Below are 141774 nucleotides of genomic sequence, written 5' to 3' on the forward strand. Positions count from 1 at the left end.
TCCTTGCTATTATTGTAATTCTTTGGTTGTATGACATACTCCAAAGAATAAAATTACAAAAAATGCAAAGTAATTAGTTATAACACCTTGCAGTTGTAGCTGTTGTTACTGTAAACCTATCTGTGACGGGTGAACGCACACACTTATTTCTCTCTCCAGCAGGGTCAGAGGTCAACTTTGAAGCTACAGCCACCTGGAGTGGGCAGGGTCACCATCTTACTGGAGGACTGTCAGTCGTGGTTTCCTGCTTGGTTTGGGATAGTCCTAAAACTAGAGGTTACATCTGTTAATTTCACACTTAGACACTGTTTAATAATCTGCTTTTACAGGCTGGACAACGTTGACTTTCATCACCCTTCAAATGCCCTGTGCTGATTAGATAAACTTCTCCACCACTGGGGTCCAGAGCTGCCGAGAAACTCAGAGCAGGACCTCACTCAGGTGTTTACAAGCCGTAAGCAGGTCGGGCCTTGTACTGAACTGGCAAGAGTCACATCCAACGAGTACGCACTGAAAGTTGATTCTCATCGGTCCCTCTGGATGCAGAGACGTTATTGGTGCCTCTCTGCGGCCAGGTGGCTGTTTGACCTTTGAGTGAATGTGCTGATAGTGCCAGTGAGTCCACTGTGAACTCGATCCAAGTGGCATAGATGCAATAGTGAGGTATAACAGGACAGAGTCTGGGCAGAAAGAGAAAAGAGAATTTACATAATGTTGCAGCAGACTGTTGTGTGCAATTACTTTCTCGAGGCGTGCATGTCGTGAGGCAGGACAGGAGCCCACGTGAGGGTGTGTGTGTCTGTGTTTTGAATCCTCTCCAGTGGTTACCAACGAACACGGTCCAGAATGATTGCAGGCGTACAGCAGAGAGCGCCATACATATGAATGAACTTTTCACATCTAATTATAATATGGTAGTGGTCATAAGGTGTGCTGCTATACGCAGCTACATGGAGAATAGACTCGGCACAGAGAAGCGTATCTCCCAAAATGTCGATCTATTCCTCCAGCTCATCTTGAACTTTGTGAAATCATGGTTGGTAATCCGTAGATTGCCTTTTCAAAACAGTACACGGTATTGATGAGATAGTTTTTCTCCCGACAAATGACAGAGACGCAATTTGATATGAGTGTTATTGCCGGTCACACACAGACACTGACCATGTCGTGCAACACCTGCCATCCATCACGCTACTTTATTGTAACATGATCATGAACCAGCTGATCCCACCGACCACACACACGCACACACATAGGTCCAGACAAGAAGGAACAGTATTTATATGGGCTGTGCTTTTGTAAATAATAGAAGGCAGGTATGTCTGTGTGTGCATGTGTGTGTGGTAGGTGTGCCTTTTTGTTCAGATAACAGTAAAGCACACATTGGCAGCCTTTCCATTTTAGGGACAACACAGTTGACATTTTGCATTGTGAAATAGTGCTGAACACTGCATGGTGTCGGGTTTCACACTTATTTATACATTTTTAGTCAGTACTCTTAGTTCCATCATTGTTCTTGGCTCTCTCTGTATGAATTCATGTGATACTTTTTGGCCTGATGGCACAAATGAACTCTTAAAGTATGTTGGTGAGGATCTACGGCACTATTCTGATGGTGTAAAGTTACTCTACATTTAGTCCGAGTCACACACAGACACATGACTGTTGGGGGCTCTGGATGAGGGGTGTCCGGTTCTCTTTCTCAATGTTCGTATGAGGGCAGGAAAAGGCAAAGGCGGCAAGCTCCAAGGAGAGAGTGGCGTGATGTGGAGGTGTGTCTGCAAGGGGTGGGCCTGAATCTTTTGATTGAAAGATCTAGAGCAGATATTTTACCACTGAGATCTGCTCTCTTCCCGCCCAGTGCAACCCTCCCACAACACAACCCCGAATCCCTGCATCGGACACACCGCTAACCGATGCACAAACAGCCCCTAACCACAACTAAACTGTTAATGTTAAAGTGGCGCAGCCCAAATTTAGGGTCCACCTGTTGCCTGCGGGAGGAGGAGTGAGCTTTGTTGTGTGCAACAGAGGGGGGAGGGTTTGTGGAACAGGGGGCTGTGGTGTGTGACCCCTTTGGCATGTGATCTGAAATAGAAAAGGGATTTATGGCTTTTGGGAAGACAGACAATGGCAGCCAGTGCAGCAAAGACGAGCCCCTCTCTGCTGCCCATGTGAAATGTTGAGTCATAGCTGGTTGCATGGTGGACTCTGACTTGGGTTCCTCTAAGGTCCAACACATGTGCAGTGCAGTATTTTACCGACTGTAGATGACGCTTCACAGATTTGTTGGTCAAAAAAAATCTGATCATTCAACATAATATTACGAATCTTGGACCTCCACGAACAAAGAAAATAGTCAGATGCACCACATTGTTGGATGTGAGCCTTTTAATTATTTGTTTTACATGAGAGAGTTTATAATTCTTGTATATAAGGCCAGACAAGATTATGTAAGAGGGAATTTAAACAGGGGGCCCTGATACCTAATTTGGCCCTCAGCAAACCTCTGGCTCATGAGCTCCAGAGATGTTTGACTGTTGATTTAAAGAGGAATCTTAAAATGTAATCACATCTATCTCTCTCTTTTCTTCCCCTCTTGCCATAATATAAACCAGAACTCCGCATCTGTAAGATAAGTTCTGTCAATCCCTTCAGCCAATAGTCTTTAAGGTCAGAAGAGCTTTATGCTCGCGTCTCGACCTCTGTCAGAGGACCTCTAGATCAGCCCACTGGGCCTCTCTGGCCTGGAGTATAGCCTCACCCCCAACCCTCTCGATACGAGGAGAGGCGTGCACGTGGGTGTGCTGCTGTCACTCTATTCCAGCTGGACGGACACAACACAAAGTTTAAAGAAGAGAGGACACGCCGCGGCACAGGACGCACCAGGCTGATCACTTTGGGCTTCTCCTTCGGATTTTTACGTTTCTGTTCCGTTTTGTCGTTGTCAAAGTGCTCACGGTTTAAATCGGGGGGGCTTGTTGTCCTTTTGGGGGAGTTTCACGTGTCTCCATTTGGCACCAGACGCATCTGTCATCAAGCGTTACTGCCTGGAGCTGCCAAAGTCATGCCGGACGGGTTTCAGCAACTTGGAGGGGAGGTATGTATGCTGCTTGAGAGCGGTACGCATTTCACTGTTCGGTGCCGTATTTCTATTTGGAGAGATTTTAAGCTCAGGTTTGTCTACATCATGCAAAAAAAGAAGTAAGAGCAAATCAACGCTTTTCTATGCCATATTGCAGGTTGCCTCGTATTAATAAAAGAGAGAATAGATTACATTGAGTCTAAAATAATGTACAATTGACAATAATAACAACAATTGACAATAATAACAACAATTGACAATAATAATAACAATTGACAATAATAACAATTGACAATAATAATAATAACAATTGACAATAATAACAACAATTGACAATAATAATAATAACAATTGACAATTATAATAACAATTAACCTTGTCCCTTGCAACAACAAGTAACTATACATGCTGAATGTAAAAATCAACATCAGCCCTGATCTCAATGATGTGGCCCTTATTTAGTCATGAGCAGTGACCTTGACCAGCCAAATATCTGAGTTTACAGGTCAGAACTTAGTACTGTGAGTTTGTTATAGGCCACCTTGTTTGACTGGTTCCTTTTCCCCACCCTTGTAAACAATGGCTGCAAACACCGTCTGTGACAGGTGGATCTTCCAGGGATGTGGGGACCTCTGATAGCTCACAACATATAGCGTGGAAACTCAAACACAGAGCAAAGGCGCGATGTGAGTTCTCAGGAATCAGATTCATTCGTGATTAGTGAAAAGTAAATGAATTACTGAGCATTCAACTCTGCGTGAGGCTATTTTAAATAAAATGCATGAAGTGTAATAGAGCATAACTGGCTGCTTCTGATGTTTCACCTTTTCTGTTGAAAGGACACGTGTACACACACACACGCACACACACACACACACACACACACACACACACACACACACACACAACCTTTTGTTTTGGTTTGTGAATACTAAACAGCACTTATCTAGAGACTCAACACAGCAAGGTCAAGTTAGATGCACGCTAACAAACATACAAACTCAAACTTTGCTAAATTATCCATAAAACTAAATACAATACAAGACAATAAGAATACAATACAATAAAGTCACATCATATTGTTGTTGTCAGGAGGCCCCGCATCACCAAAATGTAAACTTTATCCCAAGCCATGATGGGTGTTTTCTGTTTTACCAGCAGGTCTTAAAAGACGTCATATGAGCATATATTTCTGTTGGGTAGTTATGTCTCTACCATGAAGCTGCTAGTTAACTAATACGACAGCACACTTACTTTGCTCGAAGGGAAGACCTCATCTCCCCAAGGGGTTGTCTTGCCTGTCACCGTGGAGACAGGTGCCTGTAGCCTGATGGGGATCTGCAGGGAAGTTAAAAGGAAGCGATTTGCTTACATCAGGATCACTGCTATATATAGTTTGAGGGAGAACTGCTGCAGCTCTTACGCTCTCTTATATTTGCCATTATTATCTTTACACTCACTGTTCTGAAAATATGTTGTTTTTTTTACCTCTCTCTATGTGTTTCTTTGTGTGTGTTTGTACTCCAGACATTGACTGGAACCTTTGTTCTCTCAGTCTTTACCGCTGTCCTGGGATCTCTAGAGTTTGGATACAATATCGGAGTCATCAATGCACCTCAGAAGGTAAAGAAAAAAAAAAGCAACGATCACCGGGATTATGATCAAAACTAGCCAATTAAATTCCGTGAAATTGGCAAACTGGTGTCAATCTGCTGTTAAGAATGGAGGCGGGTTAAAAGAAGTGCAACGCGGGAGGCGAGCACAGTAACATTAAACCAGACGTCAACTAAGTTGTTTCTCATATTTTCCAGATTTTACAATGTGATGTGTTTGATGCCACAACATCTGCCTCAAAACGGTGCCGATGGTGTTTAGAAAATAAACACGGAGGAGGGAAACAATTCCTGGAACACAATGCAAATAACATTTAATATTTCAGAGGGCAGACAGGAGACCAAAGGGAAGTTTGTTAAGCATCTTATTTATACGGAGACACTGCAAGTGTGCCTCTTTCTGTCTGGTTTATGAGGAAAGGAGGGGGCTATTTGATTAGTGCATTATTACTGCCACATCCAGGAGGCAACATGGTGCTGCACACATGATGCCTTTGCTTAAAACACACTATGTGTATATAGATAGAGCTCATGTTGCAGCCACATCTGGTTTTCCAGTATGAAGGCATGTGAGAAATGTACGATTTATGACTGCCAATATAATGTACTGTAGTATATGTTGCTCTATTACAATGACTGGTATTTACAAGTCAGAACATATTTCCATTCAAATCCATATATTGTTATGTCACACTGTAGTTTGGCATTAGTAACACATGCACAGTGAGTCAGAGCTCAAAGCGAGTCCGGTGAGCTGTCTCTGCCGCCGGCATTCAGGCACCTGCTGATGAGCCTCGACCCTCAACTACAAACCCCACTCAGCTGACGTGGTTTCCTGAAGACACTAAAACCAGAATAGACGCTGATCTGCTGTGTCTTTATGTGTGCGTGTGACATGATGAGACAGTTTTGTTGGTCATTAAAATGGAGCCGTTTAAAAAAAAAAGAGGCTAATATAGGCAGATTTATAGACAGCTGTAGATTATCCTTTAATCTTTGCACTGTGCATCCTCCTCCGTGTGGATTCATGTTGCCGGTTTCTACTTTACTGTATTGATTCTCGACCCTGGTGTTAGTGAGACATTTACAACGGCTGACTTTAAATTCCAGTTGGGCTTTCAAAAAGATAATAAATCTCTGTATTCTTTATTATGTGTCTTCCTCTGTTCCTGTTTCACTCTCGGGTTGTTGAAGGTGCTTTCATCTGTGCCCTGTGTAGATCATTGAGGAGGACTATAATGCTACATGGGTGCACCGGTATGGAGAGTCCATCCCCGCAGGGACCCTCACCTCCCTCTGGTCCCTGTCTGTGGCCATCTTCTCAATTGGTGGCATGCTGTCCTCCTTCTGTGTGGGCTTTGTCTCCGAGTGGCTGGGCAGGTAGGGAATCACGCAGGATGCAACACACTCTAATCTACGCATTTTTACTGGAGTTGGGAGTTATTTATTCTGTGTACTGTTGCATGAACCCAAGCTCTACAAACCCACACTGTAAAAAAAAAAAAAAAAACATAAAATGAAGGTCAAATGACTGGCAGCAGCGGCTGCCAAACAAAAAACGTAAAATGAAGGTAAAATATCTTAATTCAAATAAAGGGCGAAAAACATAATTTTACGGAAATTTTCATTAAAGGTTTTGTAGTGAAATACTGTTATTTTACAGATTGTTCCTGTATTATTACAATCAAACACCTTCAATAAAGGGATATCACAAACAATTCTGAAGAGAAAACTTGTTATTTTACAGATTCTTCCTGTATTATTATGATGAAACACCTTCAATAAAAGGGATATCACTCAAACTTCTGCAGAGAAAACCCTGTTATTTTACAGATTTTTCCTGTATTATTACAATCAAAAACCTTCAATAAAGGGATATCACTAACCATAAAATGAAGGTAAAATGACTGGCAGCAGCGGCTACCAAACAAAAAACATAAAATTAAGGTAAAATATCTTAATTCAAATAAAGGGTGAAAACCATAAATTTACGGACATTTTCATTAAAGGTTTTGCAGTGAAATACTGTTATTTTACAGATTTTTCCTGAATTATTACGATCAAACACCTTCAATAAAGTGATATCCCTAAAGGTTCTGCAGTAAAAGACTGTTATATTATCATGAAATATAAGCTTTTCAGATTACTGTGAAAAATACGAAATAAATTGATACATCTACAAGACTTTCAACATTTCAATTAAACGAGGGGTTGGAAACTTAATTACAAATAAAATACACACCATTATCATTTACAAAATCAACCAATTATTCACAAACAGTTCTTCAGAGCCCCCCAAGAGGAATTGAAGAACTAATCAGTCTATCTTGACTGTTAGTTACAATTATGATGAGGTCTTTTCAGAACCCCAACTATGCAGTGTATTAATAAGTCAAATCAAAACATACCGCAAAAGGTCAATGAATCTTTACCATAAGTGAGATAAAGAACAATCTTCTAAATCAGCCCGATCCTTGGTGCATCTGGGGGGAAAAAAGAGAAAAGGACACACTAAGATTCACTTCCTTAGAAAGTAGGCTTGGAATTGTTTAACATTCCTTTAAACAAGCTTAAACAAACTATATTCAAATTGTCTGTACCGACATTTGCCATTATGAAACATTTTGTCATTCTGAACACCGAGTCAGCTTTGAGAATGCTAGTTATTAAATGTTTATTAATTAAAACATGCACCTAATGCATGTTTTAGCACTCCCGTCAGAAAAAATGTGAATCACGAAAAGAAGAAAGACTTGATTCACAACAATGGACACTTTTCATTGATGTATCATACAAGGTAAAAAAATGTTAAAGCCAATTGATACACCAAAATCAAACCAACCACCTATAATTGTATTAACTGCAGCTGCGTTTACCCTGTTATGACAAGAAATAAATAAAGGATTGATGATGATGACAACTCTACTACGGTGGCCCTGAGAGCTCAACACACTGCCACTTAAGAAAACACATGCAACTAGACAAAACACAAGCAAATTAAGAAATAAAACTTCATCAATTTGACAACACATGTCCAGTATTTAGAAAACATGCTGCAAATACAGAAAACGGAAGTGTTTCCAAAGGACACTATTGCTGAACACGGATTGAACACGTTTGTTGCTGCTACAGTTTGAGACTCATGAAGTTATTGAAGTTTGGTCCGTGTATCACCCGTTGATGTTTACGTTGTGGACTGACTTTTGCTGCTGCTTTACTCTCCACGGAAAGTGACCGCTGCACACAACTCACAGGACCTTGCAGAGCGAAAAAGCGGAATTCTATCTCACATAACATCAGCCTCGAAATTAAAAAAAGGTTACGTTAACTGTAGCTTGCATAATAACCATATAAGCAATACCTTTATCAGTGGTGGTGCTATGCACATTTCACAAGGTAGAAGTTGTCTGCATGGGGATTATTTAAGGAAGGAAGTCTCCTGGGAATGCTTGGCGTACTGTAGCATATACCTCTGTATATTCGTTTGTCTAATAATGCCTATCTGATTATTATGCAGGCTACAGGCCGTCTGTCCACTGTTGAACCGGATAGTAAAGTTTAAAATCTGTCAAATCTCCTCAGAAATAATAATGACTGATATAATTCTGCTTTTCCGCTCTGCAAGGATATGTTCAGAGGATTAAAGGATTGTTCAGAGCAGGCTTCTTAAATGAACACACAGTATTTTTACAGTATGTATGTGTGTTTTTATGTGTATGTATGCATGGATGTTTCTGATTAGAAGCACATTTTTGCTGTTTTAAGTTGTTTTTATGTAAGAACAAATCCAATCTCTGTATGTCTTGCCTCTGTTTGCCTACCTGTCCCTGGGTTTATTTCTGTGTCCCACCATCCGGTGGTATCTTGTCACTCCTGGTTCTTCAGCCTTCTCACTGCTTAGGATCTCACAGGTGATGCACTGCTTAGGGTGATGCACTGCTTAGGGTCACTCCTGGTTCCTCAGCCTTCTCATGATCTCACAGGTGATGCACTGCTGATGCACTGCTTAGGGTCACTCCTGGTTCTTCAGTCTTTTAATGATCTCACAGGTGATGCACTGCTTAGGGTCACTCCTGGTTCTTCAGCCTTCTCGTGATCTCACAGGTGATGCACTGCTTAGGGTCACTCCTGGTTCTTCAGCCTTCTCATGATCTCACAGGTGATGCACTGCTTATGGTCCTTTGCTGTGTGAAGTACAGTGAAACAGTGAAGAATACTGTAAGTTATATCTCAAAGCTGTTCCCTTGGAATATAAGAAATGCTTCTCATTAATTAATAACTTATATACTGTTGAGAAAGCGGTAACGGCACACCATACATTTAATATATTTTGGATTACACTAAACTCTCAAAAACCCGGGGGACATGATACAGGGGACATGTTGGTGGGGGGCATGTTGTGGAGCACAGAGCGCGCACCTCTCCCCCCCCCAGTGACATGTCGTGGGGACATGTTATGGAGCGCGCACCTCTCCCCCTCCCCTCCCCCATAAACCACATTCAAGAATGTTTTTCTGGCCTGGAGACAGAATCATGCTAACAAGCTAACGTTACCTGTAGCTAGTTTACTTAACTAGCTAACCTAACTCTTTGTTACAGTCTTTTTATCCGCCAATAGCACCACTATGAACTGTATTAAACACTCAAATTAACAGATTTAAATGTAATAACGTTACTTTTTAAACATTTAAAATGAATTATCTCAATTTCTTTATATATTTGTCTAAAATGAAATAGTTTTAGACTGGGCTAGTTACATAAATTAAGGACATGAACACAAAACATAACATTACGTTAGAAAATAACAGGGAAAATGTTTTCTTACCTGATCTTCAATATTTTTGCAAGATATAAATTCACTTAACTTTATTGAAGTGACCAGATCCCGTTTGATCCTTCCTCTGTGTTCATATGCCAGTCTTTTGTTCTCCGTTGACATCCAACAAGTCAAATTCACAGGTGTATTTGAAATACTCAGGTAATAATGCAGGTAGCTAATACTCCAGGTAATACTCCAGGTAATAATGCAGGTAATAATGCATGTCATGCAGAGCTGACAACTTTTCAAAAAACCTTGGAATGAGATTTTGTCGGGGGTGACCAAAATGTTGCTGTGCACGCAGCCACACACGTTGGTGGCTCAAATATCAGGAAATTGGAATTCATTTGGCGTTGTGCCCATGTTGTGCCCTGCATTCTGGTGGTTTGTGGGGCCCATAGTCGTTGATAGGGGCGGCCTACTGGAGATGGAAAACATTGGTTACATTCTGTGAAGCAAAGACATCGTGGTTCGCCTCCAGGAAATGTTGGTTTAAGTAGATGTTATTTCATGCATTCTAGTGGATCTTTGGGTGGTATGCTAAATATGTGCAATACCTGAACTTATTCTGATTCATGTCCATCTGCTCATGACTTGCAGGGCCTTCTAGACTTGAGCTGAACATTCAACCAGAAAACTATTGTTGTGCCTCAATGACTGTCTATGTACCACAATATAGCCTAATTAATAGACCTGTGTTTAAGATTTGACCAAGGTAGGTTGATTGACATTTTGATTACAATGGTATTCAACTAATTCTTAACTGAAACCTAACCTATATTGTTAATAATTGTATTCTTAAGAGCAAAGATTAGTTAGGGAGAAATATTTTTCATTATGAAACAAAAAAGTGCAACAAATAAAGTGCTTAAACAGTAGCCTTTTTAACCAAAACAATGGTTCAACACATAAATAAAATAACAAAAAATGAGGCATCGGAGATCAGAATTGTTCACGATTTGTGGGCACGGTTGTACTGGCCTGTGGCCTTCTTGGAGGCCTTGATGACCGCTGAGGGGCTCCCATCTGAAGCAGGGCTCCAGGTCGGCCATCTTTATGGCCATGATGGAGGACACAGGCTATTTCTGGTCTTTGTTTTATTTAGTCCCACAACTGAAAACACCCTCTCAGCATCTGCATTTGAATGGGGCAACACCAGGACCAGCTTGGCGACGGCAGCAAGCCTCTGAAATTCTTTGGCTCCTGTCACCTATTGAAAATGAACCAAGAACAAAATGGAAAAACATACCATATTTTGTTTTCATTAATACTGTAAGTATACTGTAACAAACTTCAGATATGCATAGCATCATATATGACACACTATATGCATGCATCAATAAAAGCAACAGATGTAGTCAAGCAACACCTGCCAAAAAAAATGTATACCTTATGTTTCCTTGTTGCCATTCCAGCCCAGAAGCTGTCCATATCTGTCCATATCTGTCCATATCTGTCCATATCTGTCCATATCTCTCTCTGTCCTGTCTGTTGCTCCTCTGTCTGTTGCCCTGTTGTTTCTATAAATTGTTCTGGCTGTTCTGACAGTGGCTGGTTCTTTAAATAATATAATAAATGTTGCTCCAACACATTGATCCATATGCAGTGTTTCCTATACATTTAGCCTACTCAGCAGTGGTAGATTATTATTATTATTACTACTTAGCCTCAACGCAAGCACACACAAGTAGAGGCCCAGTGTTTAAAAGTGGTTCTTTAAACAAAATGAAGCACCCAAATATTCCAAAACAGTTTTAGTGCCATTACCTGCAATAACCAAAATGAGGACTGACAGCAAATGGAGATGGAACAATCAACAAAAATCACTGCATATATTGCATTCTGTATGTAGGCCTATATGAAAAGCTAATGGCTGGATTGACATCATGGTGATGTTACAGTTACATTCATATGGCCCATAGTATGACCCTCTTGCATTTTAACAAATCCCTAACCTTTCCTTTTGAACCACCACAATGCCAACTGTGCACACATAACAATGTAATTTTCCCTAATTTTCACTGTTTTGCAGTGTTATGCAGCATGTTAGTTTGGGCCTCTACCCACAGCAACACTCATTTGCCAACATTGCCATTATTCCATACAAGTTGCAACATTTGTTTTCAGACTTTTAACTGCATGTAGTGAGTCATCATTGCAAAGCCATTTCCCCCTCTTCTTGTCTTTATTGTTCTGCATAGCTCAAAGCCAGCCAGGTCCAAGGTGTTGGCTGCAGTGGTTAGGCCATTAGCCATCTTTGATATGGGACAATGTACATTTAAATTGTTGAACATCTCACTGTAGACAGTGACTGTCTTTAATGTATTTTAATTGTTGATGGAAGCAAGGTCAATTCAACAGCAATTGTGCAGTTTGATAGGGCACTAAGTCAGCGTCATCTCCGGGCTAAATTGGCTGAATATATCCTAGGTATCTCTGCCAATTTGCTTCGAAACGGCGTCCGCGAACCGAGGTCCATCAGTGGGCTAAACAGGCTGACTTCAGCCCGCAAACGGACGTACATTCAACCGCTTTTCTGAATTAGCACAGTCTATGGCCGGATTATGCATGCCCAAGACGGCATGCACTTTTGCAGCACTGGGCCTCCATCACAAGGGCAAAGGTCACCCTCTTTAGCCGGCCTAAGGACGTCCAAGGTGGGCTGCCACTACGGCAGAATTTATTTTGGTACTTTCGAAAGTGGAGAATAAGGTAAGAAATAATGGTAGGTCTAACTACAGTGCTTATAAGACTAGAAATGTTTATTGAAGGTGGCTTCATAAAGCTTGTTAGCTAAGTACTGCTGGTGTTGTCTTAGATTATGGTTTATCAATGACTTTTTTAACGTAATAATTAGGCATTTCTTGTTGTGTAGAATTGTTTGCTGTATTTCAAGTTCAAACAGATGACAACAACAGCATGTGCTCTATTTTTTCCCACTGGCTACAGTTAACCCGTTAGCTAAATACCACTTATGTGTCCCTTAAGTGACCATGTGCACCAAGTGTTAGTAGTTTAAAGCAACGTTAAACGTCTTAGATTATGGTTTATCAATGATTTTTTCAATGTAATAATTAGGCATTTCTCGTTGTCCCAAGTTGTTTGCAGCAATTCAAGTTTATACAGATGTCTACAATGGCATGTGCTCTATTTTTCTCCACTGGCTACAGTTAGCCTGTTAGCTAAATACCACTTATGTGTCCCTTATTTTACCATGTGCACCAAGTGTTAGTAGTTTAAAGTAACGTTAAACATCTTAGATTATGGTTTATCAATGATTTTTTAAATGTAATAATTATGCATTTCTCATTGTGCCAAGGTTTTTGCTGCATTTCAAGTTTATACAGATGTCTACAACTGCATGGGCTCTATTTTTTCCCCACTGGCTACAGGTGACGATATTAAACCACGGGCTACTCTTCATAACAGGCTTGCCTTTGACGACCAAGACAGTTGGTCCACCACAGCCATTGATATTTCACATCTTACATGCAACCTTATCTTGAGGCTTTAATGCATTATAATCTGCTTAAAGCACTGTCAAATTATAGTTATAAGCACTCAACAATATTAATGATGCTTTAGAATAATCATAATACATTAGAAAGTATTTTATAATGACTTATAAGGTCAAGTATCATAATACTTTATATATTTATTTATATATATATATATATATAATATATTGCTGGTCACTCACTGCCATTCTTTTGCAACGATCATAGTGTATTATAATTCTCCTAGTTTTACTATATTATCATTTTATAATACATTATAATCACTATTATAATGCAATGTCACTAAAAGTAGTTATTGGGTGCTTTAAGTAAAGTAATGAAATTCCTGAGGTTTAGGCAGATATAATACATTACATGCTGGCTATAAGTCACTATAAGTTGCTTTAATTTAAGTGGAAGAAATCACATTAAATCTGTGCAAGAACAACACACAAAATGTTGTAAAATTAATTTTCTAACAGAAATCGAGTTCTCCAGTCTTACCTCTAAAGTTATACAAATAAGCTATCACTACTGTCCCTGTCATCTGCTGACAAAATCGAATCCACTGGTTAAAAACAAAGTCTGATTGTATAGAAGTCTATGAGAAAATGACCCTACTTCTCACTTGATTTATTAATCATTTAAGTAATCATTTTCCTAATTAATTTATGGTCTCAGTTGCTATAGTTTCAAGTCTTCAATGCGACCCAACATTAATTTGTAAATGATGTTCCCATTTAGAATAAAATAGAAGATAAAGCAGGTTATGCTTTAGGGAAGGGCTACCTTACAATGTGGCATTTGGCAGATGCTTTTATCTAAAGCGAGGTACATATGAGATCTTAATACAACACAAGCAAGGTTCTAGTCAGGTGAGAATCAACAAGATTAAGTGCCATGAAGCACATAGTTTTATTTTAAATTTTTGGGGATTACAGTCCATCAGGTGACTCAAGAGCTATGTCTTTAATCAAACTCATTTACTTATTCTTTTTCTTACAGATATCTGATGTTTGAACATGTTTTGGGAAGAGGGTCTCCCTGGACCCCTCCAGCCAAGAGTGTTAACAGTATTCAGATTTTATATGAAGGCTATTTTGTAATGTGCCTTTTCATACTTCAACTAAAAATAAAGGGTGTTTGACGCTTCACTGTCTTTTGTGTTATTCTTCGTTGTGCCTTGCCACTAAATCCCATATAGCAAAAGTTTCTGCTGCACTGCTCTCTTGAGGTTCAAACTTTCAAGCATGTTACACCATTTAGCTGACGAATTACAGAGTTTGAATGTAAAAGTACACATTAATATAAAACTACACTTATTTACCTTAAAATAACAAAGAAAATCATTAAATTGTTAGTATGGACATAAACCGTTAAATAATGAGCTAGATATTTAATTACATGTAATTATTGTTATTTTACATGAATTTGTATGTAATTTAGGTGCAGGTGCCTATTTGCAGCTGTGTCTGTGGTTGATAACTTTTCTGTGCTGCCCAATATGACAGTCCAACTCTAGAGTTTGAATGCACATCATCAGATCCCACCGTCCAGTTTCTAGTCACGCACTCTTTCAAGGATGTTCCTAGTTGACCCAGTTTCCCTCTGTAACCTGAGCTGGGATGCAAAATGGACTGCAGCCCCCAGCTTCCACTGATTCAAATGGGATCTTAAAAGAGCTGGCAACACGGGGTAGCATTCAGTTTGGGTGCCCTCAGGACAGGGTCTTCCTAAAAAAAGAAGTACTAGTGTGGCTGGTAAAGACGGCGGGAGCTGCTGTGACCTCTGAAGTCAAAAGGGATTCAGATGCAAATTAAGTCTCTCGTCCACAAATAGAAGTTTACTTTTAACAGTAGCTCTTATTGTTTGGTGGGTGAGACATAATGGGGAAGGAGTCTGACAGACATGAGTGGAGAACTTTGAAACACTCACTGTGCAGAATGATGTGAAGGCTAATTCACATCAAGAAAGGACTTTGCAGTCAATTAGTGAATATTATTATTAGTTATATTTTTTATATACATAGACTTTGAATTGTAAGAATTTTTTATTAAGTCATTTAACCTTTTTGTGAAAAATAAACGTATATCTTATAGATCTATATACCTCTCTCTCTCTATATATATATACAGTATATATATTATATTATGTATATTATATATAATGCATGACATCTCTTTAGGGGGTCTTTAAATATCTTGATTGTTTTGTATTTTTAGTGTTAATTGTCATTCTTGCTGGGCAGAACTGGGAAATATGTGGAACATATAAACATTTGGCATTACTTGTAATGATCATGGTCTAATATAACTTTTTGTAAGGTGTACTAATACCAGACTTGCAAGGGTGAGGATGTGTTGTATTGGAATTTGTTTTAAGGTTGTTTAAGAATAACTACTAATTTCAGGCTAACTCAGCTAGAGTTAGCACTGAGTTAGCAGCTAACGGCCTCAACGTTTTTGTATGGCACTGCCCTCTGGAGGCTTTGAGGCAACTATCATACTGAATCTGTATATCAAACAGCACACAGACTAGATACATTTTCTGTACAATGTTCATTATTTAAATACGTTAGTGTGTGTTTCAGTAATTGCGTGGCCCTTTCAGTACCAACAGTATTTTTTTATGTTTATGATTTCAACAGCCTTTTAGCAAAAATATTTAAAGAAAAAAATCTTAAACGTATTTGAGTTTATGCTGTTCTTATGTCTGATGTCAGATTAGGATTTTAAAGTCTGTTGAATTAATACAAAGATACTGAAAGATAAAGTCTGTGTTTTCTTCCAGGAGGAAAGCCATGCTCATAAACAACATGTTTGCCTTCATTGGTGGAAGTCTGATGGGGTTGTCAAAGCTCTGCCGCTCCTTTGAAATGATGATCCTCGGACGCTTTGTCATTGGCGCCTACTGCGGTGAGCAGTCCACTGTTTTATTCTCTCCTTTTCATTGTTTTATTTACATATCTATTTTAGAGCAGATAATTCACATTCACACGACTACAAACACATCCAGAAAGTGACTGAATATGTCTACAAAGAGATGCAAAATGTCTAGAAATATACACAGACCGACTACAGGGGGATTTAAAATGACCAAAAAGAGACATAAAATAAGCAAAACGTCTACAAAGAAATGCTAAACGACCAAAAAGGGTGTCTCTTTGAATCGGTGGCTCTAGCTGGGAGCCCTTCACGTGACTGTGCCTCGGGGGCCATCGTCTCATAATCTGTCCATGCACTTGATGAAAGTTCCTGACAGCTTTTCATCGCTGCAGGGTTGGCGTCAGGCTTGACACCGATGTATGTGGGCGAGATAGCTCCTACAAGTCTGCGAGGGGCACTGGGCACGCTGCACCAACTGGCTATCGTCACCGGTATCCTCATAGCACAGGTATGACAGCATACCATGATGTTGCTGAGATGATAAAACATATCTGTATGAACCCCTGATGCATCGTCCCATTATATGAACAAGTGTTCCCTGAGTTCAAGGTTTCTAAGAATATTTTGTCATAGCCTTTCCTTGAAGTTGTTATCGCATCTTGCCCTCACACTTGATCCCTCTTCCTACGCAGGTCCTCGGTCTGGAGTCGTTACTGGGCGTTGCGGACTTGTGGCCAATTCTGTTGGGTTTATCGGTTGTGCCGGCTGTATTTCAGATGGCACTTCTGCCTTTCTGCCCTGAGAGCCCTCGCTTCCTTTACATCGTCCGCTGCCAGGAGCACCAAGCCAAGAGAGGTGAGTAGCGCTGCAGGGCTCCACACTGGTTTAAGGACATCTTGAAGGCTGTATTCTGTAATAAAAAGGACACTTTCATCATCATTGGTTTGTTTTTGGGAGATCTAAAACCCAAAATTATGTGCTGGTTTTCGTCGTCACCAGCACAGAGAAAGTTATCTACCTTGCGCAACCTTTTTCAAAGCTATAATGGTATAATGGATTTCATTATGCAGATCAACATATTTATTTATTTTTAACTTTAGAATTGCTATAATAGTTGGATCGTACTGGACTACCTCCATATATCTGTTGCTAATCAACATTTTGTGAGAGAAGTGAATTCAGACCAACCTGTGTGTGTTAGTTGGTTTCTAAAAAACCTCAGAGGGCATTTATGTGACCTGAAGACAAGGTGGCAAGACACCATTCTTATAATTTGGGCTGAACTTCTCCTTTAGTCTTAAACTGAAGCTGAGGCAAGACCTGTCTCCATGTTTACCTATCACTGACAGTACAGCATCTTGCTATTTGTACTCTGGGGTCACTTTATGGAACATTGTTGGAGCTGAATGGAGAACAAGTATTTATAGGCCTTTAACTCATCGGGTGTTCATAAGAATATTCTAATGGTACATACACACCTCTCACTTCTCACTCCTGTGTGCAGGCCTGAGAAGGTTGACCGGCAGGCAGGACGTGAGCAGCATGCTGGCGGAGATGAAGGAGGAGAAGAGGAAGATGGACATGGAGAGGAAGGTGTCTATCCTGGAGCTCTTTCGCTCTCCGCTCTATCGCCAGCCCATCATCATCTCCATCCTGCTGCAGCTCTCCCAGCAGCTGTCTGGGATCAACGCAGTGAGTCAGCGGGGTCCTTCATTAAAAAATAAATAAATTCATAAATCACATTATTCTCTACATTTTAGTTGTATACGTGCACCTGGCATGAAGTCCCAAAAAGAAAAGTGAATCAGTGCAGTATGTTGACATAATCCCAATCTGTCTACCCGCCTGTTCAGATTTTCTACTACTCCACCAGTATCTTCATGAAGGCAGGAGTCCAGAGTCCAGTCTACGCCACCATCGGAGCAGGCGTGGTAAACTGTGCCTTCACCGTGGTCTCGGTCAGTAACACTTATCTAGGCTTTTTGATGCCACTCCTCCTTCCTTATCTCATTTTGAATCTTCAAACTTTTTAGTGCAATTACTATGATAAAGATTAGAGTCCTGTTGTTTTCCAAAGAGTGTCTCTATTAATGTTTAAAATGGTTATCAAAGAGCAAATAAGAGAACACGGCTGGTTTTCTTGGGCCCGCCTCTTGAACATTGCGTCATCCAAACAGGCCAAGATGTTTCAATGTCATTGAAGGGGTCATGCGGGGTCATGAGGCGAGATTGGGCAGCACGGTTCTTTGGATTGCAACGTCGATCAGCCACTTTGGTCCAAACAAAAATATCTCAAGAGCTTTTTTTGATGGAATCATGTAAACCTTTGCTCAGACACATCATTATTTAAGTGAAACGTGTCCACAACTATTGGATGGATGGTCATGAAATTAATTTTGTACAAACATCCACGTCCTTCTCAAGATTAAGTGCAACAACTTTGGTGATTGCCCCGACTTTTTCCATCTCGCACCATCATCAGGTCAAAGTTTTAATTAGTCCAATACTTCTGTTGAAGAGCAAAGGAAAGACATTCTTATCAGCCCTCGCTTTATTGGCTCTAATTTGTAAATGTCAGCATGTTGGCACCGTCATTATTAGTATGCTGATGTCAGCATTCAGAAGCGCCACTACATAACGCTTCAAGCTTGCCTGTAACTCTTGTTGTGACAATGAATCATATTTGTGGCTACATTTATCAACTAAAGTAGAATATGTGAGTGTTTCCTCCAATTGCAGACTGAGGATTAAAAACTTCTGTTTTCTCATTCCTACCAGCTCTTCCTGATAGAGAGGATGGGTCGACGGACGCTCCACATGCTGGGTCTTGGAGGAATGTGCATCTGTGCCGTCATCATGACCATGGCTCTTGCGTTGTTGGTCAGTCTCCCAAACATGCGAGCATCCCACACCGGTATGTCCCCTTTCTCTACAAACCTCTGAACCGTTTCCCCTCCCACCTGATAGGACAGTGTCCCATGGATGAGCTACATTAGCATGCTGTCCATCTTCGGCTTTGTGGCCTTCTTTGAGATCGGTCCGGGTCCCATCCCCTGGTTCTTTGTAGCCGAGCTATTCTCTCAGGGTCCAAGGCCGGCTGCCATGGCTGTGGCCGGCTTCTCCAACTGGACCGCCAACTTCATCATCGGCATGAGCTTCCAATATGTTGCTGTGAGTATTTTTTACCTTAAATTGATGTTGTGGATGTCCTGCGCAAAAGGTCCACGGACTTCTGCGTCTTGTATCTTTTAATCTGGACTTATCGCCATCCTTCCCCAGGACCTATGTGGGCCATACGTCTTCCTGATCTTCGCAGTACTCCTCCTCTTCTTCCTCATCTTTACATTCTTCCGGGTGCCAGAGACACGGGGCAAAACCTTCGACCAGATCGCCGCAAACTTCCATCAGGACTCTGTAGGAGGAATGATGGACATGGACATGGATCTGGACAAGCCCAGCACCGAGCTGGACTACTTGGGGGATGAAAGCATCAACTGAAAAGTTCCTGCTGAAGAGAGATGGGACTGAGTACATCTTGGAATGGGCCTGACTCCTAACTTTTACTTTCTGACATATTGAGGTCAATTGTTGAATTCATCTAGATTGTGGTGCCAAAGCAGTGTTACTAGTGTGACAATTTGGGTGTTTTGGAATTGTCCTTTGTTGGTACCACAGCAATATGAGGTTATGAATTGAGCCTCGACAGGCTAGAAACCTATGGATTAAGAGTTGACTACTGTAGTTTCAAGGTGAACATCAGAGAAAAGCGTCTGGACTGTTGAGGCATTGACTTCCCTCGTGGTTGGTAGGATTTTATTCCACGGCGATGCACTTGATGGCAATATTGACAGACTGAGGTGGAGAGACTTTAGAATTCCTGCACTTTATCTACAAAGACATCCAACATTTTCAGAGTTTGGACATAACCCCCCCCTCTCAGAAATAGCATACACAGCCATAGAGCCAAGTATACTTGCATATTTTGTACTAAAGCTGTGAACACTAGATGTGTAAATCCAACCGACTGAAGAACTTTTAACTGACAGCATTCAGATTTTTACCATTTTGCTGAAATTACAAGATCATGGTTCACAGAGTTGTCCAATTGGTTTGAATTAAGATTTAAATCCCAACACCTTTTGGTACCTATGGAACCCTTTCAATAACGGTCAATTGTCAAGTACCAAAAGCTGGTCTGAGATCTTTGATCATACAATTTAATTAAAAGGATAGATTTATATTTAGGCAAATTCCGGGTCTGGCTTCTTGGGTAGATTTAAAATTCTGAATTTTAAATTTACAGCAATTACATGTTTATTCAAATTTAAGATTAAAAAGAAAAAGAAAAGTATAATTGTGGCATCAAAACTCAAGTAATTGGATCAGTGTAGAAACATCTCAGATGATTCCCAACAACGTGCCAGCTGATCCTACTTTACTAGGCCTATTTTTCAGAGTGTAAGAGTTCAAAGCCTTCATTGCCAAACCGGGCTTTCATTCATGTAGTGTGTTCCCAGCTTCAGAAAAAGTGCCACCATAAGATTTGTGATCATGGAAAACTTACTGCACAAAAGCTACTTTTAAAGAAAAAAAAAAAAGAGCAAACTATTTTAGTAGTTAACGTGTACATATATATAGTGTGTTAATTGGTTCTTAATATTAAGGTATGAGGGTCTAAAAGTTTCAATTTTGTTATGCACTCCAGTAGCTGTGAACAGAAGCCAGATACACAAGATGTAAGATGTGCAATTAAAAATAATATATAAGGGCTGAATGTAAAGACTAGAACTTTTTTAATTTTATTACACAAGCATCATATGTTTTGTGTTTTTCTTGTTGTGTGTGCAGTTTGCTGTCTATTCTTTAATGGTGTGCATCACTACCTTCTGATTGTATTCAAGTTGTTCAGAGAGGATCTGTAATTATGATGCGGTGGTCATTTAGTGACTAAAAGGATGAAAGTACTGTATAATAATAATAATAACAACAATGAAAACACCAGAGAAGGCCTCCAGTAATGTATGCCTTGTACTTGAAATTGTGCTCAATATTAAAGTAATTCAAAAATATATAATAGTCAAAAGCAGTATCTTCTAACCTACACCTCAGTCATCAAGAAAAAAGGACTGCATCCTGAGATTTGCAAACATGATTTATTAATAAGCATTTTTACTACCGACATTGCACATAATCCCCTCCAAAGAAAAGCACACACACAAATAAGTAAAACACAAAAATAAAGTTTTTCATCAAACTTTCCTCAACTGAGGAGATGAAGGGAGTAGTACGTTTCAAGAATCGATTGAGGTGGTACCAGAACTAAACTGACTCCCATAATGCACCACCAACCTCACACCTGCTTGGTTTTCCCCTCTTCAACCAAATTTTAAAAAGTTAAATAAAAATCAAGGCTGGTTCCTCTATAAACTTCTTGATTTGTCCCATCTAGGCAATTAAAGAAAAATTGTTTTTAAAGGGGGGTTGGAATAACTGGGCTACCAAGCAAATTGTCCATTCTATCCCGTTTGTCTTTTTAAAGATGTACTTTCAATTTCTAAATATGCACCCACCACCCACCTGTATCCCCTTCTTCCCTACCTCCTCACTCTCTGTCCCCGTTTAGACAAGAGGGGATGAGGCCTGAGGGATGGCAGCGAGACAGGGTGGGTTGGAGAATGGGGACGTGCAGGGAGGGGAGCGCAGTGCATGTGTTCTGAAATAGGTCCAGTCCTCCAACCCTAAGACCTATAAAAAACAGAGACAAAAATTAATTTAAACTAATTAAAGAATACGAAAAGGAGGTAAGAGACTAATGAAATGGATGCATAAAAAAAAAAGTATCTGAAATCCAGGTTCAAGCTTTCACTGGAATATGTTTTTAATTATTTATTTAAAAAAGGACTTAAAGTACAAAGAGAAGTCCTTAAAGGACTAATCATAAAAAATCTTGCCATCATTCCACCTTAAATCCATACAGTCAGTTAACATAAGTTTGTCCTCTGAAAGATCCCATGTGTCCCAAGAGGTGCAACCCAACACCCTGACGTCTCCCACCGCTTACCAAGGGTCATGAGACTGTCCTCTCACGAGGGTCACTCTGTTGCTGCTGGGACTGTTGTGTCAGCTGCCTGCTGTTGGGAAGAACACCGTTTCAATAATTGGGTCCACACTATGAACATAGGTGATCTTTTAAAGACCAGTTTTGCCTACTTACCTCGGGTGATTTTGGCGTTTTGGGAGAGGTTTTGGGGGAGCGCTTTGGTGATTTTGACGTGGATTTAAGGTCAGCTGGTTTGGTGGTCTGAGGGGGGGTACCAGGCTCTGATGCAGACTTTTCTGTATCGTTCTGCAACGTGTGCAAGTAATACAATTGTGTTAAGCATGCAGTAAGCACGCACAGCTGTCAGAAAAATCCCCAAACAGTTTTAATCCAAAATAGAATTGAACCAGCAAAATGATGGCATGCACCGTAGGCCGCCTGGTCACAGGGACAGTACCAATGCCATTTGTGCAGGAAGAAAAAAGGCATCATTGATTAAGCACTCACTTTCGAGGTAGAGGACTCTGAGTTCCTTTGCCTGCGCCGTCTAGACTGGCGCCGTTGTTGTTTCTGGCCCTCAGCTGCTTCTCCGTTGGTCTGGGGGCCCTCAGAGGCCTCAGTCTGAGTCACCTCTCCTTGCTCCTGGATCTCTTCTGGAGCAGCCTGCTGGCCGTTCGCAGCCTCGTCAGGAGATGGCCGAGGGCGGAACGGTCTGTGAGGGCCAGGACGGAGGAAATATTGGATCAGCTTTGAAAGTCTGTAATACAGAAGCAGAAAATAACACGAAATATAGGCAACGTTGCCACGTCACCTGCGGTATGGGCGCCAGAACCTGCGCTGTGGCTGTCGCTGCGTTTGGTCGCCCTCTGCCACGCCGTTCTTTTGCTCTCCAGCCTCAGCCTGACAGATCAAGCAAACAAAAACAACTAGTCCGATGCAGAACAGCTCTCATTTGCCAATTTTGAAATATCCCAAAATACCAGAGCTGTTCCTAAACGTGTTGAAACGTTACTTTATTTAATACCAAACCTGCTTTACACCACTTTAACTCTACTTGAAGTTAAAAGAAAAAAAGAAGCCCTACAGGCTGTCGTTTGCCCTTCAGCTTACATCTTGAGTTTCCTGCCGCGGTCGTCGGGGTCTCCGACGGCGTTGCTGAGGTTTCACGCAATCGTTCTCTCCTGATCCCTCTCCCTCAGCAGCGGAGGATTGGCCATCAGCTGGTTTGCCCTCCTCACCGGGCCCTGGGCTGCGTGGGAAAAATCGCCGACGGAAGCGGCGTTTGTTGGGAGCGTAGCGACTGCCTTTGACTGGAACGCCACCCGGACCGGTCACATTGGCTGCTTCTGAGCCCTGTGGGACACCAGAGAGGGGCAGGAGTGTGACGTGTACAATTATTTAATGAAGTAGATACTGATTCTTACCTTGGAGGCTTCGATCACATCAAACTCAACAACCTCCCCGTCGCCAACACTGCGGAGGAATTTTCTAGGATTGTTCTTCTTGATAGCGGTCTGAAGAGACAGATTTAACATCCCGTCAACACATACCTTTTTATATCTTATTTTATCGCACCAATTCAAGAAAATGCCCATCGCCTTACCTGATGAACAAACACATCTTCTTTGGTATCATTTCTGAGAGAAATAAAAAGATAACTTAGATTTTATTTAAGTAAACTTATTTTTTTTTAAACTGAAGATGCAAATAAATCACAGTGGTACGAGTAATATAGGTGCCCCAAAGTTATAGAGGAAAGTACCTGTTTATGAAGCCATATCCATTACGCACATTGAACCACTTCACTGTGCCTTGGACCAAGGTGGCTACGACAATAAAACAAGAGCACATGATTAAACTTGTATCGCAGGGACATTTCACGAGACAGTTACACGCACACTAGAAACTAATGGTACCGCGCTTGTATCAACGGCAGCCCTGCGTACTGGCATGTACCAGGCCACGAGGGGGAGGGGCTACATGATTGTCGTGAGCGGCTCACGTTGGAACTCACCTGAGCCTAATTCTTTGGAATGATTTGCACCTGTGTGAATGCGCGTGCACGACTGGGTCGGAACGGGCAAATAAAGAGGACATTGAGATCACGCGGTTAACAGACACTTTAAATACAAATAGTGCGGCTTCATTTTCCCTTTCCTTCAGAGTGCAGAAAAACTTAAAAAGGACGCCGCTAAACTAAACAATGATTGACCCGTTATTTGTCGATTTAAAAAAAAATAGTTTTACACATGAAAACAAGTTTTAATTCTACATTACTGGCACCACAAAAATGCAAATAAACAAGTATAAATCAGTTTCTCACTAACGTCCATTTGAAAACGCACACGAATTCAAATTATTAAAAGTTGGTAACGTTAGTTTCAAAGATTTCCTAAAACAACTTGGCGCGCGCGCACACAGGGTTGTGCTACCATCGCTCTCTCCACCCACCTATGACTTTCCTCTCCGGCTGTGGCTTCTCTTCCTCAGTAACCGATGGTGGAGCGCTCTGCGCCTCGGCGTCGGTCATGCTCGCTGTGGGATTACGACACTTTCACCCCGGAGTCCCTTCCCGCCCCCTTTTCTCGAAACTTTTCTTCTGCTTCCTCTTCTTCTGTGTCAGGTCGCGCGGCCGGTGGCGTTCTTGACGTCACATTACTGCCTCCTTCTGGATGTGATGTGAACCTCATCTTCCTCCAAGTCGTGATTGATCAAGGAGCTCACATTCAAATATATATATATATTACACTGGCCTCGTTTGTCCTGTATTAAAATGAGTACTTAACGTATATAAAGTATATAATTTAATATATATAATTATTTCTATATATAATTCTCTCTCTCTCTCTCTCTCTCTCTCTCTCTCTCTCTCTCTCTCTCTCTCTCTCTCTCTCTCTCTCTATATATATATATATATATATATATATATATATATATATATATATATATATATATATATATATTACACTGGCCTCGTTTGTCCTGTATTAAAATGAGTACTTAACGTATATAAAGTATATAAGTTAATATAATTATTTCTATATATAATTCTCTCTCTCTCTCTCTCTCTCTCTCTCTCTCTCTCTCTCTCTCTCTCTCTCTCTCTCTCTCTATATATATATATATATATATATATATATATATATATATATTACACTGGCCTCATTTGTCCTGTATTAAAATGAGTACTTAACATATATAAAGTATATAAGTTAATATAATTATTTCTATATATAATTCTCTCTCTCTCTCTCTCTATATATATATATATATATATATATATATAGAGAGAGAGATCATATATTATATTATTATATATTATAATATACAATGTTTCCCTCCTGAATGGGTTGGAGTTTGGCCAGTAGGGAGAAGAACAGACTGGCTCCAATAGTTTTCATTTTAGTATTATGTATAATGGGATAACCTATTATTCGTGAGCTGTACCTTCTCTTTATAAAGTGTATATTACATCACTGAGTAGTTAGAGATGATAGTCATCAGGAAGTGACTCTGTTATCTCAGCTCTGGTTTTCGGCTGCTCTGCACTAAAGAAATAGTTCATCCTAAAATTAAACTTACGTAATGGACTTGATTGCTGGATGAGCTGTCTGAAAAGGTCAGAGTTGACTTAGATAATGTTTCTGTTATTAGGCTATGAGGTATATCTTGCTGTGGGCCTGGTGCTCCAAAATAAAGTTAGGAATAAGATAGCAATTATTTGGGTTTGGGGTGCCGATAACTTTTGTCTTTAATTCCAGCCTTCACCACATAGGTCATACGACTCCAGTTTCACAGCACTAAATTTAACCCAGCAGCTCTAATAACTGGCAAGTTCAATGAAACCAAGCAACGGGTCTCTGGACATGAAACATACTCAAATTAGAAGTCTAATTATTATTGGCAGAGAAAGGACCCCTTTCTCAAATATATTAAGGGAAAAAACAACATGACCAAAAAGGGGAGAACAATAAAGTGGTCCGTAACTATGTGCTATGCCAATGTCAGCTGTAATGGAGAAAATTAAATATATCCTCACTGCCATTATGAATCCAAATGTAATGTATTCACGGTTATATTTTCTCACAAGCTTTGGAGCTTTTACGGGCGCAGTGTTGTCTCACACATCAGTTTTTTTTTTTTGTAAATACAAAGTGTGTCTCTACTTGCTGATTTGTTATGATCGTTTATGATCGTTTGTTCGTTTTTTAACAGTCCCTCCATGGCCCACTAGGTGGCGCTCCGAGGTCCACCAGTGGGTCCCGACCCAGTGGTTGAGCATAAACTGTTCCAGAATACATTGTAGACATTCTATTGCAGTTACATTGTATCATATTAATATAGCATCTGTATTCCAGACTACAATGTAACAAACTTACATCACGTGACATCACCGGCTGCCATAAAATAGAAGTTGATAGATAGTGACTTTATTAATCCCGCAAGAGGAATGTTTTTCGCTACAGCATTATTTATACATACAGCTAAGCAATAAAATATGAAAAATGCACAACATATACATAAAGAATAATATTAAATGAACTAACAAAATAAAACAAACAAAACAGTAGTGCAAAGATGTAGCCAAAGAAACAAACTAACAACCGTGTAACGGTGTTGTAGTTGAATGATTGATTTGACCAGAGGTGATTTATTATATAGTCTTATAGCAGTTGGCAGGAATGATCTCCTGCATCCGTCCTTGTAACAGCGGACCTGAAGCAGTCTGTTGGAAAAAGTGCTGCGCTATCGCAATAGGTGGTCCGGGTTATCCAATATGAACAATAATTTCTTCAGTGTCCTCCTCTCCACCACCTGACTACCTCCATAGTCCAGTTTGCAGCCAATGATGGAGCGGGCCTTCCTCACCAGTTTAGTGAGTCTGTTGGTTTCTCCAGCTCCAACACTGCTCCCCCAACAGGAGAAGTACAGAGCACTGGTCCAACAGACTGGTAGAACGTCTTGCTGCACACATCGAAGGATCTATGTTTCCTCAAGAAAAAGAGTTGACTCATCCCCTTCTTGTACACAGTGTTGATGTTGGCCTTCCAGTTCAGTCTGCTGTCGATGGAGACACCCAGGAACCTGTACTCCTCCACCATGTCCAGGACTCTCAGCGGTCGTTGACCCCCACCACCCGCAGCTTCTCACTCAGCAGCAGTGGTTGGATGGTGTTGAATGCACTGGAGAAGTCAAAGAAGATGAAGGCTGGGAACTAAACCTGTTGAAGCTCGTTGGCCCGTTCCTTCATTCCGGTCCACACCTCCCTCACGTTGTTCTGCTGAAGTTTGGCCTCCAGCTTCCTCCTGTTAAAGTCCTTACACTTCCTGAGCTCGTGCTTCAGGTCGTGTTACTCTCCTGATCTCATCCCTGAAACGCTTTTTTTCTTATTAAGAAGACCTTTCAGGCCACTGTTTAAATATAAAAAAATTCTAATACTAATAACGGGGAAGGCTGACTACACAATTACATTGAAATAAAGTAAGAAGAACAAGAGCAAAAGAGCCAGAGGGGAGCATGTGAAGCCCATAACGCTACATTCCCCTTAAACGTCCCGATGAAGTAACAATAACAATGTTTTTGCTGGAGGACCCAAAAAATGGGTGACTTAGGTTTGAGATCGGTGCAGACCTGCTTTATATCTGCTGGCTGAACTTGAGGGAAAGCCTGTACTTTGTGCAGCTCGTAGACAGCACATGCTGGATTATGATGTTATTAAAGCTGCTCCAGTTCCGTCTCACAGCTCTCATCAGCGTCGTCTCCACATGTAGGCAGCCGTTTTCAGCGTACAAGAAAAGGTTTAACAACCTTCAGAGTGTGTCCCCCTGTACAGTCACAGCATCATAACCTCTCTGAGGTACAATAGTGTCACAGTAAACGGTCTCCGTCTGACGATGCTTCGTCCACTTCGTCTGTTGTTTCCAAACTGTGCGTAATGACAAAATAAAGTCGACACAAACTGTTGCGCTTGGCATTTGCTTATTTTATTTAGCAACATAAAAGCTCTAAAAACAGCAAAAAACACTGGAAATCCTCCATCATTTTGGAAGAAAAATGGTCATCTTGATTTAATTTGTGGTAACAAGCCGTATTGGGTCCATTGTGATCAAAGTCAACAACACAGTGAAATGGACTCCTTCGGTCAACGCCCTTCAGTAACAGTGTTCAGTGGGAACGTCACGTTAGGGGAAAACATGTAGACTTAATCTACAAACTGTAAATTCAACTACCAAGTATTGCTGAATATTTTCCTCTATTCTGTTTTTTTTCTCCTACTTTTTAGTGAGTCATGGAACTGATGTTGTAATTATGAATGTTAGTAAACAAAGAAACATTTCTGGCTTTTATACAAGATATTGACATTTTAGTGAACATCCTCCTCCAGAACATCTGTACAATGTAGGTCAAATAATCTGTAGACAAAAAGAAACCTCTGGCTTTACTTCAGGAAAACCTGCAGTCCATTATGAAGGTTAAATGCCGTTTTAGGTTTAGGACACATCAAAGTTCAAAAGTACAACTGGGGTCTTCCTCAGGGCACAGCTTGAAAGAGGCTTCCCTTTGTCTACACTTGACTTTTTTATTTCAAGAGCACCTTGTATTCACATCTGAGAGCACCTGTTAGTTTCTCCTTTTTGCTTCTGTGAAAATAATCTATTTTATAAATTAACTTAATTTTAGGTTATGTAAAAAAAAAAAGAAAAAAAAAAAGCATGAAAACTGAGAATCACTTATTTAAAAAAAAGCAGAAGAAAAAAAAAAACAGAAGATACTGTACATGAAATAAAACAACTCATAATAAAAAGGCATAATCCAGCCAAATTACTTTATCTGGAAAAGTCGATTACTCGTCCAAAAGGTTCTCCAGAATTGAGAGGGAAGCTCTGTGACGATGAAGGCCAGTTACTTGCCATGGTGGTAGAACCTCTGCCCGCTTTGGCTGTGGGGGAGGAAGCCGTGTCGAGGAGCACCCTGGGGAGAGGTCTGAAACGGGACCTGGTGGTGGAAAGTGTACGGCATGAACAGACACACACAAGGCCAGTGATGAAAGGTTGGTATCAAGAGGCAGTACGTGGGTTGGAAGAGTAATTTTGCCAAAACAGGAAGGTGGGAAATGGTTTCTAGGCAACAATTTAGGTAACCTGCACATTCAAAGCACAGCGCAAATGAGGGATGGAAGCAGCTCTGAGATAATATATTTAAATAATTAATAACGCGTGTGTGTTGGCCTTCACCTTTGCAGTGGAAATCTGGACTGCCAGCGATGGTGTGGGCAGCAGTCCCGGAGCAGAAGGATGCATGGATGGTGGATGCATCGGCCTCAAAACACCCTGTGAGAACATCAATGAGGCGGAACCAAACTAATTGTAATCAGATAAGAAAGTAATGACCTGAAGAAAAGGGTGTATGAATGAAGCTTACATCATTTAGACAATTCGGAAAGGTTTTAAAAAGCCATGTTTAAAAACACAAAATACTATCCAATACTTTTTTATTAAGTGCCTCAACATTATCCATTTGCTTATGGCTGAAGCTCTTATATAGCAGTAAACTGTTGGTATTTAATTTCTTACTGCGTCGGTAAAGCCGGACTGTTGGTTGGCATGTTCCAGCTGCTTCTGGAGGGGTATCCCTGCTCCGGGAATGTATCCTGCATGATATACAAAAGTTACTATTTATAAATCAAACAATAATTTACAACAAATACAGAGCACATATTCAGGTTATTTTACAAAATAAATATATATATATATATATATATATATTTTTTTTAAGGATACAGTTGCAATAAAACAGCAGTAGAAGACAAGAACAATGACAACAGAGGAACTGACCAGGCTGGGAGGTGAAGTGACTGTGGACAGGGTAGCCAGGCTGCTGGTGGGGGAGGTACTGCATGGCCTGAAATGCAGAAGCACCTGTGGGAGAACAAAAGTGACTTTGTCTTATAACCACCACAGTAACTTTGATGTGGTTCAAATGACTGATCTCAGTATGCCAGAACAACTGTGAAGGACAATCAGCCCAAAAGACTACTGAACCGAGTAATTTATATTCAGGAGAAAAAACCTGAGGAGAAATCTCAGACTGTATTCACTACAGAAATTAAGTTATTTCAATGTACACATTTCTTTACATTACAGGTGATGGGGGGGGGATCCCACATGTGTCTTTTACCTCTGATCTGAGAACTGCTTGCGAAACTGACAGGTACTGATGGTCCAGGGGCGTAGGTGGAGGGATGCTGGACCTGAGCCACCCCGTAGGACTCATGGACCCCCTGGCTACCGCTGAACTGCCCATGCTCTGCTGAGCCCGAGCTGAACCCGGGAGTTTGATAGTGACGAGCCTAACGGAGAAGGAGGAGGGTCATATTGGCAATACTGGTGTCTAAATCAGCATCTCCTGAAGCGCATGGAAGACTGAATATCAGAAAAATTTGAGAAAAATTCTTCACACACAAGAACTCAGGAATCCATCGTCAAAAATATGGCCTATGGATAAATATCTGCAGCGAGATATTTGAGATGGATATTTTAAGAAAAGGCATCGGTTCTTTGAGCAAAACACCACTTTACTCACTGGAATCACAGCAGTTGGGAACAGCTGTTTACTACGTTCTCCAAGTAGCGCGCCAGGTCGACTGTGGCTGACTGGGCTGCCTAAGAGAGGCAAAGAGAGGGAACATTATTGGGAACAGACTAATACAAATAATGGCAAAAAGACTGTTCCAGAGAAACCAGGCGAGGAAAACTTCCCTACCTTGAATGCTGAGGAGATGCTGCCCTGCATGCATGGGCAGGCTGGGTTGGTAGCTGGCCGATGTCAAGGTTGTGATATCACTAGAAAGAACAAAAATGCAACTGAATACCACAAATACGAGAGTAAATTTCTGAGTTAAATAAGAAAATGTTGTCGTTATGTTATGTTATGTTATGAAAAGTACTTGAAAGCTGCGTCATCCTTACTACCTCTGCTCCTTTCTGCGCCTCTTCTCCTCTTCATGAAGTACCTTCTTGAGTTGCAAGAAGAGCTGGTGTTTCTCTTCTTGGAGTCCTTGAAGTTTTTCCCCCATTTTCATTACCTGAAGTTTAGTTTGGGGTCGAGAATCATAGCGTAAGAAGATAAAATGCTGTACAATTTGCAGTTCAACCCAAAGTGGGACGGCAAAGCCATATGGCATTGGATACACAGATTGCAATTGAAATGTTTAAAATGTTTCCAACCTGTTCTTTGGTTTCCTCCAAAGACATCCTCTCCTCTATTTCTTTTGTCCGCTTCCTCTCTTCCTCCTCTTTCATCTTTTGCTCCATCATTTTGTCCACTTCTTCCTCCTCTGAAATATTATATTCATGTTGTTTAGTGGTGGTGGAAAACACGTTCAAATCTCTTATGTAATAAACAATTTGAGGAAGTATTATAAGATATAAAATTGGACATAGAATGTAATAATCTGCTTTAATAATATACAAAGTGAGTTATTATACATAGACATCTATAAAAAGTATTTCATAACCATAATACTTCAGGGTGGGTAGCGATAGCTGCATATTTAGGACAATGATAAGTAGGTGCTCGGGTTTGTTCCAAAGCTGGGAGTCATAATTCAGAGTCCTTAATGTAGCAAACAGGCTACATGACAATTTAAATAGAGAAACGTATTATCTGTCAATTCTGGCTCGTTTTAAATCACCCAGACAGACACACAGTGAGCGCACACCTTGTCTCTTGCGCTCCCTCTCTCTCATGATGTGCTTGTGGAGGGCTCTGGCCATCGCGTTAGACAGCTTGGGTCTCTCCAGTAGGGCGGGCATGGTGACAGGCAGCGGCGGGGCCAGCTGGCATAGATGTCAGTCAACAAGTTACAAGAAAAAAACGGGTTAAAATACGTTTATGCTGCATTCTAGCGGAACCAGTAACGTTAGAAATACCACAGGTGTAACTTAGGCCTAACGGTGAGTTAGTTAGCTGCTAACAGTTAGCACTGTCATCTTTAGCTGCTATCCCCCAATAGTGTATTTAAGTATAATACATCACCGGTGTGATTCAAAACGAAGATGTGTGCACTGTAATCATGCAAATCAGCAGCAACAGTTATTATTATTAGTATTTCCTATTGCCCAAGAGCAAACGTGAACTGGAGTTAGCTAGCACACGTTAGCTCCTTAGCTCTCACGTTACCCATTTTCTGGTGAGGTGATACATTGTAGTCCTCTCAAACGGTTAACGTGACTCTATTGTGGCGGAGAGATTGAGTATAGAACACTTACTGTTGTTGTTTTGTGGGACGTTTATTAAGAACCAAACTGTCTCGCGCTGTTCAATTTGAGGCGGTCCTCAAAATATAAACAGACGGAGACGTTCACATCCCGGATGTAATGTTGCGCTTCCGGTGCCAAGGACGGTTTCCTTACTGAATTTCATTTCGGGAATTGGAGTATATTCTGTATTTTGGCAGAAATCTCCGATCCCCGGTCTAAATAAGCACATTTAAACTTCTGGTAATGATTATATTGTGTATCAGTTTATGGACACCGTGTACGATCATTTTAAGACATGAAAGTAGATATTATTTAGAAAATGTCCTTTATTTACATATCGTGACTTGAGTTTTTTCATAGTCTTCAGATTTTTAATTGTTGTGTATTTCTAGAGGAAAAAGACACATCCACCTTGGACAGGTATACATGCTATGTAACATATATAGACAGACAACCATTCACGCTCACAGTTCCACAATTTAGGGCCATCAATTAACCGGTGCTGCGTGTCTTGTGGGAAGAAGCCGGAGAACCCACAGAAAACCCACGCTGATACGGGCTGATACCTGAATCAGACGAGGCCAGCAAAAATCCATTGTCAGCGCCCAATCTATGTCCTCCTTCAATAATGGTTTGAGCCAATGGCGCTTCGGCATCACAATGGACTCGCCCAATCGTGACGCCGCAGCTCAAGAGATTCGACGAACGCCATTGGCGAATCCATTGTGATGCCGAAGCGCGATTGGCCAAATCCATTATTGAGGGAGGACAGCGATTGGCCGCTGACAATGGATTTTTGCTGGCCTCGCCTGCTTACCTGAATCAGCAGAGACACATTTCTATGAGGCCAGTACACCACCGTGCAGCCCCAAAATGGGATTTGCTCAATATAATCAATTGTTCATTTAGTTGTGGAAAGCTGTACATGCCTCTATTTTCACAGGCGCCTTTGACGCTTTTTACGCAGTTATATTGGCTTTAAAACGCTCCTCATTACACATTTACAAGCAGTCAAAAACGCCGTTTTATGTTCATGAGCCCCTCCTTCTGTTTGGCATAGCTAGTAAGTCCATAGTTCCCGTAACTAGTAGGTCAAATTTCATATTGTTGGATATAGTTCGCTCTGGATCAATACTTAGATTGTCCATGCTGATAAAATCCCATTTCATTGCTCTAGTATCTTTACATAAAGAAGCTTTACAATAATTGTGCAATTGTTTGCTCAACATTGAACAACATGCATTGGAACTTACTTTAGAACATAGCCCTAGCATCTACTTGCATGCAACAGGAACCTTTGTTTCCGTGATCAGGGAGAGGAAAGTCTAGGAAAACACAAGTATGACATAACCGGGGTTTATGTGTGCCGACAACATTGCAGTGTATAATAATATGTTAATTAATAGTTAAACTTCCTACATCCATTTGGCCTGACACGGACGAGGGTGGAATCAAAATGTTGCCACACCATACGAAGGTGCAGTTGTCTCTGTGGCGCAATTGGTTAGCGCGTTCGGCTGTTAACCGAAAGGTTGGTGGTTCAAGCCCACCCAGGGACGAAACATGTTTTCTTCTTACCGAACAGATACGTAACTATTTAACCGGTACAACATTACTCAAAAATGCACTTGAACCAAAGAACAAGTCGACGAATTGAAAATGTTATTCTGAGCTGCGCATGTACTTACACCCCCCACCCCCCACCCCCCACCCCCCCACCCTCTCATCGATCCACAGCACCAAAGCGCCGACTACTGACGTGATAGTGTGTTACCTTGATAACAAGGTTTGCGAAGAGTGTTTAAATAGAGAATAATAATAATAGTTGACTGCATTCACAGGATCACTTTACACCGCTAATCTGACGGAATTAATGAATGTATTATGTGCATGCAGAATTGTATTGTCCGTGTTGATTCACTGCCACAATAACCCAGGCAACGCGATAACCACGTTTAGGCAGCACCGGCTATCGAACAATCCAATCCGTTCATTAATATGCAAATAGTCAATAGCAAATGTTATCGTCCAATCAGGATGTTGACTGTCCATTCTTAAATTGAATGTAGGCCAATCATTACATTTCATTGCATCATGCAGAGTTTCTTTTTTTACTTTGTTTGTATTTTCCTTTATCCAATTCAACGTCTGTCAGTCACTCTCCTAATTGGACCACATTTGCTGTAATTGTCAGATTAGCGGTGTAAACTGAGCATTTGAATGCAGTCATCTATTCACACCTCAATGTAGTTGTATGTGTAGTAGGTTGAAAATGCTATTTTTGTCAAGGACCTGTATCAAAGTAATACACTATCGCGTCGGTAGATGGCACTTTGGTGCTGTGGATCGATGAGGGGGAATGTAGCTACAAACTCTGCGCATGCGCAGCTCAGAATGCAATTTTATGGTGTAGAAGAAAAGTTTACCTCTTGTCGACTTGTATTAAAGTGAATTTGTAAGTAATGTCATTAACATTAAATAGTTTTATGTCGAGACAGAATGAGTTTTTTCTTTTCAAGAGAAAGATGGTAACGTACTAATTAGCCAACTAGTTAAGAAGAAAATATATTCCGTCCCTGGGTGGGCTTGAACCACCAACCTTTCGGTTAACAGCCGAACGCGCTAACCAATTGCGCCACAGAGACGACTGATCCACATTAGGGTGTGGCGTCAACTTCACGCCACCCGTGTCAGGCCAAATGAATGTAATAAGTTTAGATCGTGGCGTTTTTTATTTAGTGTTCAAGCGCAGTCATCTATTAATGAACATATTATTACATAATACTATGTTGTCAGCAAACTCCGGTTATGTCAAACTTGTTTTCCTACTCTTTCCTACCACTGATCACAGACATACAGTTTCCTGTTGCATGTAACGTTAAATAGATGCTGGGGGTAAAAAACATGAGTAAAAAAGTAAAAAACATGTTGTTCAATGTTGTTCTTAATTATATGACCAGTTGGTCTGTTGAATTCTGTCATCTACTAACCTAAATATTCCTAAATGTATTTATTTGTAATACTTGGAAAAAGATTTATTTTAACTTGTAGTGCATTTTATTTAAGTTTAAATGTCAATCTTTTATTTGAATTAATTTGGAAACAAAGACATATGCTACTGATGACATACCCGGTTCATCCTGCCACATTTATACTTTTGTTATTGGTTTCTGTAACCTTCAGCCTTAGAAACTAGCTCATATATTCACGAAAGTAAGCAGTAAGCAGTTTTAAACAACTTGGAAAGGCACACACTATGTTGGTCAATATAAATATAGTGGACATGACTTAAGTTCTATATCGACTTAAAGTTTGGTCTTTCTAAAGTTTGCAAGTATGAGCCTCTCACAAAGAGAAACTTTATTTTTTTTAATAACCTTCTCAAATATTACTAAACATATACAATAACCACAAAAAACAGAGGTTTTAATCACATTTTATCATTTATGGTCATGAGTGGAGAGAAATAGCCAGTAATGCAGCTGTATACAGAGTTCAACCCCTTATTTTTTCTTAAAAAGGAGACAAACTTAAAAAAAAAAAAAAGAAGAAGATTTCAACCAGCTTTACAACACCGTTTAGAAATTAAGCCATCTAAAATAACAATAACAACAACAATCATAGTAGCAGTCAAAATAATAGTCTTACCACTGAAAGCAGAGGGTGATTGTTAGTCTGAATTATATTAAACTCCTTGCTTTAGGTCAGATGCGATGCAGCCCACAATATTCTCATTCGCATACTTCAGTGGCGGGTGAATTTGACAAAAAAACTAAAGAAATCTCTCGCCACTTCAGTTTTTTTTTTTTTTTAAATCAGAAAAGAACTGCTGCAAAACAGTTATCCTTTATTCCGTCAGAGACAAATTAACCTGCCTTCAACTGGTAGATGCTCTTTATTTCATAAACTAAAAACTCAAAGCAAACTTTATACCCCAACAAGTCAACAGGGTGAACAAACAATCTTTCTTCATTGTCAATAAGAGCTGCTTTAAACTCACATACCGTTCTTCTTTTAACACTGCGGGTGGGGGCACTATATTTATGGTCTAGTTCTAACAATATTTTGTTATTGGTTCTTAGTTTTTTCAGCAAAGTCTGGTGTACAAATACAACACGAGAAAATAAACTGGCCACAAGACCAATTAACCCAAGTCGCTACTGAAAAGATAAAAAGTGGAAGCAAATACAATTCAGACTGCAGAACAATAAAGACATAACTAGATGGGAGAGAGGTCATGTATGGGTGCGAAAGTGCATTTGACATATTCACTCCGAGAACTCTAGGCTGCTTAGCTGGATTTAATATTTAAATGAATGGTGGAGGTCTCAGAAAGGTGGGTAGTGGTTGGAGGGGGGATGGTAGCGGGATCAGATTTCCCTTTGGCTGCTCCCGTACACACTCTCATCACTGTAGGCAATGTAGAGGAAAAAGTCCTCTTCATGATGCTCCTGAGTGAGAGAGTAAGAAGAAAGAATGTTAGCGTGACACTTGCTTTGATATAAGTGAGGGGAAGACAACCCAAAATACTGAAGAGGAAATGACCCTTGCCTGGTACAACAGTCCCATGGTTGCTGAGGTGGGTGGAATGACGTTGTTTACAAAGAAGAAGAGCGCATCCTCAGCTCGCAAGTGGATTCTTTTCCGGATGAGGAAGTAAAACTGGCCCACTGATGAATGACAATCGACAAAACTTTAGATGTCACTGCACTCTTGTTTTATTTTTTAATTTTCTCCAGGTACTTGGCATGTGATCAAATATTTACCTGTCAGGTCGGAGGGGACCAGATATTTCTTCTTGTCCAGATCTCCTATTCTGGCTTTGGGGGCTTTCTCCACAATTACCTGAAGAAAAAAAAGAAAAACAAGAACACATCTCCTTAACAATAGAATATAGTTTCCACTGAACAAACAGGAAGCGTGGACGAAGTGAGAAGTAATTCAATAGATTGTGTATTCTCAGATCCCTTTTTTTAAAATTTGTTTTATTTTTAGAAAGGTGAAACAACCTTCTCAGTCAAGCGAGGACTGAAATATTTCTAAACCGGATGTTTCATGAACAGTATCTGGAGCCTGTTATTTTGTAATTAGTCAGTCAGAAAGACTTTGGTATACTTAAAAGTAATTCAGACCGAGGAAATGGCAACAGAGGACTGACAGGAGAGCTTTCACTTCCAACTCTTCAGTCTAAAAATAGGACTGAATACTACTTACCACCACACCAGGAAAAATGAAGCAGCAACATTTCTATTTTTTTAGCGCAAACATAATTTGTTCCAGTGTGTTAACTGTGGATATCATCTGGTTTCGTATCCTAAGACAGAAACATATATGTATATCTTATACACAGCCTATGGAAACATATATACTTCGGTTTTGGACTATTGGTTTTAAACTAGTGATCAGACAAATCAAGACTCAGGGAACTTGTGAAGGTCTGTTTTGACTATTTTGACCAAATTAGTGTGGTGAAATAATTGGAAGATTACTCGATCAATTAAATAGCTGCAGCGATACATCATGTGTATCACAATCTGATAACAGCTGAGAAAGGAGAGGCTATGAAACTCGATTGCTCTCTTTACATTACAGAAGGTCCACTGCGCATTGTTGTTCTCGGCCAGTCGTTTTAGAGCAAGAGCCGCGGACCATATGATGCACCTCAAGGAGCTCGAGCAACGTAAACAAGTGTCCCGTTTGTTGACACGTACTATTTTAAGACGCAGCCTAAAACTACACCCAGGCCATAATCACTCCGTGTGTACACCATTAATTGTAATAATAAACCACCACGGTCATCATAGCTCGTGTGGCCATATAGTAGCCGATATCACCTGTAATATCTTTCAACACACCCATGAAGCCGCCACCTGACGGCCTGCTCGGAGCGGCCGACCTCCTCCTGGTTATTAACCTCTAACGTGAGCTTCGTTAGCTCACTGCGCCCCGTCCAGTAACGTGGCAGTCACCTATAACAAGTATAAGCGCAGTCAGGTGTGGCTACAAGCGAGCCCCCGTGATTCAAGGTGGATTTATTGTGGGTACAATAAGTGTCGTTGGCAGCACGAGCGTTGCCACATAACGCTAGCTAGCGCCACCGAGCTAACGTTAGCTACTTACAGGAACCCTGTCCGGATACTTCTTCCTGATTTTCTCGCCTTCGGACCGCCTTTTCTCAAAAGGGTGTTCTTCTTTGTACTGGAACTTCATCTTTAAATGAGATGACGGACGACAAGTCGGTCCCTCTGAAGTTGTAGGATAGCAATCTGCTCGAGGAACTGTTCAAATCGCTGTCACACACGACAAAAACAAACTAGCTCTTTAGCACTCCACAGCTGTTTTCCTAGTGCGACTGCGGCGGAGGGATACAATAACAACATGACGTTGCAGAGTCTAGTTCGCGGGGGTAGACTTCGCTCTATCGCAGGTCACGTTTCACGTCACGTTCCGATAATTGGCGTTCATTCAACTGACATGCATCCCTTGAAATGAATCATTTTCAAGTGGCTTTAAATCTGTGATGCGATTTGTTTTCAGTGGAACTATTTTTATTTCTATCTCGCGCTGCGCGTAACGACGTTGGAAAGGGCGGTGAAGAGGCAGCTGTCCTTGTCATATGACCGTGGCCCAGCAGTTAGCAGCTAGACACAAGAAACTGAAAAACATGCGACAACAAACTGTCATTTTAAACTGTCATATTATCCGGGTCTAAAGGCATTCAGTGTTGAGAATTATTGTCACTCATTATTTGAGCTCGTAAATTACTAAATGGGATTGAAGTTTCGCAATTTCCGCTGTTGCCGCAACATAACAAGTGAGACAGCATTATTCGAGTCGTTAACCCGATTTGTGGAAGAATTAAAGGGGTAAATCAAATGTAAAATCTAAGGGGTTCATCTCCTTGTTCTTTTATATGGGTTTATTGGTGTGTAACGATGGCGAATGCTGGCTTTAAGGGAACTACTGGGAACTGTTTAGTGATCAAATCCGTTACTTCCCTTTAACAGTAAAACACTTTTCTATTCAGAGATTAGAAAAGAAAAAAAACCACACAGCTGAAATTAAGAATATTTGTATCCAACATACAGTATAGGCTACAATATGTCAAAGTCACAGCTTTCCATTCATACGTCCATCTCCTGAAACGCTCATTGGAAAAGTATTAATTATATTGTGCTAGTGACTCACAGAAAACACAGATTTTAGAATACTGGCAGCAGCTTCAGGTTGTCCTGCAAACTGTAGAGCACTTTGAGTCATACTATGGGGCTTATTGTGGGACTCTAAGGTGCCAATGTTTGATGATGGAGTAGCCTATACAATAAAAACATTATTGTGAAAAAGAAGAGGGATAAAAAGAGAAAGCAGTCTTTGCTTTCCCAGGAATTGTTGACAAATGCAACAGAGGAGGTGATGTCAGTGGGTGGTATTCTTATAGGAGGGAAGTTACTCAACAAGAGATGCACATTTACAGTTTCCAACTTTCGGTTTTACTTTAATACTATCAGGAGGAGGTAGAGTGGAAAACAGCTATTATGTACCAATATACTCTTGGTCCACCCGTCGTACAGTTGTCTACCTTCATGGCGGTGATGTAACTTGTGGTGAATTTGATTGCATTATATAGACTTATGGTAAAGAATGATCTAGCCTACCCTCATTGATGTAAATGGTGGGGACAAAACCTCAGAAACACTCGTCAGTATAATGCAAAACAAGCCAAGAGCAGCAAAGGCTTCAACATTTAACCATGAAGGTACCATTACATGATTACATGTTGCATTTAGTTTTAGCTCGCTTTACCCAATTTAAATCAGCATACACCCTATAAAGTGTCATACGTGACACAATAGCTCTTAGCTGTCTTTATTTGAAGGCTAAGAGAGCATCCATGTTGCTACCTTCTGGAAAGAAGACAAAATCCTTCATATCTGGTTTGATGCCAAGGAGTATTTTTTAAATACATTAAATACAGGTAGGAATACTGAGTGGACACATGCAGTTTCCTGTCACACCACATGATGGCAGCAGATTAGCAAAAAAAATAAAAATAAATTGCCTCGAGAAAGTAACTTCTGGAATCCACTCGAAGTCCTTTTCACCCCAGTAAAAGTGGTCAGTCGACAAGCTGCAGAATGAATTGGATTAAAAAAAAAAAACAAGCCGGATAATAACGGGCCGATACTGACAAGTGTTTTATTAGTAACACAGACCTGGAGACAGAGCCAATAAGAAGCCGGTGTGAGCCTTGACAACAAGACATTGTTCAGAAGGCATTTTAAAGACAGAAGGTCTAATAGTTGAATCCATACAGTAAGCCGAGTGGGTGGGAACTGAAATAGGAAGGCTGCAAATTTGAAACAAATACAAAACCAACTGCAACAAAAATAGAAGGGGAAAAAAAAAAATTAAGTGCAATTCCTATTCAATGAAATCAGGATGGCATCCGATTGCAAAAGGGGGAGAATGAAATGTCGTGGTTTGCAGAAGTCATATTATCACATATCATAATAGAGACACAATCAGATATGGAAAGGCGGCACGGCAGTCCACATATCGTTACAAGCCAGTCTTTTTTTCCTCTCACAACTTTTCAGTCAAGTCTTTTTCACAGAGTTCCACGTGGAGCTTTGTGGAAACACTGATGTTATGGCTGAAAAAACAAAACAAAAAGAATCTCAGGCTGCTCGGCTATTTGTCCAGAAAAATGCCTGTGGATGGTATGTTGCAAGCAAAAGTCCATCGATTACACATGTAAGTTGATCCATTCTTGTTTAGGGGAAAAAAAAAAACGTACCTCAGGAATCAATTATTTATCGTTGAGGGTGAGGTTGATCTAAAAAAAAAGGGGCGGTTTTCTGTTTTCCCCTGCTCAGTTGCACTGAGGTTAAGACAGTAAATTGATAAATTGTCTGCTTAAGTGCAACGTCTGATGATGGAGAAAAAGGAAAAATAATAATGTAGAATTGTCTTCGTTGCTTTGCTGATCCTCCCCTTTCCCCCCCACCCTCCCCCCTCCTGATTCTCAAAAAAGTTTTAAAAGGACTAACGTACTCAGCAAGCATACTCCGACTCTCGTAGACAAGCTCACCTACATACGAACAGTCAGTATCAGGAGCAATAAGGCAGAGAGGCTCCGTTTTTGTTTTGGGGGGAAAAAATAAAAATAAAGAATCAAAAAGGAAAAAAGAAACAAGCTGCCCCTCCCACCCTCCTCAGTAGTTTCTGGGCTCTGGTGATCCCATACTTTTCATCCCGTGTTAGGTGGTCACCCCAACCCTCATCTCCTCAGGACACGTCTGAGAGGCTCAGAGAGGGCTGGTGGGTCGCCTGCGTGGGAACGGAGGGTAGGATGGAAGCGGCAGAGAGGAAGAGGCTGGTCAACAAACCCCACCCCTCTTGATTCAGCCAATCACCAGAGTCGATGCTGGTGGAGGTTTCGACTGAGGACAGAGCGAACATCAGCAGTGAACCTAGGAGAGAGAGAAAGAGGCTATTCAACTTCCTGACATTGAAGGTGTCACTATCTGAGCCATTAAAGGGATAGCTCAACATTTGGAAACTCAGAAAGAAAAAATATATATATAAGCATTTAATATGGTCTCATTCAAAATAATGTCCTTAAGTCTTTTCCTGCTGTCATTGTTACAAAATGAGAATTTAACAGCTGTTTAAGACGATAATAATGTAGTCAGTTGCAGCCATTAGTTTACATCTTGAATTACACCACGGATCATTTGATTACAGACAGTATGCACAGAGTTAAGTGTTTGCGCTGCCCATTTGTTTTCCTGACAACTTTATCAGGCCTTTTACCTTAGTGCATCCAGCATAGGCAGCAAGTTAAGAAGTGCTGTGTCACTAGGGTCGCTGAACCAGGACTTGATGGGTATTGCATTGTCTGGAGGGCAGAAAAAAAGCCAGTCAGGCATGTTAGTGAAAAGGACATATGTGATTTGATGCTGCTTTGTTAAAGAGGACACAGTGTGTTGAGAGGAACTACCGATTTAATGTGCCGTTACGACTTTTACAATACGAGCCTTGTACTGAGAAATAAATGGCCCAGTTATTCAGACGCTTCTTGCGGCATCACAAGGTTGACGTGTATAAGATGAAGCGGAATTTGACTTTGTATGACTGGATGGATGTACAAAGAATTCAAGCAGTTAAATGTCCACAAATCCAAATAGGTTTACGCTAGAACTTCAAGTCTTACCTGGATGGCTACGATAAGCACCAGGCGAGTTGTCCAGGATGACAATACTGGACAGGTCATCGTGTACTACAGACAGGTCTTTAATATAACTACCTAGATCCAATGTACAATGCTGGGGGGAAAAAAACAGGAAAAAACACACCATCAAAAATGAGGACATGAAGAGACTTCATAAAGGCAGACGGGATCAAAAAGCCCAAACAGGATCAGCTTAAATGCTGTTGGAATACAGTTTAGAGCAGCACCTGTCTGTAGTATCTGCGTTTCAGGATGTTCCTATTGTTGTCCAGCTTATCTGCCACTGCGGAGCCATAGATCTCCATACTGGCTGTGAAAACCACCAGCTCATACCACTGGCTCACCTGTACACACACACACACACACACACACACACACACACACACAGGGTACAGAGCACACAACAGTATGAATTCCAACGACACAGTAAGCGCTCCGTAAGTCACACAGGATCATTTTGTGGCAAAGATGACAGTCAGGTGACATGAGACATGATGTTCCAAGTTCAGTGTGCTTCATTGGTCCCTTCCGTCTTATTCTGGACTCGCAAACGGTGACATTGATCACAGGTTGACACTCACCACTTCTAAAAAGAAGTCAACATGCGGCCTTTTATGTACAAAGAATCTGACTGGATGCTTGTCAATGACGACCTGCACAGAGAAAAGAAAGACAGTTGAGGCTTGGATGCATATGTGTTCGAACATGCACACGTGCGGCTGAACGCTCATACTTTGAGGATGAAGTCTGGCGGCGTGCCAGGTCTCACTGTGGGTCTGAGGACACCGTCATGGTGAGAGTGGATCAGCGTCTCGTCCAGGTCCAGAACCAGAATCTTCCTCTTTACAGCATCTGGAGTTCATGACACAAGGTGGACACGTGAGCTGCTCCATCTCAGTACGTTTACATGCAAACACAAGAAACCAGCTCATGGGACCAATAAGGTTATACAAGAAATCCAATAAGACATTTAATTAAATTGTTAGAACTGTATGATGCAGTTGTTTAAATTAAGTAACCAACATTCACTTGACAGCGAACGCCAGTCCTCTTTTTGTGTCCGTGGTTGATTAACGTATGGGGTGTTGATTGGCTCTCATAACAGGCTGGTATTAAAAAAACACTAGCGGGCAGAAATATCTAATCACTCACTCGATTGAGTTGCTTGAACTTAACAGAGCAAAATAAAAAACAGGTGTAAATGTGACCAGTTAAAATCATATCCAGATGCGATACAATCTGGATACGAGATGTGTTTTAATGTAAGGATTAAAGACATTATGTTACCGTATGACTCACAAGAAAATATAGGGCCTACTGGATCTTTGGAGAACGGTTTCACTATATTTAAATTTGTGAAACAACATTATGTAAATGTGCTTAAAATTGCATTAATACATATTATTCATAAAAACATTCGACTGTGGAAACTGGATTCATACGTCGATCCGTGACCTCAGTCCGACGTGTAATGAGTGAATGACATCAGGATGCAAGCATGCTTTACTTTTGGGGGACGAGCTGTGCACTTTAAATACAAAAAAGTAAAATGTGAATTATTTTTTTGGGAGGCAGTCAGGACTTCCAGGAGGTGTGGATCCCACCTCCTAAAAGCCTTTTCTGCCGACGGTTTTCTGTTCGGCGCGCAAGAGAAAAAGAGAGACATGAATTAAACCATAAACGGCGCCATAGTTTTATAATGAACTGAAAATATTTTTAAACTTCTCAAAATCAGTGGGCTGGCGGGCCATCTTCATACACAAGTCGCCTGCAGTACCAGCCGGAGTAGGACCCATTTACAGCTAAAGGAATCACTCATTCACTTGAAACCGGACCTGGATCTCCAGCTGAGGGCTCTGTAGTCAGTGAGAGGCGAGGAAAGTGAAACTGAATTGCAATCCTTCCAAGTCAAGAGTGTGCTTTAGAATGAGGTCTCAACAGACAGGAGAGTTCATTCAGAGCGCACACAGCAGTCCATTCTAGTTTAAATTATGACTTTAACATTTGTATTTCCTCTCCACGTCAACACCACAAATACATTTTGTCACAAGCAACATTCATTCCCTTTTTTTGGTCGCCATGCCACCGCGTCCTGACATGAACCTGCTGCCATAATTCACTGTTTTACTCAAACGCTCTGTCGGGACAATAGCGGTTTACATCACACGGTGGCTTACAGTCTGTAGATGAGTCTTTTAATGTTAGCATTCTGGTTACAGGTCTTGAGAAATACTACGTCGTTGACATCTTCATTAGAAAAGGCTTGACGTGCAGTGCAATTCATGACAAACATTATTTAGATAGTGCAGTATTGGTTCTACATCCTTGGGATGTTTTGCACTGGTTCAGGTGGAGGCAACCTTTGGCATGCACGCTACCATTGGGACCGACGGCTTACTAGCAATAAGTGTGCAAGAGAGTGCCCTCTCATTCCCATGCCAAATTACCTATTTCACAGCCAATGGCAGTTGTGTAACTCGTTATTTAGGGTAGTTTGATCCCTCCCACCCACATTTTGCAAAGCCCGTACTGTCTGTGCCTGATAGGCTAGGACTCGTTGCCTTCTTCGCTGAATATGTTATGTTTATTGCTGACGAACAAGATTGGTGTACGGTTGGTCGGGCTTCATCACAGATGTGGATGTTTTCATGAGGACGGCAGCCTTCTCATATAGCAGTATCAGATATAATTACAATGTGCCGATTAAATGTTGCTATTCATCCTACCTATGGATGGAATACAATTACAGATCTGCACTACCCTATTAAATATCTAGCAGGGATGTTATGGATTAGTGGTGGTTTGGGAAGTGTCTGCATTTGCTTTCATAGTCATTATGTTTATTTCACAATGCATATTTAAAGCTGCGCAACAGACTGACATTTCCTTTTTTAAGTGCATGTGTCGTCTGCGAGAAAGTCCTGTATGCCGTCAGTGAAAATCACTTGATATTCGTAACACTCGTTTGTCTTTCAAATTGTAAAGTGTCATCTCTCTATACTGTAGTGGAGCCTAACTTCATGCAAATGATTTAAATGCAAAACCGATCTTTGACAGTAAGCTATTAAAAAGCCAAGAGCGCACACAATAACTGATCAACGTAGCATAACAGGTTTGCTGAAACAATTGAGTGAAAATACAGAACAACTGTGGTTTGCATCCGGCCACTTGATCCACCTCAATAAATATACTTGGCTATGACCGACAGTCCACACACACTCGTCTGAGTCTCCTCACGTGAAGAAGGAATATTAGCGAAGTCCTGTGAAGTTTAGAAATACTGATGTTCATGTATTCTGAGGACACGAAGGTCCTGAGAACGAGGTCAAGCGCGAGTCCGTTTTTTTTTTTGTGGCCAATAACCTTTTTTTTCCTGCACAATCGCTTGACTTCCTTAACAGACTGGTGTAACTTGTACTTACTGTTGCAGTAGTGCCTCACCCTTGTATTGTTATCGCAATACAAGGGTGATAATAATAATAAACAATTGTGTCTGGGTAAAAGCAGAATTTGTATTTGGGAAATAAGCCCTCTTATTTCGTTACACTTTAGTAGAACAAATGCTGCAGTCTCACACTGGCTGAGCGGTCATATCATATCATGTACTCACTGAGTCTGTTTCTGGAGATAGGGGACAGAGGCAACGTGTCGTATCGCACCGTCTGATACTGGATTATCTGTAAAAGAACAAGACAAATGAAAGTCAGTCAAACCGTAACGGATCAGTTAAAACAACACGCCATACACAAATACAGTGGGCCATGAGTTAACTGCACCATGGTTATGTTTAAAGTGTGTGTGTGTTTGTCTTTTTATTTCCTCCTGCACACATAACGTGTTTGACATGACATTTTCAAACAATACATGTTTGGGAAATCAGAGCTCTTATTTTGCTGTACATCAGCGGTGGGTCAAGAGAATGGAGGGGGGGGACACCATATTGAATGACTGAAACATCCACCCCGTGACTCCTCCTTTGTAACTTCCTTACTCTGCACTGGGCAGGACGACTACAGAGGACCCATTCCAGTGCCACTCTTGCCCAGGGGCCGATGCACTTTTCTTCACAGGGCTATTTTTATCCCCCCCAGCTGTCAGTGGGTGTCAGTGGCGCACGGGGCACAAACAGAAAGGGAGACTTGCAGGGTGACTTTGACTGAGCCTTGGTACCTAAGCCTTGGACAGGGCCTCCCTCCGAGTCACCTCCCACGGCTGCCTGGCAGAGTTCACTTTGGGGAAGCCGCTTGGTGCCAGCAGCTGCTGAGCACCACAGGGGACCTCACCCTCGACTCATCTCTCTGCACCTCTGAGAGCGTCCATCTGGACCACAGGCCGGCAAACTCAGACAGAGTCCTTTTCCCACAGACTGGGTTAAAACTAACATTTCAAATATATTGCGCTCTTAAACCAATGAACAGCAACTAAAAACTTTGAATCTTCAGCGAGTAACGATATGTAAGGGTGAAAAGCAGCTAGCCCTTGAATGTGTGTGACTGTAACCAGGATGCATGCAAAAAGACTGAGAAATGGCAGATTTCTTCAGTTGAAAAGCTAAAACCAGACAAGTTAGTGCATTTTTGCATAATAATGTACATGTGATTAGGGTACAATTGATTATTATTTCTCTGTTGCTTAGGCGATTGTTTCAGCACCCAGCTACACACTGTTACTGTCTCATGCAGGAGATGAGCATCCGCTGACAATGATAATATTCATAACCCAAGAGAGCTTTTATTGATCTAAATGTTTGATTAGGTCCCTGAATGGATTGTGAACGGAAACAACAGCAGAATGATTAAACAAGGATCTTATGAGATATAAGGGGTTGTTGAATTAAACACGTTGTACCTGATTTTCATAATATCACCTGCCATCTACCTATATTACGCTGCTTGCTACAGTAGCGATCAGTGGATCACGACATTGTTCCAGTGTACCACATAGTGTAAACAACAATGCAAAACTGTTAGTGAGAATAAGAGAAACAGAGGGAGAGAGAGAGAACAGTACAGTCTCTGTGCCAACATAATCCCTCTCACTTCAGCCATAACATGGACTGAATTACTCACTCTCAGGGTTGGTTGACAACCAGCAAGTCTTACTGCCACAATAAACTGCAGACAAATCTCGACCGGCGAGATTATTACGGCACACAGGGCATTCCCTCCGAGCTTTGTGGAGTAGATACTGAGCTAGAGTCAAAGTCTGCTCATATTACACCAGATATGCATGTCTATTAACGACTCAACACCCATGTGCGTGTCTAAGTCACAGGCAGGTGGCTTCTGACACCTTAAATGCCATGTCCATTGTGTGCAAGGTGACCTGCAGGCTTGTTCAGACTGCTCTTCAGATGTAGCATTTGAATGTGGGAGGATTCCACTTTGTACTAATTGAATGAGCCATTTATTCACCCTGTCACATCACACAAACACACTATTCAGGAGCTGAAACAAACGATTAGTTGACCAACTGATAATCAATAGAAAAGCAAAAAACATTGTATGGTTATGGCTGCACAAATGTGAGGATTTTACATCATTTTTAGCGTAATTGAATATCTCCTTGAACAGACTTTGGTTTTCGACACCATTTTCTGACATCTTCCCGCTTAAATGAGGAGTCACCTGAAATAATAACGATATATTTATCAAAAAATGAGTTATATTGGAGTTGTACATTTTGGTGTACTTTAACAATCCTGTGTGGCGCTTCATGTACTTCTTGTGTTGCAAATGGGTTTACACTATCGCCATATTTATGCTGAATGATATAGCAATACATTTGACACTGGTGTTATCGAGTGGGAGGCTTGTGCTACTCAGTCGGTGGGATCTGGTCACACATTTTCTGAATATTTGGCTAAATCATCACGGTGGATGCACATAATGAGACACTATTACAGCACAGGTGAGAGACAAATGGAGTCAAGCTCTATGAGAGCCAGCAGACTCCCTCATGGTGGATGTGATCTGAAACATAATGATTAGGCACACGAGACCCGTGGCAACGTAAAGACTTTGCTCACGTGTCTCACACACACACACACTAAATCTTACAAAACCCCCTTTCTCACCGTCCGTAGGTGCTTCCTGAGGATGTACATGATGAAGCCCCATATTCGCGACGTTACACCGAGAAACGTGCGGATGCCAAGTAAACACTGCCGGGTCTTCAGCATGTTGACGAGCACGCAAAGACCCCAAACAACCCGGCTTCCAATGCTCTGTCGATGGCCCGCTTCTTCTGCCCTCAGTTGTCGGAACAGTCCCTGCGAGGGGTGGTGGTCGTGGTGTGGGGGGCGACTTGCTTGCTAGTGGAGGAGTCAACCCCCGTCTTTAGCCACAGCCGCCAAACTAGCGATTCAAACTAACAAGAGGCCAAGCAAACGTGTGAGTACCTCGCTCTGCACACTTGTGGCACAATTAGCGTCAAATGGAGCGCATCCGCATCACAACTGTGACAGACGAACGAGGACGCGGTCAAAAGGAAAGCTGCCGCTGCACGACGAGCCGCCGCTGTGTGGACCTTAGCACGCAGCTCGGGAGCTAGCCGTGTACACCGACTAACGTTAGCTCGTAGCCGCCGAGCTACCGCTAGCTCGACAGGGTGACCACCTTGAACCTTGGACTAAAATATCCCCCCAAAAAAGCAGTGGGGTCGCTCGTTGTCAGGCGCCGGGTCACCGGGACTTCCCTCTGCGCGGCGTCGGAAGACAGTCGGCTTCGCAAAAGTTCCACAAAGTCTAACCGGTCCGGTTAAAATCTGTTTGTAGTCCGGTGGAAATCCGGAATGAATCTGCGAGCCGCCATCGCCGCCTTTCCGTCACTTCCGCGAGGAATCCTGTGGTGGCGCGCAGCACGTCCACGTGGAGAGAAAATAAACAGACGTGGACGAGCGAGTGTGAAAAATAACCCGTTTTTATTGCCGGTGCTGTCATTGTGCAGCTACTGTTTGAGCGGTGGAGGTGCAGTTTAACACGGAGATGATTTTCGGACTTTTGTGTGTACATAAAGTGTTGCTTATATTTTGACAGTAGCGTGATTGATGCCAATCCTCGGTGTGCATAAACCTCCTTATGACACTGGTTCAACGTTGTAAAACATTAACAAACAAAAAACATCACTGGGTTGATGTATGTATTCTATACGCACATATTGTATTATAATAGCAGGGGCAGCTTTTACAACTGTGCTGTCGGAAGACACGTGGGCAAAAAGTGTACTTTACACCTCATGAATTACTTCAAACTTTTAGGAAACTAGTAAACGATCCCATCTGACACGGCCATGCAAATACATTACATTACATTACATGTCATTTAGCTGACACTTTTATCCAAAGCGACTTACAATAAGTGCATTAAACCATGAGTCCAAACTCAGAACAACAAGAATCAAGCAAGTACAATTTCTTCAATAAAGTTAAACTACAAAGTGCTATCAGTAAGAGCCATTTAAGTGCTAATACGGCGCCACCTTCACCTTCGCCCTATTCAAGGTATAGTCGAAAAAGATGTGTTTGTAGTTTGCTACAGAAGATGTAGAGACTTTCTGCTGTCCTGATGTCAATGGGGCGCTCATTCCACCAATGATAGCACTAATGATTTGGTTAGGTTACTTATAACGGGAAAAGGTTCCACTACTAGATTACAATTATAATTTAATACAAATAGACCTGGCACATTCACTGAGATCTCTGTCGAAGGAATCCAAAATTGTCATCAATTACAATAAAATGACGAAAATGATTATGTAAAAAAAACAATCAATGAATATCCCAAATACTACTATCAATCATGTATGTAACGGTCTGAATTTACTTAAGAGTGATCATGTTTGAGATATTTTTAGACACTAGAAAGGGAAAAAGCATCCAGTATTATATTTTAAGTCAGAAAAAATAAAAGATGTTGTATAACAGAATGTATGTTTTACTTTCTTATCACTTCAATAATATTGTTACCCTGTTCATAATTATTTTGGGAACCACAGCAACAAATCTTGGTGTAAACTGTCATTTTGATGTTGCTATAGCTTGGACCTGAGATTCTACATAAAATGTACAACATTAAATTTGATGAAGAATCAAAGTGTTCGTATTAACTGTTGGATAAACATTCAATAATATATATATATATAAAGTAAAAAGAAATCAAGTTGATCAATAACTTTAGAAAACACCTTTGGATAAAACCATTTTATAAACATACAGATTTGTTACAGAAATATTTTACATTATTTTATATCTTCAAAACTCCACGAGATGGCCGCAAGTATTTCAATCTTCACGACTGAAAACGACTCAGTGTCAAGAATAGCAAGGAGGACATGAAAGGAGGATCCTCTGTGCCTTTGGTGAGTTTTATGCCGAAGCCTACACATCAAGATCATCATCAGGATCCTCCTGGTCATAGTCATCGTTAGCATCCGGCTCGTACAGAATTCGTCCTGAACCTGGGCTTGAGTGGAGCAGAGCTGTTTTCCTGTAAGAGAAAAAGGGGGCCGTGTTTTTTAGTTGTTAAAAAAAAAGTTATTACAAAACACATGGAACCACGAAAAAACAACAATTGAAAAAACCGACAATTGTGGAAAAGTTTCTTACTTCTCTTTGCTAAAGACAAAGGGCAGTGCAAGTTTCTCTTTGGCCTCACGCTCTGTATTCGATAGTCGTAGGTTGAAGGTTAAGTTAGCGGTTGGGTCTGTCTATAGAAACAGAAAAAGGACACACTTTAGTTCTGCCATATCTTAGTCCTATCTTTATTCTATTCATCAGTTAATGATTTGAAGGTATTAAGTATGTGTTATATTGCACCTCCTGTTCCTCAGGGTCAGCTTGTTTATGTCCAAGTTGGCTGGGCTTGCTCTGTACGACGACTGTTAGATCAGTTTTGATGCTGAAAATCTCCTCCTTAGGACAAAAAACTTAGTTATCAACAGTACGATTTTTAACAGTGACGGAACACAAAATAGTCATCCCAAAGGAAACACTGCTTACGTCTTGCACAACTTTCCCCGATTTTGAGCGCTTTGTTATCTTTGCCACAGCTTCGTCTCCCTTCATCCCAGGTGCTACAGTGATGACTGAAGTGGCCAAATGGCATAGACTTCCCACAGTACCCCTCTGATGCATATCCACATGGAGCAGACCCATAATAGCTCTGACAGCCCCCCCTAATGAAAACACAGAAAAAGACCCTTAAATAGGAGTAAAGACTGCATGGTCCCAGAGTTACACTTTATTCTAATACAAGTCTGCCATGAAAGTAGTTTATTTCACACAAGCCTGGTGAGGTTCTTTTGATAAATATTTGAATTTGCTTAATTTCTCTTAATTGATATGCACGTTGAAATGACTCTCACAGCCTGGATGTCATACCTTCCTTCATTCAGTACCAATACAAACAAACTTTTGACATCATGCTGAAGCACACATTAAGAACATGTTATGGTAATGATTTATCACCTTTTCGAAGTTGCTGAAGAGTCTTGCAGACAGCAGGAGCACTGACATGTCTCAATATCCATGATAGAGAGTCAATCACTAAGGTAGCTGGTTTGGGGTGAGATGTTTGCTTGACCAGACGTGTAAGTTCCTCCAAACAGAACTGGTGAACTGTGAAACTTGGTTGATCAGTCCAGCCAAGGGGGTCTGTATAGGCATTGTGAAAGTGTAGCCTGAAATGATAAAAAACAAAATGATTAGCAGTTAATCTTGCATTTAGAAAGATACAAAATTAAGATGAGCAACACATACACAAATTGCAACACCGCAACAATTAGAATCAGTGAATCTTGCATTTTGCGTGATACATGACTTTAATGATTCACCAATGTCCAAGTAGATGGACTACTTATTTCAGCACCAATAGTAAATTACCTCTGAACAGGTGATCCTTTCAGTCCATCTTTCAGCTCTTCTTCACTGACCTCAAAGCCAAGGACATGGACAGCTTCCTCCCTAGGTAAATAACATTTTAGGTAAGTACATAACTTTAATGAACATTTATACTTGATTAAACATCCAAAATCAAACAGTTACATATACATTTCTTTAAATACCTGTTTAATGCAGCATTGATGAAGCTCTTCAGGAGATGTCTACCAGAATAACTAGCCGAATCTAACAATGCAAGTATAGATCACATGGCTTTACAGCTTGCTATTGCTGCGGTTCACATCAGTTATTGTTCGCAAATTTAGATTGAATTCACAACACATTTAAAGCACTTACCTTGAATTATGAGAAACCCTCCAGCATCAGTGCCTTGCAATAATTCAGTCAACATTGTACTCGGTAGACTGTCTCGCGAAAGGGAATAGTATAGGTCCAGCTAGCTTCAACTAGTTAGCATGCCTCTGATTCTCTACCTATTTAAACGTGGATACCATGATACAAATATAACGAAGAGCTCAGCAATTCAACCGAAGAAGCACGACATCTCTCAAAGTTCAGACTGTCAAGCAACAAAGACGCAGAAGCTCTTATTAGCCTGAAAATAACGCGGTCTGTCTAAACCAAGTCCAACATGTTTCGCTGGACAGCCTGCTAGCAGTCTACCGTTTCAAAAACATCGCATCCCAGAGTTCCTCTTGGTGTGTTATTGATCAAATGTGGGAGATGTAGTTCACCGACACCTTATGGTCGGGTGAATGACTCGCATACTGAACTACGTTACCCAGCATTCCCCGCGCGCTACACTGCGCTGGCAGCCTCAAGAGGTTTCTGCCGCGCACGGAGAAGACCGTGCGGAATAAAGTCAAAACTCCAGTCGTTTTGTGTGCGAAGATACGAAAAAAAAAAAAAACTTAATCGGAGAAGTTCGCGTTACGGACCTACATCAAGACATATCTAAGGATTTTAAAAACGATTTTGCTCCACTTTATTACAGAACGTTATATAAATGTAGTGCCGAAGGAAAGCGAGCTCGTTAAGCAACAGAGGAATTAGTATTTTGTCGGCTAATAACGTTAGTAAGGGACAGTTCAGAGGCGGTTTGCTTGTGGTGCGTTAACGTGTGCTGCTGTAACGGATCCCCGGGGAGGGAATCTCACAACTTCGACCCACGGTGTAGTATTTGCGAGGACGACTGTCTTCCGCACCCCTTGGCGTGTTGCTGCTGAAGTTCCCCGGCGGTAAGGTGCAGCCACGCCGGGGGAAGCACAGCGCGACGGCCGCTACTCTTCGGCTAGCTCGCCTGCTGCTTCTGTTTCTTGGATCGGGGCCTTGTCGGTGAGGCGACAATGCTTGACATAATGTCTGAGCACCAAGGTATGTTTCACCGGTACAACCCCGCGAGCTGTTACACGAACTGCTCCCACGGGACGCGAATCTGTCCTCTGTTGAAAAATGTGTTGTATTTCTCGGACATTAAGATGAAGCTGTCCTCCCGTAAGTTGTGTCCTCCGTTGGTGTTGCCTTCGGTTGCGTGCGCTGTATTAATAACACACCAACTTGTGTTTTGTCGTCGAAATGCCATGAAAGTTGTGATAAAGTGAATAGTGTGTAGTCGTAGTAGTTTTACGATCAAAGCAGTTGACTTGCTAATGTAAACGTATGTCACGCACAGTTGTGTTAGCTCGTTAACGCGCCGATCCATCTAGCTTAACGTTCATGGTGAGGAGATGAACACACGACCCCCTCGCATAAAACACTCTCAACCTCGTCAGCTTTTTGATGCATTTCATCGCCTGTCAGCTACGAAAACCACTGTTTTTTGCACGAGTTGTAACCGTTTAAACGTGACACCTGGCTAGCGCCAAGCTAACGTTGCTAATAAGCCTCCCACTTCCATTTCAAGACAGCCAGCGTGACGAGCTAGCCGCTCCAGAGGCTGCTTGTTGGCTCAAGTTAACTCTCATCATAGTGGCCCAGTGGCAATATAGAGTTTAAATGCAACTCGTACAGTATGTTGGGCGTAAAGAATCTCGCGCTAGTCGTGACCCTGATTGCATTTGTCTCCAAACTTGCGTTTAGCTTTTCCTCCAGGAGTCAGCTAACGTTAGCCGGTAGCATCTCCAGACAATACAACATGATCAGTTTAAAACTGAGCTTTGTGAGCGACCCTGTTTACAAAAGCAGCCAACTGACAGGGCTTTAACGTTAAATCGGCAAACGGTTATTTGTGATTAATGCTGAAATATCCAGACTTTGCATGAAGTTCAGCTGATGCTGATCCAAGTGACACCGGTTGCGGTTGTTGGCGGACCGAGTGAAGGAGCGTTACCGTCCGAAGACCTGTCTGGCTCACTTTCTACTCAAACCGTAACCGGAGACATCTGTCAGTCAATTTAACGTCACTAAACAAACGCGGCTCTTCAACGCGCTCATCATAAACAATAACGCCGATTAAGTTATTGCGCTGTGTTAGCAAGCTAAGCTAGCGTCAGTCCACATGCGTCTCAACGCACCCGGAGGCAACCGAGTGCTTGGTTATTCTGTGTGTGTGTTTCTGTGTGTGTGTGAGCTGTTTTTGTGAAAATAACAAATGCATCCAGGCTGGTTCACTTGTGACTTACAGCATTGTTTTTCTTCTCCACTAGATTCATTGTTAACGTGCAAAACGGAACCGTTGGTGAGTACTTTGCAATGTTGATTTTGAGTAGTATGTTCATGAGCTTTTTGTTGATGGAGCTTTTTTTAAAAATACATGTGTGTATTACCTTCACCTTCTTAAACTATGGCACATGCTTTCTGTAGCCCCCAGAGCGGAAAAAGAGGACTGTTGAGGACTTCAACAAGTTCTGCAGCTTTGTCCTGGCGTATGCTGGTTACATCCCCAGTCCAAAAGAGGTAAGCTGCTCTGAATGTCACTGTGTATATTAGAAAGTACTGTTATTGCCTTCCTTGCTCTGGTTGTTAAGAAATACTAAAATGCTTTTTTTCTTGTCGCCTTGCAGGAAAGTTCATGGTCCCCAACATCATCCAGCTCTGCACACAGTTCAGGGTTGTCAGCGGATGGAGGCGGTGGAGGCAGCAGCTCCACCGGCAATACCTGGGCAGATGGAAGCTCCGACATCCATACCATCCACACGTTTGTTCGTAAAGCACGAGCAAATAAGGGCAAAAGTATTCGCCGCATGCACTCTGATAGCACTCTGCTGGACAAGATGCGCCTTAAAGACTCCCTGTACGAGAGCCAGGTCAACACGAAGGCCGAGCGCAAGAAGGACAAAAAGCTGAAAAAGCTGTCGCTGGGTTCCGGCATGACAGCGGCAGATAGTGGCAGTAGTGAAGGCGAGAAAAGGGCCCGCATCAAACGCAGCAAAAACTCAAAACAGCCAAAGCCTAAGAAGCTTAAAAGTTCCACTGCTCAAAGTGAGACAGACTCTGAGGCTCAGCATACACACACAGAGGTACGACCCGCCAGAGAAGAGCTGACGGAACACGGGGGCTCCACCCCGAGCATGCAGGGGATGGGAAAAATGCAGCCAGACGAGTCCATCAGGGAAGAGATGAGCTCCAGTGAGGGTGAGACCTGGATCGCCGATGAAGACATTATGGTGGAGTCAGGTACAACACATGCTTTTGTCCTTTTGAAATGACACATTTATTAAGATCAACTTTGGCCTGCAAAACAAACTCTTTTTTTTAAAACAGCTATAATATCTCATAACTCTGTTCTCTTTTGTCAACACAGGGGATGATTCATGGGACTTGATCACCTGTTACTGTGGGAAGCCATTTGCAGGGCGGCCAATGATCGAGTGCAACCAGTGCGGCATATGGGTGCACTTGTCGTGTGCAAAGATCAAGAAGTCAAACGTTCCAGACATCTTTTACTGCCACAAGTGCAGGGACTTGAGGCGGTCTGGACACAAAAAAGACCCCTAGACCTGAAGAGGATGGGAGGGACATGGAGCACCCACCCTGTTTTTGCTGTCCTCTTGACACTTGTTTTCTTTGATGCCTACAGCCAAAACAGCCTAAATTATCACGTGGATGGCAACTGTATTTTCAGTTTGTAGGATTTCTTTTGACAATCACAACCATTCTTATTTATCCCTTACGGTTTCTTTTATGTTTTTTCTTCTTCTTTTTTTGGCTACCGTGAAGAACTGGACAACAGGCAACAGACTCATTTATTTGTTACTAATAATTGCTTCATTAATTGGCTTTATTGTTGTATACTGTGCTGGTGATGTGCACATACACTTTCACATTTAATCTCATATCCACTGTCGGTGCATTTTGAGTTGTAAATTATTTCTTGAGGATATTGACAAATCAGTGAACATTTCCCTTAGTATCTCAAGAAGTCCCATTTCCCGTTGATAGCCATTTCCCTTCAACTTCCAATCAATGCAAGTTTTACACATTGGCAAAATTTATAGCGTAAGAGATGGAACAAGTCACCCCTGTTATTTGTCTCGAAGTATGTCATAAAGTCGGACGAGGAGCTCATTTTTATTTTTGATCGTATTTTGGCGATTTATTTTTGAGTTTGCATTTTTGTTTTGGTTGTCAGTGATGATCACTGAACTTTAACATGTAGAGATTTCACTCCCCTGGAAAAAAAGTGGTCTTTAAATTCATAGAATCTGTCAACATTTCTTCTTTTTTTTTTGTTCTTTTTTTTTTTTTTGCATCTGCAATTGTATCTAAATTGCTACGTTTGAAATTGCACACAGACAAGTCTTGCGGCAGTGCACTTTTAAAATATAAACCCAAATACCATCCCTCTGCATATATGGGTGGTATTTGGGACATGATGGGCTTCGGCTGATTTAAATCTGTACTTGGCATGTAGCTGTGTACATTCACGATTGAGCGCTTAATGTTTCTTCCTGTCTGGCTTGTTAATCAATGATAGCCATTTACCATGAACAATTACATTTACATTGAAAGCTGTTAAATTTTGATGTTTTTGTTTCATGTGTGGTTTTAGTTTTTCATGTTTTAAAAACTCATCTGACGTGGGGGCGTAATGTTGCTGGAAGACGAATGGTTTGGCAGTGCGTTGCAAGATCAGTAGCTCTGAGGCTCGTTTATGAATGGTTGTAAAAAAAATTGTTTTTTTTCTGTTTCATATAATTGTTTATTTCTTAGCTTTCTGAAAAGCGGGATTAGGGATGCGCCCGCATCAGAGAATGGACATAAGATTGTCTCACATCGAGAACAAAGTTGTAGTGTACAGAAAATAAGTTGACGCTGCGTAGGTAGTGGCGTTTGTTTATGTTGTTTGGTTTTACCATGTGCTTTTTCTTTTGTTGGTGGGAGAGTCTTGTTCTCCAGTAGCAGTTGCACTCTCTCTACAACTTCAATTCTGTGTACATATCCTGTTCTTTGACAACTGTACATATGTGAAAGTGAAGAGAGAAAATACCCAAGCAAAATCTATATTTTCTGCAGTCTGATATTGTTTTCTTTAATTGTAGCTTGAAAAATAAAAGTCTTTGGGAACATAATGGTGGTATATTTAATAATTTGTATTGAAAGAACACAGACATTTGAAATGGTCATTTTGCCACATTTAATGTTGTGTCATGTCGTGCACACAGCAGTGTTTGTCATGTTTGCATCTTCAACCACTAGAGGGAGTAAGTCGACAAGCGTTCCCCTTGTTGGTATGGCAGTGAGTTAATTGAGCAATAAATACGGAATATAATATACAAAGTTCACACATGGTTTAGCACTGAGAATACGAGGAGCTCAATTGTTGAAGTTGCGCTTTATTCCTTGTTTTCTTCTTCAGGTTCATCCTGAAACACAAACCTACAGATGATCAGTGTTTTACCTGACAAGCAGCGTATTGAGAACTTATCAATGCTGCAAATCATTGTAATACTCAACAAAATAACCTGGAGGTGTCATGCCAGTAGAAAATGGTGCTCATGCAAATAATGCGAAATATAAATGATCCAAGAATTGCGGAGGGAAATAGACCAGGACATTCAAGACTACCACTGAAATTGTAACATATAACTGCTGATAATTTAACTGATAGAGATCAATGAACAGTTTTCTCTTGTAACTCACCTTTCTGTTTCGGAAACTGGACATTTGAAAGCTGCTGATTGAGTCCAGAGGAGCAACCTTCCTCCTGGAGACACAGCAAATCACTTAATGTATGTGACGTGCAGCGACTGACAATGAACAATTTATACTTTTCATTCATAACCTGCAATCACTGTACCACACATCCCAAAAACATGTCAAACTATACTTAATTTATTATTATTTTTAAACGTCACATAAGAACACAAATTAATTACAGGAAGCAGAATTTAGAAATGTCATCACATTAATCACTATACATAAAATAAGAAAGTTCAGATGAATTTAGATGATGGTTGACATACATGTAATTTAAATGACTTATATTACACTGGTTTATTTATTAGACACAAGCTGTATTTTTCTTTTTTTCTGCATTCATTTCACGATGTTTAAAGCCATTCAAACTAAGATAGGTTTCTCCCATTTTCTCCTCACCTCTTTTCATGGGCTTTACGGTGGTTCTGGTGTTGGCTCTTCCTTTGGGGAGAAAGGTGCTCTGTTGGGGCGAGGAATGTCTCTGAATGAGGGGGCACATCCCTGTCCATCTCCCCATCGTCACCCACAGACAGGTCTCCCTGGTCTGAGCGATCATGCAGGAGGGGGAAGAGCTCTTGTTCTGGCCAGTTCACTTCCTGTGGACAACGATCACATTATAAATAGACAAATAGGATTGCATGCTTGCAGGTATTCGAGTTTTCCAAAAGGTGAGAAAAATGTTGCATGTAAAGGTTTATTACCCTTTTGTCTCTGAATCTGCTTGGCAATACAGCAGAAGACGTCTCCTCTGGCAACATGTAAAGAGCCAGGAAAGATAGCACACAGGCGGAGCAAAGCATCTGAATAGAGTAAGACAGACAGAGTCAGAAACAGTAACACACACACAAGCAATTGCATTTTAAAAAGAAATAACAAGCTCACCTTAAATCTTCTGTTTTCTCTGTGGAGTTCTGTCCTCAAAGCCGATTATTGGGGAAGGTCTGTGTCTTATGAGCTCTTGTCCAGTGTGGAGGGTATTTGTAGCCATGCATCTATGGGTGGGTTCATATTATGGGACTGGCATCAGTGGCTGTTTAGGCTAAGTGTGTGTGTGCGTGTGTGTGTGTGTGTGTGTGTAACTTCAGACATGCCAATTACGCCTTGCCGCCTGGCATTGTCATCATTAGTGTCCAAGTCTCTCTTAAGAGATTGTAAGTGCTGACAACATGCCTCGACACACGTACATACAGATACATATACCACGCCCTCGTTATGAGGGCCGCTATGAGGGAAGATGGGAGCGAGATAAGGTCATCGCTGAGAATGTAGCTGTAGCCTCGTCCCCTAAAGAAAAAAATATGTCAGCTCATCCTTAGGACTAAATTATTACTCTAATAGTTACTCTGTGACCTTGAATAATTCAACTAATTAACAACAATATAACTCAGTTAATAGTCCAAAGTAAATTGACAGTCAAAATTAACATACCACTTTATCCAAAGCTCCTGCATTAACTTGTGTTTGGGTTTGAAAGAGAAGCCCAGAGACAGTGAGATCAGAGATAGTGGGCCTAGCAGGACCCCAGTGTGTGTGGTCATCTGGAAAACCCTGAATTCACCGGCCGATTGCCAGCCCAATCCAGACCACACACAACTCTCTCCACCCGCCTGCCTGCTGCCTCTGTCTCCAGAAAACAAAACAGAGAGGAGACAGTGAAGCAGGGACGGATGGAGAGATTGGCAGGCTGCGAGGGGTGGGGTGGGGGGGGGGGGGGGTTACCGCTCTGAGCTATGCGCATTCAGACACGTTTTCACTCTTCCTCTTTTCCCGCCCTGTCCTAATTATTTCTGTTCTGGGACACCGATGCCCACCAAACATAGAACTAGTGCTGATAGATCAGGCGTGTATAAATAAACCAAGACAAGGCTGGCAGCAGGGGCAGAGGCCAGATAGGCTGCACTGATTACCTCCAGGGACAGGCCTCATTAGTAGCTTCTGGCTGTGTGTGTGTGTGTGTGTGTGTGTGTGTGTGTGTGTGTGTGTGAGAGAGTGAGAGAGTGAGAGAGGGTTGTATTATTACAATACAGGACCAAAATGTCCTCCAGAAGATGTAAACTGAAGGATAATCCTTCAAAATGTGGACATCAGAATCTGTTTTAGGTAAAGGTGAATGTTAGAGTTAAGCTCATTGGATGCCGGGACAATTTGGCATACATTTACTCAAATAAATTTCAGGTGTCTCGTTAAAGCATTCAAAGTATTATACAGCATTTGATTACATTTAAAAGTGTACTATATCTTAACATAGTATACCATTTTCAACATCGTACTTTGTGTATTTAAGATATGTAAATAGTGGAACATAAACATTATTGACAATAGTTAGGGGATGTTTGACATTTTGGGAGTTTGCTTTCATGCCGAGTGTTAGTTGAGGTTAAAACCACTCTCTACAATGTCTGCAGGGTGACTGAAACTACAGCTAATTTACTCATGACTGTTGAAAAAGTGTACAAATAAAAAGTTGTGGTTTTATGGGGTGTTATGTACTATTTCTTGGTTCAGAGCAGTGACTTCCTTTTGTTAAGCTAAGATAACCGGCTGATATTGTCTCATCTCTCAGCAAGAAATGGAAAAAACAATGGCAAACAGTTTATCTAACAGCACTTGTCTACACTTTAAGTTATTATAAATTGGTTATACATTAAAAAAAATTCAAGTATACACATCTTTTTGGTTTTAAATAGTACATTAATTGTGAGAAGGTGTAAAGGTCCTCAACACTAGTAACATTAAAGTGTGCTTCATCCCCTATCTTTGTGTGTGTGTGTGTGTGTGTGTGTGTGTGTTTTAAGTCTCATACCCCGCCCTGGGCCAGTGCCCTATAAGTATCAGGCATTGCAACGGGTGCCAAATATAGACTCAACAAAGACTGCTCCCTCCACAAATGTGAGCAACCTTAGAAACGACTAACATGGGACAAAAATGTAAATCATAAACAAAACATTTGTCAGATGGAATTTGTCCAGACATGTAAATTCAGCCATTTGTCTTTGTGTTGTTCATAGAAACACAGACAGACACATGAACTGAACAAAGGTCATAGTCGGTGTCAGCGCTAATAAACCGGGAAAAAAATAGCAGACGTTTGGACTTTCCATAGCAGGAAAAGCACAGGTGTAACCAATAGCATTAACGATGTCAGCCAGCATGTGCTACTGAAATGCCTAAAACAATATGCGGTCATAATGTTACCTGTGTTCGAAACCAGAAACTATACCTAAATATATTTACTCAGGTAATACATACAAACATGTACTACAATAAACTAAATACATTATAAACGTATAAATGAAATAAGCAAATGTTAAGTACATTTAATTGTAAATCCAATATTCAGCGTCCTTTGGGCTTTGTTTTGGTCTTCAACAACTTCTGAGAATAAATGACTAGCTAACGTTAGGTCTTTAAGCTAGTTTGCTGCTAGCATACATTTTTGACTTCATATTAACAAAGTTAGCCAAGCAGGTTGTAAGTATACATTGTGTTGTATATTTGTTGTATTACATTTAAAATCAAATACAGCAGGTTGCTAAAAAGCTCCAGTGAGTGTTGGTTTATAACTTTTGGTAACTGTTAGTCTAAAGTCACAAGCTAACGTAACTACTTTCACATTTCACATATTCATTTTACTCTGTGTTAATATTATTATTATATTAGTCTTAATTTAGTTTTGTGCACTTTAGATAGTTTAAAGTAGAACTTAGTTTATTTATGTTTGATGCTGTTTCGTTTACAATGTAGAGGAAACATGGCAGGGTGTCAGCCAGCCTTTTGTCTAGTTAAATTAATTTAGTTAATTAATTTAGTTAGCTAATTTGGTTTATATATATATATATATATATATATATATATATATATATATATATATATATATATATATTTGATTAGTGTAGTTTGTTCAGTTTCATTTAATTGTTGTACATAAGTAACAATAGCGTCAAGTAATGTTACCTAGCTTCAAAAATATGAACTCTTTAAGATAGTCAATGATAACCGCCCACCAGTGTATTAACTATATAGTCCTGTATAATGACTAAAGTAGTACTCACCTTTGTACTACCTGTATTTAGGTCAATTTTGCAGATACTAACTTGGGAGTTGTTTTTAAAAACACACCTATTCTTTAGAACTCTGCTCAAAAATGACATAATAGAAAAAAGTATATCTCTGCAACCACAAGGTTAATTTGCATAACGGTGGTGTAATAACAAAGGGAACACTTGTGAGATCTGTTCAGATGTGTAAATATCAGTTTATATGCTCTGGCTAAATCTTCTCCTTAAGGCCTCTCTTGTAGTTTTTCAGTCGAGTGTCCTGACACGGTGAGCGCGTCATCAACTGAGGCACTGGCGCCCTCTGGCGGCCATTATTAGAACACCAGCCGGGGCATCGCTCCCACCACTACTGCACTTGATAACATTGTTACAGATCCGTGCGTGTGACCGCGCACACCGATGCGAGAAACAAGCAGACGCCTTGAGAACAATAGATACGACGTCGTTTTCAGTGTCCGACAATTAAGATGTGAATCACCGTGTGAAGATGTGCCAGAACACGGAAGCTCGCCATAAAGGTTCGCATGAGTCTGAGGGGAGGAGATCATTTATGTTGATGGGGCGGGGCGAGCACAGCAACAGGGCAGCGACGATAAACAGGTCTGGGAGGAAAAAAAAAAGTGCCTTGGCTCAGCGCGTGGACCCTTTTACCCCATCACAAGTCTTTCACTTAAAAGCAGCTGCCAGAGAGGTGAGCTTCCTGCGCCTTTTTACACGTTTTTATCAAGTTGTTACTAGACCGTCGTGTGTGTGAGTGAGTGAGTGGGCGTGCGTGCGCGTGTGTGTGTGTGTGCGCGTGTGTAAGGCAGATATAACGCTCCAGTCCGAGGAGAGGGCTGTGTAAGCAAGGTATACGTGTTTGGTCATGTGGTGTGGGAAAAAAATGCTTCATTAGACAAATGCTATTCTGGTTACTTTATGAGGCTTCAAGTCGCACTATACGGTTTAATGTCGTAATTGGCGATGGGAGAAAACTGTAAAGCAAGAGGATCCAGTGGAAAACATGGTTGACCTCAGACCTTAGCTGTCTCTGGAGTACGTCACACCCATTATGTTGTCCAATTCATGTTCGCTAATACGGAGATCAAGGGAGCTATTTGCTTCCTTTTTAGTTTCCACTGAATCACAGACTGGACTTATGGACTTGTGGAGGTTGTAAATGTGCCCGATGCAAATGTTCACTTTTAATGCAAATGAAACCTCGCGCTCGGCTCGCACACCGTACAGTCTCTTGGCCGGTTACCAAAAGGGACAAAACGAAACTCGTGACGTTGGCAAACTCAAAGAGAAAGACACCGCCCGTCCCATCTGTTCTTAAGCCTCAGGAGCAAGTGATTGAGTCTGTGTCTTCAGGTGGATATCGAGGATTCTTAATGCTGGCTGAGGTTGTCGAGGCTTTGACTGAACTAATTCGGATCCAGGACATGATGAACTGGGTGGTGTTTTGGTGTTTTGGTTTGCTCTTGCTTGTAAACGGAAACCCAACACATACCTTTTTTTAAAACCATTGTGGCATGATTACAGGGAAATGGAAGTCACTCAATGTCATCCTGTAACTGATCTGAGGCTAAATGTTGTTCATTGCCACTTCGTTTCTGTCCAAAACCCCTCCCTTTTGTGTCGCCCCTCTCCCGGCCCCTTTCTTCCTGTATTGTCCTTTTTAGAAGAGATCCTGGGAAGGGCGACCACCTCCTGATACTCCGTCCCCACAAAAGGTTTCATCCAGCTGCTCGCCATGTCTGTTCCAGGTAAGCCGCCTAATGCAACGACTAGGAAAGAGGAGAAAATAACTACTCCTCTTTCAGATTTCCATCCTTTTAATTTAGATTTTCAAAAAGACATCGAAAAGAATTAAGAGCTCTGACGGTGAGTATTTTCTCTGATATTTGATAGCGGTGTAAATGAATTGCTTCAACACTTCCTTATTGGCTTCTTGGCTTCTTCCATTATGTAATATGTAGCTGCCATAGTTGAATCTCCAACTTTCCATTAGGCATTCCTTATCAATGAGCATCACCTGGTCCCGCCTCTAGATGCCACAGATTGAGAAACGTTATACTCCCCCGGTTGGTGAAATTTGAGAGAAATTCAAAGAATGTTTACATGAAACTTGAGATGAAAACACTTCTGTTTTTTGTCGTCCGCCTCCCTCCGGAAGGGAAAGAGTCGTTTTGGAAGTGAAAGGTACCGCCGTGGACGTGCGTTGTTCTGTGTGAACGAGGGCCGCCTTCCTGCGAACCCTCTGGTTTTAAATTGGGCTTTTGTTTCCAGCTAGTGGAGGAAGGAATGTGGAAAAAGGTGGAGCGACAACAAGCCTCACGCCTAAAAGTTCATAGTTCACATTACTCACGTTTTCCTCTTGAACTTCTGAAGCTTAAAAGAAAGTCTCTCATTTTAATCCATATTTGTTTTGGGATTTAACTGACGCAGACGACCGCAAGCAAGAACTATCTCACTATGAGATGGTGTAATGACCTTTAAACCGGTTTAGCTGGTGTTTAGTGGTCTGTCCTGCCACACCTACACAACCATTTTGGTCAGCTATAAAATCATTTACATTTAGGTGCTTACACCAACAAGTGTCCTGTGCAGAGGGATGGGAAAAATATATGAAATGACACAGGAAACAAGCCCACATCTAGAGACAGAAACCACGTCAGAAGGCTTGTTGTGTTCAGGCTACAGCTCATATCTCAAACGTATTAAATTTACATTCATATAAAACGGAAGATTCTCACATTTGACATGTAAGTTTTGGCCTGAAAAGGGGACATTTCCTTCCGTATTATGCCGATTACAGATAAGAATACAAGAAGGGCGCTAATCCAAGAAAAGGTCTTTGCACACTTTGTTCACAAGACAAATAACTCGTTTTGGAGTTTTTTCAGCCTAATAGTTGAGGGGAGGAAACATTATGCAACATCATCAAGACTCTAAAATGAGATGATAACTCTGTCGAGGAGAAACACATCGGGTAGTGAGTGAGCACATAACAGTCAGGTTCCACTTTATTTCATCGTCACCGCACTTCTCTATCGCACCCACTTCCTTTAGATTGCAATTTCACTTGGGTTATTAGCAGGTGTTGAAGGGCGGATCCTGGCTTAAACATCAGAAACAAATGTATGTTATGATGTTTAAATCAAGACTTTCTTCTTGAAGCATCCAGTTGAAAACCTCACTGGTTAGTCTAGTTCTCTCTGGTCAGATAAGAGTCTGTAGTTGTTTAATTCCTAACCCAATAAAGACTTATCAGGCCAAATTGTACTGTTTAAAAAAGCTCCTTTTTTAAGAGCATATTCTTCATGAAAACAAGAGACCACCAAGGCTAACACAGTGAAGCAAACCCAGTATCGGCTATATATTGTACATTGTTCCAATCTCCTCTGTGGCTCCGGTAGTAAGTAGCTTATTGGCTCTGCAGGGTGATCCACTGTTACACACTTAGGAGCACAGAGCAGCTGCTGTCACACACAAAGAGATCAGGGCTTCCTCCATGGAGCCACCGCAGTGCAATGAGGACCTGAATGTTTGTCTCTGCATTATTCATCTATTTTTCTTGATCTTCTCATTGTAATGTTAGAACTTGGCGGAGACGTTTTTAATGCTGGTATTGTGTTTTTATGTATGCCCCCCCTTTAAATTATTATATGGGTTTTATTCATGTTTCTTTGTTTGAGTTATGTTTTTAAATACTGTATTGTGTTTTTTTTTTTAATGTTTCATGGTGACAGTTAACCTTGATTGCTTCCAGTTTGAGTGTCTCTTTGAAACTCTGTGTGTCTGCAGCCTTTCTAATGAACAGAAAGGAACACAGCTGTACACCATGATGTTTTTCTCCCCAGGTTACCCAGGCTCTCACAGCAACACACCCTACCCCATGCCTCAGCCCGGCGGCTACTCCGGAGCCCCTTATCCAGTTCCTCCGGGCACGTACGGAGACCCCAGTCAAGTCCCTCCAGTGGGCTTCAACATGGGGTACAACCAAGGCCCAGCTCCTGTCATGTATCAGCCTGGTGCCGTCGGCCCGGGCCCAGTTCCAGGACTGGAGTATGGCGCCCCTCATGGAGGGATCTCGCAGGCTCCGGTTGGGGAACCGGCTGCAGTTCCTGTTGGGGTCCCACCGGGGCTCGAGTACCTCACCCAGGTAGGAAAGAGAAATCACAGAAAGATTTTCACAGCCCATAAATCATGAGCCCGTGATGCGGCTCCACCTGTTTTTATATGTATGTCTTTATTTTGAACTAAGACGGATTATTAAATAGCCACTCCTTCACTTCTGGAATTTGTTCCCTTAATTTGTGTAAGCAAGCAGTTTGCTGATTATGACACCGTGACTCATAGAAATGATAACAAGCTACACTTGAGGGTGTACTGTGTCGCACCCCAACAGGCTACTGTAATTGGACGTGTACTGGTCTAGATGGACCGCTCCATGTTTACTTGAAATGAAACCTTCACATGTGGGAAAAAAATCCATCAAATATTAATGTTACAACAATTACTTGTGTTACTGTGACATATTTACAATTGTTGTACTACTTAGTTTACGGGACTTCTCCAGAGTTGAATTCAAGTTTATTACAGAATAAAAGTGTCTGCGTTGCATCATAAACTGGAGCGGAGTGGAATGTCAGTTAGTGAAGGAAAAATTAGTAATTGGTCTTTTAGTTTGTTCAATTTTTAATCAACAGTTACCTTTTTATTCAAATAGTTAAAACAAAGAAACAGGAAATAAGTTAAAGAAAGGTTAAGTTCCATCTTTTCCACTTGTTTTAAGAGGAATAAGACTTTCAGACTTGAGGTTGGATATATTTGGCAGTGATAAACCTCCTCTTGTACTTTTTAGATTGACCAGGTCCTGATCCATCAAAAAGTGGAACTCCTCGAGGGTGAGACATGTCGCATGTTCATCCATTCACACTTACACTTTATCGCAAATAACCAGCAGCAGCCCTTTCCTCAGGCTTTGGTGAGCTTTACACCTCAATATAAATCAAAAATGATTTGCTTATCTGCACTTATTGTTATTCCTTTCTCCCGCCCAGCATTCATCGGGTTTGAGACCAACAACCAGTACGAGATAAAGAACAGCCTGGGCCAGAAGATCTACAAGGCCAAGGAGAAGAACGACTGCTGCACCCGGAACTGCTGCGGCTCGCTGCGCAGCTTCGACATGAAGATCAAGGACACCACGGACCGGGAGGTCATCCGCCTCATACGGCCTCTACGCTGCGTCTCCTGCTGGTGTCCCTGCTGCCTGCAAGAGGTGTGTGTGTGTGTGTGCAGTTTGAATAGCCTTATATTATATTGATTTACCACAACAAGATTAATATTGAGCCAATTCAATAGTTAATTCAGCCCCAAGTCAAGTACTCACTCTGCTTTTGGATAAGCTCTGTGATAACGTGTTCCATTATTAATGTTGTTAATATTTAACCATATTGATCATCTGAAGAGTTTGTGATAGAGAAGAATGAACTCTTACCCGTTGAAGGAGTTGATTCATATTTCAACTTACTGGTTGAGACATAACAACAATAATCATCCTTGAGGTTACTTTGGGAAATGAAGCTCAACAACCAAGGTGAAAATCCTCACCTTTTTAAAGCCCTAGTTCTTGGTCTTATTGGTCCAGGTTTCCAGATATCTGTCTCTCAATACAATATTTATTTGTGGCGCTCACAGCGTCAAGCTTTTATTTTAGGAAGATTTAGCAGCAACGTGTCTTTCTAGAATCAATGTCCTAGTTTACTCTGGATGATCAGTCATAACAAGAACTATTTTCTATGACACAAATAGTCCTCATGAAAGTGGATTCAGAGTGTGACGGGGTTGTTGTTTTTTTGCAAAGCATTGTTGTTGTTGAGATGGACATCTCAATATTTGGGCAAGTAAACCTAAAACTATTTGCATGTCTGGATATCACGAAAAAGAATGCAAAAAAAACAGCCCTTTTAAAAAAAAAAAGAAGAGCATTCTTATTTGTGAGCGTGTTTTAAAAGCGTTAAGGCAGCTAATGGCACCGATGAAACTTATTCGGTCCTGTAAGCTTAAACATCGTCCGCCTTCCAGCTTGTATTTAGCCGGTCTGTCTTTCCTCCCTTCGCCGTGTGTTACTGATGAGTTGCTGAGTGGCGCTTCTCTGTCTTTGTGCACCAGTCTGCTCAGACCGGGGTTTGTTCACACTATGAATGGCTCCTTGTCTGTCCTAACGATCTCCTAGACTCCCCGCTCCACCTCTGAGGCCGCTCTCTTTCTCTGTTTAATCACATGCTGCAGTTCTGTTCACTGGCCAGACCGGAGCCATGTGAGATGCATTACCTTTTGTTATGTGGTGCCACAATGGAGCCGTCACAGGTTCAATTATCATCCCTGCTGTCCCGTGTCACATGTGTGACACGCTATATACGCCCGTGATGTTTTATTTAAAGCTGTCTGTGTCGAGAGCAGATTTGAAGCTCTCAGGGAAAACCTTCCCGTCTTGTGGCATACGTGTATATAATTCTGAACGTGACCTTCCAGATGGAGGTCCAGTCGCCGCCGGGCACCACCATAGGCTACGTCAAACCAGGACTGCACCCTTTCCTGCCGAATTTTTCCATCCAGGGAGCCAACAGGAGACCATAATGAAACTGGAGGGGCCAGTGCTTTGCCTGCAACTGCTGCGGAGACGTCAACTTTGAGGTGAGGTCAGAGGATGGTAGTGTTAGAGGAAGGTGGATACTCTCATTTCTGTCCAGATGTGAAGCCACAGCCAGAAACAGGGTCTTAAGCTCAGCTAAGCTACGCTAAGCTATCCTACAGACATGACACTGGTTTAATTCTTCTCATTTCAATTAACAGTTCCGATCCAAGTTATACATGTTTCTGGGAAACACCTCAACAAGATCTCAGTGTCGTATACTGAATAAAACATCTTATTACTCTGCAGCTGAAGGGCAAAGACAGTGACACGCCCATCGGACGCATCAGCAAGCAGTGGAGCGGCCTTTTGAAGGAAGTCTTCACAGACACGGACAACTTTGGCATCCAGTTCCCGCTGGACTTGGACGTGAAGATGAAAGCTGTGCTCATGGGAGCCTGCTTCCTCATAGTAAGACCATATTATTTATTTATTTTTTTCCCCACAATTATTTGTTGTATACTGTACGTGCTGCCTCGGCCTTGAAAGTTGACGAATTTCCTTCTGTGATGCCACTTTGCAGGATTTCATGTTCTTCGAGAAGGTCGGGGAGGCCAACCAGCGCAGCACGGTGTTCTCATAACGGAGAACCAAGAGGAGGCGAAAACAACCGCATGAGATCAAGTGCCAGTTATGCATTCAATGTTCATGTATCTTTTTTTTTTTTTTCAACCCTTAACCAGATTACAGCCAAAAGGGTGATGATCCTTTACCCAGGATCATTACAAACACAAACCAAATTGACCTCATGACCTCTTGATTCCAGATGCCTGCCATGGGTGGTTTTTAAACCACGTTGCCAATGCTGCCTTACTCCATACAGTCTGTAGTTTCAGAGAATGTCAACTATCGTCCCTCAATTGTCTTTTTTAGGACCCACACATAGTGAAATAAGAGTGAATAAAAACAAGACTGTTTTACACGAGCAATAATATTTCAGATTTATGATGTAAGTTTGTCTAATAATATCGCATTCTTCTTTTATGAAGAAACCACAACATGCCTTGTGTAACTAACACCGTTGTGAACGTAGAGGCTGTATGTATTGCCGGTGGTAGACAGATACTTACTTATACTGTGTCTAGTGCTAATTAATATTAATACAAGCTAAACTAAGATCGCTTGCATGGTAAAACATTCTACCTGCTGAACATCTACATGTCAGCATTTAGCTCAACGCATTACAAACTGCCTCACCGAGCTGCTAGCGTGGCTGTAGGCTTTGACTCTTATAAATGAACAAAAGCTTTATATACAACCATTATATAAATCAGCCGCAGTAAACCGACTGTCATTATTTAGCGCTCATAGGGAAGTGATGGTTTTGTTGGTGTTTCCCAAAGTGATCTTTCTCTACCGCTCTATTCCTCGAGACATGTATATGATGCAGGCTACAGTACACATGCTCTCATGCTCACCCTGTGGTCTAGTGGTTACCATGGAGACTGAGATCACTGCCAAACCTGGCCCGCCAGATGCCTTTAACACGCGCCAGTGTAATGCTATGGGAGAGAGATTGTGTAAAAGAGGACTGAAAAGAAAAGGAAAAAGCAGAAGTTGATGTTAGTCAACATCAGTTCGTTGCGGGTAAAAGGAAACGCGTTGAATTTCTGACCCAGGAAAAGACCTGAATGTGAACTTGTGAAATGTGATCTGTGTTTAGTTGGTGTGCTTTCGAATGGTTTCAAAGAAAAATGTGAGGTTTATGTTTTGAAAATGTGCCGATGTGCTCTTGAATGCATCTCTGTGCTCTGTGTTTAATCTTTCTCGTGAGACAACATAGGGGGGCGGTTGCCACTAGTGCTCTCAAATCAAGATCTCAGCTCTAACGGCAGTCACTGAATGTGTCTTTATCTATATCTATGTAATGATATTAATATATGCACTACCATCAGCCTGTGTGCAGTTTGACCAAAATTTGTACAGCAATTCTTTGTTCATTGTGTCAGTTTGATGATCATCCAATCAGTTATATCTGCAGGATCAGTTTACTGTGTCAAAACTATTTTGTAAGTCATTTTTACTGAATTAAGAAATACCCTGTACCTCCAGAAATAAAACAAATATGTGAAACCATATTTATGTTATCTTTTCTGTCTAAAGTCTAAATGTGGAACATCTGGTTTCACTTGGAAAAAATGATCTGTGCTTCAGAAGAAAAACAACATCAGCCAAAGTTCAGTTCAACTAAAACTCTCTAACGCTCTTTAGTTACTGGGTAACTTTCTCAACACAACATGCACTTGTAAAGCTGTAAAGACTTTTAATCCATGCCCTACTTCAGATGCAACAAAAGGAGAGAACAAAAACCTCCCAAGTCACACATTGAATATCAAACAGCTCCACCCTCTGGATAAATGTGGGAAATGCAGGCATGGCATTTATGGGAGCATGTCTGTACATGTGTATCCATGACTCAGTGCTCCTGAGAAAGGTCTCACACTTTAATTGTCCACCCATGATTTGTAACCCTATGGTTCTTACTCTACAAGAGTCACACATTCAGGGTCTGGTTCTGTGTGTGTATATATATATATTTTAAAAAGCAATATATATATACACACACACACACACACACACATATACATATATTTATCTATGAACACAGTTTTCCCACATGGAAATATATGAAAGTGATACTGCATATCTAGGGTCTGAGTGACTGGGTTGATGTCTAAAGTAAATGACATCCGTATATAAATTCAGTTAAGACACTAAATCGTCCTGAAGACCAGCATGCACTTGAACACACCACAAAGTTCCTTTAGAGTGTTATACAACAGTAATCATGCACTTCCGCACAGCACCTGAGTATTTAGACCAGATAATCACTTTATTCAATACACAATCATTTCTCATACAATATATACAAATGCATTAAGATACAAAAAAATCTTTGCAAGATGCACAAAATGTGCTGAACAGCATTAAAAATACAAAAGCAGTAGTCGATAGTCCTTTTTCTTAATTCCTGTCCGAAGTGTTTTCCTTTTATACATTCATACAACTTCACTTTTCTACTTATATATTTATTGGACCTCCCATCTGTTCCCAAGATTGTGTTGGGCAGCCTCCAGTAACCACTGAATGACAACATGTAAAAAAAAAACAACAGCTAGAAAATCCCCTCAGACTCGTCTTTCTGCACTAACGACCGGCCTCTCTTCCCGTGACCACCGGATCAGGTAGCTGCTGGCCATCTGCAGGTTCCACTGGTATTTGGAGAGGATCTTCAGACAGTCTTCTCTGGAGCAGAGGCTCAGCAAGTACAGCTGCTCCAACTGGAAAGGCATAAATACAAATATTATTAAACAAAAAATTAGAATATTACAATAATAACCAATTCTGTATTCAATTGATTAAAGTTATACTTGAAAAGAAGCCGACACATTAGTATACACAAGTTAAGGCTACATTAAAACGTCTTGACACATTGTAGATTTGCTCTATTTATCTCAATTAAAATACACTTTCACAAACTACACTTTGAAACTGTGTCATTTCGTGACCTTGAGTTGTTGTTCGGCTCGCACCGGGTTCCAGTCATTACGTTTGCAGTGCAGTGTGCACCTCTTCAATGGTCACTTCCGTGAACCGCCTCCATGATCTGAGAGGAGCAGAGCAACGGCGCTTGCACTTTAAATATACGACGAACAAGCTTTTTAACACACGAAAGAAGCTAGAAGATCATCGGTCGCTCCTCGTTACCTGCGCGGTGAGACTCTCTCGTGTGTTCTGCAACGTGGACCTTATCTCGATCTCTGGATCGCTCCCTCTCTCGGTTGTCGGTGTACTCGTCCAGCTGCGGGGTCGAGCGTGCCAAGTGGGCCATTTTAGTCAGGTTGGAGCCTCCGAGGCCCTGCTGAGGTGGGTAACGTGACGGAGGTTGTGCCGGCGTCTGCGCTGGAGGGGACAGGAGCAAAGGTGTAGGCCAGGAGTTGACCTGGACCGGGTGGATCGTGGGCCTCCTCGGGGGTTTCATGTTATAGCGTTTCAGGTTGGGTGGCGGTGGCCGGGGAGGCGGCATGACACTGGCCTCGCTGAACCGCCGTGGGTCCGAGACCACCACACTGCGAGCTGGCATGGCGGGGGCCACGAGTCCTGCCCTGCTGATCCACTCGCAGCGCCCCCGACTGTGTGAGCCCTCGGCCGCTGCCCATTCAGAACGGACTCAAGGCTCTGCGACATACCTGAAGACATAAGGAAGGGCCTTTTTAATGCAGAATTCAACATTAATCATGAAGAGGTAGCAAATGATCCGGGTTCAGATACTTTATCACCCTATTTACAACATGCATTCACAGAGCCGCAAATGATTGTCACAGCACACGACTGGCATCATAAGTTGACGCGCACATACAAACGTTTGACTTGTCGAACTGCTCGGCTGTTTACTAAAGAACAGATTCAGATCTGATGTTTGCACGTCTCTGTAAACCACGGATACGTTGAACGCTGACGGTTTTGACCCTTGTTACGTAACATTGTTACATTATTAACAGTATTTATGAAGTGTATGTTGGTATACTAGGAGCCACCAGAGGGCCCTCTGCTGAGAATGAATGAATACATCAATTCAGCTACCTGAATGGAAAAGAGGCTTGTTGTTTAATAACTTCATCGCAAGCAGCTTTTTAGAATAGAATGTGTTAGAAATATAACTATAAATATTTTCATTAAGCTATATGTAAAACCTTTTAAAAGGCATTTTAGGGTCTGCAAAAGATGCAGTGCATGACCCATTTGGATCAGTGATGTAAGATGAAATATGAAAATATGAAAAGGGTACAGACCTTTTTCTACAGACTATATAGAGCTTATTACTGGAGCTGGGCAGTTTTGGCAAAAATCAAATGTCATTTTTTTTTTTGCCTCTTAGGGTTTAATGCAATGTCATAGGTGGACCTTCGGAGGGGGAGCAACCACTTTGTGGAAGCTAATGAGGATGAGAATAAAATGAATAAATCATTAAGTAATGAGGATGTGATTGTCCATTTTAATGCAGCCGGACCAGGATAATTACAAGATTAAAGATATGGTACAATGTACAATAATTTAACATGCCAAATCCCAGATGATATCTAGCCATATCATATCATAACATTATTTTTAGCTACCTACCTGCCATTTGCTGCAGATTGGAGCCCTCCCTCTCCCTGGCGGGGCCCGTCTTCCAGCTGCCATTGCTGCACAGATCAGAACAGGAAACACATTAGTTGGACAGCTAATGTGAGGTGTTCTAGAAGGAAATACAGCAAACGGCCGAAGTACGTTAGAGAGAAATTAATGCACGGTGTCACTGACTCGTCCAGGTTATCGGGCGCTCCCCAGCTGCGCTCAGGTTTGGTGTCTCCGTGCCCCTTGTGCTGCAGGCTGCCATTCACCGGGGTTGAGATGTAAGCGATGGAAAAAGCCGAGTTGGGCCCGGCGTTGCCTGCCGTGGCGACGGTGGCGACAGAAGCGTGTGACGGCACAGTGAGGCTCGCGGGAAACCAGCCGACTGCCAGCGTCTTCTGGTTCTGGCCTCTCCACTCACTCAGCTCCAGACTGCACGGAGAGAGAGAGAGAGAGAGAGAGAGAACAGTTGAAGGACAACCCAACAAGCTTTCTGTGTTTAAAGGGAGACGACTGGGAGGTGACCTTTGGCCCAAAACTGATGGAACAGTTAAGTCAGGGAGTTCCTGGTCATACTAATTATATTTAACTGTCCAGGAGGCTACAGGTAAGTAGAGTTACCAGACTTCTTTTTATTTTAGATATACATTTTCCAAAAGGTCAAGAATGAACTTAATGCTAAAAACAAACAATGTTATGATTAGTTTCATTAATGAAATGAAAAATATAAATGAATGGGATGGATGTCATCTCATCATGAATGAGTTTGTACCACTTTCAGTACTTTCTATTTTGCAATAATAATACCAACAGAATTAACATATTATGTATTCTTATTTCACAAGAAAGAACGTATTTATTTTGAGTTGATTTTTATGGATGTCGGTGTATTTTTTTGTTGCTTGAAATGTGTCTAAATGAAAAAAGTTGCAAACAGTGAGTGTGTCATAGACTTGGCCAGACAAACAAAGCACATATGCGTTAAAGGACTCCATGAGATGAGGGCTGGAATGCGGTTTGGAGAAGCTGATTTAAACCCCTGTTTCATCTTAACAAAGGCTCATTGTGCTGGTCAAAGTATTTATTTTACTCTTTTAGCCCCACCCTCTTTCCTTTCACCCACCCGTGTTCTATGACGGTCACAAGGTCGTTGGCCACAAGAGCGAGTTTTCTGGATTCTGCAAAGTCTCTTGACGCTTTCACCTCCATCGGTCTCGCCTGCAAAGGAAAACAGAGGTGGGGAAAAATTTAAAAACAAAAGATTTACTGTAAAATCATGCACTTCCGTCGCATTTTTGAAAAAAAAGGAACAGATTCTTCTGATGAGGCTGGAAGACAATAGGGCCTCCTCTGATTTCATCCCCAGGGACGTTACAAGCTTCACATTAAGTTGCACACCTCTGCCACCATTGCGGTGAGCTGGATGAAGCTGGGTCTGTCCACAGGGTTGCAGGCCCAGCACCTCCTCATGACGGCGTACAGTTCTTTTGGGCAATCTGGCGGTTTCTCCAGGCGCTCCCCCTCCCTCTCCACACGCCACAAAATCTGGATTGAAGACAGTAAAAAAACAAAAATCACAGATACAAACTCTGAGTCACGGAGCATATCGCAAAAGGAAAACATCATCAGGGCGGAGACACACATTCCAAGACAAATATGCTGACTGGCATGGATACAGTCACCAAAAGCGAAGCTGGCATGCGTGTACCTGTCTGCCTGACAGGCCGAACCAGGGATCTTCACAGTAGGTGAACATCTCCCACATGGTGATGCCAAACATCCACACGTCTGAGGAATGTGAAAAGGTGCCGACACGAAGACTCTCTGGAGCACACCTGGCCCACAAAGAAAGACGCAATTAGTGACAATCCTGAATATTATTTCCTCCTCCACCCCATTTCCCCTCCCCCGACAGTCCTCACCATGCAAACGGGATTCTCCTGTGTGCGGTCATCACATAGTGATCCGTCTCTAGGCTCAGGCCTCTCATCAGGCCAAAGTCACCGATCTTTACCATCTCCCTGGATGCCAGCAGGACGTTTCTCGCAGCCAAGTCTCTGTGAATGAATCTCCTGGTCTCCAGGTAGTCCATCCCCGCCGCGATCTGGGACGCAAAGAGCCAGAGGCGCATCAGGGGGTACTCGTACTGACGCGAGCGCAGGATGTCGTATAGCGAGCCCGATGGGGCCAGCTCTGTTATCTGGAAGAAACGGGAAATACGTCAATGTGCGGTCAAGCTCCTGAACACACCTCAGTTTGATTGGATCCACATTGCTTCTCCACGTTGGAAACATCCAAACATCTCACCATCTTGAGGGGCTGTGTGAGTACCACGCCATACAATCGGATGATGTTGGGGTGGTCCAGGGACTGCATGGTGGTCACCTCTTGGAGGAAGTCCGTCAGTGTGTCCGGCTGCTTGGACATGCTGCTCCTCAGGGACTTCACTGCTACAGGCAACTGAGAGAGGTGAAAAGAGAAAGGCTCAATCACAAACCTGCCGCCAAACCCCTCAGCATTGAGACTACGCCATGCTGAGAATCCCAAACCAGTTTGTGAGTTTATGATTGATGTACATTTACTCAGTGACTGACACAGTGACTTTAAAGCTACAACAAGTGATGAATGTTTCTCTTTTTAGCTCGTTTATGGTCGCCGCCAAATCCTGAGGGAAATCTCTGGCTTTTTATCTGCTAAACGCTTCACTGTGTTCACCAGCTGGTCGCTAACTGTGCCTGTTTGCCGTTTGGTGCCGAGCCGGTAGTGTACAGTAGTTTTTTTTTTTTAAACAGTACGGCCCCCCCAAGAAGTAGCTGCGTGCTGCAGCTACTTCTTGGGGGGGGCCGTACTCTTTGACTGCATCTGTACAGAATATAAAAGCAAAACAAGCGTAAAAACATGCAAAATAAATTCCACAAATCTGTCCCGTACCACTTTGCCGGTAGGCGTGTGCCACTCTCCCCTCTTCACCACCCCAAAGGACCCGGAGCCCAGCTTCTCCCCCAGAATCAGCTCGCTGTCCTGGATAAGGCATGGAAGAGCACGGCTACCCGCCTCCTGACCCTGAGCCGGGCCGCCTCCGCTCCACTGCTCCCCTCCGTCCCGATCTCGACCACTGGCTGCCTATATGCAGCAATACATTAATAGAAAAGTCATTACCGATTTACATTTAGTTCTCACACAATCGATATGAACTCTCCAACAAACTTTGATGAGCTACACGTGTCAGACCTTGGGCGCCCATGACCGTGCTCGGGCATTTGTCTTGTAGCGTTTCAGAGCATCCCATAATCTTCTTTGTGCTGCCAGGGGAAAAAAAGTATGTAGGTATATCCATCAAGAGAAATCGGTTTGATTTATTTCAAAACAGCTCCGGAAAATTGTTGATTTTCACTATTTTCTGGCATAATTTAGACAAAACAAATAATAAAATTTGTAAAAAATGTGTAAAAAACTTCATATTAGAGCTGAAAAGAGGCCGGACTGGAATATAAACAAAGGAGAGTGAAGTTGTTCCTGTTAATCTACCCGATTGACTCATAATCATACATTACATCTCAATAGATTACTTGATCAGCTCTGTGGTTTTTACTCTCTTTTAAATATCTGGTTGAAGGATCGGGTGATTAACTCATTTTGAAATGAAGCAATAAGCAACACACCAAGATACAAGGAAGCAGCGTGGAAAAGTAATTTCTCCTTTTCGTGGCAGCTTTAAAACTACTATATATAAAAATATATAGTCCCTGAGCTTGTTGGCGACGATGATCAAAGGAGGCGATGTGGCTCACCGGGTTTGCTGATCCCTATTTGCTCCAGGTCGGACTCCTTGACGTAGTTGAAGTGCTCAGTGCGGGTGATGTTGAGGCCATCTCTGACGCGCAGGTAGAACTTCTCCAGCTGGACCTCGGCCAGGAGATGATACAGCCACTGAGTGTCTTTGTCCATCAGCATCACCTGGCCGACCTGCCTTGAGGGTCAAAGGTTATACAACAGTTGTGAGACCGTTTGCGTATTTAGTGTTCAGTTTTCATTGTGCATCTAAATTTATTACATTAAAACTTCACGACAGGAACACGACAGCACTCAATCGTGTTTTCCAGTCCTAAAAGACCCATTTAAGAACCAGTGCTCTATCTGGGTCTTCCTCATCTCATTAAACAACCTATTTGATGGTAGCTTTGCTCACGCTTGGGCCTTGGTTACCATGGAGACCTAACAAAAAGCCCTTTTTGTGGATTGTTCTGCTTTTAGCTGTGTGCCAACCTTTTTAAATAGTTTGTTGGTGTGCCATCAGAGGGAATCGCTTACTGGCAACTTTTTTATTTACTCTCTGCTGATCACATTTACTATACTGCATCTTTTTATAACCAAGAGAACGTGAAAGTAGTGTCGTGTGTATGCAGATTTCGACTCGAAAGAGAGTCAAATCCTATAAGGAAGAGGAACAGTTGAGGGGAAAACAAAAGGAAACCAAAAGCAGACAAAGGTTTCTCAGATGCATTAGCAAGTGGATTCAGTATCAGTGAATAACTGTTTACTGCATTGTGATTCATTTTGAACCTCAGAGGCAACAATTGTGCAGGGAATGTGACAAACAAAGAGCTGGAAACATTAGCTTGCATCTGGTTTAGGGGCACCTGTTGGACTGGATCCTGTTCAACACATACTTATGTAACTGCTGAAGTCGTGCTTTGTGTTGACAGCAGTCCTCCTGTCAGGCTGCCTGGAGCTTCATGTTCTCTTTCAACTTAACTCTTAATTTGCATATCTTTAACATCTTTGATGTTGACAGTGTTCTTAGTCACAGGTACAATAATCAGGATGATTAAGTTTGCTGCATGTCCTTGTTGATTAAAAAAAGAATTATTGTTACGAAAGGGTGGTACATAAATCCTCTGCTTATCAGTCCTGCAGGTATGAGTCAGGGAAGACCTCCTACATTCCCCGTTCCACTACCTTTAAAATGAACATCTACGTAAAACAACCAGCAGAACCACATTGCCAGCAATCACTCGGCTCTTTCTCGGCCCCAACTGATGCATCAAAAACCCGACAAGTGCAAGAAGTTACTAGCCTGGGCATGCATTCATTTACAGGGACAACACCCAATTATTTAAAACTTGAATGAGGCAAATTGTCTGCAGGTCACATTCAACTCCAAAAAGGAAAGAAAAAGAAATGCACACTGGTCAACAAAGAGACCCATGCGATCGTTCTCTTTATGTACAGAGTGATCAATCTTTAACCTGTCCAGCTACTGAAAACCCCTCTCAGCCCAAAGGCATGTGTTAACTGTGCAACTATTTAGTTAATAGCTTTATATGGATGAGCAGTCACAAGTTGAACTGGCCTGACTTTTATCTTGCAGGACATTGTCTGTGACTTCAAATGGCCAAAAAGCTTTAATATTAGATCACACTATTATTCTGATCTGCTATCAAAGAAGTGAAGACCGTGCCTTTAATAAATGACACCTAGATGCTGTGTGTGTTTTTCAAGTGCAGACTGTGTTATTATATGTTATGTTATTGAATTATTATCAGTGATGGATTACTGTGTACGCAGTATTTCCATGTTGTAGCTGGTGGATGTGATTCATGATGGTAGTTTAATCCATAATAATGTAATAATAAAAGTAAAGTAGAATACAGTTGTAATTTAACCTCAAATAATGTGCCATAACATTTGAATTAAGTGCAGTAGCCATACTATTAAGTGGGTGTAGGCCTAATTATGTATTCCTACTACTTGTAAATACACACAATAGCATCATGTGGGAAAACATTAATAATAATTAATTCCCAATACATCTCTAAACCTAAATCTCTACCGTTTATATAATAAGGCCTTTATGTCGAAGTATTTAGAAATACATGAGCTGATTCTTTTTTTAAACCTTTCTGACTTGTTATCACCTATATCTCCCCCCCACCCCACCCGATGTAGCAACTTACACTTACCGTTAATCAAAATAACTCAGGTGTCCGGTCGTTGACAGCTAGATTTCGTAATCAAACACGCCCCGAGACGATCGATCCATGTCGGAGTCGAATCCTCCGGCGACGTGGACGGAGGGCTTCCCCCAAGACTCACAGCTCTTCCCGGACTCCTAAACTCGGCCCGAATAATTCACCATGTGATCGATCCAGTCGGGTTATCGCACCGATGTTGCCGATTTGTCTTGTTTGTGTAGCGTTGCATGTTCCCACGAGTCACCCCGAGCGCGTTCTGGTCTACCTGCGTGTGTTCGGCTCCGCCTCCTTCCAGTCGCTCTCCTGGCCACACCTCTTCCGGACTCTTCTCACCTGAGCTTTCAACCCGGCACAAATATGAAAGCACCTGCACAGGTAATAACGTCAGTGGCAGAAGTCATCATGTCAGTCACCAAGTCCATAACAATGGCAATGTGGTTTGACTGGACAGGGAAGCCAAACACATTTTTCAAATTATACAATTAAGTGTTTTCAAGTTGTAGTGAATTAATTGCCTGAGGACACACAGTGTACCAAATGAAAACTAAATGATGTTGTTTCTTTTGGATACACACAACATAGGCGAAACTAAATGATGTTGTTTCTTTTGGATACACACTTGTACACATAGCTGAAACTAAATGCTGTGTTGTTTCATTTGGATACACACAACATAGTTGAAGCTAAATTATGTTGTTTCTTTTGGATACACACTTGTACACATAGCTGAAACTAAATGATGTTGTTTCATTTGGATACACACATGTACACATAGCTGAAACTAAATTATGTTGTTTCTTTTGGATACACACTTGTACACATAGCTGAAACTAAATGCTGTGTTGTTTCATTTGGATACACACTTGTACACATAGCTGAAACTAAATGCTATGTTTTTTGTGTACAACGCACACATAGTGTGTGGCCTACATAATAAAATGAGCTTTAACTATTGAATGCAACAACCCTGCAACACATCCTCTCGTCACTCCTTCAAATGTTATAGCCTGATGCTTTGTCTTTGTTTGAAACCTTTTTCATTGTTAATTCAACTTCATGATCATTGTGCAGGCGTTTTGTGATGTTTGAATGATATTGTTTGGCCCGTATGTCGACGAATAAGCTCCTCAGGAAAATGCAATAAAGTTCAGTAGACCCACAACGTCAGCTTCTAAAATGACCATAAAGTTGATTCAACTCATCTGTAAAACCGTTTCAACCTAAAGTGAACATTGACCTCCATGAGGATTCATTGGAGGGCCGCTGCAATAGTCTTAACTGGAAGTGTATGCCTAATTAAATGGGAATTTGTATAAAAACAAGATCATTGTGCTATGACTTACAAGCTTAATTTGTTATCATGAGATGTTTCCATGTCATCAACTATTTTTTTAACCGCTACCATGACAAACTACGAGTTATTAAAATGTCTAATAGACATGATGAGGTTCAAATTATTTCTATAAATACGATACACAAGATTAATTATCTTGATTATCCATGGTTCATGTTGTGGTTCCTCAACAGAAACTTGCCATGAGTCAAATAAAGAAAGTCAAATGTTTTTTCTCTCCTCCACCTGCTGTTGCAAAGCAAGTTTTACAGGATTCTTTGGCCTCCCGCGTGGCTGTTAATTCAAATACAACCCATCGGCAGCACTGTGCAGGACCTGCCTGCACTTTGCCCTTCATGGTACAGTATCTCTCCTTGTACCTCCTCCCTGCCTGCCTTCCTGAATTACTCAGAACACACAAAAGGTTTCCGCCATTCAAAGGACCCTGCAAACAAGAGCTTTACACCTCTTTCATGCACTTCCTACTAAACTAGATTAAGGCCCAGAGGACAGTTTGCTTCATGACTCAGAATGAGCCATGGCAGGAATAAATGTGAGGTTTCAACCCATAGTTTAAATAAGTTTATTTTGATAAGCATTCAACCTGGAGCTTAACAAAGAATGCAAATATCGACAAACACAAAGAATTACGAGGGCCATGAATTAGTAAATCATCCATAACATACCAAACAGGTATTTAGACAAAAAGCCGTCATTTCAAGGATTTGTTGAGTCTACAAGTAGTGTGTGGGCCGGATGTTGATGCTCCTTCTGCTGTCTTAAGTCTCTGAGGCTGAAGTTCCTCAGTTTACAGTGTGGGAAGCTCTCCATGTCTTGTTTCATGTGTCTGAGAGAAATGCTGTAGGTAAGGGGACGTGGCCCACGAAGCACTGCTGGGGAAATTCAGTATTAGTTGTTTGAATTGAGGGAAATATGATCGTGTTCACAGTTTTCTTGCTCATAGGTTTATATGAAACAACGCTGTCAAAGAAATGAGAAACATAATGTACGACAGAGGTGACAAAGAGTGAACAATTATTAGGCAAGTTGATTCATCTGTTTGCGTTATTTGCATTATTTGAACTATTTATTCAGCTATCCCGGAATGGAGATAATGTGACAAGATCTAGTGGGTATAATATGAACATAAAAGCTTTAACCTTGTAATGATAATCATAACCACAATAGTAATAGCCAGGTAATGATTTGGGAATTGGTTTGTTAATTGGTTGGGAAAAATAACAGTGAAGAGCAGTCATCAAAAAGCTGTCCTTTTCTCAAAGGATCTATATGGCTGCTGATTAAATGCAGACAAAGCAAAACAGCGCCCTCTACTGTCTAAATCCGACATGTGTAGCCCGTGATACGTCATCACATGGCGACAACATCCCTCTTCTTTTAATGTTCATAGGCTAATGTTGACAATAAAGCTCCACATTTGTTTATCATATGCGAGAATATGAGTCGTTAAATTATAATAATGAATCGTACAAGCAAGTCTTATCTTAAAGTACTAGTTTCCTATTATATATAGAGTAAAAACAACCGGAAGTCCACCCTTCGTGTGTAAACACATGACTTGTAGTCGTGTCTGATACTCAATTATGCCAAAGCTCTTTGACATAAAGTTTCCAGGAGAATGTAAGACTCTTCCCGAAGGCTTTTGGTCGGCGGTGGACGTGTGGATAAAGAAACCTCACGTTGTAAACAAGCGCCTTTGCGGAGTTAAGGTGACGGAGAGTAAAGACGTGGGCAGAGAGGCTCTGCGGTTCCTGCTGGATGCTCCTGCGCTCACTGACGAGGTGCTGTCCTTCATAGCCGACAGAGTTTCACCGGCACAGGCGCACGAAAAGGAAAAGCCCTGGTCTTCTAGTGTCAAAACTGTTATTCCTAAAGTGAACAGTTATGGGACAAACCTGCACAAAGAGGTCATACTCAAAGGTAAGACTGCAGTGGAAGGAAAGGCTCTACCAAAGTCTGCTCTCGTATGACAACTTTTTAAAATGTCTTTGTCTGTTTCAGACTTTGGCAGACAACTAGTGACCTTTCTTCCATTTGAAGAGGATTCAGAAGGACAGGTGTCTCTAAAGAGGGGCAACATTTATCAGTTCCAGCTCCTCCATCAGGACTTTGAGGAATGGTAAGTGGCTGACAGTCCAACTACGGTGGCCCGGAAGTCAAAATCGCATCACCGTCTCACAAGTACTGACAAGATAACAGGTCTCGTTTGTTTTTGTCTGAATACCTTTTCTAAAAAATGGAAATAGCTTTGAGAGCCTTTCCGAAATATTTACACAGTCAATGTTTACACAGGATCATTATTTCCCTTTGTCTGGTTTATTGACAACATTATGAAATACAACAGTATTTTATTATGTCCATTGTAGTTTCACAGTCTACCAACAAGATGCAGAAAGACATTCAGTCTCTGGTATGAACTCTTGAATAGTAACAAAAACTATAAATTCAAGCAGCCTTCATTGTTTCACTTAGAACAAGCTGATTAGTAAAACAACAAAAAAGAAGTTAGCTGCTGCGTGTTCAATAACCATTCTTCCTACTCTCTTTTCTGTGAACACCATGGGGAGCTAATTTGATTAAGCACATCAATGTAGAACTATGCAACATTTAATCTTAAAACTTAACTACAGTAGCTCTTAACATTTGATTTGGGCACAGGGACTCCTAAAACAGGCCCTTCAGGTTAGGTAATAAAACAGGACTCACATTAAGGCCCTTATCTTGTCAGTGCTTTGCTTTACTAGAGCAGGTTTCCAAACAAGTTGTCATTTTAATTGGCACACATATGTTGTCACACAGTACGCCTGGGACTTTCTGCGCTCCTGGACCTCACGGGAAAATGCCACTACGTACATTGTCCTCAGGGATTTGAAAGTTAGAATAATAGTTTTTAACAATTAAAAATAAAAAAAATCTAGATGACTCTGCCTTTATCCTCAGGGCCCTGGAGCTGCACGTTTTGGCCTCAGACGCCTGGTTCTCTGATGGCGTGGCCTACCCGAAGCTGCCCTGGATGTCCACTGACCTGCTGCCTAAACTGGTGCGCTGGGCCACTGAGTGCAAGAGCAGTGAGTTCAAGAGCACCTTGTCCCTGCTGCCGGTGGAGAAGTACAGCGTCATGTACCAGCAGCTGAAGGAGAAGTACAAGGCCATGGTCAAGGTAAAGTCCGCTCAGTGTGAGGCGGTTGTTTTAAATCAATATAAACTGTTCTGATGCTGTTAATATTTAATGATATTTAGTACTAATGTTTATTTTCCCACGCTCTCTAGATTTGGCCCGAGGTTACAGATCCTGAGAAATTTGTCTATGAGGATGTTGCCATTGCTACATATCTCCTTGTGAGTTTGTTTTGATATCAAAAGAAGTGATTTATCAATGCTACTTGTCTTGCTTACTTTAAATGTCTATGACCGCTGCCACGTCTACAAACATGTCAATGATGCACACGTTTGTGCTTGTGAAATGTTGTCGAGTCACGTAACCAAGGCTGGGTCAATTAATTTGAGTGTAAAAAAAATGTCTCGGACCCAGTAAATTGATTTGCATGTCATGCCAGAGGCAGGTGAGAGGGTGTCAGCAGCAGCTGCTGCATGTGTCACACTGCCGCCGATCGAAGGCTCTCATCAACACGAGTCTCTGTCACTGTACTGCAGGTGCTTTGGGCTGAGGAGCGAGCAGAGAAAGGTCTGACCGCCAGACAGTCCTTTGTGGACCTGGGCTGTGGAAACGGCCTCCTGGTTCACATCCTGGCCAATGAGGGGGTAAGCTGGTGTGCTGGATAAATGTGGGCCGTGTGTGATATACAATGTGTTACTCGCTGCTTAGAAGCTCACTGAGAATCAACAAAAGCCACAGAATAAAACAGGATTTCTGTTCTATTTCTGTACTAAACTGAATGCAACACTTCCAACCCCTGTAGCAACAAGTTATTCCATTTGATAAGCTGGAACCAGCACATATTTGGCTTTTTTGCTTGAAAAAATTAATGAATTAATTAATTGATCATTCAAATAGCTGCAGATTCATTTTCTTTCAATCAACGAATCAATTAATCTAATCATTCTTGATGCTCTTGTTTGGACCTAAGTGGTGTCTGGCTGACATGACACCGCTACTCTAATAAGATGCAGTCACCAATGATTTATTTTTATTAGGAAGGAAAAACTGTTTTAAACCACTATAAAATCCAGATAAACTGCCTCTTGTAAAACACCGACTCCTCAAAGAACAAATATTTCAATTAGCCCAAACTGCACAGACAATCAGTGATAAGATGTTGGTGAGGCAAACTGGGACAGGTGTAATTTAAATTAATTAAATGACGCTCAGAGTGAGAACGAGTGCAAGAGCGATTCGCCGCTGACCTGCAGGTCGTCTTGTGTTGCAGCATCCTGGAAAGGGCATCGATGTTCGGAAGAGGAAGATCTGGGACATGTACGGCCCCCAGACTCTGCTCGAGGTGAGCGAGCTGAGCCCGAAGAAGGCGGGACACATTGTTTTTAATTATCGTGATTATCTTTTCACATGAAACTGAGAATCCATGTCGCCCGCTGTAGGTGTCTTTTCAGCTGGCATCACCCCCTCACTGCTGCCGCTTTGTGCTTCGGTTCATGGGGGGGGGGGGGGGGGGGGGGGGGGGGGGGGGGGGGGGGGGGGGGGGGGGGTTTAGAACTTTTAGAACATAAGAACATCTTTTGTCTCGGAGAACAAAAACGTAAATCAGGTGACTGTGAAACCCATCTCAGGTCAAGGTCAATGATTTAAATGTTATTTATATCGCGCTCTCGTATCACGCGATGCTCATCACCACACGGAGAGGTGATGAGACATTGCTTTGTCGCCTGCTGTCTCAGAGGCGGAGATTGAATCTTGTTCTTTTTTAATTGTCATAGACTGAGGGGTTGAATTAGAGTCGCACATAAAAAATAAGACATGGAATTTTAAATAAATAACCAAAAATACACCTTTTTATTTTCTTCAATTGCTCCCCTTTAGTTTTTAAACGTTTGTTTATTTTGTACAGAACATCGGCCAGTGAAACATCTTTTTTATTTATGTTGGTCCTGAAACGATTAATCAACTAGTTGATCGACAGAATCCATCAGCAACAATTTGGGTAATCCATTCATCTTTATATTTATGGAGACATTTGATGATCTCCTGCAGTTGGCGGTCTTATGCTTTAGCAAACAATTGTTTCGGACAAAACAAGCATTGGGACGTCACCTCGCGTACTGGGTTCATGTTTTTCACTTTCTTTTGGCACCTATTGACCTAACAACGAATCGATTAATAGACCAAGTATTCAGCAGATTAATTGATAAGGAAAATAAGTCAGTTGCCGGAATTAACCTTTTTAACTGTTAATTATTCACTGAAATCCATTACAAAGAGTATTTTTGTTGATTTGGCAGTAATGAAACCGTGTCACGCTGACATTACCTGACATGTTACACTCTTCATTGAAATACTCCCCACAAGCTACAAAAAGAAAACGCTACTACTGCACAGGGGAATGAATCCAGACTAATCCCTGTAAACAACACACACTGGCAGGGAAACCAGCCCCCAAACCACCGCTCTCCTGTCTGCCTCCTTGACTCAGGCCTTCATTTGACAACAAGCTGCTGACTGCTTCCATTTCAGGTCATCTATTATTGACAGATTTCTTTTGGGAGCGGATGTGGCAGACCAATCTTTCTCAGCCCCCAATGGTGCTGTACTCTTAAATCTTCATTTGGAGGCTCTCTCCGAACCTCACAGGCCTCGGTGCTGCTAACATACTTCATTTGTGATGGACCTGCCTGACGAAATGAGACGAATATGACATGTATGTCTAATTCTTCGATGGATTTGATGGGATTGTGTTATTTTGATCATTTAAAAGTCATAATTTTGCCAAGAAAGACGAGATTCGTTTTTTTCCTCACTGACAGCTGTACTGAGATAAATTAATAGTTAGAGGAAAGAAATGTCCTTTTTTGGACAATTTCCATAAAGTGATTGAGAATCAAATCACTGCTGCATGCATGTTCTGAGCTCTAAGGAGCTCTTGTGCTTTTTTTGGTCTCTGCTATTTCAGGAAAAGGCAATTACTCCCAGTGAGAGCTTCTTATTCCCGGGTACGGACTGGCTGATTGGGAACCACTCGGACGAGCTCACACCATGGATCCCCGTTCTAGCTGCCAGGCGAGTCATCAGCAGACACAATCTCACTCAGCAGCTCAAGTGCCAGCTGATCTCTCTAATTTGGAATAACATATGGGCACAAGGAGGCTGTGTGAATGTGTGTGTGTGTGTTCCTGCCTGTTAGTTCACAAGTTTTCATTTTTTCTAAGGCGACCACCTGATGGCGATGTTGAACCTCAGTCTTCTACTTTACTCTAAAATGACTGCAGATGATAATCTCTACTAATGGATCCTGGTTTCCGGATTTTTGTAGAGATTCAGAATCTCGTTTTCTTTGGCACTGGGTGAGAATTCTTTTGCTCTTACTGCAGGTCGTCTTATTCATGCCGATACTTCGTCCTCCCATGCTGTTTCTTCGACTTCTATGCCAAATACCAGAGACGCCAGTGTAAGAAGTCTCAGTATAAAGAATACATCGACTTCATCGCGGAGGTCAGCCAAGTCAGTGGCTTCAACGCTGAGGAGGACTGCCTGAGAATACCGTCCACCAAACGGGTAGGCTTAAAATCCCCAAAAAATGTTGTTCTTTTAATCCTATTTCTCCAAAACAAGCTACAAAGCACTATTTCACTTCACAATGGATGCAGAGGATGCTGCATCCATTGTATCCTGACCTTTATACTGACCCCCAGTGTGGGTCACACAGCAAAAGCTCTTACACTTCCCCACAATGCACCTTGATAATGTCATTAGACCACCCTTTCTGAAACTTAATAATTAAGGTTTTAGTTGTACCATGCATTTTAGCTGGCAGGCTTTCTTTTTTTAAATGATCACAAGTCTAATCTGTCGCCATTTACACAAAGTACACGCTCACGGCCTCGTAACATTTTACAGCTCCGGCAAAGTGTAAAGAGCAGATGCAATTGTACCTCGTACCTTTGATGTGGTATGTGTGACTCTGACTTCTGTTACGTGGCATTTTTTTGTTCTCTTTTTTTTTTTTCTTGGAAAAAGCTCATTAGAATTCTCTACAAAATTCTCATAAAATGCGTTGCTGTTCTTCAAACAGGCCCAGCTGTGCATCCTTGCCTGTTCTCCACCTGAGCCTCATTTAGTACAGACAGACAGCAATAAATCCGGTCTTTATTGTCCCCAAAGGGATGTTTCTTTCACAGCTGGCAGCCATTAATGGCTTCAATACACATGGACACATAATAGGAACACGCAAGTATTTACTGGGCTTTTAATGTGCAGGGATCAGACATAATCAGTTTGTTTGTTTTGTCCATAGCAACACACATATTAAGGATTAGTATTCATCCTTTTGAGGATACACTTTGGGACCTCAGCACCCATGGGAGTCGTCCTGACATTCAGCTCCTTTTCTTCTGCAGGTGTGTCTGGTGGGAAAGTCGAGGAACTACCAGCTATGCGACGAGGCCGAGGCCGAGCAGCGAAGAGCTCGTTACATCCAGAGCCACCAGACCACCTCTGGGGCCACAGTGAAAAGGTCAGGCATCGGAACTGACGGGGACAGTTGCCATGGGAACAAAGACACTGACGGGACCCCCGACAGCAGCTGGGGAGCAGGGTTCCAGCCCAGAGACAGGGTCGAAACGGTTCGAAACTGCGCTGCTCTCCCGCGGGACTTTGTTGACGGTGTCGTCCTGCAGGTTGCTAATGTTCTTCTGGGAATGACTGAGGATGACGGCGGGGCGTCCTCCGCTGACTGGAATCGAGGAGGTAAACCGCCACGAGACACCTGAGATAAAAAAAACAAATGCATCACACAAGTGTCGCTGGACACAAGCTGCTACTCGTGTGATGAAGAGGTTCAAGATTACATCCAGAGTAGGACTCATTATCACAGATCAAATCTTGGTGCACTTTGAAGGTTTATTAATTCATTGCTTTGTAATATATTTTTCAGGGCAGCTATTAATGTGTCCTTCAGAGAAAAAGATTAGTATCGACAGAAGCAGTGAAGTTGATGGAAAAAAGGGTCAAAGTTTTCAGGCCGCCTGACAAACGTAACTGATACAATACTAGTCTTTAATATGTAATAAGGCTGTAATAGGACGTTTTCCTGTGAATATGTAAATATAATGGTCTCAGAGCCAACACAATACTAAAACAACGCATTCTTGGGGAGAGCTTAGAGGATATCAGTAATTATAAGGCTACATCCAGCAGCTGGTTAGCATAGCTTAGCACAAACACTAGGAACAGTGTATTTTATTGATATATTTCTCTGCAGCCTGGGGGGAACAGTTGGGACATGGGGGGACATGGGGGAACCAGGACCCACTCTCTCATTCTCACTCACCCCCACACATGCACTCTCATGGGTACAACACCAGAGACCATGCCCTATCCTGTCTCCTCCCCCCCCCCCTCTCTTCTGCATCAGTCGCCAGGGCCTTCGTGACACACAGCGCCGCCGCTTTGAACTCTGTATCTCACTCTCTGGCAGCCACTTCCTGTGCCGCACGGCACACACAGTGCCACATACGCACACTGCATCACACACATGTACACACCTCCCACGCGTCACGTTTGTCAACGTCCCTGCACCCGCTGCTACCACACACACACACACACACACACACACACACACACACACACACACATAAGGAGATGAGGACTACTATCATTAAAACATGTCAGAGCTGAAATTTGAGGTAGAAAGTATGAAGTAGAGTGAATAAAGGGCGTCTGTGACCCTGTATAGAGATGACTGGATGAATAATGCACCACCATCTATGATTTATGCATGGAGTTGCATTTGTATTTAGGTATTCCTACCAGTTATCTGCTGTGTAAGAACAAAGAGTAAATATATATGCAGCCTATATTGTAAAGATCTAGGAGGCCTTTGAGGTTTAATATATCTTCAAAGATTATGAGGATTATTGATGTTTATATCGCTTCATTATTATTATTGTCAAATTTTAGTCAAGTAGCTTCTTAGCTTTAGTGTAAGTCTACACTTTGTTGAACATATTCATCAGTTGCTCCGGAGTGCCCGGTCATTGCAAGTGCAATGAGTCTGTAGATATTCCTGATTTCCTCAAACACATATTTGATGTCTACATTTCTCCGTAGAGGAAAACTGATGCACGACACTGTGTGTGTGTGTGTGTGTGTGTGTGTGTGTGTGTGTGTGCGTGAATGCTGTCTATGGCTGGGTATCAAACCTGAGTTTCGTCCGACTTCCTTTCTTTTTCTTTTCATAACAAACAAATCCAATTGGTTTGATTCTTTGACTTGTTTTCCAGGTATTTCCTGATCAAAATCAGGAAGCTTTTCTTACTTTTTTTCAGAACTGTTTTTATTGGAAGCCAATGTTGACAAAGCATGATATTTGTCCCCTGAATTAAATACTGTAAATCTCACTGGCTTTTCAAATAGCTAACGGCAGCTTTGAGTCGCGTTATTAATTCATGCATGCGGTTCTGCTGACTGGGTTCAGGTAGTTATGTAATCATGCTGAGAATGAAAGTCAGTGTGTAGACAATGTGTAACTCACATGACACATTGCAACACTAAACCTCATTAGTCCAACATTTATTTTTTTCTATTTCCAAAAGTCAGGTACAATTAGGCAATGAATTATTCAAAAGAATGTTCTTTGTATTGTGTCTTTGTGCTCCCGTTATATTTTGCACAGCCTGCATGAAAGAGGGAGTGGGTGTGAGCTGGTACAGTATGTTATTAACGTAGGGCGCCTACCATCAAACCTTTTGCCAATCTCGGCCAGACTCTTCATCATCATCATCATCATCATCTTCCTCATCATCTTCCTCCACAGCTGCAGTCTTAACTGAACTCCCCTCACACATAAGATTGCACCTGGTTCATAATATTATAGCCTCAGCACTTAGTCAGTTCAAGTCATGTTTTATAAATTATTGGTAAACACAAGCAATTTGAATATGTGAACCTAGGTCTGCAATTGGCATTTTCACTACTTCTCCACATTTTAAAGACCAAACCGTTTTGCCACAATCATTTAGAAGTAATTGGCGCATTATTCTATAATGGAAATAGCAGCCTTTTATAATATTCCGTTGGGAATTAAAAAGAAATGTTGTGTTCCAGTTTTCACAGCCTTTTATTCAGAGTCATCTGATTTGTGATTATGGTTATTATGAGTGTTATAATTATGAGTGGGAGGGTTTTTTTTGGGGGGCTTTTCACAAGATTTTACTTTTACACAAGAAAAGAGAACTTGAAGAAAGTCAACAAAAAGATGACTTTTTTTTCTCCCTCTCCTTTCCCAACTTTTTATTTTTATTAATCTTCAGCCCTTTGTATAATTCTGACTTTGCAGGTAAATATAGTACACCATTTTTGAGGTTTTGACAGACAATAAAATCAAATCGCGAGCAAACCTTCATGACAGCAGTGCTCATGGTAATGATCCTTTCAAATGTTTTATTCACCACTCTGCAATCTTGCAGCTAATCTTCTGCACTTAGCCTGATTTCTGAATTGGCTTAAGCATCAAAAATCCTCCACAACTAGCAATCAATCTCTGGCCATCTTAGCGTTTTGCACATCCTGAAAAAGTCCAACTGTACGTCAAGCCGAGCCATTAATAATCGTCTCTGTTGGTCTCAGTCAAAGCAGAGTCTCCTCTGTCAATACTGCCCTCCTCCCATTAATCCCCATTACCATTGTAGGCAGTAAAGGGCAGCTCTAAACGCTGTATTGATATTATATTAAGGCCTGGAGCTCCTTGGCGTCTGGGCCGCAGGACGGCAGTCTGCCCAGTTTCACACTCGGCAAAACAGGACTGTCTTTGGCCGCCTGAGTGTCTGTGAATGTGGGAGTGTGATGCATATTTTAGGTATTAACTCAACGATTTTACCAGCTAAGTTTAGGATGCATTTGGGAGGACAATATGTTTTTAGATCGCTGAAAACCCTCATGGTTCAAAATTCAGTTGCGTTGGTGCCACATTAGAAATAAACGAAATAAAAAAATATCTTAGCTTTTAGATAGTACCTTTTTGATTTATTTGGCCAGCTGAACTCAGATCAGCGCCAAAGAAGATATATTTCCCAGTGAAATTCTCTCACTTTCAATGAAGCCAACAAGTAAAAGTATGATGAAGATCGCATTATGATGTCTGCAGCTTTTAGGTCAAATATTGTTACGAAACGGCACAATGAAGCATTAAAGATCCTGCGGTGTGTCCCTCTCCAATATGGCAGAGAAAAGGAGAGGAAGACTGTCATCTGTACAAACCAAAGGTCAGGAATGATGGAATTCTTCTCTGGGGGTAAAAGGTCAACGCCAGAAATATAGAAAATCTTGTGAAACGTAGCCCAAAAGTGGGTTACTGTTCAGTAATCTGCTACCTACTCGCTAGACTCACAGCATAGGACTTTCTATTTTTTTTTTTCTTCTCTTTTGTATCTAAAATGAATTTCCCGGTGGGAGTTGCAGCGGTGAAATGCATGCTGGTTGGAGCAGCTTTAATCGAGCCCACTTCACATCCCTGATTTACGCTGAAAGGCAGCGACGGAGCCGTTTCCCCCTCTGTTCCTGTAAAATGTTTGATATCTAGCGTTGGTCATCCTGTCACTCATCCTGGAGCATTTCCACTGAGACAATGTCGTAGCTCCGCCTCTCACGAAATAACCGGTGACATCAGCTGACTGTAGTGTTGGATAACATCTTTTATTTCGGTGCATGCCTGAAGCAGCACGTTAATATATTGATGAATGTAGCAGCGAAAAAGACTTCCTCCTGCTCCACTGTCACTCTCTGTTCTTCGCTCTTTCATCCCTTTCTCCCCCTCCTCCCCCCCCTCAGGCAGCCTCTCTGTGAGCGAGGTCGCTGGGCTGTTGGTGCAGGAAACCCTGCAGCTCCTGAAGAAGGAGTGCGGAGGCCTTCAGACGCTGCTCAAGAACAACCACCAAGTCTTTCGAGGTAGTTGTAGGATTTATTTGTAACCTTTTGGAGGGAGCACTTTATTCTGAAGAGGTCTGGAATCGTCCTGTCGTTTCCTTCTCTTACAGTAGAAGGAGGAAGGGTGTTCATACGAGATTGGCGGGACAGGAAGTCCTCCAGGGCGGATACCAAGAGGAAGCCTGTTGCCCCTGGTGCCCTGAAAACTCGCCCCTGCTGGTTCTATGACCACCACCGTCAGCGCTGCCCCCTGCAGGCTGAACACTGTGCTTTCGCCCACGGACCGGATGAGCTGCGACCCTCCACCAGACCTGTGAAGAAGATGAGAACCGACGCCTTTTGATTGGCTCGTTGCTCATGAACACTTTAGTTGAACTCATTTATTTCGCTGATTTTGTTTACGTTGCGTCTCTACTTTTCTGATTTAACAGCATTCATTCTGTCCATTGAACCGCCTGGAAAAGTCCCCACGTCCAGCTCCGCAGCCACAAAGAGGAGGGTCCTCTTTCTTGTGCGTGAGGCCACCAAAATGTGATGCTTTCTGGTGCAGCTTTCGTTTCATCTCTGATTTTATTCTTCTTTTTTATTTTATAAAATGGTATACTTACTGTATTAAAGTGTATTTTCAAGCAGCGTCCTTTTATATATTTATTTAAAGACTATCAACTCTTTCATGTATCTTTTTTTTTTTTTGTCGAGCACTCAGGGTATTTTTCAACTTTTCCTTCCACTGCAGTACAACTTTAAAAGCTTCTATGTACTTCACTTGGACAATTAATCCACCTGAGACGGGTACTTTGAGGGTCACAGACAGGGCGGCGGATGAAGGCCGGACAGCGTTTGAACAAAGTAAATGTTAGCGGTATGAATTATTTGTTGGCAGGACTTGAGGGGCGAGCTGCATGTCGTCCCCTCTGGACGGCTGATCACTGCCGTGTCTCTCTAACACAGTTTGCCATCACCCCGTGGCTCAAATGTCAAAAACCAGTAAGGCCCACCCAGGGACTGCAGCGCGGTGATGGGAAGTGTCCCCTCTGGGTTTGTTTGTTTATGTGAGCGACAACAATCGCTCCATTGATGCAGTACAGCATATGGACACACCATTTAAATCTTTCTAATTTTGGTAACATATAAAGATGATGAATGTGAAGTGACCATGACGACTGGGAGTAATGTTGCCGGCATCCTTTATTTATTTTGTATCATGTACCTGTCTCTCAGGTATTTAATGTGCTGTGTGCAGGTTTCTGATAGTACATGATGAGACATGTTTGCCCTTTGTAGACACTAATGCAAATTGACTACTGAAGCTGAAAGGGTCAGTTCACCAAAATTATGAAAAACAATTTCTCAACCCTTTTTTCTTAAAGAAGGACCATTTTTGGGACCATCTAGCATCTCAACCTATTGTCTAATTAAGTCGTAGTTTTTACTGATGAAGTATTTCGATTTGGTATCTCTGAATTTTGACAAAATACTTTATATTGACTTTTTGCACAAGTGGGATTAATTCAGTTGGACCAATAAAATAATTTATCTCAATTGTCATTTAAGTGTATTTTGGTATTGTATGTATATATATATATACATGTCATTTTTTGTAAACAGTAATGTACATTTATGACCCCCTATTTACACCATACTCAACATTTTGACAGATGAAGTCATTTAATTGACTTCCAATTGAATCCAATAGTTTTACCTTACCATAAAAAAAAAAAACTTTACCTAAAAAGTACAAGTTCTGACTTATGTCTTATCTCTTTGGTGATTTTGATAAAAAGAAGCTTTAAAAAGCAACTGCATCCAGTCTCAGGTTGCACATCACGTGCACTGAATCCATTCCCTGGTTTTCCTCTTCAGAAGATTAGATCCACCCTGTGGTTCAAAGGGACATCCTATCAGGTCGGTAGACTGGATGCCCTCATATGCCCTGCAGCTCAATCGCTGTGTCATTGAATATTGATGCAGACGTACATGTATTTAAATGTATTTTAGTCTGACAACAGGTTCAACACATGAAGAAAAAGCAGTTTTCTGTTCAATTTACCGTTGATGACAGGCCATTTACACGTAATTGATGCCTCAGCTGTTTATGGACACAAACTACAGTGGCGTTGAAAGTGTGTGTGGTCGTGTTTTGGCATATTGTGTGGTCGTGTTTTGGCATATTGTGTTGGTTTTAACGACCTGCTTAAATCGCCCTTCCCTCTGCATGTCAATATGTTTTCAGGAAGAGATCAGTTCATGAAAATACTCCGCCAGCAAATATCGATGATGCAATCGAGCCGCTGGCCTACATGTAGCTGCAGAGGAGTGTGACGCGTTCTGGGAGCCGAGGTGTTCACCTGCCCCCCCCCCCCCCCCCCCCCCCCCCCCACACACACACACACTGTTGCCATGACCTTTCTGACACAAGCCCCTTCTGACCACTGTTCAATAAGCCATCTATATGACTCTGTTTACATCCACCGCTGCCCTGGAGATCCCTCCCTCCCTCCCATCCATCCCATAAACACTGCTGCACAGGAGGGCTGCTGCTCACCCAAGTGAAGAATGCACCATCGTGCCCAAAACAACAACTGCCACAAACGAGAAAACACGTGCATATACAGCTGACTTACTAAAGAGATGTGGTGAGTCTAGTTTGGCTAATTTGCAAATCAAAAGATGTCCAGACGTTTCATTTAATGGAAAATGTGTTCGTTAGATGTCGAGGTTGCATACAACCATTACTGTGATGCATGTATTTAGAAGCTGTTCTGAGGTATAGAGGTATATAGACATTAAAATGCTGGTGAAACTATGTTTATATGTAAATATGACGAACCCCCCAAAAATGTCAATGTGAATGTGGCCACAACTGGCTGTGATACGTCAATCTGAATTATGAAAATGGTAGCTTCACAAGGTACTGGCTTTTTTTCCTGAGCTTTTAGCCAGTCTTCATCATACAGAAACACGACGTGACGATTAACATACACAAAAACACCGCGCGATGGTTCCCAACATGAGGGTGTTGAGGTCACCAGGTGAAGAAGATATAAGGAAACATGAGAGAAACAGAAATGACACATCTTTGCTTTTTCCTCTCTTGGAAGAAATGTCACTCTTATTGTTTGGATGTAAAGGTCACCGGCTAATAACGTGGAGAACCAGTAACGTAGGAGACGGCACAACATGCTTGTGTGTGCAGTTGAATTGGTTTCCAGATAGACGGAATCGTGGCGCCTTTCCAGTGGAAAACTATGTGAACTATGTAAACAGCCGTAAATTCCCCTTTAAAAGTGAATCTGCATGTCTCACACGGTGTCTGATGATGAACAGGGGGCTCCGGTAGTTTATTCTGCAAATGATACTTCTCACGTCAGTGATTTCTTGTGAAAAATCCAAAGAAGAAAATGATCTTGTTTAAAAGAAATAATAATCTCATCCAGTGTTTGGACGCCATCAATCAGCCGATTTTCCAGTCTCAGTCCAGAGGAATGAACTGGAGACGGGGGGGGGGGCAGACAGAAGGGACAGACAAAATGACTCAGCTTCGCTGTAAATCTAGGTCAGGGAGAAGTGGCTGCATCTCGTTGCCTAAGCTAACAACTTTCTCTGTGTTTCCCTCATGCTTTATTCATTGTGGCACCACGGGGCCCGGCTGATGTACAAAAAGTCTCTCTCAGCAAAGCGAGCCGTGTATTACTGCGACGCTGACAGCTGTCACTGCGATGAATTCTTTCGCTTGACTGCCGCTGCCTCACAACATCTTCGTGTTTCTTCCCCGTTTTATTTCCGTTTGTGAGTTTTCTGGAGAGGGGGGGTTGTTCGGTTTTGTTTCAGTATATCTGTTTTTTTTTTTATTGGATATTGTGAGAATGTGGTTACGGCATGTCGTGTACACAATACGTTTGCGGCGGTTAAATCGTGATAACAGCCGCTGCTAGGCAACGGCAACATGGACTCTACTGTCGGAGCTAACCATTTAGAAAACTGGCAAGCAGGCAATTACAAAGGAATAATTACATGAGGCCGTCAGATGTATTATGTAATTACTGTCGTCGTACTTAATACATATGTACGACGACAATTTAAGAAATATAAATGTTTGAAAACAAGGTTGCGAATACTACAGGGGTCGTTCATATGAACCTCTCTCTTAACATGAGCATGAATAATACATAATAATACCAACAATAAAATGGTCAGATTCACCACTTGAAATTCTTAGTAATATTTTAACAAATCTTAATTTCAGCCATTTAAAGTAAGGCTAGGAAGTAAATGCTTCTATTCCTAATCCTACATTTAAATCTATGTATTGTCAACATATGTACGCTATTTATTCCTCTTAATTTCATTGCTTTACTTTTTCCTTTTCATCTGATCTGATGGAGAGATATACACATTGAAAAAAGGAATGCAATTGTTTGTGGCTTGATGATGTCGAAAGCACTAATGGAAAGGGTATCAAATACTCATATGAACTTTTTTCAACTTTGTTCCCTAATTATATTAAAAAGAAGGAGCTCCTAGGAGGATTTTCCAACGACAGAAAAGTCCACAACTTCTAAATCTTAAAAGTCGAGGATGATATTCCCACCTTCGATCAATATCTCAAAGCAGAGGATGATCACAGCAGATAGCCTTTATTCTGTGTACTTACTACCCCCCCCCCCCCACACACACACACACACACACACACACACACACACACACCTCACCCAACGGCCCCCTGCCCCGACCTTCCTCGTCACCCTCCTCAGACCTGGGTGACACTCAGAGATAAGGGAGTGAGCCTCTCCAGCCTCTATACCCGGTGCTCTCTCGGCGTGCCATTGCATGAACCGAGAGCGACAGAAAGAACGAGATAAGGTTTGTTTTGACGTTTCACCATTCAACACTTGTTTCAAAAAAAGTTGGCAGTTGAGAGGCGCCGAGCGAAGATGGTGCTTCTTCTCGACAGAGCTAGAAATATCCAATACGCACGTGGGCCGTGCCATCCACACAATTCACTCCAAGCTATATCTGTGTATGCATTCCTGCCAGTATAACGCATCATACTATATGTTCACTGGTTCATCTCATGTACTCAAACCTGAATTGAGAGATATATTGTTGCAACAGAATCCCAGTAAACACAAAACCTTTTCTTTCTTTTTTTTTTTTTGCCTGTTGAAATTGCCACTTGGGGGCCAATCCACTGAATTAATATTTCATGAGATGTTAATTTAATACTGTGTGGGGCAGAGAATACGATGCCTCACGGTGTGTATTCCCACTCTCCCAGTCTTCTGCTAATCATATTAAAATATAGATTTACTTTTTTCTTGCACTATTCAAATTACCGCCTGTTGAAAACCCAGCGACTCTATTATAGTGTTGTTTTCTTTTCGGGGTTTCCATTGAAGCAGTCGCTCATTCTTTGGTACTTGCTGTCGTTTCCCTTTTACCAATTCATTTTAGCCAAATGTCACGCTTCCCCTGAGTTGATTAGAGGGTTATTCACACCACCTGCTGCACAAGGTGTGGCGACTGGCTGCTAATCGAGAGTTTGGAGCGGCCAATCAGGGTGTGACGACGCCCCGTTTCACAACCATCATTTGGTTCCTCCTGCTCACCTCATTTCAGAAACTCTGTTCTTCAAGCCCATTTGATGTCTTTTGAGTGGGTGATTCTGAGCTTTCCGTAAAACACCTGAGTGAATATGGCATTTCCAACTTTCTCAACACAAACATTACAACATTATAAGCCCAGGACAGATGATCGGTTCATGGATTCGTCGTTAAATGAGCAGAGATGACGTTTCACTGACTTGCTGCTGCTTAGTCCAAACACTTGGTTGCATTATTATACACAAGTTAATAAATAAATCAGCACATATAGACCATTTTTGAGTTTTTCCACAAGTTTTTTGGAGAAACAATAAGCACAGTTAGGAGAATGTAATGACACCATCAGCACATTATAAGAAGTCTATCCCCTTCTTTCAGGGATGAACAGGACTGCATCATTCATATGGGAAACAAGCACATTCAATTTGGGTTTCATGATGCAATATTACATCATCGGTTTTGCTTTCCGCGTGACATCGCGCCTTTAGCTGACCATCATGCGGGGAACATTAAAGTGCTGTGAGCATCCAGCTCCCGAGGGTTAAAGAACTCGCCTTCACAAGCTTGTCCCAGTGAAAGAAGAAAATGCATCCGACCAACGTAACAGCAGCTCAGCAGCTTCACATCAGTGAAGTGAAAATGGGGGTTACCATAGAGGCACAAACCTGGAGAGGGTGTCGTTACCATGGGCGACGGGATGAGGTGACCCAGATGGTACAAAAGCAGCTGAGCCTATGGGCCGACGTGCTTTGACAGCTACACTACGTAGAAAAAGCCACACTGCATTACCCACAAGTCTTTTTCTTAAAACATGGTCCCCTGATTGAACACATACTGCTGCATGATGGATCGACATAATCCTGCATTTAAACTGTGCATGCATACGTGTTCACGTCCCATCTCCAAATACAGTGTTGTGGAGCCGATAAGGAAAAGTTAAACCTTTCAACAGATACATACATAGAGGAGGACAAACAGTGTTCAAATCACAGACATGACTGACGCTGTGCTGCCTGTGGCCATAACGATATTATTCACCTAAAGGTCCTATTTGTGAATAACATCAAAGTGTTCACAGATCAATAATAACCTAACAGTAACCAACTTTAAAGGAATAGTTAGACAAGTTGAGAAATTACACAATGTAATCTTGGTGGCAGTGTCCAAAATAATCAAGTGCCAAAAACACACAATGAAAGGATGAGAGGGACTTCCTGTGATTGAATATGGCCCTGCCACATCTCTAATGAGATCCTCTAAATCTTTTACATGATCCCAAACAAAGTCACACACGGACGCTCTCGTTATTCAAACCGGCCCACGATCGAAAAAAAAAGCAAAGACATCTGTGTTAAAACAGCTTCCTTCAATCGAATCTGTCTGTGGGCAGGAATGTTTTTTAGCTCCTTCCTTTGCTTTTAAAAACTCTCTGCCTCCCCAGAGAAGGTAAGAGTGGCCGACGGTGGCTGAAAATAGCACTCGTCGAGAAAGGATGAATCAACGCTGCACCTTATGCTTAAAGATTAACGAGAAATTGCTCGCTGGTGTGGAGGTTTCTCAAAGCCTCACTTTACTTCTCTGATTAGGGTTGCGTAAGTCTTGTTAATACTGCATGGGCTACGCTAAAAAAGTAATGACAACTGCCAGCCTGACAGAATCAGTCGTGCCCCTGTTGCCAACACATTGATACATTGGCTGCTCACAGCTGCTAAATCACTTTATTCTAACTGATTTAAAAGTGTAAAATGTATCTGAATTAATGATGACCCCCCCCCCCATGAAAAGGATCAAACAGTTTGTCATCTCTTTGTTTGAAGCACTGATGGAGATCTGAGCGATCTGGTTTACTGTTTAAAAATAAATAAATAAATCATACTGTTTATCTTTTGACTCGATTTCCATATTTCCTTAAAAGCTACATGACGACATAATGATATCTGTTCTTTTTGGTCTGCCTCAAGAAGTTTAATTTCATAGCAGGACACAATAAAAAAATAATTTTTCTATTTCACAACGTAAGCCAAACTTCCCAAATCCATCATTACCAGACATTACGCTTTTACCCAAAGCGACAGATAATTAGTCAGTTCTTCATTTGTCTTAACTTTCCCTAAATACAATACAATGCAAAAGCAATTGTATAAAACTCTGTCTAAGTCTTCCATATGCCATGTATATGCTGTTTCCAATAAATGTCTCGCTAGAAAGTGAAGTTACAAGCTTTGCTTTCTTTTAGTAGCCTTTTCATCTTCTTGCAGCAAAATATACTGAAAGCCAGAATCAGTATAACTCAGATAGAGAATCCAGGTAAATAATAGAAGTGGCACACGATTTTACCTGGACAGTGAGACAAAAACACAACATCCAAAAAACTACAAACAATCACCCAAAAAAATGAACATGCTTCGTGGTTTTCTTCATAAACGTACCTTGATGAACAATAAGGCGATGACCACCTTATTCTGGATTAAAAAACACAAGTTCTGTGGCAAACAGATCAGCAAGATGTTCTTCACAAGAAAAGGATTATGATTCTTGAAGCGTGAATGCAATTACCAGAAGTAACAAGCTAATGTTACTATACTAAATATAATAAACAAACTACTGCGGTTGAATGAGCGCGAGTTTACCCAACAAGGCTGTAAAGGCGGACTAGTTGGCGTAACCTCATCTAATTCCTTGTATGTGCAACGTACCTGACAAATCAACGATTCTGATTCTGATTCTGATTTTGAAGTCTCATTTAGCCACATGTCAGCAACCGCCTTATTACACTTAAACGCTTCAAATTTCGGGCATTTATTGACATATTTTATATCTTAGGACCACACTTCAAAATCTATTCCACAGACACACACATACCTCATTTTAGGGATCTCATCAAAAACCCATCTACAAATATACCAAAAATAAATACCGATTGACTTTGATGACCAGAAGGGGCACAAATGAAAACTCATTTCCTGGTTTTAGGGCTCCTTCCTGCAGCACTCTAAGCAGTCCTGAGGCTGTAAAGCTCTCCGATGCCTCGACAGTAGTTAAGAAAGAAAAAGAAAAGGGAAGCATCTATCTGTGTGTAAATGCAAGCCAGCGACTTCTGCCGTCCAATCCTGTTGTACGCCCGCCATGCCGATCACGCTACCGCCATGCGGCCGTGAGATCCTTCTAAATAGCCGAAGACAGCGGGCCTCGGCTGTGTCAGAGAGCGTGAGGTGGTTGAGTGTGTGCAGCGACTGCTTTCCTGCTCGGCCCTTTCGTGACTCATCAGACTTATTTAGCATGAGTGACGACGCTGCAAGTCCACACCTTTGAGGCCATTCGAGGCTGGAAAATCCCTTGACGGATGGTGGAAGCAGATGTTTTTGGATACAGAGAGTTCTGGGGGAGTCTTCTCCTGTAAGACAGATGGGATGAGTAAGAGCAGATCTACTGAGATGCAAACTGGGAGGACAGACTGCCACTACTGGGGATCCAGCTTTGGATCTGTGTGTGTGTGTGTGTGTGTGTGTGCAGAAAGAGAGAGAAGGAAATAGGCAGAGCTAGAAATGAGTGAGTCAATGTGTATTTATTACAGCAAAGGGCTGGAGCACAGGGAGAGAGCTGGTGAAATTATAGCTCTCATAATATTATTCACTGGAGGTTGAGAAAATGGATACAAGCGGCCGAAATGAGCTTCCTCCGTAGGGTGGCCGGGCTCAGCCTTAGAGATAGGGTAAGGAGCTCGGACATCAGGGGGGAGCTTGGAGTCGAGTCGCTGCTCCTTCGTGTCGAAAGGAGTCAGCTGAGGTGGTTCATCTAGTCAGGATGCCTCCTGGACTCCTCCCATTAAAGGTTTTCCGGGCACGTCCAATGGTGGGAGGCCCCGGGAAGACCGAGGACACGCTGGAGGGATTATATCTCCCGGCTGGCCTTGGAACGCCTCGGGATCCCCCAGAATGAGCTGGAAAGTGTTGCGGGTGAGAGGGAAGCCTGGGTCGGCCTGCTGAACCTGCTGCCAACGCGACCCGACCCCGGATAAGCGGCTGATAATGGATGGATGGATGGATGGATGGATGGATGGATGGATGGTTGGTTGAGAAAATGTAAAGTCACCTCCTCACACGGTTCACATCAACAAACTGTAAAAATAAAAATAAAGCTTATTCTTGGATGATCGGGAAATTATTAATATATTATACTCATTTGATAGTTGACAGGGAAAAGAGACATTATTGTAAATTAATGTAAATTAGATTTGGTCTGGAATGTCTTGGTCTTGAAGGAATTAAAATCTATGGTTTGACTATCACTGTTCAGGGAGGTTTTATGAAATTGTCACATGGACTTTGTGGAAAAAGTTTGAGAAAATCTAAATTTGTACCTGATTTGAAACTGATTAAAGTGCTTCTGTGTGCTGAATTAAGTTAACAAACTATATACTTAGAAAACTCTTCCTAAACCAATAGTGTGATCTGAACACCAGGAAATAGTGGCCAATGTCTCATAGGATTTGTGGATTCAACAGCAGCATTGAATAACATATATCCATCTAGTATAATGCCCACCGTTAAATCCATCTGTGTCACCCTGTAATGGTATAATGCTGCACAATAATTGCAGAGGGTCATTTACATGTGGGCTTTTGTTCTGGATAACAGTGCTGGGATAATTATTGGACAGAGTGGTGGATAATTTACAGAGCTGTACTGTAAAGTACAGTACTCACTGTACCCAATGCAGGACCAGTACTCCAGCCATCCTGGAAGTGTGTGTGTGTGTGTGTGTGTGTGTGTGTGTGTGTGTGTGGCTCTGTTTACTGTCTTTGAACTGATTTACTTGATAAACACTGGATGTTAGGTATTCAAATATTCAGATTTAATTGGATTTCTTTTACAGTTACTTTTATTTGTGTATGTTATATTATTAGGGTTCAAGAATAGTAACTGCAATGAAATTCATCCTTTAAAGAAAATCAACCACTTGGCAAAAATGGCAAGAATTTACTCAAATTGAAGAAAAAAAAAACCCTCCATTTACTAGCTTATTAAACAAAAATACAATCTAATTTTAACAATTAAAATTTTTTCCACACTGTTAATCAGGTCAACGCGTTAACGTGCGTGATCTCTGCACTGCATTTCTAAAGGGTTGGGCTGTTGGTCACACCGTCCCTGTGTGCCTGCATGTTTGATGAGGCTCTTTTCATAGTGTGCTGCAGAAGCTACATACTGCTCCATCACGTGCTCTGTCTGCCCACTGGAGCCCCGGCTGGCTTCAAAGTGCTCCTGTTGCCTAATGATAATGAATGCAGTGTGTCTGCTCAATGTGCTTCGTGGCTCACTGTCAATCTGTTCCACTCAGACTCCGGTTACAGTCTGCTCCTGCAGACCTCCTGCGGTGCACGAGCAGCCGCTGCCAAGAGAGACAGTTTCCCCGGTTGGTTTGGCCCCCGCTGGATGAGCGTCATGAACCCTCTGCAATAGCGATGTGTTTGTGGCCCTTTGGTCCAAATCTAAGGAATGCTCTTTAGATCCAATACAAATGCTGTAGTCAGCAGTTTGATACAATTCTGAACTCTTGCACTATTCCTCCTCATATATCCTTTGCAAATGTGTCCAGGAAGTCTGTGTGATTTATGCCAGAGTTTCATGAAGAAAGTATTTGACTGTTTGTGAAAGGATTGATGAAGAAAGCAACAAGTACACGAGGCATCGCCCGCTGGGTTATTAATAAAACACTAAAGGAGTCCTTTCAAATGTGGCTTTATTTGGTCTGTCCTCACTGGGTCAAAGCAATCTGTTTACGCCTCTCCCTCGCCCCTGCTATCTCTCCATCCAGTCCTTTGGGTCTCCAGATAAAAGAGGGCTCATTGTGAACAAAGCGGAGGGTTTGACAGAGCTTTGGCCACCTGCAGCGGACCAAACCATTCGGTTGGCTCAGGTTCGATAAAACGGGCCATCTGAGGATCGGGAGAAATGAGTAAGTCCCGTGAGAAATTTACAGCCATGCATACATGTCATTAACACCATTTAAGCCTTTGAATGCTGTCAAAATACTCAGATACCATAAAAATAATAGGATTTGCCACAGATAATAGCGGTTTTATAATCTCCTTGGGTGGCCACGATACCCCCCCCCCCCCCCCCCCCCCCCCCCCATGTAAATGATATTTACATCCACATCGAGAGCATGTGTTGCCAGCGATGGTGCGATAACTTCCCAGACTGGGGTGTTGCTATAGGAACATGACTCATTACAAGTCTGCTTTACCTGTGGCAGCTGCCCAGCACTCATGGAAGCTATTTCATGCTCCTTTTGTTTGCCAACCAGCAGTGCTGAGCCTCAATTTTCAATAACATATCATATCAGGTGTCTGGGAAAACACGGCGACACGCAGGTGCTAAAAAAGGGTTTTGTAGCCATGTCGCTTCTTTTTTTCTTCTTCACAGGAAGTGGTGTGTATTTAGGAGCGCTTTTTACGGAGTTAAAAGAGTGATGCCGTTATTTAATTAAAGTCAGTCACAATCAATCGGTCACATTATTATGATTGTGCACGTGATTGCTGTTTGTATCAATGCAATTTGCATACTTTTTCGATGACTTTGAAATCATATGAGAGCTTGTGGACCTTAATGTGTTAGTTGAGTTATAGATGCAATTGGATTTAATGGAGGATGTAATGCATTACATATCACTCATAAAAGGTTTTATGTCCTCATACTGATCTTACATTTGCAGTAGTGTTTTATAAGTGTCATACAAGTTATAAATACAATGGGACTAAATAAACTAAAATGCATTATCTAACACATAATAACGCATCATTTTTTCGTTGTCATCATAACAAGCTTAAGTTAAGTTGATCAGTGTATAGCAGAAAGCATTTTTTTATTTGAGTGACGTTTGTACAATAGTTGAGTTATTAATACAATCGGCGTGAATGGGACTTGAATGCATTACATCTGATCATGCACTTGTGCACACACACACACGCACACACACACACACACACACACACACACACACACACACACACACACACACACACACACACACACACACACACAGAGACGTGCATGAGGAACAGATGCACATAGATTAGATAAACACACAAATATACTCACAAAGGCTACATGTATACATGCACACAGACACGTACACCAAAACAAATTATGCACATAAACCTCGGCAATCTATATCATGCTACATGTCATTACTACATATCATGCTACTGTAGCCTGTTACAATGTTTTATTGCATTGTCCCTGACAAATAAACAAATAAATAAAATGAATAACCATAAGTTGGCCTAAGGCACTTATGAATGCTGGATCAGTGCACGATAGTGATACTTGTTTTATATGAATGGACACACAGTTGCTAAGATATTAATAAATGAAGATGTGTGCATTAGATTGTTTTTTAAAAAGTAGTAATTCATCAACATTTGTCAATAAGAACAGTCCCTCATCCACAAATGATTGTGATTCCATACGTGATGTTTTGGTGGCATTAAAACTGCAGATGTGAATCAAAAATGTGACACGCAATAATAATAACAATATAAATAATCATAACAAAATAGTACAAGAACATAATTCATTTATTTTGTATTATTTTTTTTATTATTGTTAGTTTTAACTATGTACTCGCTCTGTGGCACTCTGAGATTCTTGGATGAAGAGTGCCTTACAAATTGAATGCATTATTATTATTATTATTATGAGATCAAAAGGTTTTAATGTCATGTTTTCTTACTGTGCAACACACACACACACACGCACGCACACACACACACACACACACACACACACATACACACACGCACACACACACACGGTGTTGTGCATCAGTTTTCCTCTACGGAGAGGAAGTGTCCGTCAGATGTGTGAGGCCAGTTATGTTTCTGTGTGGTGCTTCAGGCATGTTGTCATACACTGAGAAGTGTGGAGGAGGCCCATCTGTCACACCACGACTAACCCTGGAAATCCTGAGCTGTCCTTCACAACCGGCCCTCGTCTTTCTACCCTCACTGGTTAGTGGTAAAATGTATATCTTCAATAAAAACAAGAACAAGGCAGTATGCGGCAGGAAATGTCTGTATTTTTTGGAATATGTCCTCTTCATTATGATGTGTAAATTGGAAGCTGTGGTCCGTTACTTCAGGTGAGCTTGTTCATACGATGGACTGGTTACTGCTAGAGTAACGATAACCTTAAGATCAAATATCGATCTGTGGATGGATCCTTGGAGTATGAGCACATTTTGAAGGTTAATGACTTCTGACCTTGCTTCTAATCCTCACTGTATCTCCATCCTTATACTGACTCATTAGCAGCTGACCTATGGTCAATATGAACACAGTCTCAAATAATTGAGTCCACAAAAGTAACAAATTATATTTATGGGAGAATCTAGACACACCTACTGTATCGGTGTCCTTAATATCATGAGTAAAATCTATTTGGAAAAGAAAACGTCTGCACAATATTTGAAGTCACTGATGCCATAACTACATTCACTGTGAATATAAAGAAGTTTGCAACGCTATTTATATGAAGGCAACTGAGCAGAGAGACAAGCTGAATGTGCTGAATCAGGAACACGTTGGTGGTTTTGCATGTTTTAGTTTCCAAAGCATTACGGTGAGATTTTAAATTGATATCCTTCCTTCTATGCAGCTATAGTGGCTAACTCATTTCAGTATCAACAAATCGACTTTCAGGGAACTGAAACTTGTAATCCATCACATTCATTGAAAAGTTATGTTATCCGAAAACATTGTAATCTAGTTGCAAGTACAAACTGTTCTAAACGTACACTGGTGCTATTTCATATATTTCTTATTGTAAACCAATCCCATAAATTGACCAAATCTATAAATACAATAGTTCTTTTGTCAATGCTGTTCGTCTATTGGGGCAGATCACAAAAATAGTTTAATTTGTCTTTATCTTACAAAGTCCACAATTGCTTTGCGGATCTTATTTTTACTACTACTTTAATACTATGAATTGCATTATTTCCCAGTTTGACATTCATAACTTACAAATACAGGAATAGGTCAAGCTAAATAAAAGGTGAATAAATCTGGACTTTGATGGATTATTTTATTAACTTCAAGATGGTCAACCGATCTAAAATTCATGGCGTGTTTTTGGAAAATGGTTGACAGAAACAGAGATGACACCATTATAATTAAATGGGCTACACAATTCATAATAAGCAATGGGATCTAAGAACGATTTAGTGGCTGAATAGCACATGATAAGAGTTGTAGGGACCTGTGCATTGCTTGAGACATCGTGTTAACTTGTGCGCCCCCCCCCACACACACCAGACTCTGATTCTCGGGACCCTGAGAGAGCAGTGATTCTAAAGAGGTGCAGTGCAGGTAAAAGTTCCAAGTGACATCCCAGGTAGGGGGGGGGGGTCATTACTGTTCTGAGGCCACACTTTTGTTCTGAACATCTGAGGCACTTCTCTTGCTGCCTGAAGGTGACCATGTTGTTGTTAGCGTGAAGGTCAGATTATTGGTGAGAATGGAGAGTTGGAAGCTTTCAGAGCTATCTTTGTTGTAAGGCAGAGGTTGTGAGGTGACCCCGACCATCAATGTCGCGCTCAGTGTGTGCCGGTCTCACTGCCAAACACAACATGTATTGTGTTGCTCTGTTCGTGCACTGTTACTCTTCTCAACAACCAACGATTATTTTCATTATTCGATTTTTTTGGTTGATTATTTTGACTATTCATCAATAACTTCATCAAAAACTGTCAATCATAACTCCAACGGCTACAACAAGACATCTTCCAGTCTAAAACAAAACAAAAGCAGCAAATCCTCACATCTGAGATTAATTCCTTGGTTTGTTGTTGGACTATAAGACATTATAAACTCTGTAAACATTACATCTGCTAAACTTCAGCACCCTATACTGTGAGCATCAATAGCAGCAAGTAGCAGTGTAAAGTGGGGGGCCCCTTCCCCAATTCATACCCAGCCTACATCCAGCGCCCCCTGCTCACCCATCTTCAAAATCTGCCTTCATTTTGATCTCCACGACACACCTAAAAGAAACACCGTGATTGCATCTTGAACGGTTGTTGACGAAAGCTGTCCGCAGACAAGACAAGAATACAAACACCTGGCAAAGTACTCAAGCCCACTCTGTGGTTGTGTGCCAGTAGCACATTGTGCCATGATGACACATGCACAAAGACTCAGCAGGTGCCGTCGCAGTAATAATCCTGAATTGCAGCGCTAATGTGAATTGTTTGCAATTGGGGCCCTTTTATGGACACACATAGGGCGTTGGCTCATCACTTTGCATTGTCCAGTTTATCTTATTTCTAAAAGATCTACTTCCTTCATCAGTTGCAATTTGGTTCATTTTGGCCAAACTCAGAACTGGAGATTAGCGTTACCTTGCCAAATAGATTTAGTTTAGTGTTGGATGGAGAGACAAAAAACACGTGGAGTTTGAGTCCGTGTGACTGCGGGAGCCACAGTTGTGTTTGCTGTTTGAAATCATTTGTTAAATTGCAACAGGTCCTTGAGGCCTTTTAGAGGAACCCTCAAACTGCAGCGGCTGATTACTCAACGTACATAAAAGCATCCTCTAAAAGCAATCTCGTTTGCAGTTCTGAAGCTGTGTTCAGTGCTTCACTCTGATACTTTGGTTGGGTAATACACCGGCGCTGAGAGTTACATTGGAGGTGACACCCAATCATGCCTATAAATAGCTTTGCACTTTCCCCCTGGGAGCCCAGCTGTAGCTTTCGCCCTGGCATTTACTATGCTGTTACTACTTGTTTGTAGGGAACTGACATCACCCTTGCTTTGTCTCTGACTTTCTGACTCCAAAACACACACTCACTGGGACATGCGTATACCACCAGTAGCTTCTTAGTTTGGGAGACAGACTCTCGTCAGTGATTATGATGCTTTGAAAAAGCCAGTCACTTCACATGTAGTTTTCTTTCAGGGTTTCCCAAAAGGAAATAGTGATTCTCTGATAGTGTATCACTCTTACATAAATACAACAATGCATTTAATTGGAGGGGATGGGGATTCAGGCACAAGGCTATAGGCCTCATAACAAGTGGGTGTATAAAGGGAATGAAATCGAGAAAAGATATGTAGAACCCCTGCAGGCTGCGTCTGACCCCAGTGAGTCACTGTCTACATAGGCTTCTCCATGACTCAGTACAGACAGCACAAACATTTCTGAAGTGCACTTATTTCATACCTATTTGAACACATTATTAATATGTCAAGAAATGACATACCTGTGTTGGATATTTCCACAGGATTTAAAATTAAAACACTGGTTCAACTGTCTATAAGTAGCATTTCAGAAGATGGAATAGTGGACTTTGTACATTTTCTGATGAGCACCTATATTAAAAACAAACAAAGTATGCAACGCAGGGGAAAGGAGATTGTGTGTTATGTCATTTATTTTGTGATATTGATTTATGAGTTGTTTGATTAAGGGGGTTTTGGTCCGCAGTGTCCTTCATACAAAATAAGACATATAGGTTTCCTCATCATAGGCCTACTTCTGCTGTGTTATTCAACTTGAGTACATAACAACAACAACATAATCAAAGACAACAAACCCACCTGTGATTTGAGGTCATATTCTCTTGTCTATTTCTATGACAGACATAATTTGGTTTGTATGGTGCACAGTGAATCTACAGTATAGCCACGGCGCTATTAATAATTAATTTCAGGAAAAAGATATATTTGGCCCCCGTGCCTCTCCGGCGCGCGTGTGCACCTGGTGCCATTTGGTTGGTCACGCCAGATGCGTCTCCAATTATCCCGCAGCTAGATTGTGCGCGCCCTTTGCTTCCAGACCCACACTTATTTTGATCGAGCCGTGATCAAGACTCAAGAAACTCGCGTGTGAATAACTTGTGATTTAATTTGTATTTGCGCAAAGAAATCAGGCAACGGGAAATCAACACAGAGCAGAAGCTCTCCAACAGGAAAGAGGGTGTGAGTGTGTCAAGGACGAGTTGTTCCCATGCGTCTCCGGGTGTGATTGCCGGCTCTCCACGTGATAACTAAACACGATCAGTCATTTCCGTCGGCATGCTGGTCCTCCTCAGTACCCTATACCGGATCTGCCTGATGAGTGGGCCGCCCTCACGCCCTGCATCACTTCGCCGAGCTCTCCACCTGCACCTGTCGGACGTTAATGGGAAGTAATCGACGCGTTCGAGGAGAGAGAGAGAGAGAGAGAGAGAGAGAGAGAGAGAGAGAGCGAGAGAGAGAGAGAGAGAAGAGAGAGATGGTGGCGGCTGCTCGGTTCAGCACGCTGGACAGCGCTCGTGGAAGTTGGAGAGGACGCACGCGGATGTAATTGAAGTTCAGGAAGGTGCTGCTGGAGAAGATGAGCGACGGGTGACCATGGTTGATCTCAAATGCGTACTACCAACAGCAGGCGCGGGTAGTAGCCCGAGAGCGGACTTCCCGGAGTGAGACATGGACTTTGCTGAAACCCTTTTCGCTTTGTTCATCATCGCGGTCGCGGTCGTCTCGCTGTTGTCCAACTTGTTGGTGCTGCTATGTTTCGTCCACAGCACCGAGATACGCCGACAGGTGCCCGGCGTTTTCACCATGAACCTGTCCTTCTGCAACATACTCATCACTGTGCTGAACATGCCGGCCACTCTGGTGGGGATTATCAGGGACCAGCAGCCGTTCGGGGATTGTGTTTGCCACACGGTGAGCTTTCTGGAGACGTTCCTGACCGCCAACACCATGCTGAGCATGGCGGCTCTCAGCATCGACCGGTGGATAGCGGTGGTGTTCCCCCTCAGTTACTCCACCAAAATGCGCTACAAGGACGCGCTGATCATGGTGTGCTACTCCTGGCTGCACTCCTTCACCTTCTCCCTGACGGCGCTGCTCTTCTCCTGGGTCAACTACAACCACGCGTACGCGTCCTGCACCTTGCAGCCGCGCACGCAGGAAGGCGGCGACAGGACGAAGTTCACGATCTTCACGGTGGTTTTCCACGCCACCAGTTTCATCCTCTCGCTGCTCATTTTGTGTTTCACCTACTTGAAGGTGTTGAAAGTCGCCAGGTTTCACTGTAAGAGGATTGACATTATCACCATGCAGACTCTTTTCCTGCTGGTCGACATTCACCCGAGGTACCAAAAATGCTTCGCTTAGTTATTCATGCGCATGCTTTTTTTTGTTTTACCCCCACATGCCTTTTACATTTATAATTCACAGTCTAAAAGTCTTCTGCTGTTTTCAGCGTCAAACAAAGATGTTTAGCGGAGCAAAAGAGGAGAAAGCAGAGAGCCACAAAGAAGATCAGCATCTTCATCGGCTCATTCATCATCTGCTTTGCTCCTTATGTAATTACAAGGTAAGTCGAATTGATAGTTACCCATAACTCATCGAATTCCCTAAAAAAAACTCATGTACGACAACTTAAAAGATAAATGGCCCTACTGTAACAATACATGTAATATGTAAACAGCATCCCTTCATCCAGACTCATTCCAGTCGTTGTCGACAGAAGATACAGATCTGTCGCTGCATTCGATCAGATCAGATTAGACACAAGTCACAGAGTCTCTCCGGACCACGAGAGGGCTCATTAGTCGCCGGCATCATCCTGTGAACAGGCGACTTCTATACTGAAAAATACACAACACAATGTACAATAAATACTGTACAGACTAGAAGTTAGTGGCTCCCAGAGAAATAAGGAAATGATTCAGGGTTTGTCAGCCAGATGTGGTGCTGATGATCCATCAGTTTGACATTCGGGTGGGAAAAGGGAGAATACATTAACAGGGAAAGAGAGACTGAGTGACCCCTGACCCCATAGCCACTGGACGTATCTTGAGCCACATCTAATTATGATAATTCATAATCATGCATCTGTTCTGCTTATATAGCATTTATGAACATCAGTTATGGTAAAGCATGATATTCTTCGCTCTCTGCAACCTTATGCTTTAACACATTTTTGTTCGGTAACATCAATTAGAAGATCATAAAGTACTGTACAGATAGTGTGGAGTGGGGCCGAAGCTTAAGGTTTCATTTTTAAAAAGCCAAAGCTTTCCCCAGTGGTATTAAACATGTTCGTTTCTGAAATACCTAAAACACAAATCAAACAATGAAATAAAATTTAAAAAACATATATATTATCGTATGTTTACCTTACAATTATGGTATTTGAAAGATTTAAAATGCCATAAAAAAAAGAAAGGATAAAGCTTGCCTGCACCTCCTTGTGCAAATAAAGAGTGCTTTGCCTTTAATGTTGGCGGTTTAAGCTGTTTTATATTTCACTGTATCTCTTTGCGCTTAAGTAGGCCTTTTGAAACTTACACACAATTTGGAAAAACTCAAAAAAGAAGGCTGGAATAAATTTGAAGACCATCTGCTGCTCTTAAAGAATTTCAGGCGATCCTGCCTTCTGAAAGAACACATAACCCCCCTTCATCCAGTCCCTTATGTGTTAAAATAGGTTCAGTCTTACCTAATTCACTTTGAAAATTTAAAAAGCTCTTACTTAAAATGTACTTTGCCTAGTTATGTTTCTGCTGCCGCCCATTCAGGTTGGCCGAGCTCATTCCCTTCGTGGACATCAACCGCCACTGGGGAATCATCAGTAAGTGCCTGACATACAGCAAGGCTGCTTCCGACCCCTTTGCCTACTCACTCCTACGTCAGCAGTACAAGAAAGTCCTGGTTACTGTCGTCAACAGGCTGCTCCGCCGTGACCTGTACCCCTCGTCTGGCCATAACAGCTCTTTAGACACAGAGAATGACTACTGTCTCCAGAGGATCAGCTAATGGCGAACGCCCGGAAACGACAGATACACACCAGAGGCCAAAAATAAAGGTTGCCTCTAGGAAGAAGGCGGGCGGAGGGAAAAAGGACGAGGAGAGAGACAGAGAGGACGGGATATTGTTAGACAGGGAAAAGAAATAGGGGACAGGTCGTGGGTGGGGGCGGGAGGTGGAGAGAGATGGGGGGGGGGGGGGGGGGGGGGGGGGGGGGGGTGAAGAGCACAAGAAAAGAATATAGTGGGCGGGGAAGAATGAGGAGAAGACAGTAACGAGGGGGAGGATGAAGTGGTGAAGGAAAGCGCAGATATGGAGCGATGGGGACTATGTTGGAGACGGCGGCCTCAGACAGACAAGAGATCTGTGATTCAACCCACAAAACTACACAGGTGTTCGCACACAGATCAGACCAATGAGTTTCACCCAATAAGTCATGGGTTCAGATCAATCTAAAGGGGAAGAAGCACACAGCTGGACACAGGCGTCTTCTTCTCTTTGAGCCACATGCATAAAGTGCGGCCGCTTGTACACAACCAACCGCTTCGTAATGATGTCTGCAAATCCACATGTTGTGACCTTTTCCTCACCCGGCAAAACGCAGGGACAGAGGGAGAAGCTGATGGTCGACAGGTGCCGGAGCAAAGGTGTGAAAAGAAGGAGAGACTCCGTTGCTCCTGCTGCTGGATTACGTACTCTTGCTGTGGGCGTGGAGACTCAACTGATGCACATTATTGCCATGTTCTGTATAGACCATGTTAGACTACTTTGCAGTGTCATATCACTGACTATTGATGCACTTTGTCCAATTCTATAGTTACAGGAGCTAAAGGCAAATAACATTGACACCATGATATTAAATGGTAAGGCTGGTGATATTCTATGTTTTGTATATGGCATGGGACACAGGTTAATCAAAGAAATTGCACTACAATTTGGTTTGCATCTACATTAAGCCACCAGAAGGTGTCGCGGACGTTTACTTTCATTTAAAAAAACCAAAACAGGTTTCATACTTTTTTCTGCAGCTGTAGGTTTTAGCAAACACAACTCAAATAGGAGAGGCCTATTTTCAGATGCGGATTAATACGCGTGGTGCACTGTTGAGTATTTATGGCAGCACATGTTTGTTTGACTGAAAATAAACTCTTGCACTGTCACCCAATGCAACAGGGTGATGGTGTTCCTCTTTGGCTACACACTTATTAGTAGGATCTATTGATTATTGGTTTTTGGTCACTTTATGGGATTTCTTGACAGTAAGACACACATAGAATATCACTCGACTTCTCCTTTTAAGCGTGAGTTTGAAACTGAATGTAGTAGAGATAGCCCACGCTTGACTGAAAAGTATTTGTACGACTGTGCTTAGTTTTGCCAGTTGACTGGAGAAAATATTTCTATGGATATTTACAATATGTTATTATATATTTTGCATTGTAAAGAAATAACTTTGTGTCTAGCTAAAAGGGAAGCAATGTGGTGTAGCATATGCTTTCAAAGTGCTTTAAACACTTGGTGTATGTGCCAGATTTGAATATGTGACTTTTTCAGAGATTCTATACTTTAACCAGAATAGCTGCTTTATTATTCAAAATCTGTTTCTTTTGGATGTATTTCATGCACATGCATATTTCTCCCCCTGTAAGCCTCTTGCTCTTCTTTGGCAGTGTTATTAGCTGTAAGTTGAATATGTGCACTAAAAGCTGTCGATTCTAAAGCTATTACAAATATTAATGTTTTCACAGTAATGTCATTGAATCGAGATAATGTCCTTTGATTTAATTTGTAAGTTTGTAAATTAAATTCAAGCAGTTAAAGGTCTTGGACACTAAATAAAAAATAGTAGGTCTTTTTTTTCCAATCACAAATTAATATCTTCTATTCATTATTTGAAATTGATAGATTCAAGTATACTTGAAAGGAAGCATAACTTGTTGACCGTCATTTGTTTCTGCATCACATTGTTTTGTTTGCATCTGCCTTGTGGCCCTAATTATATCAAAGATGATATATATGGTGTACATGTCTCTGTTGCAGTTGCATTATTGCCAAGTGTAATTAAAGAGACGGGTCAAAGATCCTTTTTGCCAATTAGTGATTTTGATTTATTCTGCCTCAGACATAATTTTATGCATGGAAACAGACCAACAGTAATTATTTGCAGCACGAAGTGAAGAAATCACCAGCACCTCTGATTTCAAACGGTTCACACTAAAAGCAGCTCAAAGTGACAGTGTAGTCGGTTTTTGGCAATATTAACACTTCATATCATCATAATCATGGGAAACTGCTAAAGGAGAAAGTGGTGATTAAAATTGCTCGAATGCAAAATGTATCCATGGAAAAATATGTCACAGGGACTTTAGGACACAGTGGTATTTCTACCACCCTCAACTCACTCCACTCTTTACAGGCAGAGGGCTCTAGTCTTGAACCCAGGGGTCCTGCCATTGGTCCTGCGCCCGCATGCCTGCATGATGAATAATCACGCTTCCCATTATGCTAATTCAGATCAGCTCATCTTGAAGGATAATTAGGTAGCATGACCAAATGTTCTGTGTGTGCTTCGGGAACATCAATTTAGGATGTAGAGTTGTTCACTTGATGATGAAGTTAAATTGATAGAAATCAGGTCAGGTGGCAATCACCTCGGCTGAGTCTTGAAGACAATGTATGAATTCTCTTGACAATCAAAGCTTATTTGTTCCGTCTAATGACTATCTCGGTAGACATTTTGAGAACCATGGTTCCTTAAAGGAGAGTTTAAGGGATTAAAGTACTTGTTTGCTTCATAGCCGTTCGCAGCTATTGGGCTGCAGCTCCCACCATCTCAGCTGCAACAACGCTCCCTCTCTTTTGCTTTAATGTTGATTTTCTGGCTCCTAGATGGAGTTTAATGGTAAAGTTTGACTTAATCATCAAAAATGGTCCTTTCAGAAAGGTGTCAAAACTATAGTCATTAGTGTTAGTCTAAAACTCTGCACTGGGATGTATCTTTGAGCACAGAACAACAAGTCATTACAAAAGTGTGGCCCAGATTGTGCATGAGGTCTTCCTGTGATTGGGATTCATAGCAATATTCCACAGATGTCTGCTTTCTGGCTGAGGGATACGCATGTTTGCCCAGGACAGAAACAATCAATCCAATAATTTGGGGCTTTAGCTCGCCTCACAATTAGTGCAGATGAAGCTGCACCTCTTTTGTAGACATTAAGTTGATATAATAAAGACAAAAAAGAGAGAAAGGGAAAGTTGTGTATCATTTACACACAACAGCAAATTGTCAAAAGGCAGTTAGAAACTAGCTCAGCTGTGGGCTTTAGCATCATTATTTCTTAAAGTCAGAACAGAGTTGATATTTTCTTATTCAACACCAATAACACATACATCATTTTCTAAACGAAGACATTGAATGGGCACAACAAAAGTGCTAATATTAATTAAATAATGATGTGTATGTGTAGTGACCCTGGTGTCCATTATTGGTCAAACAAGGTAATGTGACTGAACAATGCAACTGTGAATTATACAGTGTATAGAAAGGATGCAACTCCAATTAAACCAGGTGAGAATATTAAATGAATATAGTGCATTTATTCTTTCAATATTGTTTTTACAGAGAACAAAACTCCAACTAAAGAGATGACAAAAAAAATAAAAACTCTGCCTGCATGCTGCCTTTTTATAATTGAACAACATCTCCGTTAATGAGCGCCACATGTGTCCAAATATGAGGCTCCTTTTTCAATTTTCATACAAACGTCCTTATTTCACCTCGGATCCACTTCCTCTGTAACTTGAGAGTCGTCCGCAATACGTGTACCGAAGTTCGGGAAGTTCGGGGGGAATCGACGCGCACACCCTGTGGCTGCGTGTGTGTGTGTGTGTGTGTGTGTGTGTGCGTGCGTGAGGTGGCACATCGAAACGGAATCAAATAGAGCCCGGAAGAGGAGCACCATGCTGCTCATCCTGCTTCAGTTGCTGGCTCTTGTGTCGTGTGATCCTCGACGGTGTCACCCGGGGGTTCGAGGTAAAGTTCCTCAGCTTTATGCGACAAGATACTTTAATATTATTATTATTATTATTATTATTATGGCGTCACTTGCATCCGGGACCTGCTGCAGGTATTTTACACATTTCCCTTGTGCAGATTGTAGTTCTCGAGATTCATAAACGGACTTTGATGCTGTAAAACTTGTCAAAACAAAAATGCTTTAAAAGTCCGTTTTAAAGGCACAAGACGACATTGATTAGACTTTGGCCTACAGCTTTTCGTGGTACTAATATTCCAGATGACTTTTAAGGATTTAAGATTTACAATCTTGTCAAATATGTTGAACTTTGGTGACTTAATGATACATTTGTAGACCGACAGGCATTTTAGAAAGCTGCTGACGCACCGCGGAGAGATCAAGCAGAGCATTTGCAGAGACCACTCTGCCATCTAGTGTCTTCCACAGTGTCGAACTAATTCTGACATGCTGATGTGTCTTTGCAGGACAGTGCAAGCTAAAAGTGGAAGAAAAACGTGAGTATTCTTGGGCTTGGAGGAAGATGGATGTCGTGCATTGGCTTTTTGTCCTCCAGCTTTCTTCAGGTTGGAGCAGCTGATCGTCTCTCTGGACTGTTTGTCTTCGTAAATGGGATCTTTCTTTTGATGTTTGAGCCTACAACCACACACTTGTTCACACCGGTGAATGACCAGGCTCTGAATCCCCCCGATAGTTCAAGTGTTTGTACGGTTGCATCACTGCTAGTCAAGGTTTTTTAAAAAACGGAAAAAAGGATGAGATCATAAGTCTCACTGGGCGTAGTCTTAATGGATTCTAGTCCGAAAGCCATAAAGATTATCGTGCGTATTTTTAGATGATCAATGACAGTATGAAATATTCATATTCTAATTTTCAGAGATAATAGAAACATTTGGAGCTTATATGATTGAAGACAGCGAGGCTCATCATTAAGTGTGAGATCCATGTCCGGACCCCTCGAAAAAAAAAGACTGATAAAGTGAGATTGCTCATTTACTTTTAAAATGTTCTTAACGTATCAGATTCTTTTTTGTCTTCTCTCCACCTCAGCCAAATGCACGGATGTGTTACTGTCCTACTGCGAAGACATGGCCTACACTCAGACCATGTTCCCAAACATCCTCGGCCACAAGACCCGCGAAGACGCCGAGGCCGGCGCCGAGTACCTCCTCATGAGCGTCGTCGAATCTCTCCTCGGGGGAGAGTGCAACCCGGACATCCGCATGCTGGGCTGCTCTGTGTTGGCCCCGCGCTGTGAGCAGGAGAAGGTGCTGAAGCCCTGTCGCACCAGCTGTGAGGCGGTGCGTAAACGATGCAGTCACACTTTCGAGGGGATAGAGATGGCGTGGCCCTACTTCCTGGACTGCGATCGCTTCTTTGTCAGTGACCTAGAGGGATGCTACGACCCGCTGGAGGGCCTCAGAGGTATTGTATTGTATCGGTATTGTAACCTTAGTGACCGGACCTTTTTGTTTCTTGACTACATATATTCTTATTAAAAATAAATTATTTGTTTTTTGCCTTTTGTCTGCAAGAGAAACACAGGAAAGTGAAGTCCTTTGAGTTTCAATAGAACGGGCATCTGGTTGGCAGCCGTGCTCATGTGGCTCAAAATACAGTCCAACTTGAACGCCTTATTTTCCCCACACAAACCGTCACTTCCACTGGGTCATGTGGCTATTGTCATCTGTTTTTATTAGCAGTCTAGACGTACAAACGGCGCTGTAAATCGCCACATAAATGCAAATGCTGTCTGACAGTATTTTCTAAGAACTGCTGTAAATTCCTGAAGTCAAAAAACTGTTTTGAAAGATACTTCGCTGCCACTAAAAGCAGAAATCATGTGTGAGCCAAGTGAGTGCATGGACAGAAGGAACTGGTTTGAGCATTTATTCACATCATTTTAGCATTTGTGTCCATTAAAATGTCTGGACATGGCTGTAAGAGTCTTAAAGTTAACCAATCAAATGAACTCTCTTAACCTGTACTGCTGAATGCAAGCGTCTCACCTTTTTTATTGTACTGCAAAAGTTTTCCATCAATGTTGAATTTAGTTCAGATGTCTGGCAGCAGGTTGGATAATTATTCCCATATTCCCATTCATTTCAAACTGATGTCATTGTTTCTGTTTTGAAATCATGTGACTTCTTCCCACAATGTCTACATTGCGTGCTTACTTGTAGCAAATCAAATCAAAAAAGACATGGAGAGGGGTATGGCTGCTGCCTCCAAATACAAATGAACTCATAGTAAAGGTCAAAGGGTTAAACTGGCACACTCTTGTTTGAAAGGAAGATTGAACCTAAAATGACATACCTATAATAACAGTTTTACACCATGCAAAGCATGAAATTTAAAGCCGTAGTAGTCTAATGTGGTCCACGTGGTATTAGAGCTATTGTTGGTTTCTGCTAAGTGTGTATACAGAAATAAGGGCCGGCATCAGCCAGTTTACCAGTTCCATGTGTCAGCCGTACTGTATGTCGCCTTTCTACACTCTTTTTGGTTCCTGCAGTTCATACCAGACTCTTGAAACAATCTATTCATAGCCTGGCCGCCTCGCAAGAATGTAGACAGCAGCTTTGTTCGTGGCCAGTCACTGTTATACCTAAAAGATCATTGATGTGTTTTCTCTACAGCGGAGCAGGATGGAGAGGCTGTTGACAGCATGGAATCTCTTCCCCCTGAGGAGCCCGCCACAGCGATGCAGTTCACCTACCACACCAACGCTCAGATGATCAGTATCTTGAAGAGAACCGAGGAACAGTGCTCCGACATCGCGAGAACCTACAGCATCGGCCGCAGCATGGAGGGCAGGGAGCTGCTCGTGATAGAGTTCTCAAACAACCCCGGCCAACGTGAACTGCGTGAGTAAAGCTTGTGTAGTGTGTGAGTGTGTGTGTGTGTGGAGATAAACTGCATTCTTTCTCATCATCGAGGAAGTGAGACCGATTACTGTAAATATGGCCCTCTGTAGTCGAGCCGCAGATAAAGTACATCGGCAACATGCACGGAAATGAAGTCCTGGGCCGCCAGCTGCTGATCTACTTGGCTCAGTACATGTGCTCAGAGTATCAGCTGGGGAACCAGCGCATCCAGACCCTCATCAACACCACCGGCATCCATCTTCTGCCCTCCATGAACCCCGACGGGTACGAGTTGGCCGTTTCTGGACTCCAGGACAACAACTACAGTGATGATGAGGAGGAGGTCGGTTCTCCACCGTCGCATACGAATGTCGCTATGCAGTCTGCGTCTCGTTGTTTTCTGGCTAAACGGCATGCAGAATACACCTGCGCTTATAACATATTAAGATGCAATGCAGCATGAGTGCAGAGCAAAGGAAGCATGCATTAACAATAGTCAACAATCTATTATTTGAAAAAAAAGTTGTAGCACGAGTCAACAAAAATCAAAGCATAAAAGCAAAGGGGAACATCTCAATATGCGCCATAGATTGAGATCTTACATTTAGGACAAATATAGCATTATAGAGCAACAACATCCATGTAACAATCCCAAACTATCCAGAATGCATATATTTTTCATTCACAAGTACATATATGCATAATAACGCCGATTGGATAATTTACCCAGCATTATTGCACATGTTTATGGAACTGTTGCAGGACCAGATATATAAATATATAAATGCCATGTAGACTGAAGTGTTGTAAATAAATATCCCATCAGTAAGTCAGTTGCAAATATAACATCCCTTCAATTACTTTATGCATAATACTGTTAAAATTCATAGTCCCTTAAATCATAAATACTTAAATGAATAATATTCATTATTGGCTAATTTTCGGAAACACCATTGTGTGACTTCCTCAGGGTCCCAGATACGATTCTTGGAACGTCGGCCGGAACAACGCTCAGAACATCGACCTGAACCGAAACTTCCCCGATTTGACGTCCGGCGTTTACGGCCGACGGCGACAGAGGCGCCATCGCACCGACCACATCCCAATCCCAGACTATTACTGGTTTGGTAAGGTACAGTATGAATCCTTATCCACAGAGGTCGTGAAGCCAGTGAATGATGTTTTATTGTCTAATGGGTGACATTACTGAGGAACCGCACTACCACTTTAAGTCCAATGAACTGATCTGTTTAATTTCTCGCTCCAAATAAGTCTTAATGCTTCAATCCAGATTGCACCAGAGACTTATGCTGTCATGAAATGGATCCGCTCCATCCCGTTCGTGCTCTCCGCTAACTTCCATGGTGGCGACCTGGTGGTGTCCTACCCTTACGATCTGTCCAAACACCCGCTGGAGCACAACATGTTCTCCCCGACTCCGGACGACAAGGTGAGCGGGCTCCTTCAAACGCATCGCCGGTCAAAAAAAACGCATCGAATCCACAAAATGAGAGAAGGAAAACGCGACATAACTTTAGCATAATAATCTTTAATGAATAATAGCTGATGCAAATAAACATGGCTCTTTGACATCCGTCCAAATAAAACTGCGTCCTCTTTATTTTTATCTTCTTTTATCGTCTGTTATGAGAAATTACCCCTAAAGCTTTTTATTCCTCAGGTATTCAAGCTTCTTGCAAAAACATATGCCAACGCCCATGAGAGAATGTCCAATGAAAATGCCCAGTGTGGACCGTCTCGTTCAAACAGCCAGAAAGGAACTGTTAATGGAGCACATTGGTCCAGCATTGCAGGTGGTGAGTGGAAGAATTTAACATTATTCCTCTAACAGTGTCTCAGAGTTCACTATAACTATAAATGAGATGCCAGATGAAGCCACTAGGCGTCGCTGTAAGACCAGTCCTGATGGAGCATCAGGGAAGCAGTGAGGAGGAACCTCTGAGAGGTGAACGGTCACCGATCAGGATGGTTTCTCATAGATTTCTGGGTAATGCAGTTTTGATTGTGTCCCCCTATCAGGCATGCAAGACTTCAACTATCTTCACACCAACTGTTTTGAGGTGACTGTGGAGCTGGGTTGTGATAAATTCCCTGCTGAAGAAGAATTGGTTACCGGCTGGCAAGAAAACCAAGAGGCTTTAATCACATTTATGGAAGCGGTAAGAACGTGATTATGAGAACAAGAGAAGCATACGACAAGCAGTAAGAGAACAAAACATGCACAGGATAAGAGTAAGCAGTCAAAGGTTATGGAATATTAGCGGGTCGGAAAAATCATATCTGTCCTGTGTTGTTCCTCAGGCCCATGGAGGTATCAAAGGAATCGTTACAGACGAGGAGGGAAATGCCGTCAAAGGTGCACGAATATCAGTCCGAGGAATACGGCATGACATCACCACAGGTAATTCATATCAGCTGCTGACACGATGCACCATCGTTCACAGATGAATTAGCCAAAACTATGACATCTGTTTCCTTTCTCCAAGTTGTTGTGGACAACATGACACCATTTGTTCTAATTAAGGGGCCCTCCAGCCATTTAGTATCACACTTCCTAAAAAATGATGGGACTTTTAGAGATAAAAGAATGGTACAAATTGGGGCACGTGCAAGTTGGGCGCATTTCTACTATCCGTCCTATTCGACATGAGTGCTGCCTGGCGTACACCGTGTCTGGCAAATTCCACTGTAGCACTGTCTTTGCCCGCGATGAGTGTCGTGTAACATTGGTGTAGTGCCCCTTCCAATATGTCCGACTCAGCTACAAAGCATGTAAGTCCAAAACACTCCGCCTCCTTTCTCCCTGCACAGCTGAAAACGGAGACTACTGGCGCCTCCTCTCCCCCGGCATCCACATCGTGACCGCCTCGGCTCCGGGCTTCTCCAGAAGTGTGAAGAAAGTCCAACTGCCTCGTCACATGCAGGCAGCAGGCCGGGTGGACTTCGTGTTGCAGAAAGATGTGCTCGACACGCAAGAGGAGGATGACACCGTCCTGTCAACGGACACCTATGAGCGCTTTGACCCGTATAATCATTACGAGCGCTACACAACAATGTCGGATTTGAGCCACAACCGCGAGCAGAGGGCAGAGAAGCCCTGGTGGTGGGACTACTTTGTCCCGCCGGGAGGCCCTGCACCAACCTGGCTGCTCAAACCCTATTAGAGGAGAATGAATAGCATCTATTTCTACAGTATACACACACACACCAAGCTGTTATGTAATGAATGTGCTGCTCTTTATTGATGAAGTTTGGTCCCAACATTACTTCAGTTAATACAAGAATGTAAAACACTTTTATAACGATTTTACAGCAGAAATAAATCACTTTTGTATCAATTATTGTATTAAATCCCAATGTGAGTCCTTACAGCTGCACGTAATCCCTCTTTTCTTTTACATCCTTGGAAGGCAAGTTTATTTGTTCAGCTAACAAAAACAACATTAAAACAGTTATAGTAGGTAATGAAACCAGGAGGCCATTAGGGGGCAGGCTGCATCAACTTCTGGCCCAATTTATGCAAACCATGAGGTCTGGTTTTTCTTCCACACAGAGTACAATTTGTAGAAATGTCAGAAATAGTTATGTGCAGGTGTGTCTTGAACAATACGCTCAGATATTTGATATGGTTAAAATACTTTATTTTGCATTTGTTTCTGTTTAACTGTTGCCGGGCTGTAGGTTACACATCTTACTTCCAAATGTAATATATTACAGCAAATAACACAGCACTAAAGTTAGTTATAATTAATTCATATTTTAAAAAGTCCTTAAAAAAACATTAATATATGAGACCTTATAGGGAAACATTATATACTTGGGGTCATTATAACAGTATGGTGAGTAGTTTCCCAACTCTGAATGTTTTGTGTAAATAAAATGGACTTGAGGTAAAAGCCTCAAATTGTTCCATAAAAAACAAAGAAAGAAAACATATTTTTAGTAAGAGAAATACGTTCTGTCTTCTTTCCCGTCCCAATGATTGTCTTGCGACCGCTCAGCTTTATTTTGAAGAACAAGAGAAGAAAGAAGAAATAAAAAGATTTAATAAAAATGTATCTTATGCAGCTCCCAAAAAAACAACAACACAAGTTCACCTTAACAAAGCCAAGTGGACACAACATCGCCCCAATGAAAAGTAGTACAAATTGGAGTAAAGCGTGCTAGAGCGTTGCCACCCTCAGGGTCCAGTGAAGTCCCAAATCCTATCAACAAAACAACTCTTTCTGTAAGGTCATGAAAGAAGCATGGGAAAAGCAAATTACCCCCGCATAAAGGTCGAGGAATACCATTACACAATCACAGAGATCAGTCCGCTCCGTGAACTAGTTGACCCAATGACGAATCAGTGAAAAAAAAAAGAACAGGCTTCTCTGGGGGGATTTACAAAACACAAACACATGATTTGGCATCAAACAGAAGGAGAGACCGCCATCTACAGACGAGCTGGCAAATACTCTACGTAGTCGCATTAAAACATGACCCGCGGAGATACCGTCAGATGGCATGGCGTATTTTTCCATGAAATAAAAGCATGTTTATGAATATATTATATTCATTAATGGTAATAGTTTGTATTGTAATGGAGGTACAACAGAGTCCAGCAGCATCTTGGGTCCTTTCCTCAGCTGACGGAGGTTGCCAGCTGTTGTAAAGATGGTAGTTATCCTCAGTGATCACTCATTATGATAACAGGTGGATATCGGGGAGAGTAAGACTCTGTCTCCATGACAACAAGGCAACTCCATCCATAGAGGAAGGACACAGGAGGTGGGCCTTTCTTGGTTTTTCTCCACCAAACTGTGGTTTCTAAACTCAAAAAGGAATTTTCAAACTCAGCTAATATAAAGTGCTTTAACATGAAGTTGGACATATCTTTAAGATGGGTTTAGATAACATGTATGTGGTAGAATGTATCTAAGTAGCCCACTAAAAGTGAACTTCTGCTACATCCTTTTTAAATATTGTACATTTTACTCCATTACATTCATAGGTATCAGCTATCATACATTATCTATAACAAGACCCAACATTCTGAACTTATTCATCCGTCCCTTTCTTTGCAGAGATTTTCATGTCAGAATTTGATTCTGTTGTTTGTTTTGAGAGTGTTTGCCTGATCAAAAACAGAGCTTTAAATAAAGATTAAAACCAGAGCATTCGTCTCAGTTTGGCATTTAAGGATGATTTGTTTCCAATTTTGTCTTTTTTTGCAATCAGTGTTATGTGTAGAAACATTTAAAGGCAACACACAAACGCCATTCTCATACCACACATTTTAAAATTCAAACTTTATCATGTAACACTAAATACAACCATTTCACATAACAGTCCAGTATCAGAGCCATGCAATTTGGCCATCATTAATGCTATTAATTACAGGGTTACTTAATTACTGTGTTTTTATGTCTGGTGTGGAAAATGCTTATTGCTATACAGTTTGCAGGGAACCCCATGACTGCTGGGGTCAAGGTCAAAGGCCATTCTAAATGATTGTTACACCATCTACTGGTGCAGAGCTGCACATTAAAAAAAAACATATATATATATATATATATTTTTTTAATCTGAAAGCAAACTCATATGGTTTTATTTGAAATAAGCATTGCTTATTTCTGCAAAATCATGTTTGCACTCTTATGGGCTATAAATAGATATTCATATCTCAAGTTGCAATTGAGGCTGCAATCAATTTTGGAAAATGTTACATGGAGCAAAAGAATACTTGAAATACCTGCAAGGGTTGGCAGCGTATGCTCCCCCTTAATTAATTCTGTGTTAGTAGGGCAGACAGTTGTTTCCTTTAAATGTGACATAGTAGAGTTGAATGGATCAATGCTCAGAGTTTCAAAAGCCACAAAGAGAATACAACTTTACTGATTTTAGATATAGAAGAAGAAAAAACACCACACACATTTGACTTTTTTTAGAAAATACATTGTTAGATTCTGTTTGTTGACACTTCTGTAAATGTCTGTAAAACTCTTAAGTGTGCTTTTTTGTGCACAATTTAGTTGTCATCAATATTAAACAAAATAGTTATGTAGTTCTTTTATGTATACATTTGACAACAGCTCAATAAGTGTCAATGTAATGCAAATGAAAACGGCAGGCTAATGAGATCATGTTGTTGTTTTGCTTTTGGGAGTTGGATAGCTGTTCTATTGTTTATAGCATTACAGCATCTGTATAATTCTTGAGATAATCAAACAATCATGGAGCCATCTATATAGCACACACAGGAAGGCGTTTAATGACATTTGCTGTTTATGAACATCAGTTCCAAAAGTTGCATTGAAATTGACTATTTTATTAAGATTTACATTCAAAACTTTATTGCCTGCCGCAGAACTTCCGTATTCTCTTCAGGCGGCTCTTCTTAACTTCACCTTCATCAGGTGACCCGCCATTGGCCGACATCCCCTCCGCTGGACCGGCTGCAGAAGCAGCTGCTGCGTCATCGACCGAGCGAGGCGTATTCATAATGCCGTCGTAGGAGCGAGAAGCGCCTGAGCCTGAGCCATTTGTTGGCGGTGTGGCTGAAGCCTCGTTGTCAGAAAGAAGTTCATTTTCCGACTCCTCCGTTGGGCAAACCAGCATTTTATAACAGCACTCGTTGACACTGAATAAAACATGACAATCAATGGATGAATCAGTCCATCGTGGTGCAAATCTATCCAACCACGTAACTACGGGACGCAGTAACTTACTACGAGCTGGTGTCCATCTCATCCACAAGATGGGTCATTGTGACGAAGGGGTTCTGGAGAGCCTTCTCAGGAGTGATCCTCTTCTCAGGGTCTGTATGGAGAAGGGATTTCAGGAGCCTCACAAACGATCTTTGGTCCTCGAGCTCAATGGATTCATGCATCTCTGTGTCGAGCTGGATTTGAAAAAAAAGTATTCTGTTCATCTGCTTCCTCTTAGAGACACAGCAAATTGTATACATGAATCATTTCCTCATGAAATGGAGCACTTACCGAGATCAGGTCATCCAGGCTCTCCAAAGGCCTTGTACATGTTTTAAAATTAATTACGGTGTCATGCCGGTATTCCCTTGGGGTCTGCAGGAACAAAATATAAAAGTCAGTTACTTCTTCCTCGATGTGTTTACCATTTAAAAGAATTGTAGTCTAATCGGGAGACAACGGGTTAACATACCTTCAGGGACCATGTTGGGCTGCCCGAGTCGTGCTGGTTTACCTTAAAGTATTTGTGAGTGTAGTTACCAGCACTGAGGAGGTGGTCCGCTGGCTGGCCCACTGTGTCAACAATGTCTTTCATCTGGAGAGAGGATAAGAATCACATCAGCCAAAATCCTACATCAAATGTGTGTGGGACAGTATGTAACAGTCTGTGCATTTAAATCCAGATACATTTGAGCACTTACAGACTGGTACTCGCAGTGTATCGCAAACGGGTGGTTGGTGAGGTACATCCACAAGAGCACACAGCCGAGACCCCACATGTCGATGGCCTCGGAGACGGGGAGACCCAGGGTGACCTCGGGCGCCCTGTGTTTTGCGCACAAGAATCACAAGAGCTGTTTAACACGTTGTCAAATGCAGCATCCGGCAACCTCCGATAGACACACAACTACAGAGACGTTCAAAGAGGAGCTCTGTAGATCGAACCTACCTGTAACCCAGCGGTTGGATTGAACACCCGCGTAGCTTCTCGGAGATGAAGAAGGACAGGCCGAAGTCTATGAGTTTCACCCTGAAGGGCTCACCAGGGTGGTCCACCAGCATTATATTGTCTGACTTCAGGTCTGAGTGAACCACACCGATGCCTTTCAGGGCTTTTAAGGCCACCAGCAACTGCAGAGGCAAAGGAAGAAATGCGGACGTTTATAACGGAAGAGATACATTTATGTGCACAGTGTGTGTTAGAACATGCATCATGCTGTTTTAAAGAATGAGTTTTAAATATCTCTCTTTTGAGTATATAACTTCTTCCTCGTCTGACTGAGCACATTGCCATTACTTGTTCACAGAGTGTTCGGAGTCACAAAGGCTTTACCTGCTGTGCAATCGGCCGTATCTCACTGAGAGACAGTGGCCTGCCGTGTCTGTCCATGAACAGTTGATGAAGACTCCTGTCTAGCATCTCAAAAGCTAGACAGGTTTGTCCTTTGTGTTCAAACTTTCCAAGGAACTGGACCACGTTGGTCTTGACTGGGTCAAGAACCCTCACTGCTTCGAGCATTTTTATCTGTGGAGAAAAGAAGAACAATTACTCAGCATGGTAACAAAGCAGCTCATTTAAAAAGATAATCACCAAAAAGAATGAAATAATCCTACCTCTCTTTTTTTGGCTAAGCTATTTTCATTTTTTAAGATCTTCAGGGCCATTTCCTGTGATGTGATTAAATGTACACATTTGGCTACTTTGCCAAAGCTCCCTTCCCCAATGAAGTCCTGAATGAAGTAGCGATCTGTGTTGTTGCACACTATGTCGCTCTTTTTTACCTCAGATGTCCTCTTCTCATCCAAAACAGCTGACAGACAAGCAGTTAGTGGAGAGAAAAAGGACACAAGAAGGTGCTGAGAGTCAATATACACAAATATACTGCATATCTGAAACATTCGTTCAGCTCATGTATATTTTAAATGTCATGTTAAAAAACATGATCAAAAGCTATAGTTATTAGTATTCAGATCCTTAACTGAAGTAGAAGAAGCAATACCACACTGATATCATAATCTATTATATCCTATGGAATCATTACAGCACTTAATCTGCTAAATAATTTTTATTTCAACCGTCTTATCAATGTAGAGTAAAAACATGTTCCTCTGAACTATAGTGGAGTAGACGTGTAAAATAGCCTAACATTTAGATATAGGTGTCCTATCTACAGTACTTGAGTAAATGTACTTAGTTAGCTACTTCCAACCGCTCTCTGTGTGTTTTCAGCTTTTCTTACTTACCAAGGTTTTCCTGAACGCACTTCATCTTTAACTAACAACCAAGTTGGTTTGTAGGTAGCGAGGGTAAACTGACCAGTTAACCAGTTTACAGGACATAGTAGGATTCTTCATGTCATGATATACCATGATAGAGCTGGTCAGTTCCATTCTAAAGAGAGTTCCATTCTAAAGTCAGTTCCATTCTAAAGAAAGCTAGATGCATTGTTCCAAATACGCTGTTAATATTGACACCAAATTTATTAATTTAATTATAGATTAATTTAGTTCTCTCTGGTCCACTTTAGCCACACTCTGGTGTCCTCTGGTGTGTGACATTTGTAATTGTGTCTATGACTTTGTGTGCAGACATTCCCATCCGAACCAGAACAGAGGAATTGAGAGCTGCCGTTGCATGTGGAGGTGAAGTCAGAGCGTCTCTGCATGAAGCTGAACAGAAACCATTAATGTCAGTAATGCAGGGCATCCATTTGACTTTCAGGTCAGAGGTCAGAACATGTCCCAAACGAACAAGGTGTTCATTAAGTGTTCGGCTTTTTGTCAGTTTATGGCTGCTTTTCATTTGAATTCATTATATTGATGAACTGGGAGCTGCATTCACATGCTTTGACTGTCATGAAAACAGAAGACAGACATTTAGCAGAAACGTGGGCGGATCATTGTAATCATGTTGCACAGCAGTGGACCGTTTACAATAAAGTCAGAACACTTAGTAGTGAAAGGAATATGATTGCAGTGCGTTTGACAAAGTCCTGGCCAAATGCAGAAAGGTAATGTGCCACTTAAACTCTCTGTGGGTAACTACTCAACCTGTATTTATCTTTCTTTGACTGAGATTCTCGAAAGGAAATCCACAGGCTGTACAGACTAAAAGGTCTCCTGCACAGTAAATTACAGCTGTGTTCTTCCTTTAGTGCTAGACCACTTAACGTCACTCTACAGGGACCCTAACTACTGAACATACACTGTTATGCTGTTCTCTGATAAAAGACTAATGTTTCTTCTGGTTCCTGTTCAGAAAAAAAAGAAAAAATATGTATATACTGTATGTTAACTTGCTGTTGCTCCCAGATTGCCTGTTATATTGTTTTGATAACATTACTTTAAAATAAAAGCGTGTAATACACTAGTTTTTAATTCATTATTGAATTTTGCGCATGATGCACAAATTTAATCGATTAATCGCATGATTTTTCTGTGATTAACAGCGATTAATCGATTAAATTTGTTAATCTTTGCCCAGCACTAGTATTAATATAGTTGACTTATCGGCTCAAAAGTAATGCTCTGATGTTGGAAGTTATTGGGACTTTGACGAACGCAAATGCAGATCCCACTGCAGATCTAATTTCATAAAAAAGTAAACTTTTGTATCTCCTATTGGAAACATATGGTGGTGTGTTCTTTTTATTGTCTTGCTTAGGGTATTGTTATTTATCACATTATATTGAATCGTAACCACTGTATCATGATATCGTTGCCAACACACAACCTAATGTTGGTGTCTTGAGAGATAGATGTTTTTCTTTCTGGTTTGAGGTCCTTAGTTTTTTACTTTCTTTCTCGATATTGTCTTTATAAAGATCTTGAGAACAACAGGACATGATCGAGAGTCGACACATGCTAGCTGGTTTAAAACCAATTGATTGATGTCTTGATTTTGATTGATTTTCTTTCCGCATTGTAATTTTATGGATCAGCTGAACATTCACTAACATTGGAGGTTATTTTACAATGCTCCCTTTTTGTTGCTGGACACCAAGTTTCACTGTCTTTGTTTTACAATATGCACATAATGATTCAATGCGTACAGGATTTAATCCCATTGCACGAGAGGAACAAACTGGGTCTATACTCGTGATTTAAGAGCTTGTGAAAAAAGTGCACTCAGAAATCAAATGAATATATGATAAACTGAATAATGCTGCCAGCATACCTCTCGCATGAAGAGATCCATGAGATCTACATCAAGTCTAATGATATCTGACAGGTAATATATATGCTCTGTAAGAACCTCACAGGTGGAGTTTGTGACATTTTGAGATTTTGTGAGAAAACTTACATATTTAGCTTCAAGTACAATAAGTGTACCTGTCAGTTAGCTAAGAAAAGGATTCTTCCATTGCTCCACAAATTCGTCTCTTTAAGGAATGTTGAAACTTGACATTAATGCCACCACAATCCCTCCCACAGAACGAACGGAGTGACGGGACTGAAGTCTAAACCAAACACCGTGTCCAACCGGCCTGTGCCTCTCTCTGGATGAATGCCTGGTTTTACTTGTCACATGATCTTTAGTGAACATATGACAATTCCATATGGGATTGACCCTGTTTGCTGCTCGGGGACCAGTTCCTCGAGTCGCCCATGTCAGGTGGGGTTGCTGGCTGGGTCACCGATTACTTGGTAAGGCTGAGAAAGTAGCAAAGAGTCGCCCGGAGCTGCCATGTTGTATAAGCATCATGCTGCTGGCAAGTAGGTAGGTAACGCCTCATTTCAGTTCAGTGAAGCTGTTCTCAAAGGAGCTTTAATACGCTTATATCCTACCCAAGATCAGTTTGTAACTATGACTATTAATGAACGCTTAGTCTACCATGTGAATATAGTGCGACCAGGTGCCATTGCAGCAGGGGGTTACTTTTATTCCATCCATCATACTGTAGAAAAGTTTCAAAATCATATAAGAGACATAACAATTAAGCACTCCTTTCTATCAGCAACAAATTCACAACTAGTTTTGCTGTAAATTGACATCATGCTGATTGCGTTGGCTGTAGCGGTAAAACACTGCCAACATGAATTCAAAATGAATCCAAAATGGTCAATAATGGGTGCATCCTGGTGGCACATGCAATCAAGCAGCGCAGTCTTTCAACCTTTGTTGTAAAGTATCACACTTTTGCTTTACTTACTCCCTAAGGTCTTTCCTCTTAAAGATCATTTTAGAATAGATATAAGAAAATTGCTATCCATGAACAGGAGCGCTCCAAGGAGTCGCACAATAAACCAACTTGAGGGACGTGCAGATAAAGTATATCGGGCATATTCAGTTACCTCACTATAAAACTAAAATTGTATGAAGATTGCTCCCGTGAAGTCAGGATTGCACTAATAATGCTACTGATTCTTGTATAGCGAACGTGACGTTTTAACAGCAGCAAGCCATTCAATTAATTCTTCTTGACAAACTAAGTAAGAATTAGTCTGTTTTGACTAACAATGACACCTCATCCACAAAAAATTACATTTCAGTGACGTTTTTTACTAAACTCCTGTCATTCATAAATTACACCCACGTTTATTGAACATCAAGTGAATACCTTCTAATATACTCTCAAACATCACACCGTACTTCTGCAACTTTGTGGATGTAACTGAATTCTCTTTTGGGCCCTGCAAAACTCCCATAATTGCAAAAACAGCATTTCATTTCCTAATAATGGCTCAATGTCAAGTCCAATTCAGTCTGCTTGTTAAGCGGCAGCAATTACCAAATGGTACATGTGCAGACAACTCCTCCGCTGGGTGATAATAAGCCACTTTCTTTGTTACAGACCCTGAACAAACTCGGGGGGGGGGGGAACACGTGAAGCAAAGATAATGCGACCAGTCAAGCGTGAGTGTGTACAAAACCCCACCAAACGTTCTTGTAGAAAACCCCTCAGCTATGACAGAAGCTGGTCCAACTGGGTTACGGTGATTCCACTTTAATAGTGTTGGGATCCCAAACCACAACAGCATATACTAATAGAAAATACAGCTGCTCGATTGTGAGTCATGTCCTCCTCTACAATAAGAGGCTGATTGACTGCTGGTGTTTATGAACTTGGGAGGTACGCCGTGGATTGGAGAGTTCCTTTGTTGCATTGTGATGTTGGTATATTTGGGGTTTCTCCTTCAGCGTGACGGTCAGAGGTCACCGTACAAAGAGGCCACACAGGCTTTAATTTGACCTGCAAGCTCAGATGAAGAATCATGTTTGTTGACATGTTCCTCCTGAGTTTGATTGTGTTCATTTGTTTTGATTCATTCCTGCAACGCTCAGATACTCTCTTATACTTCGGGATCAAAGGGGAGATCTGTGTGGACACGGCATCTGCTTGTTCAGTCCTTGTCAAGTCATAGGCCTCTGGCTGGTGGACCTTAAATCTACAAAGATTTAGAATGTTTAGTAACCAAACTTCAGCATTTGGATATTAGAGAAGACACGGTTACTAAAGTTGAAAACTTCTCTCATTTATTAGTGCGTAAGATGTCTTTCTGGTTATTAAACAAGTCTTCTGTAAGAGTCTACAGCCAATGCTAGTCGCCCTGCGAGGATGTACTGTACAGTACTGTACTGCACTGTACTGTACTGGCATAGGGGTGAATTGGGCTAACATCGGCATGCTAACATTTCCCCTGTGTTGCCCTGGTCCTATGTTCTTGATATAAATCAACATTGTAAGCAGTTGCTAAGGGCTATCTTCACAGTTCAAGTGCAAAATACTCCTGAACATACACTGTTAATGCTGTTCCCTGATAAAAGACTAATCTTTATTCTGGTACCTGTACGTGCAATACACTAGTTTTTAATTCATTATTGAATTTTGCGCACAATGCGATTAATTGCTGTTTATCACAGAAGATCATGCGATTAATCTCTTAAGAGTCTTCAGACTTCTTTTTAATAAATAAGTAAGTCTTTGGGGCTGCCTGCACGTGTCTCCTGACAACACAGGTAAGATTGTGTTGTCTTTACGTTCTAATTTTAACAGTGTGCTCATATTCCAGTATCATGCTCTGTCTCTGTGGGTTTTTTTGGCCTATAGGAAGCACATGGGTCTGTGTGGATGACAGAGTGAGTTGGTCGATACAGATAACAAAACAAATCTAGATTATATTTGTCAGTACTTTCCAACGCAGTAAGCATCAAACAATGTGGTTCTCTGGGATTTAAACTCACATGCTGAGAAGATTCCGAGGCTGCGGGATTGATTAATCAAGTTTGAGTTTTCGTGTTTAAGGAATGACAGTAGCTGGACGTTTTCCATGAATGTATCAATATTAATATAGACTTTTCTTCCTGGAGTTAAATTCATTGTGTCAGAAAGTAAGGACTATTTTGTCACACTATCAGGTGTTGTATTACACTGCTTTCATGTCTCTCTTCTGGGCTTTGGGCCTGGAACTTTAAGACTTTGAAATGACCTTGGTCCTTGTGTGTTTTCTGTCATGTTGAGCGTGTTTGCTGCTCACCTGTGCAGTTTTCAACACAAGGCTGCACCTTTTCCCCTCTTCTATCCCTCAGAAACTTTAATTGATTAGCGAGTGAGAGCTCTAAATGTTGTATGTGTCCTCATCACCTCATGTTTAAAAAGTCACTATAAAAACTATTGAGCATTACTGCGTTCCAAATCACATACTTTGTCTTTTTACGTTTAGTACATGGTGCAGCTGCCCTTACAAACCATGTATGTATGTATGTTGTTCTACTTTGGCATAATATTGCACCTTGAACTTTGACCCTCATATTTCCACTGAGCAGAGGATTGTGGGTCAGAATAGCTAGAAATGCATGCTGGTATTTTTGGCTTGCTGCATTTGAAATATGTTGTATTGGCTCATACTGAATCTTTTTCTGATATACTAAATAGTATGATAGTATGGGTATCGGAACGTACAACATGTTCCTTAAGGTAAATAGAGGAGCACATAATAATAAAAATAATTTTAAATGAACAGAAAGATCTTGAAGACTTTACTGACTTTTAAAGACAATATATATATATATATATATATATATATATATATATATATATATATATATATATATATATATATATGTCCTACTGTTGTAATAACAAGTCATTTTTACCAGTCTGGAATTTGAGACTTCAGGAGTCTACCAAAGCCTATAAGAAAACAGTGCATGTCAATTCAAAGCCTTTACTTAATATTTTCTTTAAGGTTTATACTGTACTGTACATTTATTTGTTAGTGGGATAATATCACAGAATCAGATTTTCCAGCAACCCACTGTTCCTAAATTAACAACACAGCCTTTCAGTCGTTATCGTAAGAACATGATTTAAGTTATATTGCATAGTTTTCTCAATTTAGCTATGTATATTTCTGTATTCAGGAAGAATCCTTTATAACTGTGATAATATCTCTTTTTTCCCCCAAATGGTTTCTCACAATCCATGGTTGCCAAACCCTGATTAGCATTAGAGCACCAGTTTTCTCCATAAGTATTAAAAACACATCAGTGAATCGTTACACTGGGTGACGTGTTCCTTCATGACAATAAACATGGGCACCATATTTTATTTTGAGTTGATACCAATTACAGCATCAAATCCACTGCTGGAAATAGTGCCCAACAAATGCACTGTTTACTTCTGTGTGCCCAGTTATTTTAGGAGATGATTTAGGCTTTATATATATATATATATATATATATATATATATATATATATATATATATATATAAATAGAAGTAAACAGTGCACTTGTTGGGCACTATATATATATATATATATATATATATATATATATATATATATTGCCCTCGATGGACTGGCGGCCTGTCCAGGGTGTCCCCTGCCTTCACCCTATGTCAGCTGGGATAGGCTCCAGCGCCCCCGCGACCCTAATGAGGATAAGCGGTATTGAAAATGGATGGATGGATGGATATATATATATATATTTATATACAGTATATATTAAAAACAGCTAATTCATGTTTATAATGTGTATATATAACAGTTATATATAAAGTTTAAAATGTTATGAAAATAAAAATAATAGTGTGGACTATAATGTTATCATACCTAAGCCGTGGGAGTGAGCTATTCTCAACAAAGCACGGTCTAGACACTGCCAAATTTAAGGCCAGTACAAAACATAAAGCACAATTGAAATAAGTGTTCTTGATCTTAATGCACATTATTGCTGTGTCCCAGGGATAAAACACTTAAAAGTCAGTCATGGAGAAGACAAAGCCCGAGGGCTCTTTAGGCTGGGTACATGTCTGTGATGCACCCAGCTACTTTAGCTGTCATGCAGCAATATCTCAGAGCCTTCGCTGGGTGCACTGATGCTTGACTTAAGCCATTTAGCAGCGCCCTGGTTAACTGAAACCGACAAAACTTCTGATTCCAGCCTGATCTTAGAATAACACCCCTGGCGACTGCAAAGCTGTCTTTGCCCATTTCATCCAGCGCGGTCCCGCAACTGCATTTGTAGCTGACAGAGATGCAGAAGAAGATGCCTTATGATGTTACAACTGTTACTCAGAGAATTAAATTAAATGGAAAACATTCGGATAAAGAGGAGAAATCTGATCCGGTTGACAGTTGTCGAGTGGAAAAGGGGTGAGACTCACTATACACTATTACTCCGAGAGAAAAGGACGACTAAAAGAGTGCAGAAGTGCCGTAACATGAATAAAATAAGATGGCGTTTGGCCACTTAAAGCCAAAGGGTGCTGCAAAGGGTAAAGTGTTGGATGATTTGCCAAGGGTTGCTCTTTGCACATAGTTGCCCAGAACCATGCAGAGCAGCAGCACTGGGGTGATGAGATGTTTACAGCTGAGTAGAAATGTGAACGCCGGGCATTTGAGGAGTCAAATCTGCTCATGACACTGGACACAATTTCACTGAACATTACAACCACAAAGAGCCTTAAAGATGCTCTCGTTGTGCAACACATATTCTTCAGCTGACGGATCTTCTGTCAAACTGTGTGGCTGGATTTTAGTTTCTTGTAAACCACTTGGTTGCAAAAACTAAACGCCGCCTTGACGGTTTTAAATCGTCATCTTCCTGGTTAGTGAGTCCAGTCCTTTGCTTCACGTTTTGGGAGATGTTCGTTGAGAAATATCTGATGCTGCAGTTAACGATGGAAAAAATAATGGAAACACAATAATTCTCCTCTTGGGTGTACACATACGTGAGTTGTGGCTTGATTAGATAGCAACTGGGAAAAGGTGACGGAAATGTCATGTGTGCACCAACACATGTGATTAGACTTTAGAAGGCCACTGTCATTTAAACATCATAGAGAGAAAACTAAATGTTTCTCCAAAGAGTTAATTTTGCTGTCCCACGAACATTTGGAATTAATTTAAATGTTTTGAATTGGCTTGCATATTTTTAAACTCCCGATTGCTTTGTGCAGCAGCAGTGTTCTCCTAGAATATATATTTAGATAACTGGTTGGTCAAATCAAATATGTTTTGACGCAATCCCGTCTTTATTATGTTTCCTATTAAATTAAAAAGGAAATGTTGTAAATTAATCTGGCAAGTTGCAACATTTATATATTGAATACATCAGTAAAATGATAACTGACGTATTTCATTTGTTTAGTGACAAAATATCCAATCTAGCAATATGCTATATGCTCATAGCACCTGCAGCATTATTACACTTGTTCATGGTTATGTGAGTGTTGTCTGTAGCATCCAGCAGATAACGGACGCAGTGCAGCACAGCGCCCAGACAATGTAAAACAAATGCAGTTCATAAAGGCCAGTGTTTCGTCTCAGCATGCTCATACTAACAAGTTGATTAAGCATAGTCCTCTGCACATGAACTTTAAGCTTGTATTAGCAGTCAAAAGAGATCTGCCGTTAGCTGCAGCAAGCTAATTATGTGATGATAAATCTTCTATGGCATGAGGTAATTTCTCATTGCTCTTTAAAGATAGTAGAGAATATGGCAGATAACTGCTTGGAGCCTTTGCAAGTCAGCGGCGGCTAAGCTAAATGTGGCAGCAAGTGTCAGGCCAAATCAATACACGCTTCCCAGGATTCCTTTGGTGCCATAATCCAGGCTGTGCTGGGCACTGACCCCGGGGAGGCTTGGTCTCTTGTTTTCTTGCCCTGTTTTTTTAAAAGCAGCTGCCCTTATGGACGTGACAGCATTGAGCACAAGCTAATTACCCTTAAAAAAAAAAGAAGAAGAAGAAAAAAGGCAAGCAGAATTTGTGCTATAAACCGCTTAGCTCATATCTGAGACATGTTGAAACCTCTCCTCCCAACATTGGGAAGCTGGCCAGCCCTCGGGAAGGATGTGTGGAGTTTACATGAAGGTGTTTGCAAAAATTGCTTAAAAGCTGTGTATATTTCACTACAGTAGCTGTGAACTCTTCATGTGTGGTGCATAGATAATTTATGTGTCAAATATTCCCTTTGGATATAGAGTTTCGGTCAGCAATTTCTCCTCTTTGCCTAGCATGAACTGCATTTTGCAGATCTGTCTTTGAGAGAGGCCCTGGTGTCTTCCAGCTGATTTCACAGATCCCATTTAGTCATAATCTTGTATTATCTGCCTTAAAATAACATACGATAATCCCGGCATCAGGCTAATCAGCCATAAAATTGAGGAATCTAATGGATTCCAGCAGCCTGTTAACTCGTGAGGTGTATAGTGTGCACAAAATACTTCACCATGAAAACATTTAAATCTTTTGGAATACAAATATACACTCCACGCCACTTTCCTTTCTTTTGACAGGAGTCCCATCTCCGTCCTTCTCAGAGATAATTCGGTGCAGAACGAGGAGTTGGAGGTGTGTGGAGGAGGAGTTCCAGAACATCACATCTTCCCTTGTATGCAGCACTCACTTACTTAAGCCATCAGCCAGTCATTAAAAATGTAAAATTAACATCTTTTAAAGCGGAACATGATTCGGTTCTGTGCTCAGAAGCCAGTGGAGCGCGGCGCTTGCATATGAAATGCGTTCGGTCATCCCCCTGGCAACAGGGAAGGAAAAGGTGCATTGAGTGAAACGAGAGCAGATTGCTTTTATTCTTTATTTAGAGAGTTATTCTAGACACCGAGCTACAGATGCACTGCCATCATGAAAATCCTTCCTGCTCAATTGAGGCTGTTGGAGAAAAATGTTAAAGGCTCGGGTCTCTGCGGAGACATGGGGAAGTAGGAGTCTCAAACATGCCTTTTCTTTTGTAAATATGTTACAGATTTGGACTGCTGACTGTATATCCCCCCTGAGACAGTAGCAGGATACAGACTAAGTTGACACCATAACATAAGTAGACTAGATTGAGGATGAATTTCTTCCTTTTTCTTGACATAATAATGAAAGTGTGTGAAAAGTGTAATGCATCTGTTAACAGGCAGGCTCCTTTATGAAATGTGCTCTCGTTCAGTCTAATGTTTGGCCATGGGGCTTGGCCATAAAGCTAAATGTGCTTGTATTAATGTGTTTCAGATGTGTGTACGGTGTAATGTGCTCCATATTGACAATTTCCGGCACAAGCAGTGTATCCAGTTCCTTCATGGTGCTTAAATTGTCCTCCATGTTCTGGAGCCTGACCCACAATTAGCTGCTAATATTGGCCAATATTAGCTCATTCACAGATGTATCACTTACTGCACACCAGTAATAAGTCTGTTCAGCAATATCTTGGTTTGCTTACCAGATGTACCAAATGTGTATTATTAACCCCACATTTGGCAATAATTTCTTCTAAAATTAAATATCTAAATAACTATTGGATTGATTACATGAAATGTTGCTGACTGACTTCAGTGAATGTTCCTCTAGCGTCAACATGACATTGACAGTTTGGGGTTTTAGTCAAATGTAAAATGCTTTATCACCAAATACCAACACAATTAATTATTTTCATCAGACTGTACTTTGTAATTGGGAGTGATTAGCTAATGTTAGCGTAGCGCGTTATACTTGCTAAACATCAGCGCTGTCGTTGAAAGCATGTTAGGATGCTTTTCATAGCATTTAGCAGAGCAGCTATGGTTGTAGACTCTAAAGCTGTGTTCCAAATTGCATAATGTGTATTTTTACGTTTACTACATAGAGCAGCTGCTCTTGCTCACTATGTATCTTGGACAGAAAAAATCTTTAAAAAGGTTTTTTACCAGATTGTTAAAATTAAATAAAGGTAAACATACATTATTATCAGTCACCAAATGTTTGATAAAGCTTAGACCCCAACAACAGAAAGGTTTTGTAAAATGCATCTAGCCACTGTAACAATACTACAGTGATTGTGACCCTAATACTACTACTACTACTACTACTACTACTACTAATAATAATAATAATAATAAAGTTGAACTCAGTTGAATCGTCACAATTCAAGTTCCTACTGTGGACTTTTAACAAAGGAACAACTTTCTCACTGAGAATTTAAAGGCACAAATCATTTCCCCTTTTTGTCATCATCAATCATAATTACGCTACAATTTCTTCACCTTGGATCAATTTGTGCCACTGAGATCAAACAGCAGTGTTAATAGGTGCCCAGATTTCTCTAACGGTAATCTATATCATGTGGTGTGAGCAGTAGCCTTTCAAGCCTCAAGTTAGCTCATGCTGTGTTGTTTGTCAGTGAAACCCTGCAGCTAAAATGTAAATATATATTCTTTGGTCCCGTTTGTATATCGGATCAACCTCTTAGTCAGTCATTTAAATAACTAGGGTTATCTTAAAGATAGCGGTTTGGAAAATGTGCAAATAAAACGTATGACGTATTTGTTGTTCAACAAAAGTCTGTACGGAAGTATGCATTTTTAAAGCGTTTACTTAATATGGGATACTAAGTGTTGCATGATAGAAATACATAATAGTTGCTTTTTAAACGTGGTCACTCTCCTGTTTGCAGTTGACAAGTGAACAAGCTCTAATCATCATTGTTTCAGTCACAAAGCAAACTGGGTCTTCAAAGGTTTCACCCGTGGTGCAATTACACCAAATTACTCTCATTTTGGGAGTCAGTCAGGGGCTCTGTTTTCAACCCAGTCTGCCCGTAAACAGGAAACCTCTT

General features: G+C 41.5%; 12 protein-coding genes and 2 non-coding genes across 18 annotated transcripts; 7 read left to right on the forward strand and 7 right to left on the reverse strand.

Annotated features, from left to right (window-relative positions):
- The first annotated feature begins 2530 nt into the window (after positions 1-2530).
- On the forward strand, positions 2531-20936 carry LOC117747866 (solute carrier family 2, facilitated glucose transporter member 4-like). 2 transcript variants are annotated; one of them, XM_034557364.1, is made up of 11 exons: positions 2531-3100; positions 4613-4708; positions 5918-6078; positions 15805-15929; positions 16292-16407; positions 16592-16754; positions 17404-17591; positions 17753-17857; positions 18678-18779; positions 18867-19070; positions 19179-20936. In XM_034557364.1, the coding sequence occupies exons 1-11, from the start codon at positions 3068-3070 to the stop codon at positions 19395-19397; spliced, it is 1512 nt and encodes a 503-aa protein (XP_034413255.1). In that variant the 5' UTR covers positions 2531-3067; the 3' UTR covers positions 19398-20936. The 2 variants fall into 2 exon arrangements, with proteins under 2 accessions (XP_034413255.1, XP_034413256.1); XM_034557365.1 differs by having other exon boundaries at positions 4641-4708.
- Positions 20937-21033: 97 nt separating this feature from the next.
- LOC117747867 (Y-box-binding protein 2-A-like) lies at positions 21034-24557 on the reverse strand. 2 transcript variants are annotated; one of them, XM_034557367.1, is made up of 10 exons: positions 24391-24557; positions 23702-23765; positions 23543-23576; positions 23364-23453; positions 23050-23292; positions 22751-22839; positions 22447-22651; positions 22114-22245; positions 21961-22030; positions 21034-21644 (listed from the first exon to the last, which is right to left on the reverse strand). In XM_034557367.1, exons 1-9 carry the CDS (start codon positions 24467-24469, stop codon positions 21992-21994), a joined length of 975 nt encoding a protein of 324 aa, XP_034413258.1. In that variant the 5' UTR covers positions 24470-24557; the 3' UTR covers positions 21034-21644; positions 21961-21991. The 2 variants fall into 2 exon arrangements, with proteins under 2 accessions (XP_034413258.1, XP_034413259.1); XM_034557368.1 differs by having other exon boundaries at positions 22772-22839; positions 24391-24511.
- A 3344-nt stretch (positions 24558-27901) lies between these two features.
- On the reverse strand, positions 27902-32339 carry gps2 (G protein pathway suppressor 2). Of its 3 annotated transcripts, none has more exons than XM_034557629.1 (11): positions 32211-32339; positions 31661-31778; positions 31167-31276; positions 30909-31024; positions 30703-30782; positions 30523-30602; positions 30118-30289; positions 29775-29858; positions 29514-29590; positions 29175-29270; positions 27902-28935 (listed from the first exon to the last, which is right to left on the reverse strand). In XM_034557629.1, the coding sequence occupies exons 2-11, from the start codon at positions 31752-31754 to the stop codon at positions 28843-28845; spliced, it is 1002 nt and encodes a 333-aa protein (XP_034413520.1). In that variant the 5' UTR covers positions 31755-31778; positions 32211-32339; the 3' UTR covers positions 27902-28842. The 3 variants fall into 3 exon arrangements, with proteins under 3 accessions (XP_034413520.1, XP_034413521.1, XP_034413519.1); XM_034557630.1 differs by having other exon boundaries at positions 30912-31024; positions 31661-31795; XM_034557628.1 differs by having other exon boundaries at positions 31661-31795.
- Positions 32340-33686: 1347 nt separating this feature from the next.
- On the forward strand, positions 33687-33760 carry trnan-guu. The gene has a single exon. It is a non-coding gene; the product is annotated as a tRNA-Asn (tRNA).
- Positions 33761-34772: 1012 nt separating this feature from the next.
- Positions 34773-34846, reverse strand: trnan-guu. The gene has a single exon. It is a non-coding gene; the product is annotated as a tRNA-Asn (tRNA).
- A 1185-nt stretch (positions 34847-36031) lies between these two features.
- Positions 36032-38671, reverse strand: gabarapa (GABA(A) receptor-associated protein a). Its single transcript, XM_034557288.1, has 4 exons — positions 38322-38671; positions 36968-37046; positions 36753-36871; positions 36032-36652 (listed from the first exon to the last, which is right to left on the reverse strand). Exons 1-4 carry the CDS (start codon positions 38409-38411, stop codon positions 36572-36574), a joined length of 369 nt encoding a protein of 122 aa, XP_034413179.1. The 5' UTR covers positions 38412-38671; the 3' UTR covers positions 36032-36571.
- Positions 38672-40372: 1701 nt separating this feature from the next.
- On the reverse strand, positions 40373-49322 carry ctdnep1a (CTD nuclear envelope phosphatase 1a). Its single transcript, XM_034557179.1, has 8 exons — positions 48512-49322; positions 46046-46112; positions 43169-43287; positions 43017-43088; positions 42663-42779; positions 42418-42529; positions 42018-42102; positions 40373-41674 (listed from the first exon to the last, which is right to left on the reverse strand). Exons 1-8 carry the CDS (start codon positions 48614-48616, stop codon positions 41614-41616), a joined length of 738 nt encoding a protein of 245 aa, XP_034413070.1. The 5' UTR covers positions 48617-49322; the 3' UTR covers positions 40373-41613.
- Positions 49323-50614: 1292 nt separating this feature from the next.
- Positions 50615-53098, reverse strand: elp5 (elongator acetyltransferase complex subunit 5). Its single transcript, XM_034557178.1, has 8 exons — positions 52669-53098; positions 52497-52557; positions 52315-52395; positions 51901-52112; positions 51433-51608; positions 51250-51345; positions 51040-51140; positions 50615-50920 (listed from the first exon to the last, which is right to left on the reverse strand). Exons 1-8 carry the CDS (start codon positions 52721-52723, stop codon positions 50812-50814), a joined length of 891 nt encoding a protein of 296 aa, XP_034413069.1. The 5' UTR covers positions 52724-53098; the 3' UTR covers positions 50615-50811.
- A 32-nt stretch (positions 53099-53130) lies between these two features.
- On the forward strand, positions 53131-57842 carry phf23b (PHD finger protein 23b). Its single transcript, XM_034557177.1, has 5 exons — positions 53131-53706; positions 54978-55009; positions 55135-55227; positions 55335-55947; positions 56075-57842. The coding sequence occupies exons 1-5, from the start codon at positions 53679-53681 to the stop codon at positions 56266-56268; spliced, it is 960 nt and encodes a 319-aa protein (XP_034413068.1). The 5' UTR covers positions 53131-53678; the 3' UTR covers positions 56269-57842.
- A 5415-nt stretch (positions 57843-63257) lies between these two features.
- On the forward strand, positions 63258-70894 carry LOC117747740 (phospholipid scramblase 2-like). The gene is given in 8 exon segments (XM_034557176.1): positions 63258-63377; positions 64193-64276; positions 66374-66675; positions 67378-67420; positions 67577-67797; positions 69054-69215; positions 69463-69624; positions 69737-70894. Coding segments are annotated over 7 exon segments (963 nt in total). The 5' UTR covers positions 63258-63377; positions 64193-64263; the 3' UTR covers positions 69797-70894.
- Positions 70895-72038: 1144 nt separating this feature from the next.
- Positions 72039-80580, reverse strand: tnk1 (tyrosine kinase, non-receptor, 1). The gene is given in 17 exon segments (XM_034557856.1): positions 72039-72494; positions 72723-72764; positions 72766-72798; positions 72800-72843; positions 72928-73290; positions 73332-73403; positions 74335-74399; positions 74518-74760; positions 75452-75546; positions 75727-75873; positions 76037-76163; positions 76251-76528; positions 76636-76788; positions 77260-77451; positions 77560-77630; positions 78120-78298; positions 80292-80580. Coding segments are annotated over 16 exon segments (2241 nt in total). The 5' UTR covers positions 78283-78298; positions 80292-80580; the 3' UTR covers positions 72039-72341.
- Positions 80581-83014: 2434 nt separating this feature from the next.
- On the forward strand, positions 83015-94343 carry trmt44 (tRNA methyltransferase 44 homolog). Its single transcript, XM_034557361.1, has 11 exons — positions 83015-83577; positions 83659-83776; positions 84598-84817; positions 84928-84996; positions 85312-85419; positions 86046-86117; positions 87741-87847; positions 88159-88342; positions 89185-89533; positions 93614-93730; positions 93820-94343. The coding sequence occupies exons 1-11, from the start codon at positions 83241-83243 to the stop codon at positions 94050-94052; spliced, it is 1914 nt and encodes a 637-aa protein (XP_034413252.1). The 5' UTR covers positions 83015-83240; the 3' UTR covers positions 94053-94343.
- A 17444-nt stretch (positions 94344-111787) lies between these two features.
- On the forward strand, positions 111788-114130 carry gpr78b (G protein-coupled receptor 78b). The gene is made up of 3 exons (XM_034557448.1): positions 111788-112461; positions 112572-112685; positions 113893-114130. The coding sequence occupies exons 1-3, from the start codon at positions 111788-111790 to the stop codon at positions 114128-114130; spliced, it is 1026 nt and encodes a 341-aa protein (XP_034413339.1).
- A 3825-nt stretch (positions 114131-117955) lies between these two features.
- On the forward strand, positions 117956-124417 carry LOC117748177 (carboxypeptidase Z-like). The gene is made up of 11 exons (XM_034557819.1): positions 117956-118154; positions 118623-118652; positions 119206-119580; positions 120795-121022; positions 121133-121365; positions 121993-122154; positions 122314-122472; positions 122704-122839; positions 123063-123202; positions 123345-123444; positions 123855-124417. The coding sequence occupies exons 1-11, from the start codon at positions 118082-118084 to the stop codon at positions 124205-124207; spliced, it is 1989 nt and encodes a 662-aa protein (XP_034413710.1). The 5' UTR covers positions 117956-118081; the 3' UTR covers positions 124208-124417.
- Positions 124418-141774: the final 17357 nt, after the last annotated feature.

Source organism: Cyclopterus lumpus, chromosome 18, assembly GCF_009769545.1.
Source record: "Cyclopterus lumpus isolate fCycLum1 chromosome 18, fCycLum1.pri, whole genome shotgun sequence".
Classification (NCBI taxonomy): Eukaryota; Metazoa; Chordata; class Actinopteri; order Perciformes; family Cyclopteridae; genus Cyclopterus; species Cyclopterus lumpus.

Bases quoted from the DNA above. Each gene is read 5' to 3' on its own strand.
- LOC117747867 (XM_034557367.1), bottom strand. From the start codon at position 24,469: ATGACCGACGCCGAGGCGCAGAGCGCTCCACCATCGGTTACTGAGGAA. The intron at 23,293-23,363 runs GTAAGAATCAGT...GGTGTCCCACAG, and splicing joins ATGTGATCGAAGCCTCCAAG to GGCTCAGAAGCAGCCAATGT. The intron at 22,652-22,750 runs GTGACGTGGCAA...TGGCCCTCACAG, and splicing joins TTCTGGCGCCCATACCGCAG to ACCGTTCCGCCCTCGGCCAT.
- gabarapa (XM_034557288.1), bottom strand. From the start codon at position 38,411: ATGAAGTTCCAGTACAAAGAAGAACACCCTTTTGAGAAAAGGCGGTCC. The intron at 37,047-38,321 runs GTAAGTAGCTAA...TTTTTTCTTCAG, and splicing joins AGTATCCGGACAGGGTTCCT to GTAATTGTGGAGAAAGCCCC. The intron at 36,872-36,967 runs GTAAATATTTGA...GTCATTCATCAG, and splicing joins GGTCCCCTCCGACCTGACAG to TGGGCCAGTTTTACTTCCTC.
- trmt44 (XM_034557361.1), top strand. From the start codon at position 83,241: ATGCCAAAGCTCTTTGACATAAAGTTTCCAGGAGAATGTAAGACTCTT. The intron at 88,343-89,184 runs GTAGGCTTAAAA...TTTCTTCTGCAG, and splicing joins GAATACCGTCCACCAAACGG to GTGTGTCTGGTGGGAAAGTC. The intron at 89,534-93,613 runs GTAAACCGCCAC...CCCCCCCCTCAG, and splicing joins CGCTGACTGGAATCGAGGAG to GCAGCCTCTCTGTGAGCGAG.
- gps2 (XM_034557629.1), bottom strand. From the start codon at position 31,754: ATGCCCGCCCTACTGGAGAGACCCAAGCTGTCTAACGCGATGGCCAGA. The intron at 31,277-31,660 runs GTGTGCGCTCAC...ATAATATTTCAG, and splicing joins GAGGGAGCGCAAGAGACAAG to AGGAGGAAGAAGTGGACAAA. The intron at 30,290-30,522 runs GTGAGTAAAGTG...CTTCTCCGTTAG, and splicing joins TCCCAACTGCTGTGATTCCA to GCTCGTCACTATCAAACTCC.
- LOC117747866 (XM_034557364.1), top strand. From the start codon at position 3,068: ATGCCGGACGGGTTTCAGCAACTTGGAGGGGAG. The intron at 16,755-17,403 runs GTGAGTAGCGCT...TCCTGTGTGCAG, and splicing joins GGAGCACCAAGCCAAGAGAG to GCCTGAGAAGGTTGACCGGC. The intron at 17,858-18,677 runs GTCAGTAACACT...CATTCCTACCAG, and splicing joins GTGCCTTCACCGTGGTCTCG to CTCTTCCTGATAGAGAGGAT.
- ctdnep1a (XM_034557179.1), bottom strand. From the start codon at position 48,616: ATGCTGAAGACCCGGCAGTGTTTACTTGGCATCCGCACGTTTCTCGGT. The intron at 43,089-43,168 runs GTATGAGCGTTC...TTCTCTGTGCAG, and splicing joins CGCCAGACTTCATCCTCAAA to GTCGTCATTGACAAGCATCC. The intron at 41,675-42,017 runs GTAAAAGGCCTG...TCTCTCTCCTAG, and splicing joins CCTATGCTGGATGCACTAAG to GTTCACTGCTGATGTTCGCT.
- phf23b (XM_034557177.1), top strand. From the start codon at position 53,679: ATGCTTGACATAATGTCTGAGCACCAAG. The intron at 53,707-54,977 runs GTATGTTTCACC...CTTCTCCACTAG, and splicing joins CATAATGTCTGAGCACCAAG to ATTCATTGTTAACGTGCAAA. The intron at 55,948-56,074 runs GTACAACACATG...TTGTCAACACAG, and splicing joins AGACATTATGGTGGAGTCAG to GGGATGATTCATGGGACTTG.
- gpr78b (XM_034557448.1), top strand. From the start codon at position 111,788: ATGGACTTTGCTGAAACCCTTTTCGCTTTGTTCATCATCGCGGTCGCG. The intron at 112,462-112,571 runs GTACCAAAAATG...TGCTGTTTTCAG, and splicing joins CTGGTCGACATTCACCCGAG to CGTCAAACAAAGATGTTTAG. The intron at 112,686-113,892 runs GTAAGTCGAATT...CCGCCCATTCAG, and splicing joins GCTCCTTATGTAATTACAAG to GTTGGCCGAGCTCATTCCCT.
- elp5 (XM_034557178.1), bottom strand. From the start codon at position 52,723: ATGTTGACTGAATTATTGCAAGGCACTGATGCTGGAGGGTTTCTCATA. The intron at 52,113-52,314 runs GTAATTTACTAT...TTATCATTTCAG, and splicing joins AAAGGATCACCTGTTCAGAG to GCTACACTTTCACAATGCCT. The intron at 51,346-51,432 runs GTAAGCAGTGTT...TTTTGTCCTAAG, and splicing joins CGGGGAAAGTTGTGCAAGAC to GAGGAGATTTTCAGCATCAA.
- LOC117748177 (XM_034557819.1), top strand. From the start codon at position 118,082: ATGCTGCTCATCCTGCTTCAGTTGCTGGCTCTTGTGTCGTGTGATCCT. The intron at 119,581-120,794 runs GTATTGTATTGT...TTTTCTCTACAG, and splicing joins CCCGCTGGAGGGCCTCAGAG to CGGAGCAGGATGGAGAGGCT. The intron at 122,840-123,062 runs GTGAGTGGAAGA...TCCCCCTATCAG, and splicing joins TTGGTCCAGCATTGCAGGTG to GCATGCAAGACTTCAACTAT.